The sequence below is a fragment of the Pan paniscus genome, chromosome 1 (assembly GCF_029289425.2).
Source record: "Pan paniscus chromosome 1, NHGRI_mPanPan1-v2.0_pri, whole genome shotgun sequence".
Lineage (NCBI taxonomy): Eukaryota > Metazoa > Chordata > Mammalia > Primates > Hominidae > Pan > Pan paniscus.
The window spans coordinates 204,400,659-204,544,837 of record NC_073249.2 but is presented as its reverse complement, the minus strand read 5'-3'; the positions used below and the strand labels follow the sequence as shown (position 1 = coordinate 204,544,837).

At 44.7% G+C, this 144,179-nt stretch overlaps 1 protein-coding gene across 7 annotated transcripts; it reads left to right on the top strand.

Moving 5' to 3' along the window:
* Nucleotides 1–46,463: 46,463 nt before the first annotated feature.
* ZBTB40 (zinc finger and BTB domain containing 40) lies at nt 46,464–126,491 on the top strand. Of its 7 annotated transcripts, XM_063601624.1 has the most exons (22): nt 46,467–47,453; nt 48,107–48,394; nt 56,211–56,272; nt 64,758–64,892; nt 67,641–67,902; nt 85,306–86,070; nt 86,820–86,953; nt 96,903–97,095; nt 97,714–97,856; nt 101,434–101,626; nt 103,386–103,522; nt 103,911–104,112; nt 104,481–104,614; nt 106,559–106,727; nt 107,056–107,514; nt 108,265–108,471; nt 112,636–112,800; nt 115,391–115,605; nt 116,827–116,989; nt 117,708–117,794; nt 119,543–119,769; nt 121,526–126,491. In XM_063601624.1, exons 6-22 carry the CDS (start codon nt 85,374–85,376, stop codon nt 121,718–121,720), a joined length of 3,720 nt encoding a protein of 1,239 aa, XP_063457694.1. In that variant the 5' UTR covers nt 46,467–47,453; nt 48,107–48,394; nt 56,211–56,272; nt 64,758–64,892; nt 67,641–67,902; nt 85,306–85,373; the 3' UTR covers nt 121,721–126,491. The 7 variants fall into 7 exon arrangements, 6 of the variants coding, with proteins under 6 accessions (XP_063457694.1, XP_054952759.1, XP_063457700.1 ...); XM_055096784.2 differs by lacking the exon at nt 67,641–67,902; XM_063601630.1 differs by lacking the exons at nt 48,107–48,394; nt 56,211–56,272; nt 67,641–67,902.
* Nucleotides 126,492–144,179: the final 17,688 nt, after the last annotated feature.

The window sequence follows — 144,179 nt, the reverse complement described above, 5'->3', positions numbered from 1 at the left end:
GCTGTCATTTAAAAATCACCTTCCTTATAGAAGAAATGTCATTATGTTCACAAAATCTAAAACACCCAAAGAGAAGATAAAGAATTCCACCCTTTCAGATATGTGACCTACATCAGTGTTTCTTAAACTTTTGTCTGTGTGGGGTGTGTGGGGTGTGTGCAGGGTGTGTGTGTGTGTATGTATGTGTATTTTATTAGAGACAGAGTCTAGCTCTGTCACTGGGGCTGAAGTGCAGTGGCATGATCATAGCTCACAGCGGCCTCAAACTCCTGGCCTCAAGTGATCCTCCCTCCTCAGCCTCCCAAAGTGTTGGGATTACAGGCATGAGCCATCGTGCCCGGCCATTTCTTACACTTTAATAAGCACACGAATCACCTGGCAGGCCTGAGCATCTAACCAGTTCCCAGCTGATGCTAATGCTGTGTTTTCTCCATCCACACTTTGAGTAGGGAGAGTCTACACAACAGCAAATCAATGAGCATCTGGAATTTGGAAGTTGCCAGGGGTTGGCTGGCTGTCATGGGGTTCCATTGCTTGTGGGTGTGCCACAGAAACATAAATCCCAGAAGAGAACTCTCATATCTCCGAAAGCTCCCATTTAATTCTCAATTGTTGATCATTCTCCACCCCTCTTTCTGTCACCCTTCCCCCACATGCAATGCATCAGCAAACCCATCGGCTCCATCTTCAAAATATATCTGGAATCTGACCACATCTCGCCCTTCTGCACCACACTCCTTATGATGAAGTCCAAGCCACCATCACCTCTCATCTGCAAGATTACAACTGCCCCTTCCTGGGCTCCCCACTTGCACCCTCGCCTCGCTACAGTTCATCTTCCATACAGCAGCCAGAGGGATTTTTAAAAAAGAACATGGGATCTCTTTCTTACCTTGCTCAAACACGCCAGGAGAGCAAAACTTCAAGTCGTCACCGAGGCCTACAAGGCCCTATGGGATCTGGTTGTTCTGTCACTCTAACCTTACCTCCTACAACTTTCCCCTTTGCTCCTTTCACACCAACTGCACTGGCCCCCTTGCTGCTCCCCATACATGCCCAGCACATTTTTGCCTCAGGGCCTTTGCACTTGTTATTCTCTCAGAGAGCCCCAGGGTTCACTCACTTTCTGAGCTCAGATCACTTTAAAATATGGCCTCTCAGAGAACCCATCTCTGACTATCCTGTCCAAAATTGTACTCCCTGCCCTGCCACTCTGTCCCCTGTCCTTGATGTTTTTTTCAAGCACTAATTACTTCCTGACATTGTGTTTTACGTAATTTGGTTATGTGACCCTGCTCCCCATAGAAAGTAGGCTGTCCGTGGACAGAGACTCTCTCTGTCTCGTTTCATCTCTGTGTCTATAGAGCATAGAACAGTGCCTGGCACATAGCAGGGGCTCAGTAAATATTTCCTGAATGAATGAATATTGTTTTGCATAGGATATATTTGTACACATACCAGGGCTTTTCACCTAGATGATGTTCTTATTGAGGGAAAGCATTGTAAACCCCTAAAGCACTTCCCAAGGAGGCATCCAAATTGTCTTGAACAATTGCAGTTTTCTTGGTATAAACTGGAAATTGAACGTCCACAGCAAGTACACAGCATCCTTGCTTCCATTCTTCTCTTCTGCTCACATGACACACATTATTTATAGATCATGGTAAACAAGTTTTTCCCCTGTGAGGGTTTGAAATCTTGGACAAGTGAGGTGCTCATGGGGCAGCCCTCATCACAGAAAGCACCCTGGCCATGGAGGTCTGGATATTTTCCCTTGACATGACTTGCAGCTGGAAAAGACCACAAATGTGACAGAGGACAGAATGCCCAGAGGGCTGGGACTAAGCAGCTGAAATGGACAAAAACGAAGTCCAAGCAAGGTCAATGTTGTCCTTCATTCAACCTCCTGAAAAAATCAAGCATCACCATTTACCCTGTGGAAATAATATAAAGTGTGGTAGAGATGCATGTCTCAAACTCTTTCTCACAATCTTCTTTGTATTGGTGAAAACTGGAAACAAGAAGGTGTTAGAGCCAAATCTCATAGGTCTTCATGATGAACTACTAAAGGCAGATTCTCAACCTTGGCACTATCCACATTTAGGGCGAGTAATTTTTTGTTTTGGGGGCTGTTTTGTGTATCATAGGACGTTTAGTAGCCAGTAGCGATGCCCCTCACCCCACCCGCTGTAACAACCAAACATGTCTCCAGCCATTGCCAACTGTCCCCTGGGGGGGCTGCATCGCCTCTGGCTGAGAAGCATGACTGTTACTTCAAGAAGAATAATGCTTCTTAATACCATGGGAAATGCTTATGCTGTTAGGCTGAGTTAAGGAAAAAGGTGCAAAATGTGTTTTCAACTATATTCATATGAATATAAACAGTGACATAGAAAAAATTTAGGAAGAAATATGCCAAGACGTTAACAGTGATCTCTGCGTGGTGGAATGATGAAAGGTTTTGCCTTACTTCTTTATTTTTGCTTTTATACGTTCCTTCATTTGTTCAACAAATATTTATTGAGCACCTATGACATGTCAGGTGTTGTTTTAGGACCTAGGGAGAAGCTGTGTAAGATAGACATTCTTGTGGCTGTGTACAAGACAGACATACCCATGAGGGGACAGGCATTATATAGGACTCTGCCCTCACAGAATTGATGATGTTCTATGGAAGGATACACATGAACCCCATAGCCTGTAAAGAACAATACTCTGGGGCTGGGCGCGGTGGCTCACACCTGTAATCCCAGCACCTCGGGAGACCGAGGCAGGTTGATCACTTGAGCCCAGGAGTTCAAGACCAGCCTGGGCAACATGGCAAAACCCTGTCTCTACTAAAAATATAAAAATTAGCCAGATGTGGTAGTGCATGCCTGTAGTCCCAGCTACTGAGAAGGCTGAGGTGGGAGGATCACTTGAGCCCGGGAGATCGAGGCTGTAGTGAGCTGTGATCGCACCTCTGCACTCCAGCCTGGGTGACAGAGTGAGACCCTGTCTGGAAGGAAAAAACAAAACCAAACCAAACACAATACTCTGAGTGCCTGATGACAGCTACAAGGACCATAAAACAAGGGAAGGAGGAGAACCAAGCCCAGCACTTAGTCTCTAGTCAATGAATATTTCTTGAATGAATGAACCCTTAGAGCATTTTAAGTAGAGGAGATGAATGATCTGATTTCCATTCAAAAATAATTATCAAAAAATGTTTTTTCAAAAAATGGTAATACATGTTTGTTATAAAAAAATCAAACAGCATATAGGGGGAATATGAAAATCTTGCGTTATGCAGCCCATAGAGAACAGCCACTGCAGACACTCTGGTGAATTTCTTTGCAAGCCTGCTTCTCACTCGCTGTCTCGCAATTCCTGTCTGTCCCCATCTCTCTTTATAAATATATAAAAGCATTTTACACAAGTGGATTCAAGCCATTCATGCTGATGTGTAACCTGCTTTTTTCCTGCCTTTTGTAATTTTATGCTCATTGTAAACTTTCCACAGTGGGCATATATAACTTTTATAATCCGGAACATTAAAAAAAAAAAGCAAAAGACCACAAAAAATAAAGTAAAAACCCTCAAATACAGGATGAGGGTTCCCTGGCTGAGCAGTAAGGCTGTGAAGAAAGGCTTTGGGGTTTAGCTGACCACAAACTCAGCATGAGTTGGCGGCATGCTGTGGTTTCTAATTTCAATCCAGTTCATGTTATCGGACAATTCCCTAGCTCCCAGTATGGGAAAAGTAAAGGCAATATAAGGAAGCTTCTCTGGACTCAGCTTGAGACAACTCACTGTTTGCTCAATTCCCTGCCTTACAGCTTTTGAAACACCTACTATGTGTAAAATCAGGATGATAAGAACAGCTAATGTTTCATGAGCACTTACTCTGTGCCAGGCAATGTTCTACGAGCTTTACATACGTTAACTTGTTTAATCCTCCCAACAACCCTGTGATATGGATACCATTATTCTTCTCATTTTACAGATGAAGAAGCTGAAACCCAGAGAGGTTAAGTAACTTGCCTAAGGTCACACAGCTTACTAAAGCATCATGAGAAATACCAAGAAGAGCAAGCTATGGGTCTGCCCTCAAGGAACTGACAGTCAAAAGGACACATGTAAGAGCCTCACGTTAATTCATTCAACAAACATTTCGCTGTGCAGGGCTCCCATAAATACACTCTCTCAACCCAGCCTCAGTGGATGTTCATTTATGTAGTCACCCAACACAGTTTTATTATGCACCAACTATATGCCAGGCATGGTGCTAGGCACTGGGGAAACGGTGGTGAACAAGACAAGTCCCCACAGCTCAGCTTATAATCAGGTGGGAGACAGAAAAATTAGCGAAGCCAATAAGCACGTGATCTAATTATTTGCATGTGAAGCAAATAAGCACTAATCTAATAGTGAAGCAAATAAGCACGTGATCTAATGTGGATGTCAGTCCTGTGAAGACAAATACAGCAGGCAAGGGCTGGAACTGACCCATGTGGAGGTCCAAGTAGGAGACCCAACGTAGGTCATTTAGAGAAGGCCATTGAGGAGGCCTTTCAGCTTTGGGCCAAGGAAGATAAGGAGGCGAATATGTCTTCATTGCAGTGAGATAGAACCATAGAAAATGCAGGTGGAGGGGCAGGTTGGAGTCAGTCACACACAGAAGGGTTTGCTGCCAGGCAAGACTCTATTACGTGTATGCTGGGAAGAATTTGAGAGTGTTAAGCAGGAGAGCAACAAGATCTGATGTCCACTTTTGAAAGATCACTGGAACAGAGGGCAGCAGGTAAGGGGGAAGCAAGGAGACAGTATAAGGCCAGTTTCATAGCAGGGGCACAAGCTGATAGGACAAGATTAGGGTGGCAAGAGGGTGCCCAGGGAGTCAGGATTCATGATTAAATGAGCACTGACCAGACTTGTGGATGGATTGGATGCAGGATGTGAGGGAAAGAGAGGAGGTAGGACAACTTCAGGGACTTGGACCGGAGCAACCTGGATGCCATGTACCACGAAGCAGAAGACCGAAAGCAAAGCAGTTTTCAAGAATCCACCTGGTGTGAGATGCAGTGGGCCTTCTGCAAGCCAGGGGCTGGAGGCACCAGTCTGGAGCTGAAGGGAAAGGTCTAGCCTGTAGATAGACATATAGGAGATGTCAGTATCTGGAGGGACCCTATCTACAACCTCAGCCTGAATGAGCCCACCCAGGGAGCAGGTGTAGACAGGGCCCCGGGGATGAGTGTAGACAGAGCCCTAGGAGTGGATGTAGACAGAGACCCAGAGAGAGTGTAGACAAGGCCCCAGGGATGAATGTAGACAGAGACCCAGGAGTGGGTGTAGACAGCCCTGGGAGTGGGTGTAGACAGCCCTGGGGTGCTCCACCACTTATCAGTTTGGAAGAGGAGACAGATTCCAGAAAGAAGCCCGAGAAGCAGTGGCCAGGGGAGAAGGAAGAAACCGAGAGTGTTGTCCTGGAAGCCAAGTGCTTAAGGCAGCGGGGAGAAATCAGCTCTGTCGAAAGCTGCTGATAGGGTGAGGAAGATGAGGCCTGGGGATCACCCACCTTGGCAGCAAGAGGCCACTGCACGGGAGGCATCCCCGAGGCCTGGAGTTTCCAGCTCTCAGCTCCATCCAGACACACCAGCAGCCCACAGACCTCTCCTCTGCTCATGTGGGCCCCAGGAAACGTTAGCCGGCATCCTGGCACAACCCTCCCCAGGCTGCACTGGGCAAAGATGGTCTCGCCTTGGTCGAGCTGACACGGGCACGCTGCAGCTTCCCAGAGGCCCTGCAATGTCTCCACTCTCCATGCCCATGATGCCCTGATGCCTGCGGTGGCTGCACTGAATGGAAGTAATAACGCCCTCCTTTAGAGATCCCCGCGAGTGCTAAGGAACTCGAGAGGAAGCCTCTTATCAACTGAGCACACTGAGTGATGTAAGTTAATGACCATCATCTGAAATGAACTCCTCCCGTCCACTGCCTTCCCACTCCTCCCAGCCCCCACCCACCGGCCCCTCTCAGCTACCCCTGCCCCGCCTAACTTGTCCCATCTCTTATTTTCCAGGGTCTCTTCTGGCTTGTCATTACAGTTCCTCCCGGTCTGCTCAGCCTTCTTTCCTCTGGTCTTACCGTGCTGTCTCCCACCCTTTGTGGAGGAGAATGCAGGGAAAGAATAACAGAAATTATAGTGAGAGATGGTGATGATGATGATGGTGATGGTGATGAAGAGTGTGAATACCCCTTACTGAGCATTTCTGCAGGCTGACCTCGTTCAACTTCTCATCTATTCTTACCTGCATCCTCGGAGGTAGACGTTCAAAGTGGTAGTGGCTGCCCCTGACATCAGCAGAATAATAATCATGCCCACTATTTATTAAGCATTTACTGTGTGCCCAGTTTGGGATAAGTATCTTCTGCTCACTCTCTCCTTTCAGCCTAACATAAATGGTAGAGAACAAAATATTCTTTTTTTTTTTTTGAGACAGGGTCTCCTTCTGTTGCCCAGGCTGGAGTGCAGTGGCACGATCATGGCTCACTGAAGCCTTGACCTCCCGGGTTCGGGTGATCCTCCTGCTTCAGCCCCTCAAGTATCTGGGACTATGGTGTGTGCCACCACGCCTGGATAATTTTTGTAGAGGCGGGGCTTCTCATGTTGCCCAGGCTGGTCTTGAACTCCTGGGCTCAAGCAATCCACCTGCCTCGGCCTCCCAAAGTGTTGCGATTACAGGTGTGAGCCACTGTGCCCAGCCAAATATTCTTATTACATCCATTTTGCAGGTGAGAAAAGGTTGAGTTGCTAAGTAAAAGAATAAATGGTGTTCAATTTATTGAGTTCAAAACTGGGGTGGGGGATACAGAGGTAGAGAGACTCCAGAAATGCCCTGACTATTGTGCCACCTTGAGTGCCCAGAGAAGTGCAGGTGGCAGTGGTTGTGAATGTGTGTATTGGCTGGGGCAGGGAAACAGACAGCCCCATTCCCCTGCAAGCCCTGCCCCTGGAGAGGGATCAGTGGGTCCACAGCTTGTGGCACTTGGTGTGTGTGCTGCCAGGACAGTGGTGAGTGGGGCGAGCATGTGGGGTGCTGGTGACTGTGAGTATGTCCCAGCAGGACTCGTGGCAGCCTTTACATTTTTGTGGCATGAGATGGAAATTGGAAATAATAAAGAAAGGAGGTGGGGGAGAGACAGAAATAAGAAAGAAAGAAAAAGCAAGGAAATCATAAAATGTTACCATCCTGCAGGCGCCAGCCTGGGCGATGAAACCACTAATGAGCCTGAGGTTCTGCCGAGCCCAGCATCTAATTCAAACCAGGCAGATGACAGCCGCGCGGTGCCCCTGCACAAGTGTTAGCATGCACCCTCGAGGCCATGGCACGGGGAGGGAGTCCCAGAGCCCCGAGAAGTGGAACTCAGCTGCCATCCGCCCAGCCCCAGCAGCCCAGCCCCAGCACCCTGGCTTGGGAGCGGTCCTGCTGCCTCGGGCCCGGAGTACTGCAGAAGGCCAGTTTGCCCATGCCTTCAACACATCCACATTTCAATCAGGACCACATCTGCAGTGTTTCGTGGTTGGGGGTGTAGCCCTTGCTAAGCTTTTAGAGGGATTTTCCCCATATTTTGCCCACTTTTTTTTTTAAAGACAGATTGTCCCTCTGTCATCCAGGCTACAGTGCTGTGGCATGATCACAGCTCACTGCAGCCTCAAACTCCTGGGCTCAAACGATCCTCTTGCCTCAGCTTCAAGAGTAGCTGGGACCACAAGCATGCACTATCAATCACACCCAGCTAATTAAAAACAAGTTTTTTTTTTTTTTTAGAGATGGGTCTCACTATGTTGTCCAGGCTGGTCTTGAACTTCTGAACTCCAGAGATCCTCCATTTCATCCTCCCAAAGTGCTGGGATTACAGGTATGAGCCACCGTGCCTGGCTATTTGCCTAGCTTTGAGCATTTTGAGGATTTTTTATTCTAGCTAATTTTTTCTAAAAGCACTTGTTCATTTGAATAATCAACTATAATCATATTTTGATCACTATACCATGAGTTCACTCCTTTCCACAAAGTCTGACTTCCCCTTAGAAGGAGGACAGTGTAGGAATGCTGGAGTGAGGTGATTTGGGTTTGAATCTCAGCTTCACCAGTACTAGCTGTGTGATCTTGGGCAAATAATGAAGTTCTGTGTGCCTCAGTTTCCTGTCTTTAAATGGAGTTAATGATAGTTTCTACCTCCTAAGGTGTTGTCAGAATCCAATGAGATGATATCCAACAAATACTTGGCACTGGGCAAGCACCCAGAGAATTTAGCAGTTTTGTCTACTTTGAAGCATTTTATGTATTTGTTTACACAAGTGCTCATTGAGCATTTCCTGGAGTTAGGGGCTGCACTGGGAACCAGGGAGACAATGGTGAAAGTGACAAACAGGTCCTTGCCTTCCTGGTGCTCCTGGTCCAGTGGGGAAGGCAGCCCAGCAAAGCAGTGATTATGACACAGTGTATTGAGGGTGGGAGAGAAAGGTTGACGTGAGAGTATAACAAGGGTACCCAGTCCAGTCATAATCGATCAGAGAAGGTTTTCTGGAAGGTGACATCCCAGTTAGGCTTGAAGAACAAGTAGGTGTTAGTCACTAGGACTGGGTATCCCAAGTAGAGGGAGCAGCATTTGCAAAGGCTCAGAGGCATAAAACACCAGGAAGCTCCTGGAGAAGTGCAAACAGTGCTGGAGAGCTGAGGGTGAAGGGGAGGGAGGGAGGCAGGGGCTAGGTCATGAGGGGCCTCCGATGCCGCAAATGCTAGGCTAAGGAGCCTGGGTGCTAGACTAAGGTTGGGTTGACCCTTTTTTTGAGCTTCTACTTCCTCATTCATAAAAGTGGGATATCTTGCAGAACTGTTCGGATGAAATGAAATGATGCCAGTACTATGCTTGGGACAGGGTGTGCTCCATAGCAAAATCTCCACACATGCTAGCTATGATATTATTCTTCTGATCTAGCAGAATTATTTTGAGACTAAATGAGAGCACATGGGCAAAGTTCTCAGCACGAAATCATAGAGCATGGTTGTTAAGGATTTGTATTCTGGAGCCAGACTGCTTGGGTTCATATCCTGGATCCACCACCCAACAGTGGGCAAGTTCCCTCGCCTGTCTGAGCCTCAGTTTCCTGGTCTATAAAATGGGGACATGAACCCTGTATGTTGTGAGGATGAAGAATGCACGTAAAGAGCCCAACAGTTCCTGGCAGATGATAAGCACTCATTCAATAAAACTGCTGGCAACTACTAGAGCTTACTCAACCCAACCAGCGTCGATGCAACCTCCATCTTCACATCCCATTTTTAAATTGTTATAATTGACAACTGAAAATGGTATCTATATCTTGTGCACAGTGTGATGTTTTGATACGTGTATACATTGTGGGATGATTAAATCACGCAAATTAGCATAGTGAGCACTTCACACACTTAGCATTTTTTTGTGATGAGAACATTTAAAATATACTCACTTAGCAATTTTCAAGTGTGTAATACCGTATTATTAACTACAGTCACCATGCTGTACAGTAGCTCTCCAGAACGTATTCCTCCATTTAACTGAAACTTTTTACCCTTTGATCAACATCTCCCCAATCCCCAACCCCTGGTAACCACCATTCCACTCTCTGCTTCTATGAGTTCTACTTTTTTAGATTCTATATGTAAGTGAGATCATACAATATTCATCTTTCTATGCCTGGCATATTTCACTTAGCAAAATGTCCTCTGGGTTCATCCATGTTGCCACAAATGACATTATTCTGTTCTTTTTTAAAGCCTGGATAGTATTCCATTGTGTGTATTTAGCACGTGTTCTTAATCCATTCATCTGTTTTTTCGTTTTGTTTTGTTTTGTTTTTGTTTTTGTTTTTTTGAGAAGGATCTCACTGTGTCACGCGATTTCGGCTCACTGCAACCTCTGCCTCCCGGGTTCAAGCCATTCTCCTGCCTCAGTTTCCCAAGTAGCTGGGACTACAGGCGCCCACCACCACGCCTGGCTAATTTTTGTATTTTTAGTACAGATGGGGTTTCACCATATTGACCAGGCTGGTCTTGAACTGCTGACCTCAAATGATCTGCCCACCTCAGCACTCCCAAAATGCTGAAATTACAGGCATGAGCCACCACACCCAGCCCCATTCATCTGCTGATAACACTTAGCATTCTGTATCTTAGCTATTGTGAATACTGTTGCACTTAAGATGGGAGTGCGGATATCTCTCCGGCATACTGATTTCATTTGATTTCCTTTGGATATATACTGATTTCCTTTGGCTATATACCCAGAAGTGGAATTGCTGGATCACATGGTAGGTCTATTTTTAATTTTTGGACGAACCTCCATACTGTCTCCCGTAATGGCTGTACTAATTTACATCCCCATCAGCAGTGTATAAGGGTTCCTTTTTCTCCACATCCTGGCCAATATTTGTTATCTTTTGTCCGCATTCAATTTCATCTCAATTATACACAATCCTATTTGAATGAGTAATTTATCAGTTGTCACATGTTTGTTTGTTTTCAAGATGGTGGAATAAATACAATTCAAGTTAAACTGCTTTTAAAAATTGGGTGAGAATCACACAGCCTTAAAGTTATTGCAGAGTTAGTAGGTAAACAGAGACCTCTGTTAAATGCTGTGTCCTTGGCATTCAACGTAAATGGCCGGTGTTATTAGCAGGGAGCACCTGTCCCACACCGTACATTTAACGCAGGGCTTTCGTATCCACCACACTTGGAGGTGGGGGCAGCACACCCACTTTGCAGTAAGAAGATGGAGACTCTCTGGCCAGGTGCAGTGGCTCATGCCTGTAATCCCAGCACTTTGGGAGGCCGAGGTGGGTGGATCTGAGGTCAGGAGTTCGAGACCAGCCTGGCCAACATGGTGAAACCCCGTCTCTACTAAAAAATTTATAAAAATTAGTTGGGCGTGGTGGCGGGCACCTGTAATCCCAGCTACTTGGGAAGCTGAGGCAGGAGAATCACTTGAACCTGGGAGGCAGAGGTTGCAGTGAGCGGAAATCAAGCCATTGCACTCAGGCCTGGGTGACAAGAGCAAAATTCCGTCTCAAAAAAAAAAAAAAAAAAGAGAAGAAGATGGAGAATCTCCTTAAGGCGCAATCAAATGGCAGCCAGCACTCAACCCCAAAGCCTATCCCCTGAGCAGACTGTGTTCCCTCATTGGGCCATGTTTCTGAGCCGAGTGCCAAAGCCTTGGGTAGGAGTTGGCAGGGTCTTATCCTCCCTTACCAGCCTCCCCCACCCCATGGATCTTCTCTTCATTAGGAAGTTCCCGGGCTTGGAAGAGCAACTGCCTCTCCTCCACATCCTCCACAGAGCTGCCCTTGCGGGGGTGGATTGGGTATTGATTCTCCTTGTGTTTCTGCAGTGATTGCAGATGTTGGAGTGGGTGAGAAACATCACCTACTCCCCAGCTTCGGAAACCCCTGTGCGTCACCAGAATCAACCAGAAACATTCCTCCCAGGCTTTGAGGTGGATGCCACAGTCCGCCATGTCATGAAGGGAGCAAAGAAAAGCCCTAGACTCGGAATCAGCTCCTTGCCTGCTCGAGAGGTCACTGCCCCACTTTGAGAGCATTTTTCCCATCCAGGAAATGGGGACATGCCTGTCTCACAGGAAAGCTGGGAGAATTCGATGAGATTATGTGTCTTATTATAAACCTCAAGGAATAATGCGTTGAAAGTCACCGAGCTGACGCTAGAGTGATGCTTAACATAACTTCGTGGGGATGAAATCACAAGAATTTCTTCAGCACCGAAAGCAACATTCCTCACATTTCCTAAACTGCCATGGATCTGATGCTCCATTTCCACAGCATTCTTTTGGTTGCAAATGATAGACACAGAGAATTGAAAGAAAGACAGACAGAGACAGACACAGAGAAAGGAAAAAATGCTGCAGATAAAATGACCAGGTTGGGGGAGGAAGATGAGGGAACAGAGAATGGCCAACAGAAAATCAGAGGCATTGAAAAAAATAATGCATAAAAGAGCTAAAGATCCCAGGAGAGAAAGGGAGGAGTGGGAGAGACAAGAGGGGCTGAGGGTGAAGGAGAAGAGGCAGAAGACTTAGAAAGCCAGGGATGGAGGTGGGAGGGTTGCCAGCAGCAGAGGGGCAGGGGTCAGAAGCTGACCAGGACATGGCCCAGGCGCTTAAACTGAGGCCTAGACAATGTGGCTCTGAGACGTCATCCTCAGTGACGGGGGAAGAGTCAGAGAGGAGAGTGGCCATGGCACCTGGGCTGCATGACCCCTTGGGCCATATGGCTCTGGGTTGGGGTTGAGGAGAGAGCTTGTGCTTTCTAGCCCCTACCCCTGATCCAGAGAAGAGAGAAGACCATCTGTTCCATTTCTGATGCCAGCACCTCCTCTTTACCACCAAGGTCCAGGACAGAAAACCCAGCATCTGTTTAGCAGTCAGATATTGACCTTTGTCCACAGGTCAGTGATTTCTAGAAGGTCACAAGCAGGTGGAACCTCAAAGTCCAGTTGGTCCAACCCTCCCTCTCTCACTGTCCATTATGAAGATGAGGGTTCAAGGCTCAGAGGGAGGGAGACTACCTGAGTTACCAAGTGAGATCGTGGCTGTCTAGAGCACAGCCCAAGCCTCCTGCCACCGGAGGAGAGGGCTGAGAATAGAGGGGGTGGAGGGTGAGGGGGAGGTCTCAGAGCTGGGAGGCTGGGAGAGGGGCAGGGCTCTCCTCTCTGTACAAGGCAATGTTCATCTTCACAGATGCATCCTCGGTACCTAGAAGAAGCCTGGCATGCATGGGGTCATTAGCAAATATTTGCTGAATTAGTTAAAGGAGGTTTTCCAGACTGAGCACAGGAAAGCCATCTGGTGACCCCTCTGCCCCTACCAGAGCATGTCACTGGCTGCCCTTGGGGCTCTGGGGAAAGCTCAGGCTGAGGTTACGGCATAGCTGGGAGCAGGATTCAGGGCCTGGGTTAGGTTTGAGTTTTAGGACTGGGCTGTAGCTGCAGTGGGTTTGAGGTTAGGCCTGGGGTTGGCAGAGGTTGAGTTTAGCTTGGGATAGAGCTGATGTCTGGTTTGGACTGTGGATGGGGCTGGCGCAGCTGTGGGATGGTGTTTAGAGCTGGGGCTGGTGCCCAGGTCCAGCTGGGATGAGGGCTAAAAGGAGGGTTTGAGGTGGGTGCTGATGTGTATCCAGCCTGGCTTGAAGCTGGTTTGGGAGTGGCCTTGGGATTTGCTCTAGGGTTGGTTTGGAGGCTGTTGGAGGAATCGGGGCTGGGGTTCCATTCCTTCCATTTCCCCGGCCCCATGCCCTTCTGGACAGAAATCCTCCCCCAAGCTTGCCCAGTGGGTCCTTCTCAGAGTCTTGACAGTGGCTCACAGGAGGGCAAGAAAAATGCCATCCTCTGACCTGGTGCTGCAGCCTGAGACACACAGACTTGGTGGTTCTCTAGGGGTACCAGGCTGGCCCCCAGCCCCAGCTGGGATGGGGCATCTTTACAGCTCTGGCAGACTCATGAAAAGTAATGGGGCCTTGCCATTTACTGCCTTTTCACAAAGAAAATATATCAAGTGAGACATATTTTTCTTAGAGGCAACATAAATATTTATCAGTGTTGTGGCTTCCTGGGCCCCTGATTTATAGAGGACCTGGGCTATGGGGCAGGATTCCTCCCAGTGGCTGCTGAATCCCTGAGCCCAAGTGTTAATGGGGAGAGTCAGGTTTCTACCCCTCAGGACTTGAAAGGAGGTGCTGATGGAGCCAAAAGCAGAGATGGGAACTTCTACCAACTGGGAAGAAGGGAGACCCACCATCAGGTCCTGGTTCCTACCTCTGTATAAAAGTGTGGGGATTTGGAGCCAGATGAACCTCAGTTTTAATCTCAGCTCTGGTACCTATAAATCAGTTACATCGTCTCCTTGAGCCTCATTTTCCACACCTCTAAAAGTGGGACAATTCCTCCTTAATAGAGCGGTTGAGAGGATTTGTCCGGCTCAAGGTCTGGCTTATAGGAAACACACAGGAAAGGTTTGCTGGCTCTTGTTTCTCAGTAGAGGTTGAGAGATCAGTCTCTGGAAGTCAGACAGACCTGGGTTTACATCTTGGCTTTGTCACTCGTAATCTGGGGGGCCCTGAGCAAGTCACTTCACCTTTCTGAGCCTCAATTTCCTCATCTGTAAAATGGGCCAAGTAAGAGTATCTCCTATCTCATAGGGATGCATTGGTCAGAGTGAACAGTTGCAAGCAACAGAAACTGACTGTCTCTGACAAGTGCAAAAGGGAATTTAATGAAAGGATATCAGGAGCTCACAGAACCTATAAGAAACTGGAAGACCAGGCCTAGAAAGTAGATAGAATGCAAGGAGTGATGGAAGAATAGGCCAAAGAATGATTCATCAATCAAGGCAGCAGACTCTAGAGCAAGCGGGAGCAGCCCAGGGTGCAGGCTGCCACAGCCACAGTGATGGCCAGGACTGCAGAGGCCCCTGAGCCTCTGCATCACTTGCTCAATGTTCAAGGCCCAATCGAAGTTCTATGCTTATCTCCTGCCCATTTCTTTGGTCTCCAGGGTTGGGGTACCATGACCTCCCACCAGTCTATGTTCACTAAGGATGCCCCAGGAAAGAACAGGGTGCTCATACAGTAGGGGTTTGGCACTCTCAACAAGGTCCATGACAGAGGTCTTTGAAAATGAAATAAGACCACACTCACTGATGCCCCTGTGCCTGGCACTGAGCATCACTCCTCAAATGGCAGCCATTAGCTGTTGTGACAGCCTCCTCCAGTGCGAGCTGTGCCTGCAGTGGTCCCTGGACTAAAGGTGGCAGATATGGACGGAGCTGGAGATTGGCTCAGGAAGTGCCATCTGCTCATCAGGCAGCCTGACATGAGGGAAAGAGCACTGGACCAAGAGTCTGGCCCTGCTTCTTGTCCCATCTCCGCCACTAATTAGCAATGCCAGCCTGACAGCCCCTCCCTCCCCTCCGAGATTCCAGTTTCTCCACTGGGAAACAGCATCAGTGCTACTTTCCCTGACTCTGTCACCAGAAGGCTGGGAGGTGCATATTTAATAACACATAGGCCAGGTGCAATGGCCCACAACTATAATCCCAGCACTTTGGGAGGCTGAGGCAGGAGGATCACTTGAGCCAGGAGTTTGAGACCAGACTGGGCAACATGGTGAAGCCTCATCTTCAAAAAATACAGAAAACTAGCTGGGTGCGGCGGTGTAGTCCTGGAGTCCCAGCTACTCAGGAGGCTGAGGCGGGAGGGTCACCTGAGCATAGGAGGTTGAGGCTGCAATGAGCCATGATTGCACCACAGCACTCTAGCCTTGGTGACAGAGTGATACCCTATCTCAAATAATAATAATAATAACAACACAAGGAAATATTATTTTTTCAATTTTTAATGTTTTTAATAACTTTAAAATCTTTCCAAAATAATTTATATTCCATACAGTTCACCCTTTTAAAGTATACAATCCAGTGATTTCTATTCACAACGTTGTGCAACCATCACTACTAATTCCAGAACATTTCATCATCTCCAAAAGAATCCTGTATCCTTTAGCAATCATCCCTCATTCTTTCCTCCCCTCAGCCCCTGGCAACCACTAATCTCCTTTCTGTCTCTATGGATTTGCCTGTTTTGACAAATGCAATCATGCAATGCGTGGTCTTTTGTGTCTGGATTTTTTCACTTAGCATAGTGTTTGCAAGGTTCAGCCATGTTGAGGCACGTGTCAGTGCCTCATTACTTTTCACAGCTGTATACTATTTTGTTGCATGGATATGCCACAGTTTGTTTACCCATTCATGTAGGATTCTTTTTAGTTGACACAGGGCCAGGGCCGGGGCTTCAGGTGTTCTCACAGAGGGAGAGGCTAGAGCAGAACCAAGAGGAAGGGCTGCATCTAAACAGGGGAGGTGTGTGCAGCCTGAATGGATCTGTCTCTGGCTCCGCTTACTCTCAAAGTGCCTGAAGGCATTTCAGAGAGTTCCTGGATTCTGAGAATCGGAAATTATTGCTACCTAGACTCTGAGCTTTCCATCACCTCTGCCTCAAACTCAAGCTGACTATGGGCATAGGGCCTTCTTGGAGGTTGGAGTCAGTGGACAGAGTTGAGCCAGGCACATAGAAGTGATTAATAAATACGTGGATGGATAAATGGATGGATTGAATAGATGGATGATTGCATGGAGGGATGCAAGGGTTCATGTGGAAAAATGGATGGATGGATGGATGGATAGATGGATGAATGGATGGATGGGTGGATGAATGGATGGATGGGTGGCTGAATGGGTGGGTGGGTGGATGGATGGACAGAATGGATAGATGGAAGATTGGATGAATAAACTGGCACACAGAGCTGGCAATATATTCTTGCCAAGGCCCACTTTGTTTGTTTGTTCTGAGACAGTGTCTTGCTCTGTCACCTAGGCTGGAGTGCAGTGGTGCAAACACGGCTCACTGCAGCCTCTACGCCCTGGGTTCAAGCAATCCTCCTGCCTCAGCCTACCATGTAGCTGAGACCACAGACATTCACCACCATGCCTGGCTAATTTTTTTGTTTGTTTGTTTGTTTGTTTGTAGAGATAGGGTCTCACCATGTTGACCAGGCTGGACTCAAACTCCTGGACTCAAGTGATCCTCCCACCTCAGCATCCCAAAGAGCTGGGATTACAGGCATTAGCCATCGCACCTGGCCTGCCAAGGCCCACTTTATGCATGGGAGAAAGATAAATTTTTTACCTAGAGGGAAATCCTAGCACAAGGCATCCTTGAGTCAAAAGACCTATCATTTAAGTACTAACTCTTAATCAGGCGTAGGAAGGATCACATCTTAAATCTTTAGAGTTTCAAATCAAATGATCTAGCTGTGTTTAGCACACTGAAGGTGCTTACTACATAGTTGGAAGTGAATGGATGAATGAATGAATGCCTTGAACAAATGAACAAACCTACTTCCCATCCAATTTGTGAATTAGGAAAGTGACATCCTTTTTAGAAATGAGGAGAGTGACACCTAAAGTCACCCGGCAGATCAGGGTCAGGCTGTGTGGTATGGAATCCAGGCCAACTGGAAGTCCAGCATTCTTTTCCCCATACCAGGCAGTTTCCCGGTTCCTGATCTCAGCAGGGACATGTCATGTAAACCAGACGAGTCATTTCCAGGCCTTGTATTTTGTATTCTCCTACCTAGGACAAGAAGGTCACTGAAGTGACCACATGTCTATTTGATGTTTGTTTGAGACTGGGGTGTGTGTGTGTGTGTGTGTGTGTGTGTGTGTGTGTGTGTGTGTCTTTGAATGAGGGACAAAAAGAGAGAGAGAAAAAAAGAGACAGAGAGAGAGAGAATGCATACGTTCTCACGAATGGAAAGGCAAATACATCTTGTCAGCAGCTTCCACCTTCCCGTGGTGCAGCTGTAACATGTCAGGTGTATTGGGGCACCCGAGATAAGCTGGTTTTGACATGCTGCAGATGCCTTCCTACCTCCCAGGGAGGCTGTGACCACCCCATGTGACAGAGACAATGACATTCAACATCTGGGTAGCAGCTTATGTGAGGTCATGACTCAGTGCCCAGCACATGGCAAGTACCCAGTGAGTGGTGGCTGCTTTCATTACTTAATAGCAATCTCCCTGGCCCAGACCTTCTTACCAGGCTCATACTTTCCAGCACACTGAACTGGGATCAGGAGGTCTAATTCTACTCCCAGCTCTGACATCCACTTTCTGTGGGACCCTGGATGTCTAACCTCCCCGGGCCTCCATCTCCTCATCTGTAGAACGGAGAAAATCATACCCTCCTCACAGGGCTGCTGGGAAGACAACCAGAGAGACAGGCTATGGGGGCACTTTGCATGCTATAGACAAGGGGCAGCAAACTACCAGGGACAAATCCAGCATGCCACTTTGTAAATAAAGTTTTGTTGGAATGCATCCACCCTCATCCACATACGTATTGTCTGTGGCTGCTTTCACACAACGGTAACAGAGCCAAATAGTTGCAACAGAGACTAAAGGTCTGCAGAGTCTAAAATATTTACTATCTAGCCCTTTAAGGAAAAATTTAGCTGCTCCTGCTATTGAGCAATTATTCCCAGGTGTTAGCAGCCTTCCTCCTTCCTCTTCCCTGGGAGATGCTCACTCTCAGGCCCTCCCCAAAGGCTGCTGCAAGGCCTGGGTATCTCCTCTTTGACAAGGTTTCCTGGTGACTCTGATGAAGAAAGGCCCTTGGTCCAGACTGCAAAACACACCAGGGTAGTGGAATCAGACAGACTTGAGATCAAATCCCTGTTGTATCACTTCCCACCTGTGTGACTGCAGACAAGTTGCTTAACCTCTCTGAGCCTCAATGTACTTATCTACAAAATGTGGACAACAATGCCTATCCCTTAGAGCTCCTGGGAAGATTAAATGAGACAATGTCTATAAAGGGCTCAGTCAGGCCTGACACAGGATGGGTGCCTGGTAATTGACAGGTTTTTCTTCCCGCATCCCTAAACTAATTTAGTCCCTGGGTATGCTGCATCTTCTCAGTTCTCCCAGAACCCTCCTAGCTTCTCCCTTTCTGCCCCACTGTGGCCTCTTAGGGGGACTCTGCCCCCCATCTTTGTTGAAGGTCCTTCTTCCCCAGCAGGGAGAGGTACATTTGCTGAGAGGCAGCACTGGGGAGCTGGTCTGATAGAGCCTGGAGTCCTCGGCCCATTTCTGACACTGAAACACCAGCTCCGTGTTTACACAAGGACTCTCATAATATTTGCTTTCTGTGGCCATTATTTGTCCAGGGGCTGACATCAGATGAAGACAAGCAACTCCCCACTAGCGCTTTCAAAGCACAAGGTCAGCACCTCCCTGTCCCCGCTCCACTGTCCCATCCCCTGGCTCCTTGTCTGAGTTTTCTAAACTAACCACACTCCAGGCTTTGGGTGACTTAGCAAATGTGTTGGCGTGGGACCAGCAGAAAGGCAGATTCTGGTCCCAGCCTGTCGTTAACTAGCTGGGCGACCTTGGGAGGGTCTGGGTCCTCTCCCTTGGCCTCAGTTGCCTCCTCTGTGCCCTGGGAGGGTCACTTCCAGCACCACAATTCCATGACTGTGGAACTTCAAGAACCCCCCCAGGCTGGGAGATTCCAGCACCCACTGTCACTCTCCTTCCCCACCCCTCCACCCTTCTCAAGCTGCCTAAGAGTGGGAGGAAAGTGAACAGAAATTGTGAAAACAAAGCCACACTTCGACTTAACTACAACCCTGCCGACGGCACAATCTTTCATCAAGATAGAAAATAAGAAGTGAAAAAAGCTACAAGGCTTCAACTGGGCATTTTAACATGGAGGTATGTCCTCCAGCACAGCAAATACCCTGCACCCTGACCAGGGTGGGGAGCCTGTGAATGGACATAAGTCCAGCCTCTTCCACCCATCTGCCACTCATATGAGAAGGTTGCCGGGTGCTGTGGCTCATGCCTGTAATCCTAGCAATTTAGGAGGCCAAGGCGGCCAGATCGCCTGAGAGAGGTCAGGAGTTCGAGACCAGCCTGGCCAACATGGTGAAACCCCATCTCTACTAAAAACACAAAAATTAGCCAGGTGTGGTGGTGCGCGCCTGTAGTCCCAGCTACTGGGAAGGCTGAGGCAGGAGAATCACTTGAACCTAGGAGGCAGAGGTTGCAGTGAGCCGAGATTGCACCACTGCACTCCAGCCTGGGCAACAGAGTGAGACTCCATCTCAAAAAAAAAAAAAAAAAGAGGTAAAGAGGTCAAGTTGCAGGTAAAGCCACCTATGTCACAGGGCCAGCTCTGCTTCCCAGGGAGGGGGAAGAATCGTGCGTATAAGTCCAAGGGGAGAAAAAAAAATGGCAAAACCAATCCAGGGAGTTACTGACCCCACTGAAATGTGGATCCATACCAAAGACATACAGGTCCACACCTCCAAAGGACTAAATATAGGACACTCATCTGAAACCTCAGCCCGAGGGACTTTAGTAGGTCACATCAAACCCTTTCCTGACTTGGCATGGGCCAGTGCGGGACAGTCCAGTAGTTTAAGCAAGTCTATGGAGCCAAACAGACCTGGGTCTGAATTCCGGTAAGGCCACCCAGTGGCCTGGGTGACCCAGGGGGAGCTATGGCGCCTCTCTGAGCCTGGGTTTTCCCAGCTATGAAATGGAGATGATAATAATTCATACCTCTTGGGGCTGTTGTGAGAACGTAAGGAACAGTTCAGTGCCTATCCCAGTTTGAAGGTCATACGGGGCCCTAGCCAAATGGTCTTCTCCTTGGGTTACTGGATGATTCTTCAAGGGTGATAACCATCAAGACCTACTCTGGTGGATCAGGCATGGTGGCTCATGCCTGTAATCCCAGCACTTTGGGAAGCGGAGGCGGGCAGATCATTTGGGGTCAGGAGTTTGAGACCAGCCTGTTCAACATGGTGAAACCCTGTCTCTACTAACGATATAAAAATTAGCCAGGTGAGATAGCTCATGCCTGTAATTCCAGCACTTTTTGAGGCCTAGGCAGGTGGATCATTTGAGTTTAGGAGTTTGAGACCAGCCTGGCCAACATGGTGAAACCCCATCTCTACTAAAAATACAAAAATTAGCTGGGTGTGGTGGTGTGCACCTGTAATCCCAGATACTCGGCAAGGCTGAGGCAGGAGAATTCCTTGAACCCAGGAGGCAGAGGTTGCAGTGAGCTAAGATTGCACCATTGCACACTCCAGCCTGGGCAACAGAGCAAGACTCCATCAAAAAATAAATAAATAAATAAAACCCACTCTGGCATGGAGAACATCTGAGTTCTTTGAAGCACTCACATGTACATTCTCATTTGTAGCACTTCTCACAACAGTGCCATAAGGTGGGTCACTCTCCACAGTCTATAGATACAAAAACTGAGCATCGAACAGACAAAACCATTTGTCCAGAGCTCACCACAAGCCCTCGCCCTGAAGCCCAGGACTTTGACTCCTAGTCATTGCTCTGGCACCTCCTTCCACAGGCTCAGATCCTACTGGCCCCATGTGGCCTCGGTGGGTCCAGCTGTGTCCAGAGGCCTCCCAGACACTGGCTCCAGGCCTCTCAATTTCTCTCCAGCCTCAAAAGGAGGTTCAGACAGCGGAGGTGAGCTCAGCCAGAAGTGTGAGGAGACAGCGCCCTCCAGTGGCCTCTGCGCAGCAGCGAGGGAAGCCGAAGGAGGGGGTGGGGCACTTCGATGTCACAAGGGCTGCAGCCCCGAGGAGAGGGACAGAGATCAGGGGCACATTCGACTCCTGTCCTCACCGGTCCAGCCCCTTGACACCTCCAATACTCCTTCTGTCCCAGGACTCTTAGAATCACACCATTCCAATCTGGAAAGAAACTGAAACGCCATCTAAATGAATATTCTCTTTGCACAAAGATGATTGAATCCAGGGTGGAGACAGATCATCCAAGGTCATGTGAGGAGTCAGGGTGGAATGGATTCAGAGCTCAGGTCCCCTACCTGCCCCTTCAGCCCCAGCAGGAAGTTCATGGAGGTTGGATTCACCAGCCCCGCACCTCCCCGCTCCCCATTTTTCTCCTCTGCCTTCAGGGCTGCCAGGCACACCAGGTAGAGTGGGAGGGGCTGAGGCAGAAGAATGATGGTGATGGGCTCTCCAACTCTTGATGGCTGTGTGACCTTGTGCAGGTTACTTAACCTCTCTGTGCCCCAGTTCCCCCCTCTGTGAAATGAAATTGAATCCTCAATGCCATAGGATTACTGTAAGGACTAAATAATGCATAAAGTAAAAAAGGCCTGGTAGGTGGTAAGCAGCCCCCAAACATGGCAGCCCCTGCTTCTGCTTTTATTACTATTCGTTTGGTGCCTCTAATCCATTGGTTCACTTCTGAGGGGCCACAAGCTCTCCCACGCACCTTTCTCTCCTCCCCTTCTCTCACTTCATTTCTTCTCACCAAACCCCAAAGCGGCAAATTAATCCCCAGTACCTGTATCTCTTGTCTGTCACATTCAAGGCTCTGCAAGACGGTGTGGCCTGGCCAGGGACTGGGGAGTCGGTGCCACGCACACAGCCCCTCTGTGGGTCAGCCTGCCACTCTGGCCCAGGGTAAGCTTAGCTAAGGCTGAGTCTCAGAGAAGGGCTGAAACCCCAAAGGGTTTTTCTGGTGCCAAGAGCAGACCGGGTTGAAGGGCGCGGTCAGTACCTTCCTGAGATGATTCTAAGCGCCCAGCTCTAACAGCTGAACATCACCAGGCTCGAGTTTCAGGATGGGAACCTTGAAAAGCCCTCTGTGATTTTCCTTTTCACATCAGGCTTGGGGCCAGGCAGACGTGGGTTCAAATCCTTGCTCTGCCACTCATGAGTTATGTGATCTTGGGAAGAGACTGAATGTCTCCGGACCTCAGTTTCCTCATCTGTAAAGTGGGAGTGGTTATAGGAGTGTACGGAACTGTTGGGTTTGGATTAAGGTGTCCAGCCCACTGCCTGGAATGCAGCACTTTGACTTGCTTATTGAACATCAAAATTAATTTACCGCCTTTTTCCCTCAAATCCTGTTCTTCCTCTGGAATTCCCTGTCCTGGTAGGGGTCTGTAATACTTACATCTAGGATGTCTATAATACTTACACATCCAAGGAGGGGTGGCCCATGTTCTCACACTTTCTATCAACTCCGTCATAGCTGTCTTGCACAGAGGTGAATCCATCACAGCTGCCTTGCATGGCCATTCCTCTCCACTCACTTTGGCCATGGCTCTCCATCCAGGACAAGGTTATGGCAAATCCTTCATCACTGGTTTCCTCCTTCCAGCCTCCTTACTCCTGCTGGGGTGGTTACATCAGCCCCTCTCCACGTCTCACTCTGAAACACATGTTCAGAGCACAAAGTCCAAACTGCTCAACCGAGCCAGGACGCCGAGGTCCCTCATGATCTGGGCCCCTCACTCCCACCTCCCCAGCATCATCTACTCCCACCCTGCCTCCCACACAAAACAACTCTCCCTCCCCAAACTCTCGGTGTTCCCTGAGGATGAGGCTCCCTGCTGCTCTGTGCCTCTAAGCCTCTGCCCCCTGCCCCCTGCCCCAACCACCCAGAACGCCCTCTCTGACAACCTCCTCTGCAAGCCCTCTGCGACTGCTCCCACCTGCCCAATTCTTCCCACGTGGAGCCAAGCACTCTCTCCTTCAGGCCCCACCGGCCTCTCTCAGACCCCCATGACGGCCCTTCCCACCTGTATGCGGCAGGTTTACCTGACTAGGCAATCCAGGAGGGAGGCGAGAGCACTGAATGAGAGCAATGCCTCTGGGGTCCTGTCTCCTGGGATTTACTGAGAGGACGTGTGGAGTCCTAGCACCATGTCTGCTGCATACAGATGCTCAGCAAATGAAAGCGATTCTTTTTATGGCTATCTCCCCATGAGGCTGCAAATTCCTAGAGCAAGACTCATGTCTTAATTATCTTTGCATCCCCAGCAACTAGCCCTGTGATCTGGCCCACAGTAGAAGTTTAACAGATGTTTTCACATGGATGAATGAATGGATGGATACACGGATGGATGGATGGATAAATAGATGGATGGTGTGGCTGAAAGAGGAGGAAGAAATACATAAGAGCTGCCATTTAGCTGGTAACTAGGCAGTGACAGAAACGTGCATAGCACTTTACAAAGCAATGTCAGCCAAGCCCAACCACGGAGATTGATTCTATTTTTATCCCTGTTTCATGGTGGGGAGGAACTGGCTCAGAGAGGTGAAGACACCTGCCAGAGTTCCATAGTGATGACATTGGTGACAGCCGATATTCAAAGTCACTTCTGCCTGGTTACAAACCCCATGCAATTTCCATTTCTCCACGCTGCTTCCTAAAAGGAAGCAGTTGGAATAGCAGCCACATCTGAAGGAAATATGAACTAGAATTTATGTCGAGATCGCTAAAGTTCCAGCCTGGCCAACACAATGAAACCCTTTCTCTACTAAAAATACAAAAATTAGCTGGGAGTGATGGTGCTGCCTGTAATCTCAGGTACTCAGGAGGCTGAGGCAGGAAAATCACTTGAACCAGGGAAGCAGAGGTTGCAGTGAGCTGAGATCTTGCCATTGCACTCCAGCCTGAGGGACAGAGCGAGACCCTGTCTAAAAAAAAAAAAAAGAAAAGAAAAAGAAAAAGATTTCTAAAGTTACCAGGTGCTTCACACTTATTTTATTTAATCCCATGAGAAGGGAGGCTGCTATCTACCATCCCCATAAAGAGATAAGGAAACTGAGGCCCAGGGAGTTTGGGGAAGGGCAGGCAGATCCAGAGCCCTTTACTGCTGCCTGAGCCATTCTGGTTTCCAGATGCTGGAAGTATCTACAGCACAGAAGTGCTGGCCTGGAAGGAGGGTTCTGGGTCTAAAAGTTAAAGGCAAACAGTGGAGGGAGGAAGGTATTGGCGTCTCTGGGTCATTGGTCAGAGCTGGGGTCTTAGGTGCCCAGGAAGTATCACTGTTATAACTGTTATGAATGATAAACTGCATTATTAGAGATGCTATGTAACCATATACTATAACATTATTTATGTTGTTAGGGAACTTTAGGGTGTCCAGAGCACTTTTGCATGTACCACCAATTTTTCCCCACAATTCCTTCAAGATGTGCAAGCCGGGGACTATCACAACCTTACAAAGCAAATGGCTGCAGAGGAGTCACATGGATTCCCCCAAGGGCAAATAGTTAGCAAATAGTTTCCCTAGTCTCAACACAAACGTTTCTGATTCCTGGTTCGGTGCTGTTTCTCACACACCTGCAGCCTCTCCAAGCCCCTGGTGTGTTACAGGTGCTGTTTAGTAAGCCGATGTGAGCATCGATAGAGAGCGAGAGAAAAACACAGATGGGTGGGAAAAGGAAAGCTGAACAATGGCTGGGAAATGGGGAAGGAAGCTCTGGGGGGTCCAGTAAAGGGACCGGCAGTCCAGGCTTCTCTGGGCCCCTCCTCACGTCCCAGCCTTTGCTGGAGCCACATATACAGCTGGCAACCCTGATGCTGGCACGAGATGGCGCCCTTGGATGGGGAACAGACTGGAGTCAGCCTGGACAGACTGGTGATTGGCTGTGAGCACTGCTGACTGGGCTGTCTGCAGTTTCTACACTGCCCCTGGACAGTGGGCACATCGGCTTGTGCTTCAGAAAGGCCCTTTCAAGACTCCTTTACTGAAACCCTAGGCCTGTCCACTCAAACGCACAGTCACAGGGTGAATCAGGGGTGTTCACAGTTATCCCCAGCCAGGTGAGTCCAAAGAGGTGGATACAGAATTTTTTTTTTTTCTTTTTTTTTTTGAGACGGCGTCTCGCTCTGTTGCCAGGTTGGGGTGCAGTGGTGCGATCTCAGCACATTTCAGCCTCCACCTCCCAGGTTCAGGTGCCTGCCTCAGCCTCCCAAGTAGCTGGGACTCCAAGCGCGCGCCACCACGCCCAGCTGATTTTTGTATTTTTAGATACAGAGTTTCACCATGTTGGCCAGGATGGTCTCGATCTCGTGACCTTGTGATCCACCCACCTCGGCCTTCCAAAGTGCTGGGATTACAGGCATGAGCCACCACGCCCGGCTGTGAATGCAGATTTTACCCAGAGTCCAGGCCTCCCAACTGAGTCCCACGAAATCAAACTGTTGGGTTTCAACAGAGATCTTTCTAAAGTGTATTGATCCCTTCCAATGGGACAGGCATCATACTAAGTGCTTCCTCTGCATGTAAGGCTGTCAGGTAAAATACAGGATGCCCAGTTACATTGGAACTACAGATCAACACGGAATAATTTACTAGCATGAGTATGTCTCAAATATTGCATAGGACATACTTATGCTAAAAAGTTATTCCTTGATCTGGAATTCAAGGTTAACTGAGCACCCTGTATTTCTATTTGCTAAATCTGGCAACTCTATCTGTATTATTTCATCTTCGCAGCCATAGAGGGAGAAGATCCCATCTGCACTTTACGGGCATTGTAGCTGAAGCTCCAAGAGATAAAGGAATTGGTCTGTGTTTTACATGCGGGTGAGTGGTGGGGCTGCGATGCCAATCCAGGCCTGCCCAGTTCCCAAGTCTGCACCCTCACTGATTCCCTCTCTAACCAACACAAGGGGCAGAGGAAAAAAAATGCTGAATGCCTCTGGCCTTTCAGGGAGATGGTCAGCTAAAAATGGGCTCTGAGGGCATCAGATGTAAATATCTTCAATGTGAGAATAATAAAGGTTCTGTTGTAAAACAGGAATGAGTCTTATACATCATCCAACCAAGAGACTTTGGGGTTAACAGGTGGGCTCTGAAAACAGATCGTTGAGTAAAAGCCCCAACTCCATCCATTACTAGCTGTGTGACCTTGGGCAAGTTAATCAACCTTTCTGTGCCTCAGTTTCCCCATTAAGAAGATGGGGATAATAACAATACCCGTGTCATAAAGTTGTTGTAAGCATTAAATGAAGTATACATGTAAAATATTTAGAACGGTGCCTGGCACTTGTAAGCACCCCAAATTATGTATTCTAGCTCATGTCTGTAGACCAACTGCTTCGCTCCATGAAGGAGAACACTGAAGCCCAGAAGCCTCGCTCAGGACCACACAGCAATGGGGTGGCTGAGCAGAGTCTCAATGCCAGGTCTCCAGGCTGATGTCTGTGATGCTGTCTTAAAAGAACAAGAGAGAGAAATCGGCATCAGATGGCAGCAGGCGCCCGGTTCCTAGTGTTCCTATCCTGATTTGTCTCACGCCTTTCAGTACAAAGGAATCCTACCACTTCTAAGGTCATTAGCAGAATTTAAATCCTCCAGTTCTTTTGCATCAGTACAATGTACATTTATTTCACTCCCTCCACAAACCATTATGGGGGCTAGCCACATGCCAAGCACTGTGTTAGGCACACAGGATATAAAGAACCTTGGCACATGGCCCCTGTCTCCGCCCTGTTGAGAGAGGGAGAAAAGCAAGTAGATGCCAAAAGATAGGCTGGGCATGGTGGCTCACACCTGTAATCCCAGCACTTTGGGAGGCCGAGGCTGGGCGATCACGAGGTCAGGAGTTCGAGAGCCACCTGGCCAGTATGGTGAAACCCCGTCTCTACTAAAAATACAGAAATTAGCTGGGCGTGGTGGCGCATGCCTGTAGTCCCAGCTACTCGGGAGGCTGAGGCAGAAGAATCGCTTGAACGCTGGGAGGCAGAGGTTGCAGTGAGCCGAGATTGCGCCACTGCACTCCAGCTTGAGTGACAGAGCGAGACTCCATCTCAAAAAATGAAATGAAATAAAATAAAATAAAATAAGTAATAAACCTGTGGCCAGACTGAAGCTCCTTAAGGGTAGATCTGAGTTTAATTCACCTCAGATTGAATTCATCTCATTCAAGTCACAAAGCACCCAGCTTTACAAATAATTGGGCGCTTGATAATATTTCATGAGTGAATGAATGACTACTCCCCAAACTGAGTATCGCTGAGTCTGATGTGCTACAGCACGGGATCTGTGTAATGACTTATAAGAATATTTTTCTCTTTGGGGCTTCCATTATTTGCCTCCAATGGCTTAATCTCATCAAGCATCGCACATACAATTTCAAGTTATTTCTTGTGAGGCCATTATCATCACTGGGTGGTGGTGGTGGTTGTCGTTTTTTTTTTTCATTTGGAATTATGTTTCTAAAGCATCTCCTGCATCTCTTCCTGGTTCTGGGTGCTTTTCTTCTGGCTTGTATAATGCAGCTACCAATGGATGGCTGCTCTGCAAAAGGTGTGTAGGAAATATAGTGATAGACACACTCCAGCATCCTGTGGGCTATAGCCACACACTCCCCAATGAGGTCTGCATCTCAACCTTGGGGTGGGTTGGGGAAAGGACTCTCCTAACCTCGTCCCTTCCTTGGGTACACTCAGCCTTAGAGGCAGCAGCTACTCCCAATATCTGCTCCGTCTGTATTCTTTGGAGCTGCTCTATCTCATGTGGCGACCACTTGCCAAATGTGTCACTTCTATTTAAATATAAGTTAACATGAAGTAAAATTAAAAATTCAGTTTCTTAGTTGCACTAGCTACATTTCAAGTGTTTCATAGCCATACAGGTACATTGGATAGTAAAGTTATAGAACATGTCCTTCATTGCAGAAAGTCCTGTTGGAAAGTGTTGCTTTTGAGGTCTCTATTCAGATTCCTTGTTCAGATTTCCATGGTTTTTGTCTCCTGACTGATACATACTCCATTTTTCTTATATATTGTTCCAATGTTTTTAAACAAATACAAATGTATATTCTTATATCTGCCCCCCATCACCACCATTAGCACACAAATAGCAACTGTAATGTAAGTGCAGCAGTTTGACAAATTACTTCCAGTAGGACAAATCCAGAGCCAATTCTGGTCACATTCATTTGTTGAATGTATTGTCTAAGTGCTTTCATGCTACAATGGAAAAGCAAGTCACGTAGTTGCAACAGAGATTATATAGCAGACAAAGTTGAAAATATGTACTATGTAGCCCTTTACAGAAAAGGTTTGTTGATCCCTGTTCTATATCTTTGTAAAGTTAACCATGCAGTCAGCCTTCTGTATCCTTGGGTTCCACATCTATGCATTCAACCAACACCAGATCGAAAATGTTTGGGGAAAAAAAACAAAAGAACAACACAATCATAGAAAATAAGACAGCTAGGCCGGGTGTGGTGGCTCACACCTGTAATCCCAGCACTTTGGGAGGCCGAGGCAGGTGGATCACGAGGTCAGGAGATCGAGACCATTCTGGCTAACACAGTGAAACCCCGTCTCTACTAAAAATACAAAAAATTAGCTAGGTGTGGTGGCGGGCGCCTGTAGTCCCAGCTACTCGGGAGGCTGAGGCAGGAGAATGGCGTGAACCCAGGAGGCAGAGCTTGCAGTGAGCCAATATCGCGCCACTGCACTCCAGCCTGGGCGACAGAGCAAGACTCCCTCTCAAAAAAAAAAAAAAAAAAAAAAGACAGCTAAAAATACGGTATAACAACCATTTACCTAGCATTTACATTTTATTAAGTAGTATAAGTAATCTAGAGATGACTTAAAGTATACAGGAGGATGTGTGTAGGTTATATGCAAATATTAAGCCATTATAGATATCAGGGACTTGAGCATCCATGGATTTTGATATACGGGGGTGGAGGGTTAGTTCTAGGACTACTTTATGTATTGAAGTTATTTCCCTATAAAGATGCTTAGAGCTTCTTCACTTCTTTAAAACTACATAATACAGCCTGGGTGACAGAGTGAGACTCTGTCTCAAAAATTAATTCATTAATTATTTAATTAAATGGCATAATATGCCATTATATGGATGCATCACAATGTATTTAAGCTAGTTTTTTGTTGTTGTTGTTTGAATTTTACTTTTCTCCTATTTCAGGAATCCTTTCAGTGAATAACTTTGTATATACATTCTTTAGTACACATGCAGGTTTGTATAAAATCCCAGAAGTGCAATTATTGGGTCACTGGGGAAATGCATTTTAAAATGTTGGTATTATTAATCTGCATAGGGATCGTAGAGTGGAGTTCCATTTCAACCAGCAATGGATGGGAATGCCCGTTTACCATCACATTGTCAAACTTCCAGAATTTTTCCTAATGAGTAGGTGAAGAAAAGATATTTCAGGGTAGTTTTCATTTGCATAGTAATACTATGAATTAATCGAGCATCTTTTTGAGTATTTATAAGTCATTTTCGTGCCTTTCATATGTATTAACTGCTTCTTTGTGTCTCTGCTCATTTTTCTAAGATTTTGAAGATTTTTGGTCTTGTTCTTGTGAATTTCTAAAAGATCTTCATATATTAGGAAAATGAATCCTTTGTCTGTAATATGAGTTTCAAATGTATTTTCCCAGGTTGTTATTTGCATTTAGACTTTATTTATGGATTTTATAAAATGTGATTGAATTTATCAATCTTTTCTTTTATGGTTTTGGGAATTTGACTCAATTAGGTCTTTGCCACCTCAGGGTTATAAAGAAATTGCCCATTTTTTCCTGGTACTTTAATGTCTACAATTTTTTAGCTTTAAGTCTTTGATCTTTTTATGGTTTATCCTAGCATAAGATGTGAGGTATAGATAAAACTTCTTTTTCAAATTATTACCCAGTTATCCCCAACTTTTAATTACAAAGTTTATCTTTACTTCACATCTTTAGCATAAACTAAATTTCTGTATGTATCTTGGTGTATTTCTGGGCTTTCTTTTTGTTCTATTGGTTTGTCTGTTGATGTGCTAATTATTCACTATTTTAACTGTTGAAGCTTTAAAATATAGTTTAATATCTGGCAGGGCTGGCTCTCCATATTCTTTGTTGCTTGTTTTTCCATTTGAACTTGATAGTCAGTTTCTCCAGTTTCAGAAAAAAACGTGTTGGTATGTTTGCTGGGAGTTAACATTTTTATGTTGTTTACCTTTCTTGCTTCAAGAAATGGTATGTGTTTCCATTTGCTCGAGTTTTTTGTTTTATCCTTCATTAATTTTTTTTTTTTTTAGACTGCATCTCACTCTGTACAGTGGTGTGATCTCGGCTCACTGCAACCTCTACCTCCCAGGCTCAATTGATCCTCCCACCTCGGCCTCCTGAATAACTGGGACTACAGGCACCCACCACCATGCCCAGCTAATTTTTGTATTTTTTATAGAGATTGGGTCTCACTATGTTGCCCAGGCTGGTTTTGAACTCCTGAGCTCAAGTGATCCTCCCGCCTTGGCCTCCCAAAGTGCTGGGATTACAGGCATGCGCCATTGTGCCCAGCTTATCCTTCACTAATATTTTGAAGCATATACATTGGTATTTTATCTTTCCTTGCTATTGTAAATGCAGTCTTTTATTCCATTTTTCTCTTCTAACTGGTTTCTGTATATTTGTTTAATATTCCATCTCCACCTTATCTTAGCACATTTTACTCCTTTTTCCTTCCCCCACATCTCTCTCTCTCTCTCTCTTAATATATTAGGTTCTTCAGCTGATTCTTTAGGGCTTTCTAGTTATATAATCCTGTTATCTCTCATTTTTCTTGGATTGTACAGAATAATACCTTCAATTTAATGTTAAAGAACAGTGGTGACAGTGGGCATCCATGTGTTGCTCCTACTTTTAGGAGAAATGCACCAGGGTTTCCCAATGAAGCAGATATACTGTGACAATAATTTTCTTCCTAAAAGAAAAAAAGTGATAAATTAGATTTCATCACAGTTAAAAACTTCTGCTTTTGAATGATACCTTATGAAGATGAAAATATTCATAATACAGACTGAAATATTCATAATACATACATATGACAAAGGACTTGAATCCAAAATATATTTTGGATATCACCTGAGGTCAGGAGTTAGAGACCACCCTGGCCAACATAGTGAAACCCCATCTTTACTAAAAAAAAAAAAAATACAAAATTAGCCGGGCATGGTGGTGGGTGCCTGTAATCCCAGCTACTTGGGAGGCTGAGGCAGGAGAATCATAACTGACAACACCAACTGTTGATGAGGATGTAGAGTAACTAGAACTCTCACATATTGATGATGGAAGTATAAATGATACAACCACTTTGGAAAACTGTTTGGTAATTTCTTATAAAGGTGCATAAACACCTCTGCCTCCCGGGTTCATATGATCTAGTCTTCACATTCCTAAGTGTTTAAACAATAGAAATGAAAACATATGTTCACACAAAGACTTGCACATAAATAAATACTCATGCCGGACGTGGTGGCTCATGCCTGTAATCCCAGCACTTTGGGAGGGCGAGGCAGGTGGATCACGAGGTCAGGAGATCGAGACCATCCTGGCTAACATGGTGAAACCCCGTCTCTACTAAAAATACAAAAAAATTAGCCGGGTGTGGTGGCACATGCCTGTAATCCCAGCTACTCAGGAGGCTGAGGCAGGAGAATCGCTTGAACCCGGAAGGCAGAGGTTGCGGTGAGCCGAGATGGTGCCATTGCACTCCAGCATGGGCAACAAGAGTGAAACTCCATCTCAAAAAAATAAAAAATAAAAATAAATACTCATAAACTTTATTCATAATACCTGAAGCTGGAAACACACAAATTCATACATTCACACAGGTGAATGAATACACAAATTGTGGTATATCCATATCAGTGGGCCCAGTAATTAAAAGAAACAAAACTGATAAATGTAACAATATGAATACATCTCAACTACATTATGCTGAGTGAGAGAAGCCAGGCACAAAACACTACATATTATATAATTTTGCTGATATGAAATTCTAGGATACGTTAGAATTCCATATATATTACATATATAATATGTAGTGTTATATAACATGTAACATATGTTAACATATTCTAAAATTTCATATCTAGAAATTCTGAATATTAAATTCTAGCAAGTCATCTATAGGGACGGAAAACAAATCAGTGGTTGTTGGGAGATGAGGATTAGAGAGATGGGAAGATGGGCAAGTCTAGAGGGGGAGGGAGAGTGTTGAACTGGGAAGGAGTACAAGGGAACTTCTGCAAGTGACGAAAATGTTCTAGGATGTCTAGTCTCCAAGCTGGCATGTAAGAAACTTGGAAGTTGCTACTCCATCCTAACAATAAGTAGAAGCCAAACAAACTAAACATCAACAACCCTTAGATTTGTAGAGAAGTGACGTCATAGGGCAAATTACTGCCCCAGAATTGGAGAAACAGACAGGTAGATACAGAAATCATAATTTACCAGAGCATAATAAACCTCCGTGGAAACTAGTGCTGGGTAAGGAAACCTGAACTGTAATTGATGAATTGCTAGAGGCTCATTGTGGACAAGTTTGAGACATAAAAACTCCAGGGAACCCAGTCATGTTGGAGGAGTGCACATACTTTTTTTTTTCGATTTTTTTATTGTGGCAAAATAATACCGTAAAACTTATCATCTTTTTTTTTTTTTTTTTTGAGATGGAGTCTCACTCTGTTGCCCAGGCTGGAGTGCAGTGGCACAATCTCAGCTCACTGCAACCTCTGCCTCCCAGGTTCCAGCAATTCTCCAGTCTCAGCCTCCCAAGTAGCTGAACTACAGGCACGCACCACTACGCCCGGCTAATTTTTGTATTTTTAGTAGAAACAGAGTTTTATCCGATTGGTCAGGCTGGTCTCGAACTCCTGACCTCAGGTGATTTGCCCCTCTCAGCCTCCCAAAGTGTTGGGATTACAGGCGTGAGCCACTGTTCCCGGCCAAAATTTACCATCTTAACTACTTTTAAGTGTACAGTTAGTGTTATGAAATACAATCATAATGTTGTGCAACTATCACCACCATCCATCTCCATAACTCTTTTTGTCTTGTAAAACCAAAACTCTGGTCGGGTGTGGTGGCTCACGCCTGTAATCCCAGCACTTTGGGAGGCCGAGGCAGGCTGATCACCTGGTCTCGAGGTCGGGAGTTCAAGACCAGCCTGACAAACATGGAGAAACCCTGTCTCTACTAAAAATACAAAATTAGTCGGGTGTGGTGGTACATGCTGGTAATCCCAGCTACTTGGGAGACTGAGGCAGGAGAATCGCTTGAACCCAGGAGGCAGAGGTTGCAGTGAGCTGAGATCGCACCACTGTACTCCAGCCTGGGCAACAAGAGTGAAACTCCATCTCGAAAAAAAAGAAAACCCAAAAAACTCTATACCCATTAAACAATAACTCCCCATGTCCCTCTCCCTCCAGCCACTGGTAACCACCATTCCACCTTCTGTCTCTGTAAGTTTGACTATTCTAGGTATTTTATATTAGTAGGATCATATTTGTTTCTTTGTGATTGGCTTATTTCACTTAACATAATGTCTTCAAGTTTCATCCCCATTGTAGCATATTGCAGAATTTATTTCCTTTTTAATATTGAATACAGTCCATTGTATCTATATATGACATTTTGCTATCTATTCATCAGTCAATGGACACTTAGAGTTGCTTTGATGCTTTATGTATTGTGAATAATGCTGTTATGAACATGGGTGTACAAATATCTCTTTGAGACCCTGCTTTCAATTTTGGAGTATACACCCAGAAGTGGAATTGCTGGATCATATGGTAATCCTATTTTTAACTTTTTGAGGACCCACCATCCTGTTTTCCACAGCAAGTGTACTGTTTTACACTACCAACAACAGTGCACAAGGATTCCAGTTTTTCCACATCCTTGCCAACACTTACTAGTTTCTGGTTTTTTGTTTTATAGCAGCTGTCCTAATGAGTGTTGACAGGGTATCTCATTGAAGTTTTGATTTGCATTTTCCTAATGATTATTAATGTTGAGCATCTTTTCATGTGCTTGTTGGCCATTTGTATATCTTCTTTAGAGAAATATTCTTTTGCCCATTTTTTATTTCATTTTATTTATTTATTTATTTATTTTTTGAGACAGAGTCTTGCTCTGTTGCCCAAGCTGGAGTGCAGTGGCATGATCTCGGCTCACTGCAACCTCCGCCTCCCAGGTTCAAGTGCTTCTCCTGCCTCAGCCTCCCGATTAGCTGGGACCACAGGTGCCCGCCACCATGTCCAGCTAATTTTTGTATTTTTAGTAGAGACAGGGTTTCACCATATTGGCCAGGCTGGTCTCGAACTCCTGACCTTGTGATCCACCCGCCTTGGCCCCCCAAAGTGTTGGGATTACAGGCGTGAGCCACCGTGCCTGGCCTGCGTCTTTTAAATTGGGACTTATTTTTGTTGTTGAGTTTTAAGAGTTCTCTGTATGTTATAGATATTAAGCCTTTATCTGATATATGATTTATAAATGTTTTCTTTCATTCCATGGGTTTCCCTATTACTATGTTTATTTTTTTCATGCACAAAATTTTTAATATTTTGTGAAGTCCAATTTGTCCATTTTTTCTTTTATTGTCTGTGCCTTGGCCATCATATTCAAGAAACCATTACCAAATCAATGTTGCAAAGCTTTTGCTTCATGTTTTCTTCTAAGAGTTTTATAGTTTAGGTCTTACATTTATGTCTTCAATTCATTTTGAATTAATTTTTGTATACGGTGTTAAATAAGGGTCCAACTTTATTCTTTCATATGTAGTTTTCCCAGCACCATTTGCTGAAAAGAAACTATTCTTTCCTCATTGAATGACCTTGGTGTCTTTGTCAAAAATTATTTGACCATATATGGGGAACATTTATTTCTAAGCTCTTTATTCTACTCCATTAGTGTTTGTGTCTTTCTTTATGCCAGTACCACACTGTTTTGATTACTGTAGCTCTGTAGTAAGTTTTGAAATGAGGAAGCATGAGTCCTCCAGCATTGTTCTTTTTTAAGATTGTTTTGGCTATTTGGAGACCATTAATATTCCATATAAATGTTAGAATGTGTTCTTTTTCTATTCTTGCAAAAAATGTCATTGGTGTTTTGTATTGAATCCATAGATAGCTTTTGGTAATATTAACATCTTAGCAATACTAAGCCTTCCAATCCATGAACATGGGATGTGTTTCCATTTATTTATGTCTTCTTTAATTTCTTTCAGTAATGTTTTATAGTATCCATTGTAAAGTCTTTCACCTCCTTGGTTAATTCCAAATTATTTTATTCTTTTTGACACTATTGTAAATGGAACTGTTTTTGTAGTTTCCTTTTCAGATGTTCATTGTTAATATATAGAAATACAACTGATTTTTGTGTGTTGACTTTGTATCCTGCCACTTTGTTAAATTCATTTATTAGCTCTAACAGGTTTTTTTGGTGGAATCTTTACGGTTTTCTATATGTAAGATTATATCATCTGCAAATAGAGGTAATTTTACTTCTTCCTTTCCAATTTGAATGCCTTTTATTTTTTTCTTCTTGCCTAATTGCTCTGACTAAAACTTCTAATACTAAGCTGGATGAGGTGGCATGCCTGTAGTCCCAGCTATGTGGGAGGCTGAGGCAAGTGAATTGCTTGAGCCCAGAAGTTTGAGTCCAGCCTGGGAAAAATAGCAAGAGCCCGGTCTCCAAAACACAAACAAAACAAGTAAAACTTCTAATACTATTTTGAACAAAAGTGGTAAAAGTGGAGATCCTTGTCTTGTTCCTGATCCTAAGGAAAAGCTTTCAGTCTTTCACCACTGAGTATGAGGTTCGCTGTGCATTTTTTATGTATGGCTTTTATTGTGTTGAGGTAGTTCCTTTCATTCCTAGCTTGTTGAGTGTTTTTTTTTTAATCATGAAAGGGTGTTATGTTTTGTCAAATGCTTTTTTAGATGATCAACTGAGATAATCTTGTGGTTTTCTATCCTTCATTCTGTTAATGTGGTATATTACATTGAGCTTTGTATGTTGAACCATTCTTGCATTCCAGGAGTAAATCTCACTTGGTCATTGTGTATAATCCTTTTACTATGCTGCTGAATTTGGTTTGCTAGTATTTTGAGAAATATTTTTATATTAATGTTCATAATGGATATTAGTCTATAGTTTTCTTTTTCTTGTAGTGCCCTTGTCTGGCTTTGGTATCAGGGTAATGCTGGCTTCACAGAATGAGTTGGGAAGTGTTTCCTCCTCCTCAATTTTTTGGAAAATTTTGAAAATAATTGGTATTAGTTGTTCTTTTAATGTTTGGTAAATTCACCTGTAAAGCCATTTGGTCCAGGGCTTTTCTTTGTCAGGATATTTTTGATTACTGATTCAATCGCCTTACTGATTATAGGTGTGTTCAGATTTTCTATTTCTTTGTGATTTCATCTTGGTAGGTTTTGTGTTTCTGGGAATTTATACATTTCATCTAGGTTATCCAATTTGTTGGTATACAATTGTTTGTAGTACTCTCTTATACTCCATTTTATTTCTCTAGAATTAGTAGTAATGTCCCTATCTTCATTTCTGATTTTAGTAATTTGAGTCTCCTCTTTTATTCTTAGTCTGTCTAGCTAAAGATTTGTCAATTTTGTTCTTTTCAAAGAATCAAGTTTTGGTTTATTTTTTCCTATTGTTTTTCTGTTCTCCCTTGTTTATCTCTGCTTCAGTCTTTATTATTTGCTTTCTTTTTTTTTTTTTTTTTTTTTTTTTTTGAGACAGAGTCTCACTCTGTCACCCAGGCTGGAGTGCAGTCCAGTGGCATGATCTCAGCTCACTGCAACCTCCACCTCCTGTGTTCAAGTGATTCTCCTACCTCAGCCTCCCAAGTAGCTGAGTTTACAGGCCTAAACCACTGCACCTGGCTAATTTTTGTATTTTTGGTAGAGACAGGGTTTCACCATGTTGGCCAGGCTGGTCTCAAACTCCTGACCTCAGATGATCTGCCCACCTCAGCCTCCCAAAATGCTGGCATTACAGACATGAGCCACTGTGCCTGGCCATTATTATTTGCTTTCTTTGCTAGCTTTGAGTTTAGTTTGTTCTTCTTTTTCTAGTTCCTAAAGTTGTGAAGGTAAGTTGTTGATTTTAGATCTTTGTTTTTTAATGTAAGCATTTATACACATAAATTTACCTCTTAACAACTGCTTTTTCTACATTACACAAGTTTGGGTATATTGTGTTTTCATTTTCATTCTTCTCTAAGTATTTTTTAATTTCTCTTCTAATGTTTTCTTTGATTCATTGGTTGTTTAAGAATGCGTTGTTTAATCTCCACAAATTTGTGCATTTTCCACTTTTACTTCTATTAGTGACTTCTAACTTCATTCCATTATGGTAGGAGAAGATACTTTATATGATCTTTATCTTTTTAAGTCTATTGAGACTTACTTTTTGGCCTAACATATAATCTATCCTGGAAAATGTCTCATGTGCACATGAGAAGAATGTGTGTGCAGTGGTGTGTAGACTGTTCTGTGTATTTCTGTTAGATCTGTAAGGTTAGCCGAGAGAAAGGACAAGAAAGAGAGAGACCCAAGGTCAGGCGAGAAAGTTTATTAACCTGCTGGGCTGCTCCGCCACAGTCAGAGGAGGTAGCCCTGAGCTTACAAAATGATGGGTTTATATGGGGAAGAGAGACCTTGGGGTTGTATGTTGGTTAACTTTACCACATATCATCTTGAGAACTGCTTACAATATAGGAATTTACAAGAGGGTGTAACTTAGGTTTATCCATGTTTCTTGTGACCTCCCCCATGCCACCCGGAGGGCTGTAAGCAAGTCTGGTGACCTTGCTGTAGCACCTAGATAAAGGTCCAGGAATGCAGCTGCAGAGTATTCAGGGTAAGGGTCAGCTGCATTGGGTGGAGGTGGGGAGTCCTGGGGCAGCTTGTCCCTAACAAGATCTAGTTGGTTTATTGTGTTCTTATCTCCTATATGGCTGTTCTATCCATTGTTGAGAGTGGGGTAGCAAAGTCTCCAACTGTATTGAAGAACTATATCGTTCTCCCTTCAATTCCGTCCATTTTTGCTTTACATATTTTGATGGTGTGTAATTGGGTGCATAAATATTTATAATTACTACATCTTCCAGTTGTATTTAATCTGAAGGCTCCCACACTTTTGTGAGTTTTACCTCCTGGAGCTCTGGCCAGGTTCTCAGAGTGAATATCTGAGAAAAATCTCCTGATGCTTCCAACAGGGGAAGAAGAAAAAATAATCATTTCAAAATACTCCAGAACGTTACGTTCTCTCTCGAACAAAGTCTCAACGAAAATTATTTAAACAGAATCTAACCTGTTAGGGTTTTTTGATTAAAAAAGCCAAATACTATAAAATATATAAAGAGGTTTTTCTGAGCCAAATATGAGTGACCATGGCCCAGGGTAGTCTCAAAAGGTCCTCAGAACATGTGCCCAAGGTGATCAGATTACAGTTTGGTTTATTCATTTTAGGGAGACAGAAGCCACAGGCAAAGACATAAATCAATATATGTAAGATATACATTATTTCAGCCCAGAAAGGCAGAACATCTCAAAGCAGGGGCAAGGGCCTTACAGGTGATAGGTGGATTCAAAGAGTTTCTGGTTAGCAATTGGTTGAAAGAGTTAAGCTTTATCTAAAGAGTTGAAGTCAGCAGAAAGAAATGCTTGAGTTAAGATAAGAGTAGTTGTTCTTGTTATGCACATGAACCCCCTAAGTAGCAGGCTTCAGAGAGAATAGATGGTAAATGTCTCTTTTCGGATCTTAAAAGGTGTCAGACTCTTACTTAAATCTCTCCTGGATCCGGAAAAGACCTAGAAAGAGAAGGAGATTCTCTATAGAATGCAAATTTCCCCCGCAAGAGACGGCTTTGCAAGGCCATTTCAAAATATGTCAAAGAAATATATTTTGGGGTAAAATACTTTGATTTCCTTCAGGGCCTGCTATCTGTCAGGTGATGTCAGGTTGGAATTTGGTATCTTATTGCTACAGTCTGTTTTGTCAGTCTTATGATCTCTATTTTAATGTTAATGCTGATCAGTAGTGTATAAACTCCAAAGGTAGGGTGTATAACTAGGCACGTCCAACCTCCCTTCCCATCATGGCTTGAACTAGTTTTTCAGGTTTCTTTGGGATTCCCTTGGTGAAGAATGGGGGTCCCTTTGTTCCAGTAGGTAGTCAGACATAAGCAGGGCAGGAGAGGGACTCCTCCGCCAGGAATGTTAGGTGACCATCAGGTAATGGTCAGGTGGTTGTTACACTGTCTCTCTAAAATAATAATTGGTCGCTGGGTGCAGTGGCTCATGCCTGTAATCCCAGCACTTTGGGAGGCCACGGCAAGTGGATCACTTGAGGTCAGGAGTTCGAGACCAGCCTGGCAAACATGTGAAAACTCATCTCTACTAAAAATATATATATATAAAAATTAGCTGGGCGTGGTGGTGGGCACCTGTAGTCCTAGCTACTTGGGAGGCTGAGTCAGGAGAATCACTTGATCCCAGGAGTCAGAGGTTGCAGTGAACTGAGATCATGCCACTCCAGCCTGGGCGACAGAGAGAGACTCCGTCTCAAAATAAAATAAAATAATGATTGGTCAGTGTTACCAAGGAAAGGCAGTCTCCCAATAGATAGAAAAAGCCTGAAACTGGTGATCAGCAGCTTCCCAATAAGATCTCAGGAGTTGGGCGAGTGGGTTCAAGCATGTGCACTAAGAGGCAAAATGGTGGAGTTTAACTGGTGTTAATAGATGACCTTCTAGGAACACTTGACTGGCAAGGGAAGAATGCCTCAAGTGAGCGTGCGTACAACTTCAGTAAACTCACTGTGCATGCTCCCCTCCCAAGTGCTGGCAGGCCACTGCTCATGCAGACAGCCCACCCCAATGGAAGAATGAAAGGAGAAGAAACACAACCCCCCAGGAGCATGCTGGTCTATAAAATCCCAAGTCAAAGGTCAAACCATGTATTTGAATCTCTCAAGTCACCCGCTTGGTCCTCTTCCAAGTATACTTTACTTCCTTTCCTTCCTGCTCTAAAACTTTTTAGTAAACTTCCACTCCAGCTCTAAAACTTGCCTTGGTCTCTCACTCTGCCTTATGCCCTTTGGTCAAATTCTTTCTTCTGAGGAGGCAAGAACTGAGGTTGCCGCAGACCCATACAGATTCACAGCTGCTAACATACTTTGGTGCCATGTGATTTAGGTACGTTCCTTAGTGCTAACATACTTTGGTGCTGTGTGACTTGAATATATTTCCTATGGCTAACATACTTGCCCAAAATTCCTGGTTGGGGAGATCATCTCCTGCCCTGCTCATGTCTGACAAACTACCTACTGTAACACGTTCAGCCAATTTTGGGGGGGTTAGAATTTTATTTTTGATTTACAGGTTTTACCAAAGACTAGACTATCTGGGAACAGGGACAAACCGAACTCTAACCCCTTCTGGCTTTCCATGTGGAAGAGGGGAAATATCCAATTCCAGCCCACTGAGGCCATCCTGCCCCATCTAAATCAGGGGAAAAACTGAGAAGCACTTGTAAAGTTCACAGTCCAGGGGCAGAGGCTCACCAAAAGACTGAGCCCTAATCAGGACTGGAGAACACTTCCCATATCCTCCCACCTTACCACCACATCACTAAAGGCCTATTTACAGATCTTATTTACCCAGTACATCATGTTTGGCTGTCAAGAAAAAAATACAAGGCATACCAAAAGGCAATAAACAAAAAACTGGCCAGGCACGATGGTTCATGCCTGTAATCCCAGCACTTTGAGAGGCCAAGGTGGGCGGATCATGAGGTCAGGAGTTCAAGACCAGCCTGGCCAACATGGTGAAACCCCATCTCTACTAAAAATACAAAATTAGCTGGGCATGGTGGTGCACACCTGTAGTCTCAGCTACTTGGGAGGCTGAGGCAGCAGAATTGCTCGAACCTGGGAGGTGGAGGTTGCAGTGAGCTGAGATCACACCACTGCACTCCAGCCTGGGCAATAGTGCAAGACTCCGTCTCAAAAAAAAAAAAAAGAAAAACAAAAAACTGAAACAACTACAACACAACAACATATGATTTAAAGAGACAAAGCAAGCATCAGAACCAGCCCCACTGCGTAGGGATGTTGGAATTATCAGACCAGGGATTTTAAGCAACTGTGAATTAACATGCTAAGAACTCTAATAGATAAAGGAGACAGCGTGCAAGGACAGATGAACAATGTAAATAAAGAGATGGAAATTCTAAGAAAGAACCAACAAGAAATGCTAGAGATAAAAACACTGTGACAGAAATGGAGAATGCCTTTGATATGCTTATTATAATGCACTGAACATGGCTGAGGAAAGAATCTCTGAGCTTAAGGATATGTCAGTAGAAGCCTCCAAAACTGAAAAAAAAAAAGAGAAAAAAAGACTGAGAAAAACAAAACAGAATGTCCTAGAACTGTGAGACAACTGCAAAAGGTGCAACATATGTAATGGGAATGTCAGAAGAAGAAAGAAAGAGAATACATATTTGAAACAAGAATAACTGATAATTTCCCAAATTAATGTCAGACATCGAACCACAGATCACAGAAGCTCAGAGAATACCAAGTATGATAAATGCAAAAGAACAAAAACTCTACCTAACCATATCATTTTCAAAGTTTAGAAAAACCAAAGATGAAGAAATCTTGTAAGAAGCCACAGAAAAATAAAACCTTACCTACAGAGGAGCAAAGACAAGAATTACATCTAACTTCTCCATGAAAGTTCTCCAGAAACCTTGCAAGCAGAAGAAAATGAAGAGAAACATTGAAAGTGTTGAGGGAAAACTCCACCGAACTAGAATTCTGTATGCTGTGGAATTATCCTTCAAAAGTAAAAGAAAAATAAAGACTTTCTCAGACGAACAAAAATTGAGGGAATTTGTTGCCAGGAGGCCTAACTTGCAAGAAAGGTGAAAAGAAGTTCTTTAGAGAGGAGGAAAATTATATAGGTTAGAGGCTGGTCGCGGTGGCTCACGCCTGTAACCCCAGTACTTTGGGAGGCTGAGGCAAGCAGACCCCTTGAGTTCAGGAGTTTGAGACCTGCCTGGGCAACATGGCAAAATCCCATCTCTACAAAAAATACAAAAATTAGCTGGGTATGGTGGCATGCACCTGTAGTCCCAGCTACTCAGGGAGATGAGGCAGCAGGATGACTTGTGCCCAGGAGGTCGAGGCTGCAGTGAGCCATGATAGTGTCACTGCACTCCAGCCTGGGCGACAGAGCAAGACCTTATCTCAAAAAAAAAAAAAAAAAAAGTTCTAAATCTTGATATGGTTGGTAATGGTTACACAGGTGCATATATTTGCCAAAATTCCATTTTTAATGAGTACATTTTTATATGTAAATTATACCTTGGTAAAGTTGATTCTAAAGGAAATGAAAGATCATGCTGGCTTGCTGTCTGCAGAACATTGTAAAGGATATGAAAAGTGGTTGCAGGGGGAGCGTAGTAGAGTAGTTAAGAGGTAAAGGTGATTTGGACTTTGGCTGTGGACCTGGACAGAGTGTATCAGAGGTGAAATCAAGACTTGGTGAGTGGTTGACGGTTAGAGAGAGAGATGTCTGTGACAATTCCCAGGTGTCTGACCTGAGCAAGCGGGCAGAGAATGGCAGGTGGGCTATCATCTCGGAGCTAGAAACCCTGAGGGGAGAAACAGGATTGGCTGGGAAATCATCACTCCAGTTTTGGATCAGGTAAATATGACGGGCCTGTGAGCCATCTCAGTGGAAACTATTCCATCCTTCTAAATGTGAGTGCCTTTTGCCTTAGGGGCAACCAAGGCGAGGGATTCATAGGGTCAGGCCCGCAGAAGTGCTACTGTTGTCTGGGCAGCCCTGCTGGAGCAAGGCAGTCTCCCTCCTCCTCGGCGTTTGTCATCTGGGATGGATAAGCAGGCAGGCAGTTGACCTTTCTGAGTCATTTGGCAAATTCCAACAGCAGCCTCATCTGAGACTGTCTGGTATCCACTGGGCAAGAGCTGAAGACTGAGCTTCATTTGGACTGGAAAAAAGGTAGTGAAATTCTAACACTTCGAAAGCCAGGAAAGTGAATGCCAAGGCCCAGACACCTACTCGAACAAATAAAAAGCATATGTCGAGCCTCCAGCAAACTTCACTTCCACAAATAACACCACTGCCTTGGGGAACAGCAGAGACATTTGACCGGACAGCAGCTGTGCAGAGGGTGCTATTTAAAGACTCAGCTTTTGCAGCCCAAGGACTCTGGGCATAGAATTTGATTGGAATGTGGAGAGAAGACAGCAAAACTGAGGAAAGAACCAGCTTTGGGGAAAAACATCACCAGGTGGTTGGCTGCTGATGTGAACCCTGAATATGTCAAATGAGTTCATTTTAATAAAATTATGTCGATCGATCTATCTCTCTTGGAATAAATTAAATGTGTTAATTCATGGAAAGCGCTTAAAACAATGTCCAGCACATAGTGCTTATTGCATGGAAGCTGTCATTATTATCATTATTATCTCCCCATCAACCCATGTAAATATGCCCAGAGTTGGGAGAAATTCTCATCTATAATGATACGTTGCTGCTAAGTGCTAGGATTTACAGCGATTCTGTTTTACTCTTTCTTTTGTGTTTTTCTGTAATCCTTAAATTCTTTATAATAAACACATTTATTTTGTAAAACCCAAAAGTTATTACCAGGTTGAAAAAAAGTGCAGACTGCAGTCAGACCTCCTAGGTTTAAACCCTAACTCTACTATTTAGTAGCTGTGTTTCTTTGAGCAAATTATTTACCCCCTCTAAGTCTGTTTCCTCCTGTATAAAATGGGGGTAAAAATGTTACCTACTTCATTAGGTGGTTACAAGAATTAAATGAGATAATTTAATTAAAGGGCTTGGCATGGTACCTGGCAGAAAGAGTGAGATAAATGATTGCTATTATTAGCAGGAGAAGTCGTGGTGGTTGTGTTATTTCTTTTTTTCTTTAAAAATTTTTTTTTTTTTTGAGACAGTCTTGCCCCGTCATCCAGACTGGAGTGCAGTGGCGTGATTTCGGCTCACTGCAACCTCTGCCTCCCAGGTTCAAGCAATTCTCTTGCCTCAGCCTCCTGAGTAGCTGGGATTACAAGCCAGCACCACCATGCCCAACTAATTTTTTTTGTATTTTTAGTAGAGATGGGGTTTCACCATGTTGGCCAGGCTGGTCTTGAACTCCTGACCTCATGATCCGCCTACCTCGGCCTCCCAAAGTGCTGGGATTACAGGTGTGAGCCACCGCAGCCGGCCGGTTGTTATTTCTTACTACGGCCAGGAACATGTTTTGTTGACCTCAGTGTTCTTGGCATATAGTAGTCACTCTGGAAACAGCTGGCAGTTTAGCAGAGGCACCTCGGGCATCTTACACTGGGTGGTGGCATGGGAACACTCTTTTCTAAAGTAGAAAAAAAGTTGAAAAGTTCTCAACCCTCCCCCTCAAAGTCAAGGTTTGGGTCCTTCCGGTGATCGGGAAGCACAGGTTATTTCTCCGCAGCTGTCGAAGCTCTGTGGGGAGATGAGGCCCTTACAAGGTCTAGAAGGTCTAGCCATTGTCTTCTTATTCTTCCATATCATGACCAGCCAGAAGCCAGAGCCATTGCTCTCCATGACAGTATGTCGTTGTTCATGAACTGTAGGCAAGTCAGCCCCATGAGAATTTCTGTTAATGCAAAACCTTAAGTAAATGGTGATGGGGAAACTGCAGCTACTGATCCACTGACTGTGGATACGTGTGTGGGGTGTGTTGGGAAATGTCTAAAACAATCCCCCCAGGGAAAGATTCCTTTCTATATTTCCTAAATATTTTATAATAAGCATGTATTCATTTAAAAAAAAGTTATAGAAAGCCTCTTCTTTGTCACTGCTGTCCCAATAACTGAGTACACTTGGTGGCCACTTTTCTTTTGCTCTCTTCGTTTAGTCCCTATAGGATTTGAAGTCTTGTTAAGTGGAACAGGAGGGACAGATGGTGCCTGAAAACTTATTCCTATTGAGACTCCTGAGCTTCAAGCCATCTGCATTCACATACAGCACATTGGCAATGATACTGTTTTTAAAATCCATTAATTCGATAAATATTTCTCTTTTTTTTTTTTTTTTGAGACGGAGTCTCGCTCTTGTTGCCCAGGCTGGAGTGCAGTGGCGTGATCTCAGCTCACTCCAACCTCCGCCTCCCAGGTTCAAGCGATTCTCCTGCCTCAGCATCCTGAGTAACTGGGATTACAGGCACCTGCCACCATGCCCAGGTAATTTTTCTATTTTTAGTAGAGACGGGGGTTTCACCATGTTGGCCAGGCTGGTCTCGAACTCCTGACCTCAGGTGATCCGCCTGCCTCGGCCTCCCAAAATGCTCCCAAAATGCCCAGTGGCTCACACCTGTAATCCCATTAACTCGATAAATATTTCTAGAGCACCTACTATGTGCCAAGCACCCTTCTAGGTGTTTGTTTGCTAAATCTAGCAACCCTACGTTCCCACTAAAAGACAATGTGAGGCTGGTGGAAATGAGGGCTTAGGAGACACAACAGCTGTAGGCGTGGTTCCAGTGACTACAAAAGTGACTAAATAACAGCTACAGTAAATCCGACCCTGAATGTAACAGTGACATGAGTATAACAGTGAAAGTGACTAATTGGGCACAAGGGTATGAGGACAACAGTGTACCCTGAAGGGGCCTGTTAAATACTGGCTTGACTGTGTGGCAGCAGAAGTGGCTGCATGACAATGACAGTTAAAACAACAGAAAGGGCAACAGCTGGGCAAACAAAGTGCTATTTTGAACAGAACCGTTTGAAGTTTATGGTCATTGACGGTAGCTGCATGTCAGACAGTGACAGTAAATATGATCGACCGGGAGACAGCAACAATGCAAGTGACAGTTCTGCCCAGTAGATTGAATTTGTGATGTAAAACGGTGATGGGGTGAGTCAGTCGGCCAGAGACAGCTCTCAGAACGACTGAATATTGACATTGCAGATGGAAAAGGTATAACCACAGAGGAAGCTGGACATTGCACTAAGATGGCTGGATTTGGGCACGTCACTGTCAGGGACAGAAAAAGTGGCTGCATGTCAGTGACAGGGTGACTGTGTTCAGTGGGCCAGCGCGGAGGTGACTCAGTTTGTTACTGCTGGATCTGATTTAAATGTTTGTGTAAGGAAGGGTGGCAAGGGGACGCTTCAACAGGGAACGCATAGTGTGTGAGAAGGAAAATGAGCAAAAGAAAAGCTAGAACTAAATCCCAAAACCCCTAAATCCCAAAATTGGGAGGTGCGAGAGGCAGGATCAGGATGCCTCCAGGATGCCTTCAGCCCACTGCGCCCCACCAGCGCCAAGCCTGTCCCACAAAGAGTGCGGGCTGGGGACGCGGCTCAGGTCGCCTCTCCGCCTCGCACGTGAATGTGTTGTTTTGGAAAAACGAAGCCTTTTGTGTTCACTTCCTTGCCCTCCTTTGAAACAAAATCCTAATCCTAGAGCTGCCGGAGCGAGAGACTGCGGAGCTCCATTAGAACTTTCCTTAGGGCCGGGCATGGTGGGAGGCCGAGGCAGGTGGATCATCTGGGATCAGGAGTTCGGGACCAGCCTGGCCAACATGGTGACATCCTGTATCTACTAAAAATAGAAGAGAAAAAAAAATTAGCAGGGCGTGGTGGCGCGCGCCTGTAATCCCAGCTACTTGGGAGGCTGAGGCAGGAGAATCGCTTGAACCTGGGAGGCGGAGGCTGCAGTGGGGCGAGATCGCGCCGCTACACTCCAGCCTGGGAAACAAGAGCGAATCTCCCATCTCAAAAAAAAAAAAAAGAAAAAAACTTTACTTAGGAAGTGTGGGGAGGGAAGGAGGGAGTGGCCAAGGTCAGAGGTCAGAGAAGAGCCTAGCAACCGGCCGGCCCCGCCGTCCTAGCATAGGTGGAGAGCGAGCGCGTGACGCAGGCCCCGCCCCCAGCACGTGACCGCGGCGCGTGGGGCAGGTCGGGCCGCCCCCTCCCCTCTGATACCCATTGCGCGCCGGCCTCAAGATGGCCGCCTTCTGGCGTCTCCGGCGCTGTTGAATGGCGAAAGCTTTATTGTTCCCTTCGGGCAGGAGTGTTCGTGTCCTCTATGGCGCTGTCAATAAAGAACGGCAGTTTGAATCGGTGCTGAACAGGTAACCATAGAAACGGGGCTGGGACTCCGCGTGGAGACCCTTCTTGCAGCGGAGGCCCGGGTGCGCCCTAAATGAGGGGTGTATACAGACCCTTCCGCGTGGCGAACTCCGCGGGACTCGGCCGAATCACGGCCGCCTCACCTACACCCCGGACGTGCCCCCTCCAGGGGCGGTCCGCACCCCTGGCGCCGGCTCTGCTGTAGACTGCGGAGGGGAGAGACCGCGGGGACCCACTCAGGGCGCCAGGCCCGACCTGACACCGCCTGGGGCTCGCTGTCGCCCCGCATCTCCCTCTCGGCCCGTCCGGAGGCCTCTTGTCGCTGTCTCACTCCCCCTCCCTTCAGGTCCCTTCGCCGGGCGTCAGCGGACTATGGCCTTGGGCCTAATCCATGCCCCCCTTCTCTCTTCCCCTCTCGGTCTTTGTTTACATTTGCAAATGTTAGGGGGAAGAATATTTCATGTAATTTGCGAAAGTTCTATGAAATCAAGTCCATAAATGAAGTTTTATTGGAACATGGCCCTGTTCATTGTTGATGTATTGTCTATGGCTGCTTTCCTGCCAAGAGGGCAGAGCTGAGTAGTTGCGCAGCCGTTGCTTGGCTTTGATCGGCTGGCTCACAAAGCCAGAAATATTTCTGTCTGGTCCCTTACAGCAAACGTCTACTGATCCCTGCCCTAAACACAAGGAGATTGGATCAGTGTTGTCATTCAGCTATTCCTCTCGTCGGTTCTTCTGGAGTGGGAAAAGAGTTAAAACTGCCCGATGCACCGAGAGCACTTTAGTTGACAGAACACTCTGGCTTCCCTTCTGGTCTTACTGACTATTCAGAGTTTCTCTTGCTTTGAATAGCGTTGGTACCATGCAGCCAGTGCTACAATGAACCAGGTGCTTTATTTATATTCATACAAGTGTTGTTCTACTTTATGACGACGCTTTATAAGTAAGTATGGTATTTCCATTTTACAAAAGAGGAAGAAATTTGTTCTGAGTGGTTAAGATATGTATAGGTGTACTAGGTTATAGGGCTGCCAAATTGAGCCCGTCCCTGGGAGCCCCCTGCCTGATGGCACCGGTCAAACTGCTTTGGATTTTATTCTTTCAAGTCTTTTCTACCTGGAATTGTTTGTTCTTCCCTGGAATTGTACCCAGATCTTTGTATGGTTAATGGAGATTTAATTACAATCTCAAAGTGAAATTTTTTTCTACTTAGCTAAATCATCAAACTTCTGCCCCTGCTTTCTAATATAAACACTTATCTTCTATGTCAGTAGTCCCCAAACTTAGCTATTCATTAGTGGTTTAACAAATGGTTTCAGAACACCCCATGCATGTACGCATGCATTCATTAATCATTTAGTGTTTGTTGAGCACTTACTGTGTACCAGAGACGTTTCAAATTCCTGGAAATACAGTGGTGAACAAGACAAATATGATTTCTGCCCTTCCATGGAATTTAAATTCTATATGGGGCTTGGACAAGTGGTATACAGGTAGACAAAGATAATTTCAAATACAGCTGTAATAGCATCATCATAATAAAATTATTAGTTGCTATTTACTGAGTGATTATTTTGTGCCAGGTACTGTGCTAAGTGCTTTATTTATATGGACTATCACTTAATCCTTACACCAATACTATGACATAAGTCGTATTAATATTACCATTTTATGCATAGAGGAAACAAACTCACGGTGGAGAGATGTTCGAGGTTACATAGCTAATGCATTCAGCTGAGAGCTGAAGCTAATCTGATCACACTGGCCACCCTGTATTGTTCCATCTGTTTATTGTCTTTCCTACTAGCTTAGGAGGTCCTTAAGGGCAGGGACCACACCTTACTGTTGTATCCTCAGCTGCTAGCCAGTACGCACAACCTGGTGTTTGCAGGTAAATACCAAGTAAACAAATCTAGGTCATTCATTGAACAAATTTTTATTTTATTTTATTTTATTTTATTTATTTTTTTGAGACAGAGTCTCGCTCTGTTGCCCAGGCTGGAGTGCAGTGGCACAATCTCGGCTCACTGCAACCTCTGCCTCCCGGGTTCAAGTGATTCTTCTGCCTCAACCTCCTGGATAGCTGGGACTACAGGCATATGCCACGACACCTGGCTAATTTTTTGTGTGTTTTTAGTAGAGACAGAGTTTCACCATGTTGTTCAGGCTGGTCTTGAAGTCTTGACCTCAAGTGATCTGCCCACCTCAGCCTCCCAAAGTGCTGGGATTATAGGCGTGAGCCATCGCGCCCAGCCTCGAACAAATATTTTAGTGTCTCCATGTACCAAGCACCACTGTCTAGGTCCTGTGATTACCAGGGTGAGCAAGATGGACCTGGGGCTCTGTTCTGGAAGCTAAAGCCTAGTGTCAAGACAGTAAAGAAATAACAAAGTTATTCCAAATTGTGGCAACTGCTCTAAAGGAAATAAAACAGCACGGAGAGAGACACTAACCTGGGAGACTCACTTTTTATCTGGGTGGTCAGGGAAAACCTCTCTTAAGAAAGGCAGTTTAAGCTGAAACTTGTTGAGTGACAAGGAACCAGTCTAGCAAGAAGGGGAAAGGGAGAGACGAAGCTGGGAGGAAGAACTTTTCAGCAGGTTCAGAGACTAAGGTGGGTAACAGCGTGAGATGTTGGAGAACTCAAAGGGAGTCACTGTGCTGTGGTTCACTCCTGTGCTCAGTCCCTGGCCGTGAACCCAGCTACTACTGAGAGAACTGCACGCCCAAGGGCAAGTTACAGATTAGTTATCTGACCTGGAAAATGTGGATAATGGTGCCTCCTCAAAGGGTTGTGCAGATTAAATAAGAGAAACTGTATTCATAGCTATGGTATTTTCTTTTTGTTGTTGTTACACATATTGCTGAATAACCCAATTTAGCTCCAAATGGAAACTTTATAGTGCTAACTAATAACAAAAATCCAGAAATACATTACAGACAAAATTAAGAATGGGGGAATCCAATTAAAAATAGAAGCCCTCTACTTTCTATCTCCAGAAAGAGGGGAGCAGATCTTGTTTTTTCTTAGTGTTTCTGCTTGGAGAGGAACTTTTCCAAATGGCATCTAATTTTTTTTAAAGCCAAATTGTACAGCTGTCTATGCAGAACACTTTTCAGCATTTTAGTGTTTTAAGTTGGAAACTATGTTCCTCCATCAAAGGTGTATGTATTCTCTTAAGGCATTCTAAACAAATGTTAGACTTTTAGTTGGTGGCGATTTAAAAATTTGTTTGTGCATGATTTCAAGTTTCCTCCAAAAGTTTTCAAAATAATGTCACATACTCTAAAACAGTATTGAATGCTTTGAGGCAAATGGCAGGCTTTTTGACTAAGTAAAAATAGGATAATGTTCGGGTTCATAAATGTAAGAAATTAGAAGCAATAATAAATCAAGGGAACTATGTAAGAAGAACAGCATGGCAGGTTTCGCTTTAAACTCTCCCTAGTAACCACATTGCACATGTCATCAGAAGACACATTCCAACCCTGCAAACGGAGCAAAGAACTGGACAGAGAGTGTCATTTAATGCAATGTTAAACAACAAGCCCTGAATTAAATTGCTATTTTAGGTTTGGGTGGGACCTTTGCATCTAAAGTATTGCAGTTTTACTCTGTGATTTGGGTCTGTTGGGTTCCAGTAAAGAGCAGGTGCTAACACTAGCTTTGAAGGATAATATGAAACTGCAAGAAGAGCCAGGGCATACCAGTTTGTTTTTCAGTCTATTTTATTTCAGTTCAAAGCATCATTGCAGACAGGCAGCCCCGGAAAACGAGCCACACTTTGGCAACACTCACCTGCTTTTGGAGATTGAGGAAGACTGAGTATAACCCAAGTGTGGCTTGTTTTCTTGGACTATCTGTCTGCAATGATGCTTTGAACTGAAATAAAATAGATTGAAAAACAAATTAGTATGCCCTGTTGCCTCGTACTGAGTATTTACATTACCCTTCTCGAGTACTGCCTGAACCAGCACCCTGAGGGAAGGCAGTGACCCCTCAGCCTCTTTCAACTCTTCAGCAGAGTGAGCTCTTTGATTTTCACAAGGAAATTGAATTGGGATATATGGTTTTCTGGATCTCCAATAGTCTGCCTTCCAAAGCCATCATCTGGATAATGTGGAGAAAGCAAGCTACTAACCACATAGAGGAAAGAATTAAATATTAAGGGCATTTAAATTGAGAGATGAGATTGTCACTTTCTGTAAGTCTAGCAGAGAGTGCAGTATTTCATTTGCAGAGAGCATGCAGTTTTGAGACTCTGGCAGCCCTCAAGAGAGAGAAGGATAAGGAAAGAAAGCCAGCTTTCCTTACATTTCCCTAATGTTGTTATTTAACTCCAAATCCTCAAAATTATGATGCCACGTATTTCATTTCCTCACATAAATGTATTATGCTGATCCATGTAAGTCAGAGATTGTTAATCTCAGGGTAAATGGTTGAATTTCAAGAGACCCATGAATCCTTTGAAGTTGCCTGCAAATTTGTGTGAATGTCATTTTTTCTGGGGAGAGAGCCAGTTACTTTAATCTGATCTCAGAAAGGCCCTTGACCCTTTAAAAGGTGCAGAACCAACAATGAAACATCACATGTAACATCACCTAACTGAAGGCGCGATGAGAATCTCCCCTGAAACCAGGTACTGTTTCACTGCTCTGTAACCTTAATCTCAGATTTTAAGTCTTTTCAGGCTTTGTTTTCTGTCTAAAGTGGTCAAGCATAGTTGAATGTTTGTGTAACATAGATATCTGCCCATTGAACTGCTTCATAAATGCCTTAGAGATGGTTGTTGTTAATTTACATGAGACTGGTGAGATGTGGACCTATTGTCTAGGCAACCTCGTTAGCAGATATCGTAACTGTTTCTACTGATAGAGGAAAGGAGGAGATAGTGGAAGCTCACTGCTTTGTTTCTAGGCATCAGCTTCTTGCAGATGGAGTCAGTTCCTCAGACTTACGAAGGCTGGGTTAAAAGGGAAAGAAGGCTGGGCACAGTGGCTCATGCCTGTGATCCCAGCACTTTGGGAGGCTGAGGCAGGAGGATCACTTATGCAAGCCCAGGAGTTGAGGCTGCAGTGAGCTGTGATCAGACCACTGCATTCCAGTTGAGACCCTGTCTCTATTTTTTTTTTTTTAAAGGAAAGAAGAAGAGGGGAGGGGATAGACTTGAGGAAGCAGAGGATTAAAGAAAGATGGGCTGTTTCCCTGCATTTGTCCAGAGAGTCCCCTCTCTTTATGTCTGTGAAAAGAAAAAGCTGCTATATTGAGGCAAAACCTATCTCAGAATTTAACTAATACTTGGACTTCTGAAAAAGTCAATTCATAAATGTAATTTCTGGTTTTATTAGTACCCAAAGGGAAACAAAAACAAGGAAATATCTTTATCTTAGGATATTCTGTAAAACTGGGACCTCAATAGAAAACTCCTATAGGCCAGAGTTTGGCTCATAGAGTGTTTAAAAAGTAGTTACTTCCATTTAAGCATTAGAGATTTTCCATCTGTCTGACCCCTGGAGGCGTTTGCATGAGCGACCTCTGCTGCAGGCACTAGCGTGGTTCTGGAACAGGACCAAACAGTAGAGGATGCTTTATGCAAGAAATGGGCCAAGAAGGATGAGGAAATTAGAAACAAAGGATTATAACTGTAAATAATAGCTTTTCAGGCTCCAAATATTGGTTATTTGTTGGTTAATATTTGTTAGCTAGTGTTAGCTATAGTGGGGTTATTTTTAGCATAAAAACAAAGGTGAACGGTAGGTGATTCTATTTCTTATTTTGAGAATATACTGTAAGAGGTAATCTAACCTGCTAATTTCGTCCTATTTCTCAGCTTTCTAGGACTGGGGCCTGACCATTGAGTCTTCCTGAGTTTTCCTTTTTGACTCCTTTTGCTCCTTGTCCCCATTAGCTCCAGAAGATGGTCTCCAGGGCATTGGCAGCAGTGAATTTGCCATCTTTCTTCCACCTGGTACTTCTCCCTGGTTCTTAGGCTCAGTGGATGGCACCACAGAGTTGCCAAAGGCAGAAACCTGGGAATGGTGCCATGATCTTCTCTTTCAGCACATATTTAGTTAGGCTACAAGACTGTTGATGTCTTCTACCCTTTCTCTTCCTTTGGTTAGAGTTGCTATAATCTCTTGTCCTGGATTATGAAACAGCCTTCTAGTTGGTCAGTGGCTTTCAGCTTCATTCCTCTCCAATCTATTTGGTACACTGTTACCAGTGGTCTTTATAAAGCACAGATCGGAATATGTGATTCCCTTGCTTTAAAACTCTTGGATGGCTTGCCTGCCCTTAGGATGGTCCAGCAAGTGCTACCCTCCAACTGTGGCTGTGCCTGTCTCTCAAGCCTCTGAGCAGCCCCTCCTCCCACAATTCACCTTATATTGAGCACCAGTTGAAATCTCTCAGTGGCCACAGGACTTCATCCTTTCTGGGGCCAGTGGGCCACATTCCAAGGCTTCAAGGCTGCTCCCTCTCCCTGGACTTCCCTGCTGCTGGTATCAACCAGGCCAGTAGCAATGCCATTATCTACACTGACCTTTATATTACTGAATGCTGTTTGGGTTTTCTGTTATTCCTTTTTTCCTTAGAATATATGCTACTTGAGATGCGTAGTCAGATATTGTCTTAAAGTCACTTGATGTAATTATCTTCTGTGTAGTTGTATCACCAACTTCAGAAACAGGCTCTTTTTCTTGAATACTTTTTAAAAAAATTAATTAATTTTGAGAATGGATTAGGAAACTGGCCAATTTTTATGATTTTTGGTAGAGATGGGGTTTCACCATGTTGCCCAGGCTGGTCTTGAACTCCTGGCCTCAAGCAATCCACCTGCCTCAGCCTCCCAAAGTGCTGGGATTACAAGTGTGAGCCACTGTGCCAGGCCGTCATTGGTTTTAAACTTTAAGGATTGCTATTAAAAATTAAATTCCTTTTTACCAAGAAGTTTTTATTTCATACCTAAACCCTTCTTCTCTGTTTCTCCTGTCTTGCTAACAAAGTATGCTGTTAAAGTTTTGGGGTTTTGCCAATCTGTCAGGTAAGAAATAATATTTCAGTATAGCTTAAATTTGTTGTTTCTTTTTATGAGATAAAGGATATATCATGTCTGTGATACAGATTGCAAATATATTTTTCCAGTTGTCATATGCTTGACTTTGTATATATTGTTTTATTTCTATCCAAGTTTTATATCTTTATATAGTTGTGTTTCTCAGTCTTACCGTGTATTGCTTTGGATTTGCAGTCATAGTTAGGATATTTGCCCCACTCTCAATTTATGGAGCATCCATTTATATTTTCTTCTAGTACATGTAAGGCTTATGATTTCACTTTTTAAAAAACATTTAAGACTCTGATCCATTTGAAATTTATCTTAGTATTTGGTTTGAGGAAGGATCTGATTTTATCTTTATCCCAATGGCCAGTCAGTTGTCTCAACAGTACTTATTAAAAACTTTTTTCTTCACTGATTTGAGATGCTGTCTTTATTGAATACTAAGCCTTTGTATGCATTTAGATTTCTTACTGGATTTTCTGTTTTGTTCCATTGGTTTGATTGCCAATTCATATGCTGTTACAAAATCATCTTAATTTTAGAGGCTTTATCATTTAACATCTGGAAGGGCCAATTTTTAAAATATTGCTCTTTTTCAGGGTTTTCCTGGCTGTTTTTGCTTGTTTATTCTGGCATATGAACTTAATAATCAATTTGTCTGGTTTCAAGAGGAGATGACTTGATGGTATTTTTATTAGGATTGTGTTACATTTTATAAATTAGCTTAGGGAGAACTAGCATCTTTACCATATTGACTCTTCTATCCAAGATTATGGTCTGTCTTTTCATTTGCTCAAAGCTACTTTGGTGATTTTTCAGGAGTGTTACATGTTTTTCCTTATATAAAAGCTGTATGCTTCTTTTTCAGTTTATTAGACCTTTATTCTTAACATTTAAAAAATAATAATTCTGTTTAGAATCCCTCCAGAAGATCCTAGAGAAGTTCTACACACCCACATATTCCAAACATTTTGCATGCGACTTCAAATTATTCCTAGATACCTCCCCCCTTAAAGCTCATCCTATTATATTGTTCCCTAAATCTCCTTCTTTTGTCCACCTTCATCTCTTTCTCACTCTCACCTCTTAGCACTGTGTCCTGCGTACAGTTCAGTCAGAACATATTTGCTGAATGGATGAATAAAGTAGTGAGGGGAGAATGAAGGTGGGTGAAAGAGTGAGAGCCCGTCAGACTCTATTTGGAAAGGTCATCCTTGTTGTGTTTCTAAGTCTGCAGCCATTGATTCACTGGGTCATAGTACTTGGTTCTCCTCTTTCCTCCATTCCAAAACTTTTTTAAAAGTTCTGGTGAACTTTAAAATTTTCATGATATTAAAATATAATAATTCTTGTCTTAACATTATATGACATTTCACATCATGTTGATAATAATAGTTACCATTTATTGAACACATACAAAATACCAGGCAGTGTACTAGGTATTCTACAGTATTGTTTCATGTAACCCTCACAACAACTAAGCAATAGGTATTATTACTGCCGTTTCTAAAAATTAAGAAAATTTTCAAATATAAAAGTGAGAGTAGCATTATGAACTCCCATATACTTGTTAACTTCATTTTACCCTTGAGAAAACAGGTTTTGAAAGGTTAAGTAACTCAAGGTTACAAAGCTAACGTCAGATTTAGAACCCAACTCTTCATAGCTCCTTATTAAAAATTGTTTTTCAAATTTTAGGCTCTAGCTGGCCAGGGAAGAGCAGAAGGAAAGGAGAGAGTCAAGAGCCACTCTTCAAACTAGTATAGTATTATAGAAGACTCTAATAGTAGTCTTCCCATCTACGAATTCACACCCAGATACTTCCTTCTCTACTCACTGCAGACAGTAAACCCTCCCATCTTTCCCCCTTTACTGCTTCTCATGTGCTCTTCTCACTCTGTCTTCTATTTCTCTAGTTGTATTACTACAATCTGATATTGGTTGGTTTTCAAAGGCTTGCCACTGTTTTGAATACTTACCTCCTAGTATGATGTCGTGAACATAGTGGGAACCAATACATTTAAATTAAATAACAGTGAAACTTGCTCTTAATCATTTAGCCTATAAGTTTGGCGTGGTACTTGTTACTTTTGAATGTTGCTCTGAAGGCCTGAAGTCATTCAGTTTGACCACTCTAGACACAAGCTGCTCATTCAGTTGGTACTCTGCTGTCAGTTCTCCTCAGTTGTAGTCAGGTTAAAACCAGAGGGAGACTTGCTAAGGTCAGAGTCCAAGACAGCAGAATAATTGGCCCCTAGAGTTCCGTTGTTTTTTTTTTTTTGTTCTGGACAGTAAAATGTTGAGGATGAAATTTCCGTACATTCCTTTGAACATTTTTGAGCAAATACTATAGAATCCCATAGGCTCTTTCCCAACATTAACAGCAATAGAGAAGTTATCCTCTTTTACGTTTTTTTGTTAGCTCCTTAAGTTAACCCTCTTGACATACTCCCTGATGATAGAGGGAAATAGTGAGATGAAAATAATTCCCACTTCTTCAAAGACAAAAGAAAAAGCCTATAACACTAGGAGGAGACGAGAAAGGAGTTGATCTGTGAAATGTACACAGAGGGGTACTGAAGGCTGAGTGATCTGAGTAGTGTGATAGGACAGTGTTGCTGGAAGTTGGGGGTCTGTAGTCTCTTCAGTGCTCTGGTACTTAACTACAAAAGTGTGAGAAAAGAAGGATTTAAGCTGAAAGTGGTCTCTTCTTCCCAGCTGTGCCATAAGCTCCTTGAGAGCAGGGATTATGCTGAATTTCTTCTCTGTGTAGTGCCAAGCCTCAGTTAAGGTCATTCGGCTGAGCTCAGTGATAATCTGCTGGATTGACAAGCACATCTTTTTCGCTGATAGGGCTGGGACACAGCCTTGGGGTCACACTGGGGCCACATGGGCTCCCACATCCTTCAGCTGCCCTGTTACCAAGGTGCACAGCCTTGAACAAGTAGGAAGTGGCAGGGAGGGTTGAGGAATGTGTGTGCGGTGTCTCACCTGCACAGAATACGTAGGCTCTACATCTCCATTATCTGTTCTTATTTAAAAACCATTTCATTAACAGGGTATCCTTGTAATGCCTCTGAACAGAGAAGTTATCAAAAAAGTAGGAGAAAGAATCTAAGGTTAAGAACTTCACCGCTTTTTAAATTTTAAAGTTTGGGTGGTATCACTCAGTGGTCAAAGTTTCGGCTCTAGAGTCAGACAGCATGAGTTCACTAACTGACTCTACCACTCACTGGCTTTGTGATTTGGGGCAGGTCATTTAATCTCTCTAGGCCTCCACTTCCTCATTTGAAAGTGGGGTTAATAATAGTAACTATCTCACCGGTTTTGCAAAAATTATTTAAGGCCACCAATGTAAAGTGCTTGGCACAATACCTGAGATATAATAAATGCTTAATAAATGTTAGCTATTATTGTTAACCTCTCAAACGCATTCTTCTTCCCTTTTCCAAAATGTTGTCTTCTTTACGTTCCACTTAGAATATATATCTAAGCCATAGGTAACGGGAAGAGTCTCATTTCTGTCATTAATGAACTGGAAGATCTTAAAACACTTTACATTTCAAGGCTGTGGTTTCCTCATCTATGAAATGTGGGAATTGGGCCAGGTGATTTCAAAGTCCTTTGCATCTTCTAATTTTTAATGAGTTTAAGGTTTTGTATGAAATCTCAGATTATAGCCCAGCCGTCTTGTTATGAGAAGTTGGACTCTCCCCACTTTCTCTCTTTCCTGGCTTAGTCTCATTCCAGTCCAGCTGTATGAAATGAGCAATGCAGTTGTCTATGAATTCTTTTCTTTTAAAAAAATTATGTGACATTTGACATATATAGAAGATACATATGTAACTTGAAAGTGATGAAGCAGAATGATAAAAAGCAAATACTTTGATAGGTGTATTTTATGCTTCCTTTTCCAAAGGTAGTAACACCTAACATTTAGTGACCGTTAACAGTGTTACAGGAACTGCTGTTTATGTGTATTGACTCATTTACATGTAGTAGTTCATTCATACAACTACCTCATGAAATAAGCACTAATATTATCCCCATTTTACATATGAGAAGACTGAGGCCAAGAGTTAAGCAACTTGACTAAAATTTAGCTGGTAAGAGGGGCAGAGCTGGGATTCATGCTCCTGGTTCTCTCTAGAGCCTGCGCGCCACACCTTTACTGTAGAGCACATAGCCGCTGGCATCACAGTGCCTGGTGTGTTATTCTTTAGTTGCTAGGGCCCCTTAATTTTTACATTAGATGGGCATCTGTGAATTCTGGAATTTGGTACTGTATTTATGTGTGACCCAGATTTATTCCCTGATGAAGAAAAGTGTATTATAATCAAGCTGATGAAAACTTAGGTATCATCCGTGTTTTCAGGGCAGAGCAAAATGCTTTTCAGTACCAGTGACAAAGCAAAGGGTCTTTTTGATACCTAAGAGATTGGATTTGAAAGCATTGGAGTGGTAATTGCTTGTTGAGACTCCTGACTGCAGGATGGAAAAGTTGGCCTTAAGTATAATGTGGTCACAATCCCTAATCACTCATTAGATACATGTGTCGCTCAGGAGATTTTGCAGTTTGGTCTGTAAAGAGTTATCTTGGATGAACTACTGGATCAGAGCAGCATGGCCTGGAAAGGCACCTAAATCTCTCAAAGCCTCCTTCTGTTATAACAGTCTTGAAAATTGCTTGTTTCTATGAATTAGTCAGAAGATAAGAGGACATAAGCAGTTTGTTACGCTGAACATTTTGATATTTTGCCTCATTGTATTTTGTAGAACACCTCAAAAGAAGTTTCATTAGAAATGGAGAGAATCTGGAAAAAGAAATTAATTGAAAAGAATGGTTATTATAGGCACATCAGGAATCAGATGCTACCTACCAGTTTTGAAAACAAACCTTTCTAGTGGTCCTTAATCTTCTCCATGTCTCTATCTCCTTGACAATCTGTGAGATGATAGTGGTGGGGCAATGATCATGATCATGGCAGCTAGCAGCTAATTATTGAGTGCTTGCTACGTCCCTGGCCTATGGTGCCAGTGCTTTAGGTGTAACTCATTTAATCTTCCAGCAGCCCAATGAGAAAGGTACTATTACTATCTGCATTTTGTAGATGAGGAAACAGAGCTCCTAATAGGTTAGGTAATTTGCCCAGGATCACACACTTTGTAATTGAACATTCAAGATTCGCACCTGGGTAGTCTGGCTCCAGCTCTGGCCTTTAACCACTAAGCTACATTGCTCATGAAAGCTGTGGGCCCTCTCCCCCAGAAAGGGTGTAGTTGGGCAACATTACATGGGCAGTAATTTAAAGAGCTTCTGGACTCTTCTTCCCCTATCCAGTCCATTGATTTGGGTTCAAACCCTACCCTAGACTTATGTCAGTTCCTTTCAGGCAGAGATTATGTCTTATATCTGTGTTTGGTACATAGTAGGAGCTAAATAAATGTTGAATGAATGAATGGTACGTTGGAAATGACACTAGCTTTAAAGCCAGCCCCACCTGTCTGGGATTTTATTCTTAAATTTCCTGTTATAAGGTTTATGCATGTTTACTATAGAAAATTTTATAACATATGAAGAAGAAAATAAGTCTGCCATAATGACAGTACCTAGGATAACCACTCTTAGCATTTTTCTGTATTTTCTATATTTTTAAATGCAAATATGTATATGCATGCACACATATTTTTAAACCAAATTGGAATTATACACGTATTCAGTTGCATGCTGGTTGTTTTCTTTTTAGTATATCGAGAGCATTTTCCTACGTCATTAAAAACCTTCAAGTGCCTTTTTTTCCCCCACAAAAGTATTTATATGTAATTTACATACCATAGAATTTACCATTTTAAAGTGTACAATTCAAACATCTGTGTAACTGTTATGGGATCTTTAGGGTGTCGATTTTCTTCCTGGAAACCTCTGTTGGCTGTTGGCGCCTTTGCCCAACCTCTTGTCCTGCATCCAGGTATGCAGACAAGTGACGGGTGAAGAAAACAAAGAGCAGATTTATTTAGTGTTAGAACAGCTCAGAGGAGACCTGCGATGGTTAGTTCCCCTCTGTAGGCAGGCAGGTTGTCTGTCGAGTGTTCAGCTCTCAGTAGAGAGGAAGCCCTGGAGAGGGTAGCTCCTCTCTGCTTGCTGGTTGACTAGCTGCTCTCAGCAAAGAGGAGGCCCTGGAGAGGGTAACTCCTCTCTGCGGGCAGGTCATTTGGCAGTCTCTGCAGGTCTCTGAAGTTCTCAGCAGAGAGGGTAGCTCCTCTCTGCAGCTAGTCATCCCATGTCTGCTCAGCTGTGGCTGAGTCCGGGGCTTTTATGGGCCTCAGAGGGGAGGAAGTGCGGTATGTGCCAGTTGGCCCATGGGTGGCCATGGGCGGGCCTGGAAAAGGCACCAGTTCCCACTCTGGTCAGTGGGACTGGCAGCCAGGCCCCCGGCCTTCAGGCCCCTCCCTGGCCTGAAGGAGGGACCTTACTGGGACCTGCCCCCTTCTACCTGGGACTCTGTCTGCCTGCTGTTGTTCATGGTGCTTGGGCTCTGCCCAACTTTGCTCCAGATTGAGATCGGAGTGGGTGCTGATAGCAGGGAGAAGCCAAACAGTGGGGGCAGGCACTTCTGAGCCTGTGAGGGTGGGGCCTTCCCAGGCCCCCAAGAGTGCAGGGATGCCTGAGTTGCAGCCATGGTTTGGGGGGTTTCAGCTGCCCCATGGGGGGCAGGGCTTCTGCCTGCTTCTGGCTCCCCAAGAACACAAGGAGGCTTATATCTGCAGCCACAACTTGGGTGGTGCCCCTGCCTGCTCCGTGGAACATGTAGCCCTGCCCAGGCCTCCTTGCTTCAGCCAGGATGATGGCAGGCCAACTGGATCAGCTGCCACCATTATAACCATCACCACTTTCCAATTCCAGAACGTGTTTTATCACTCTGAAACCCCCCCGTACCTGTTAGTAGTCACTCCCCATTTACTCTTCCCCAAAGGGTCTGGTAACCACTAATCCACTTTCTGTCTCTATGGATTTGCTTATTCTGGACATTTCATATGAATGGAATCATATACAGCAATATGTGGCCTTTTATGTCTGGCTAAACTGGCTTTTACTTAGCATAATGTTTTCAAGATTCATCCATGTTGTAGAATGTATCAGTACCTCCTTTTTATGGATGAATAATATTCCATTGTTTACATATATAATATTTTGTTTGTCCATTCATAAGTTGATGGACATTTAGGTTGTTTGCATTTTTTGGCCGTTAGGCTTAATGCTCCAATGAACATTAATGTACAAGTTTTTGAGTGGATCCATGTTTTCATTTGTCTCAGATATATACTAGGAGTGGAACTGCTGGGTCATATGGTGTCTCTGTGCTTAACTCTTTGAGAAACTGCCAGACTGTTTTCCACAGGGGTGGCACCATCTTATGTTCCCACCAGCAATTCCATGAGGGTTCCAGTTTTTCCATATTCTCAGCAACACTTGTATTTTCTGTTTTCTGTTTTATTTTATTATACCCATCCTAGTGTTATGTGAAGTTGTATCTCACTACAGTTTTGATCTGCATTTACTAATGACTGATGATGAACATCTGTTCATGTACTTATTGGCCACTTTGCCTGTCTTTGGAGAGATGTGTATTCAAATCCTTTGCCCATTTTAAAATTGGCTTATTTGTCCTTTTATTGTTGAGTTGTAAGAGTTCCGGATACTAGATTCTGGTACACTATATGTATTCTGAATACTAGACCTTTATCAGATATGTGATTTGAAAATACTTGTTCCCATTCTGTGCAGTGTCTCTTTACTTTCATGATGATGTCCTTTGATAAACAGACATTGAAAAATATGATGAAATTCGATTTATTTATTTATTGGGGGATTACATGTTCTTTTAGTGTCATATAGAGAGCCTAATTTTATGGCTGCATAATATTCCATAATATGGCTGTATGCCATATTTACTTTAAAACCTCGTATATTTAAGTTTGTCTGCAGGTTTTTTTTTAACCATTAATACTATTGCTGCGAATATAGTGTACATAAATATTTCATTGCATATATAATTAATTATTTCTGATAGATTCCTAGAAGTGATTCTAAAAGGCATAAACATTAACATTTTTTTTCCTGCTACTATCATGGATTTCTCATTCTTTTTTATCTGGAATTATACAGCTTGTATGTAAAGTAACTCTGGTAAAACATTCAAGCAGTGCAAGTAAAGTATACTTTTCCCCACCCTGCAAATTCTCGAGTCTCTAAGGACATTTTTATAGCTTTAGATGAGCAGATTACTCCCAGATTATTTACCAGCCTTGTTTCCTAAAAAGTTTTACCAGATTATACTTCCATCAGCATTGCGTGGGTACCTAGCCCATTGCTCCCTCTCCTATGTTATTAGTGCAAGTAGTTTTGTTTTTGTTTTTTGAGACAGAGTCTCGCTGTGTCACCCAGGCTGTAGTGCAGTGGCGCAATCTCTGCTCACTGCAATCTCTGCCTCCCTGGTTCAAGCAATTCTCCCACCTGAGCCTCCTGAGTAGCTGGGATCACAGGTGGGCACCACTACACCTGGCTAATTTTTGTATTTTTAGTAGAGACAGGGTTTCACCATGTTGGCCAGGCTGGTCTTGAACTCCTGACCTCAAGTGATCCTCCCACCTCAGCCTCCCGAAGTGCTGGGATTACAGACATGAGCCACTGTGTGAGGCCTGTTTTTTGTTTTTTTGTTTTTCCTGATAATAATAGCAGGCTGGGCACAGTAGCTTATGCCTGTAATCCCAGCACCTTGGGAAGCCAAGGCAGGAGGATCCCTTGAACCCAGGAGTTCGAGAGCAGCCTGGGCAACATAGGGAGACCCTGTCTACAAATCAAAAAATTAGTCAGGTGTAGTGGCTCATGCCTGTAGTCCTAGCTACCTGAGAGGCTGATGCGGGAGGATTGCTTCAGCCCAGGTGGTCAAGGCTGCAGTGAGCCAAGGTCGCACCACTGTACTTCAGCCTGAGTGACAGAGCAAGACCCCATCTCAAAAAAAAAAAAAAAAGAAAAGAAGCTAATACTTATTGAGCATTTACTGTTGACAGTCACTTTGCTAAAGCAATTCAGGTGCATTCTCTCATTTCATCTTCACACTAAAACTATAAGGATGTTAAGGCTCACAGTGATTAAAGTGGTATGCCCAAGGTCACCGAGTGAGTGTTCAAGTTAGTTCTGCCAAATCCGAGTCCATGGTCTAAAACACTATTTCCCAATTAAATACTGTCACTGAAAAACTTTTGATTCCATGTTTTGATTTGTGTTTCTTTAATTATTCACCAGGCTGAATTTTTAATCAGTTTATTGACTTTTAATTTTTTGTGAATTATCTATATTTTTCTTTTTAAAATTTAAAATGTTAATGTTTCCTTTTTTTTTTTTTTTTTTTTTGGAGACAGGATGTTGCTCTGTTGCGTATGCTGGAGTGCAGTGACACAATCATGGCTCACTGCAGCTTGAAACTCCTGGGCTCAAGTGATCCTCCTCCCTCAGCCTTCCACCTAGCTGGGAGTATAAGCATGTGTCACTATGCCTGGCTTTTTTTTTTTTTTTTTTTTTTTTTTTTAGTTTTTGTAGAAATGGGGTCTCGCTCTGTTGCTTAAGCTGATCTCGAACTCCTGGGCTCAAGTAATCCTCCTGCCTTGGCCTCCCAAAATGTTGGGATTATAGGCATGGGCTGCCATGCTTGGCGTTTCCTTATTGATTTGTATAATCTTTCTTTTTTGGTTTGTTTAGTAGGGACAGGGTCTTGCTCTATCACTCAGGCTGGAATACAGTGGCACAATCATAGCTCACTATAGCCTTGACTGCCTAGGCTCGAGTCATGTCCCCACCTCAGCTACCTGAACAGCGAGGACTACAGGTGTACTCCACCACACTTGGCTAATTTTTTGGTATTTTTTTTAGAGATGAAGTGTCACTATGTTGCCCAGGCTAGTCTTGAATTCCTTGTCTCAAGGGATCCTCCTGCCTTGGCCTCCCAAAATGCTGGGATTATAGGCATTGAGCCACTGTGCCTGGTTGTCACTTCTTACATGCCATGAAGTGTTCACTGGTTTATCATTTATGTTTTAATTTTGTTGATGGTGTTTTGTTTTAAAGCTTACATTTTTATGTAGTCAAATCTATTGATCATTTGTGAATTTCTTCTGTTTCCTTTATGCACAGAAAAGCCTCTTCCAGTTATGTTTTCATTAATGTATTACTTCTTTTTTTTTAAGAGACACAGTCTCACTATGTTGCCCAGGATAGAGTGTGGTGTCTGTTCGCAGGTGTGATCAAAGAGCACTACAGCCTTGGCCTCCTGGCCTCAAGCCATTCTCTTGCGCCAGCCTCCTGAGGAGCTGTGACTACAGGTACATGCCATTGCACCCAGCTATATTATGTTAATAGTCACCTAAATGTTTTTGAGGTCAAGTCACAAATCCACCTGATAGGGTTTTTTTGTTTTTTTTGTTTGTTTGTTTGTTTTTATGAGACGGAGTCTTACTCTGTCACCCAGGCTGGAGTGCAGTGGTGCGATCTTGGGTCACTGAAACCTCCGCCTCCTGGCTTCAGGCAATTTTCCTGCCTCAGCCTCCTGAGTAGCTACCACGCCCGACTAATTTTTGTATTTTTAGTAGAGACGGGGTTTCACCATGTTGGTCAGGCTGGCTTTGAACTCCTGACCTTAAGTGACCGCCTGCCTTGGCCTCCCAAAGTGCTGCTATTACAGGTGTGAGCCAGTGTGCCTGGCCCCACCTTATAGTTCTAGTGGCAGTGGATTGGGAAATTTGCAATCATATGTTTGCATATATTTTGGGCAGTTTTATGACTTAAAGATAGTTATTTTTTTGCTGAAAGAGCCATCAGTGGTTGAATTTTAATCAACATTCGAAGAAAAAAATGATAAACAGGCTGTATAACCAGCCTAGTGCTTCAGCAGCATGTGAGATGCGTGGAAGCCCTCCCCACTGAAGCCCTGTTGTGTGTACTTAGGAGTTTGGTATCTTGGTTCAAATACTGGCTTAAAAGCTCAGAAACCTGGATCCTGGTTCTGGCCCTGCTGTTGCCTGTTATAGATTTATGACTTGAGCAGGTCACTTGATTTCTATCAATTCTTTCATCTGTAAAATAATAGGGCTGAATTACATAATCTCTGAGGATAATTCTAGTTGCATAATTCTGACTGTTATCCTTCTGATAAGGAATCATTTCATGTACATTTGGTATCGATAAGTTTTTTATAAAGTTTTAAGTGGCATGAAGGAAGGGAGAGTAGTAACAAGTGAATGAAGTGTGTGGGAGAAAGGAGTGGGTGGGGGAACAGAGAAAGGGAACAAGGAATGAGTCTGCCACAGCCAGTGTATGGCAGATGGCCCAGAAGGAAGCTAGAAGGGGGATAAATCTGAAGTGAGCTGGGAGCTTCATTGGGCTTCGGCTTCTTGAAGGAGGAGTAGTTCTGATCTGGTATAGACAGATGTCCCGAGCGCCAAAAGAAAAGCCTATGGTCAGGGCCAGTAGGAGGGTACTCTGAGAGAAAGAGACTGAAAAATTAGCACATGGTCATGATTATTAGATACCTGCCAAAAGTTATCTCAAAGACAAAGCAATGCAACTACATCAATAGAAACTGGAGCCACAGAAGAGTCTAGGAACCCCGTAATAGACGAGACATCACAGAATGTCAGTTGGCAGTGCCCGTGCCGTGTAGTTGGCCCTCAGACTCCACCTGCCGGGTTGTGGGGCAAGACATTTACTTTAATGGTAAAGACAGAGGCACCAGGCTTCCACTAAATGTTGGTTGCATACACCTAACTTCCTTTGCTGTCTTCTATGATTCTGAAGAGACTTTCTGATGTTATTTGACCTTGCCATTTGAATTTTTTCACAGATAACTGCAAAGAATAGCTATATTTCTCCTTGTGAATTAATGAATTGCCTTTCTGATTTGTGCTTCTTCTGTGTCTAGATAGTGTTATCCAACCTCCTCAAGTCCAGTTAACTTTAAGACTTTGACAGGTTAAAATTTCTGTATCAGCAAGGTTGACAACCAAACTAGACCTTTTGGTAAATTAAGTTGAAGCCATCTTGGAAAGTCTTCTGGCAGCCAGCCAGCTGGCCTATTCCAATAGCACTGTTTCCCAGATAACATATCACCATCCATCCTTTAGCAGAGACCAGCAGAAAAAACAAGGAGCCTCAAATGCAGGCACTCCTGCCAGGCCACCCAGCAGCCCATCTCTGCCTGTGAGGGATTGGGGAATGATGGCAGTGAGCCCAGAAATACTGTCAGCCAGAGAGATTAAAGTAGTAGTTAAGAACACGGAGCCAGGCACATCTGCATTTGGGCTCTGCTCAAACTTATTAGCTGTGTGGTCTTGTGGGTTATATAACCTTGCTTGACATTAGTTTCCTCATCTATAAAATAGGGATATAATGGTATCTACCTCATTGAGATGTTAGGGGAATTAAATGAGAAAGTGTGTGGAACGTGCTTAGCACAATGCCAGACATTATTACCGTGATAGAGCAGTTGATGACCTTGACAAAGGCATTTGAGAGCCTCAAGGATATGGAAAAGGGCAGAGACCAGTGGATTGGGCAAAAAAGATGTTTTAATCACCTCCTATTCACCCCATCCGAAGAGAGAGGGATTTCCACTGTAGGGTTATGGGGATGCTGAACACATGACACCTGACAGTGGACAGATGAGCTTGACAGCTGTAGTCACATATACTCACAGCCTGGAAGCTGCGATACCACACACCACGTAGGCCCACACGGGAGCTGCACTCGAGAGCAGAGTAAGCCACCGGCGAGGGGCTGTGGGAAGCAGCCTTTGTAGTGTCAAGAGCGGATGGTGCCCCCTGGTTCTGGCCAGAGGATATGATTGGCTTGTTTGAATAATTCCAGGGGCTGGCTGGGAACTGTAACCCACTCACTTCTCAAGAATAAGCAAGAGCTGTACCTGGTCCCCTTAGTAAGGAGGATTGTTTGGGCAGGGGACCTTATCCGTGGAGCACAATGGGGAGGGGTACTTGTGGTAGGCCTTTTGAGGCCCTTGAGATTGTACTAGATGTCAAGTAAGCATGTAACTGAGCTGCTTTTTTTTTTTTTTTCAGAGTCTTGCTGTGTTGCCCAGGCTGGAGTCTAGAGTACACTGGTACAAACATGGCTCACTGAAGCCTCAACCTCCTGGGCTCAAGTGATCCTTCCACCTCAGCCTCCCAAGTAGCCGGGACTATAGGCGCAGGCCACCACACCTGGCTAATTTTTTGTGTTTCTTGTAGAGACGGGGGTCTTGCCATGTTGCCCAGACTGGTCTTGAACTCCTGAACTCAAGTGATCCTCCTGCCTCGGCCTCCCAAAGTGTTGGGATTACAGGTGTGAGCCACTGTGTCCAGCCTCATATTGAGCTTTAATTTTAGACTTTACACCACAAAAGAGAATACTAACCTTGAAATGCTGTTGAATACAGCTTTCAGGGGATCTGAGTAGGAGGCTATGGGAGAGAAGTAGAGGTGTTTGATTCTGTGAGAGACGACAGATGGCATAATGGCTAGAAAGGAAATGTCACAGTAGGTCATATATTGTGTCATGAGCCAAGATATCTTCACTGTGTTCAGTTCAGCATATATTTATTGGCTGGCTGTACCATTCTAGGTCCTTCGAGGCTTAACTAGGTCTGGTTGACCATTTCCTAGATCAGGAGCAGTGTGTCCTGGCACAGGATCCTGTTAGGTCTAGTTACTTTGGCAGCAACTGGCTAAAGCCTGGGGCCCTAGAAGATAGGCTGCTGGAATGCATTCCAGAAGAGTTTGGGTTGGTACCAGGAGGCCACAGAGCTATTTGCCTAAGGCCTGGTTGTTAGGATCCTCCATGTCATATGGATTTATTCCCAGAGATACTTTGGACATTGTTTTTCTGTCTGGAGCCAAGGGCAGGTGCAAAAGAGGGATTTGAGGGTGACTTGTGACTTTCTAGAGGTGAAGTGTTGCTTAAAACATATTTGATAATAATTAGATGTGATTTTAGATTAGGTATTGTTGTACAGCACTTTGCTACTCAGAGATGGTTCCTTGGACCAACAGCAGCTAGGTCACCCGGAGCGTATTAAAAATGAAGAGTCTGAGGCCCCACCCAAAACTTCTGAATCAGAATCTTTTCATTAGCAAGATCCGCAGGTGATTCTTATGCACATTAAAGTGTGAGAAACTGTTCTAGTGGATAAAGGGCATGAGCTTTCGGGTCAGACTGACTGTATGAAAATTTCTGTTCCTCTACTGATTTGCTATATGTCCTCGGGTCTGTTACTTAACTTCACTATCAGGGGCTTATTTGTAAATTGGGTTTAACTGTCTTGCTGGCTTGTTAGTATTAAAGGAGGTGATATGGAGAAAGAGCTTAGAAACATAGTAAGGTACTTAAATATCAGTAGCTATTAGTGGTTATTTGATAAATAATATTCTAGTATTATTTAGAATATGAAAAGAGAGTGCAGGATATCATTAGGGCTGACCCAGCCATGCGATGTGAATTGGTGATTGAGAAAAACATGGTCTCCTGAGCGGATGGGGCAGTGGATGTGTTTGGCTCACTGACCAGTTCCCTCAGGATGAGACTGTAACTGCTCATTTTAAGTAACCAAGCGTTGACAGCTATACTCTTAATGGCTTGTAAGCTCTTAGAAGGGAGAAATTATCTGCAAAAGTGGTAGCTAAATCTTAGCGTTCAGTGAGGCCTTGGCATTATAGAGGAAGGAACCATGTCTTAGGAATTGAACCTGAGTTCGAGTGTGGATTTTGCCATTTATTAGCTCTGTGGCCCTTAACAAGGCAGTTAACATCTCGGAGCCTTAGTCCTCATCTGTAAAACGAGGATAAGTGGGATTATGAGCTGTAAATCCCAGTATATAAGCAAAGTGTTATTAGCATCATCCCTACTTGATATCTACAACAGAGCTCACTAGACAGCCTCCCAAATCCCCAAAGGTGAATTTTATGCCTGATTCACACCCTTTAGAATCTTCAGTGCTGGCATTCTTCAGAGCTGTCCTGGCTGCCTGGATTTCCCAATGACTAGAATAGAATGTACCTTAGGAAGGCATACAGGCCATTCGAATATCGCTCCAAATCTTGGGGAGTGGAACCGAAGCACACTAGCGTTTGGGAAGGAATCATGATGACAGTGAAAGCATTTGAAACAATGATGATACATGTGAGAGATACTATCATGAACCCAGGAGTGTGAAATACAGAAATCTGCATCTCTTACACTCCACATTGTTGCCTTTCAGGCCCTCGGTACAAGAGAACAGACCAAATTACAGCAGCTTTTGAACTTGAGAAATCTGGGCCTACTAAAAGCTACAGTCACCCTTTCCTAACCTTACCAATCCTCCTTGCATCCTCAGAAATAATTGCTAGGAGTTCTCTTTTAACTTAGCTCATCCCTTAGATACCTTACATTTTAAGTCATCTTTTTGTGTTTAGCAAACCCCCCATTTCTTGTTTCTGAATGTGTGATCTTTGCTCTAATTATGTTGAGAGTGCCTGTTATTTCACCTGACTCTGGTTGTTTGTGAGCTACTAAGTAGCCATGAGGTTAAAACAGACTAGGATCAGAGAGCATCTCAGCCTCTCAGGACCTTAGTTTCCTCCTTTAAAAAGGAAGGAGATTGGACTAAGGTCATTTGGTCATGCGACAAGAGTATGTGATAGATAAAGTAATGAACTTCTGTTCGGTGAAAGCAATGAATAGGGCTCTCCAAGGTCCCTTTCAGCTTTCTGGTTCCAGCAGAGCCCAGGCCTCAAAAGAGAAGTCAAGATTTTATTCAGAAGATAGGGATTACCAGTACCAACAATAAAAAAAAAACAAACAGGTAAGGTTGCATCAAGCTGGAACACCCAAAAAGATGTCTCAGACCACGGGATAGGTCTGCCCATAGGAGGGTGCAGAATTGTTAGGGGAGACAGAATCGAAGACCTTGATCAAGAATTAGAATGACTTTTCTCTCTTGGATATTGAAATATGGAAATCCAGGCAGAGGTGGGTCTAGCTTTTGCTTCATGAACCTCAAACTGTTTATTGGGAGGCAATATATATAGGAAGCCTGTTACTCCTTCCTAGTGCTAATGTGTTTCCCTTATTAGTCCATTCTGCTGGTCACTAGCAAAGCTCTGCTTTAATTATGCTGTTCCTAGTTCAGTGTGCCTTTCTCAGAAAGCAGGCATTTAAGTTCCTCTGCTATTGTCTGGACTCATGCTCCATACTTCCTCTTACATGGGTGTTTTTGGAGATCTACCTCTGGCCATCCCAGTGTCCATAACAGTGATAGCAGTTACTTATCAGGTGCCTTTCCAAAGCCAGGTGCGGTGCCAGTTGCCTGCAAGCATATGTTATTTCCAGCGTATGTGCCAAGTATGTCTCTTTAGGTCTGGGTTCATGTTTCTTCCTTTGTCTGCAATTCTTTTTCTTTTCACCTTGTCTGTTGAAATTGAACCTTGAAATTACCAGCCCTAGTCCTTCCCTTGCCACTCACTGGGATTAATCTGTTTTTTTCTTCTCTCCTTTTCTTCCTTTCCCTCTTCTTGTCTCTTGTGGATTGAGTTCTTTTAAGAGTTCTCTTTTCAATCATTCCAGTGTTGGATTCAGGATTGGATTACCATCTCCCTGTGGACAAGGATCTTGTTTTACTTACCTTTCCTTTTGCTCCCACACAGCACCTAGCAAGGTACTGAGTAAATGGTGGGCAGTTGACCCACAAATAGTTAATTATTTATGTATGTTACCACTGATTGGTATGAGGACATGTGTGTATTGCTGGCTGAAGACTTAGGGGAAAATTAGTACAATAAATTGGAGAATATCAGGTCCAGTTCCCTGAGGCACAGAAGAGAGCCCCTTACCCTCTAGTAGTAGCGGCAAAGGCTTTTGTCTTGTTAGGGAACTTGCCAGCAATTGCGGATTACAGAACATCCACTTTATTGATTTAAGCAACGTAGATTGAGACTGTAAATATTTAGTATTATTTTCCTCCCTATTCATTAAAGGGATTCCATGTTTTGTACAAACTTAGTTCTCACTTGTACTTTTTCTGGTTTTTCTCCTGTGTATGACTGTTGTTTCCTTATAACTTAGAGGATCCTCAAACTTTCTTTTGAGACAGTCTTACTCTGTCAGCCTGGAGTGCAATGGCGTGATCTCAGCTCACTACAACCTCTGCCGCCCAGGTTCAAGTGATCCCCCACCTCAGCCTCCTGAGTAGCTGGGACTACAGTCATATGCCACTACACCTGGCTAGTTTTTTTTTGTGTTCTTTAGAGATGGGGTTTTGCCGTGTTGCCCAAGCTGGTCTTAAACTCCTGGGCTCAAGTGATCCGCCCACCACAGCCTCCCAAAGTGCTGGGATTACAGGCGTGAGCCACCACGCCCAGCCCTCAAACTTTCAAATCCTTTTTGGAAGTAGACAGAATAAAAATTTAAATGAATAAATATTCTTTGTGCTCCTTTTGGAAAGCTGGCCTAGTTTCTACTTTGTGTTGAATTCCCATTTGTGTTTTGAGTCATTATGCGGCACTTGGTTCAGCCAATTAAGTTTCCTCTTTCTAAGTATCTTTATTCTATATCAGTATAGTCTTTTCTTGAGGCTTTAATATTGTTCCTTTGAGGAACATTCATCTTTCTGGTACTCTTCTGTTGCTTAAACGTTCTTCCCATGGGACCTTTGACAATTTTTTCGAGCCTAGCAATTCAGTTAAGTACTTAATAACATAATTTAGGTTCCCTCTATACCTGAGTCTACAGGACTTCGAGATTCCAACATGCAGTGTTCCACTATGCTTTCTTACCTCCGGAAAGTGCCCTTTCACCACATGACATCTAGTGCTATATTCTGTCTCCTCCATTTACTTCCTTGCAAAGAAAGTTAGGCAGAAACAGTAAAATATATATTAGAGACTTTTACATTTCAGTTGGGACATGAGCAAAATATAGTTTAGCCTGTATAGTGTATTTCCATAGCCCCCAAATCACTAGTGTATCCCTCATGATTATATATATTTATTTAATAACAGAATTGTGTTCCTGAAAGTGGTATGTACAGATTCTAGTTTAATTGTTTATTTACAGATAAATACTTAAGCTATCAAGTCAGATGGCTAGTTTCAAAACTGTTTAATGAGGATGATTTCATAGCCTTTCTCGGAGCCAATAATAAGAGCTAACACATACAGTGCTTAACAATATGCTAGGCACTGTTTTAAGTGTAAATACACCCACACACTAACAAGCAACATAGAGCTGGCTTTTAAGAAATACAGTTTTAGGAGGCCAAGGTGGGCAGATAACGAGGTCAAGAGATCGAGACCATCCTGGCCAACGTGGTGAAACCCCGTCTCTACTAAAGATACAAAAATTAGCTGGGCATGGTGGCACGCGCCTGTAGTCCCAGCTACTCGGGCAGCTGAGGCAGGAAGATAGCTTGAACCCGGGAAGCGGAGGTTGCAGTGAGCTGAGATCGCGCCACTGCACTCCAGCCTGGTCAACAGAGCGAGACTCTGTCTCAAAAAAAAAAAAAAAAGAAAAGAAAAGAAAGAAAGCTAATTAAGATGGTAGAAATAAGTCCAAATATATTACTCATCATAATAAATAAATATTAAAGTCTCTTATTAAAAGGCTGGTCTCAAACTCCTGATCTCAAGTGATCCTCCCGCCTCGGCCTCTCAAAGTGCTGGGATTAACAGGCGTGAGTCAGCGTGCCCAGCCATCTTAATTTGTTTTTTGTTTACCGTACTTTTCTTGCCTTCCTTCTTCCCCTTTCCCACCTTCTACTGGATTAATCACATTTTCTTTATTCTCTTTTATACCTCTTGTTTGTAAATATTCAGTTTCTATTCCCTTGTATCTTTGTACATAAACGTACATAGTTTACTTAATAGAGGCTAAAGGTGTTATTTTCTCGTCCTTGACTCTTAGAACACCCTAACTTTAGTTTCTCTCACTTTTTGTGTTGTTGTTGATTTTTAATTTCAGAGAGACAGTGGATTACAGTGTTTAACAGTACAGAACTCCGTGTCAGACTGCCCAGTTTTGAACCCCACACTGCCACATACTAGCCGTGTGGCCCTGAGTGAGTTATGTAACCTCTCTGTGCTATAATTTTCTTTTTTTTTTTTTGAGACGGAGTCTCGCTCTGTCACTTAGGCTGGAGTGCAGTGGTGCCATCTTGGTTCACTGCAAGCTCCGCCTCCTGGGTTCACGCCTTTCTCCTGTCTCAGCCTCCTGAGTAGCTGGGACTACAGGCGCCTGCTACCACGTCTGGCTAATTTTTTATATTTTTAGTAGAGACGGGGTTTCACCGTGTTAGCCAGGATGGTCTTGATCTCCTGACCTCGTGATCTGCCCACCTCGGCCTCCCAAAGTGGTGGGATTAAGGCGTGAGCCACCGTGCCCGGCTCTGTGCTATAATTTTCTTACCTATAAAATGGAGATGATGAGTACCCACTTCATAGGGTTGTTGAAAGGATTAAATGAGTTAATATACGCAAAGCATTTAGAACAGTGCCTGGCACATAGTAAGCACTCATTATGTGGTAGCTACTATGATTGTCATTATTCTACTTTGTTTTTAATCTCCCCTTCCCATACTCATTTTTAGATGTTGGTGCATTTTAGATATATTAACATATTAAGTAATTTTTAAATTGAGATATAATTAACATACATTACAATAATCTTGTGTTCTATTTGAAGAGTTTTGACAAATATCTACTCTTGTAACCATGACCCAAATTAAGATGTAGAACATTTTTCCATTCTCATGGAAAGTTTCTTGGTGTCTCTTTACATTTAATGTTTTTACTACTCACACCACCTCTAGAACCACTGTCTGATTTTTATCATGGTAGATTAGTTTTGCCTGTATTTCTACTTTCTATAAGTTGGATCATATAGTATGTACTCTTTTGTTTCTGGCTTCTTTGACATAACATGTTTTTAAAATTTTATGTGTGTTATTGCATGTATAATAGTTCAGTCTTCATTATAAGAAATTGCCAATCTGTTCTTCAAGTAGGTGTACCATTTTACACTTCCACCAACAGTGTATGAGAGTTCTGGTCACTCAACGTTCTCACCAACATTTGGTGTTATCAGTCTTTCTGATTTTAATTATTTTAGTGGAGATGATGTTTGATAATTCTTTTGTTTGCTGCTTGCTATTTTTTTCTTAGCATATTTATCCCTTCTTTCTGGTTCAGTTTCCTTCTTATAGTAATTCTTTCAGTGACAGTCTCTGAGTCTTTTATGTTTGTTTATAAAGTCAGCCTGACCTGATAGTTTATCATATAAATACTTGGTTGATTGGTGTTTTCCTTAATATTTGAAAGCTGTTGCTCCATTTTCTTTTTACATCTATTATTATTAATGAGAAGTCTGTATCAGCCTAGTTGTCATTCTTTTGTAAATAATGTGTTTTCTCTTGTTTGCTTAAATATCTTTTTCTGTGTTGATATTTTGAAGCTTTTATTCTTAAAACTCATTCTTTAATTCTAGAAAATTCCTAGATATGTCTTCAAATTGCTTCTCCCACATGTTCTCCAGTGTCTCCAGCTGGAACACCTATTAGATGCATGTTTGGCTCTCTCATTTATCTTCTATGTCCCTTAACCTCTTTTTCATATTTTCTTTTTAACTACTACCTTATAAGCAGTTTTCTCAGACTTTTCTTCCTAATCACACATTTTTTCTTTAGCTTCATCTAATCTATTCATCCATTGATGGATTTCAGTGACTTAATTTTGTAGTCCTGTAAGTTCTTTGTTTTTTTTTTTGGGACAGAGTCTCACTCTGTTGCTGAGGCTGGAGTGCAGTAACACCGTGTCAGCTCACTGCAACCTCCGTCTCCTGGGTTCAAGCAATTCTCCTGCCTCAGCCTCCTGAGTAGCTGGGATTACAGGCACCCCCCCACCACGCCAGCTAGTTTTTATATTTTTAGTAGAGACGGGGTTTCGCCGTGTTGGCTGGCTGGTCTCGAACTCCTGACCTCGAGTGATCCACCTGCCTCGGCCTCCCAAAGTGCTGGGATTACAGGCGTGAGCCACTGTGCCCAGCCAGGAATTTCTTATATATTCTAGATATCAATTCCTTGTTGCCTTTAAACTTTGCAAATATCTGCCATTTCTGTCATTTGTCCATCTGTCTCTAGTATCCTTTGACAGAAACCTTTAATACCTATACAGTCAAATTTATTTTCTTTTTTCAGCTTTCGGGGCATTGTTTCAGAAGTCTTTGCCTTACCTGTTTCAAAGGTCCCCTCTGACATTTTCTGCTATTAGCTTTTATAGATTTACTTTTCACATCCAGGTCTTCCTCATATGGTTTGTAATTATGAGCTTCTTTTCTGTGTCGTTGTTGTTGTTGTTGTTGTCATTTTTTGTATTTTTAGTAGAGACGGGGTTTCATCGTGTTAGCCAGGATGGTCTCGATCTCCTGACCTCGTGATCTGCCCGCCTCGGCCTCCCAAAGTGCTGGGATTACAGGCGTGAGCCACCGCGCCCTGCCTTTTTCTGTGTTTTTCTTTTTCTCTATGTGAGTCCCTGTGTTTTTTCTGCTGCATGCTAGAGACCAGTTTTTATGTTAATTTCTTGACTTGAGATTCCTGTATGATACAGAGTATAAATTTGGATGCTATACCTCTGTATGGCATAGACATGCATTTTACCTTTTTTCCTGCTGATGGCCTAGATAATAAGCAACTTTTATTGCTGTTTCCCTGAGCCAGTGAGCAGATTTTTGAGACTGCATATCAAGGAAGGATCAGCATTTGAGGCTCTGGGCTTTATGCAAGGGTCTCAGTGCTAACTCCCCACCTTCTACCTGCCTGAAGCTACATTTGCAGTCTCCATGTGAGTATTAATGCTTCCTCCTCGCAGTTTAGGGCCTGTACAGGAGTTTGAAACCCCTGTAGGCCACCATGGTCTCAATTCCCACTTACTGTTCTAGCTTTGATTTTGATGTTTCTTTCATTTCAGGTACCTAGGGATTTCTTTTCTTTAATTTTTTTTCAAGCCTATGTATTTTAAAAGCATTTTTATGTTTTATCCAGCATTTCTGTGTATTTGTAGTGGGAGAAAAAGAGCCATTTACTTCAGCTCAGTGTGCCATTTTGCCAAAAGTCTGTTTTTTAATTATTATTGCATTAATCTCAGTAAATTTTCAATTTTAGACATTGCCAACTTAGATTCATTATGTAGCCATTGACCACCCTTGAATGTTTTAGGCCTTAACGGTTCCCATTTTCCTTTCATTGCTCAAGCTTATAATCATCTTTTTAGTATCTATATATTGGTAAGCCAGATAATTAGGTTCAGTTTTCTTTTTAACCTTGCCCAGTTGCTCATTCTGCTGAAGTTTTTCTTTTTCTCTTCTTATTTGGTTGTTCACAAAAACATTAAATAGCTCTGACCACATAATGCTTGAAATATCTCCCTCTGCATCTTGGGTGAATCTTCTCTTGTTTAATCTGATGTGGGTACCCTCCCCAGAAACTTAAAAGCAACCTTTTAAGTTTGAGTCTATCCCGAAAATATAATTCCAGTCACTTGTTTCTTACTAATAAGAATGTTTAAAAAGATCTAATGTATGTCCAGGTAAGTCTTTTGGTTTACTGTAATCCGTAAGACTTATGTCTTGTTTTACCAAAAAAAAAAAAAAAAAATCACATTACATTGGTGTAATTTGTTTCTTAGAAAAACCTCATCAGTGCCTGTTTATGGTCTTTTGTTATTTGCAAATTGAATTCTTGTTCAGATTTTTCTCAAATATTAATTTAAATATTTATTTAAATATTAAAACTAGAAAAAAATGTTTTTCTAGTTTTAAATCTTATGGAATTTTCCCTCCTCTTTCCATAAAACACCAAGAGATAAAAATTCCAGTCACCTACTAGAGCTACTTCTATTAGATAAAAGCCACTTACCTCCTAGGACTGTTTTTCATTTGTTTAAAAATATATGTGCATTTTTGTAATATAGATTAAAACAGACTGTATTCAAAAAGTAGGGGTAGACATTCTTAAAGATTTTCTTTGAGCAAGCTGAAAACAATCATATGAATTCATATGAATGCCCAACAATATTAGGTACATGGTATAGAAGGGGCTTGGGGTAGTTAGAACTGAAACATTTATATTTATTTCAGCAAATCTTTATTTTAATTAATAAACTATTTTTTAGAGCAGTTTGAGGTACATGCAAAATTAAGCGGAAATTACAGAGGGTTTGCAGATCCCTCCCCACTCCCATTCTCCACACATGCACAACCTGTCCCACCATCCATGTCTCACACCATATTGGTACATTTCTTATAATTGATGAACCTACATTGACACATAATTCTTACCCGGAGTCCATAGTTTACATCAGGGTTCACTGTTGGTGTTGTGCATTCTGTGGGTTTTGACAAATGTATAATGACTTATATTTGCCATTGTAGATTCATGAAGAATAATTTCACTGCCCTAAAAATCCTCTGTGCTTTGCTTATTCATCCCTCCCTCTCCTCTAACCCCTGGCGATCACTGGTCTTTTTTACTATCTATATATTTACCTTTTCCAGAACGTCATATATTTGGAATTATAAAGTATGTAGCATTTTCAGATTGACTTCTTTCACTTAGAAATATGCATTTAAGGCCGGGCGCGGTGGCTCACGCCTGTAATCTGTAATCCCAGCACTTTGGGAGGCCAAGGCAGGTGGATCACGAGGTCAGGAGGTCGAGACCATCCTGGCTAACACAGTGAAACCCCGTCTCTATCAAAAATACAAAAAAATTAGCCGGGCGTGGTGGCGGGCGCCTGTAGTCCTAGCTACTCAGGAGGCTGAGGCAGGAGAATGGTGTGAACCCGGGAGGCGGAGCTTGCAGTGAGCCGAGATCACGCCACTGCACTCCAGCCCGGGCGACAGAGCAGGACTCTGTCTCAAAAAAAAAAAAAAAGAAATATGCATTTAAGTTTCTTCCCTGTCTTTTCATGGCTTTATGTCTCATATCTTTTTAGCACTTTTTAGTCCATTGTCTGGAGGTACCACAGTTTATTCATTATATCTACTTCTTGGTTGCTTCCAAATTTTGGCAATTATGAATAAAGCTGCTTTATAAGCATCATGTGTAGGCTTTTGTGTGGCCATAAGTCTTCAACTCCTTTGGTTAATTACCAAGGAATGTGATTACTAGATCATGTGGCAAGAGTATGTTTGGTTTTGTAAGAAACTGTTAATCTGTAGAATGTCTGTACTATTTTGCATTCCCACCAGCATTGATTGAAAGTTCCTGTTTCTCTACATCCTCGTCAGCCTTTAGTATTCCCTGTGTTTTGGATTTTGGTCATTCTGATAGGTGTGTGATGGTATCTTGTTTTAATTTGTAATTCTCTAAAGACATGCCATGTACAACATCTTTTCATGTACTTATTTGTCATCTGCATATCTTCTTTGATGAGGTGTCTGTTCAGGTCTTCTGCTATTTTTTAATTGGGTTGTTTTCTTATTGTTGAGTTTTGAGAGTTCTTCGTGTATTTTGGATAATAGTCTTTTATCAGGTGTGTCTTTTGCAAATATTTTCTCCCAGTCTGTGGCTTGTCTTTTCATTCTTTTGACATTGTCTTTCATGGAGCAAAATTTATTTCTGTCATGGATTGTGCCTTTGGTGTTGTACCTAAAAAGACTGCCATAGCCAAAGTCAACTAAGTTTTCTCCTATGTTAACTTCTAGGAATTATAATTTTGTATTTTACATATAGGTCTCTGATGTATTTTAAGTTAATTTTTGTGAAGGGTGTAAGGTCTATGTCTAGATTCATTTTTTTGTATGTGAATGTCCAGTTGGTTCCAGCATCACTTGTTGAAAAGATGCTCTTTGCTTCATTTTAGTGCCTTTGCTCCTTTGTCAAAGATGAATTGACTATATTTGTGTGGGTCTGTTTCTGGGCTTTCTGTTCTGTTCCACTGGTCTACTTGTCTATTCTTTCACCAATACCACATTGTCTTCATTATTGTAGCTTTAAAATAGTAAATGTTGAAGTCAGTATCAGTCCTCCAACTTCAGTCTTCTCCTTCAATATTGAGTTAGCTATTTTGGTCATGGGGAAGATCTGAGTCTCTGAAAATATTGAATATTTCTATCTAACAACATGGGATATCTCTCCATTTTTAAAGTTCTTTGATATCTTTCATCAGAGTTTTGTTGTTTTCTTCATATAGATCTTGTACATATTTTGTTAGATTTATACCTAAGTATTTCTCTTTTTGGGGTGCTAGTGTAAATGGTAAAGTTTTTAATTTCAAATTCTACCTTATTGCTGGTATATAGGAAAACAATTGGCTTTTGTATATTAACCTTATGTCTTACAACTTTGTTATAATCTCTTATTAGTTCCAGGAGGTTTTTTGTCATTTCTCTTTAATTTTCTGTAAAGACAATCATGTAGTCTGCAAACAAAGACAGTTTTAACTTCCTTCCCAATCAGTATACCTTCTATTTCTTTTTCTTGTCTTGTTGCATTAGCTAGGACTTCCAGTACAGTGTTTAAGATCAGTGGTGAACTGGGATGTCCCAGCCTTGTTTATAATCCTAGCAGGAAGACTTTGAGTTTCTCACCATTATGAGTGATGCCAGCTGTAGGTTTTTTGTAGATGTTCTTTATGAAGTTGAGGCAGTTCCCCTCTATTTCTAGTTTGTTGGAGTTTTTATCATGAATGGGCATTGGATTTCTGCCAGATGCTTTTTCTGCAGCTTTCTGTTGACATGTTCACGTGATTTTTCTTCTTTAGCCTGTTGATGCGATGGATCACATTAATTGATTTTGAATGTTGAACCAGCCTTGCATACCTGTGAGAAGTCCCATTTGGCTATGATGTATAATTCTCTTTAGGCATTGTTAGAGTCAAGTTGCTAATATTTTGTTGAGGATTTTTGCATCTATCTTAACGAGAGATACTGGTCTGTGGTTTTCTTTTCTTGTAATGTCTCTGTGTGGTTTTGGTAGAGGGTTAATGTTGGCCTCAAAGAATGAGTTGGGAAATATTCCTTCTGCTTCTATCTTCTGGAAGAGTTTGTAGAGAATTGGTATAATTTCTTTCTTAAATATTGGGTGGAACTCATTAGTGAACACATCTGGGCCTGTTGCTTCCACTTTGGGGAGGTTATTATTGATTCACCTTCTTTAATAGATATAGGCCTATTCAGATAGTCTATTGCTGCGTGTGTGAGTTTTGACAGATTGCATCGTTCAAGGAATTGGATCATTTTATTTAGGTTATATTTGTGGACATTCATAAATTACCTTATATTTTTAATGTATATGGGGTATACAGTGATACTGATATTAATACATTGTATTGTCTATTTTTTTTTCTTTGTTACCATGGCCATCTTTGATTTTCTGACATTTGAAAACTATATGCCTAGGCTTAATGTCTTGAGTTTCCTGGATCTGTGATGTGGTGTCTGTCATTAATTTGGGGAAATTCTCAGTCATTATTGCATCAAATATTGCTGCTTTTCTCTCTTCCCCTTCTGGTGTCCCCATTTTGCATTAGTTATTTCTTTTCTAGTCTTCCCACTGTTAGATATTCTGTTCTGTTTTCTTCTTCTTTTTTTACTTTGCTTTTTCGTTTTGGATTGTTACGTCTTCAAGCTAAGAGATTCTTTCCTCAGTCGTGTCCAGTCTACTAATGAGCTCATCAAAGGCAGTCTTCATTTCTGTTATGGTGTTTTTTATCTCTAGCATTTCTTTTTGATTCTTTCTTAGAATTTCCATTTCTCCGCTTACATTATCCATGTATTCTTACATGTTTTGTACTTTTTCCATTAAAGCCCCTGGCTATTTAATCATAGTCTTAAAAAAAAAAAATCCTGGTGTGCTAATTCGGACATTCTTGCTATATCTGAGTCTGGTTTTGAAGTTTGCTCTGTCTCTCCAAACTGTTTTTGGGTTTTGTCTGTTTGTTCGTCTTTTAGTATGCCTTGTAATTTTTTGTTGAAAGGTGGACATGATGTACTGCATAAAAGGAACTGCTATAGCTAGGCCTTTAGTGATGTGGTAGTAGGGTGCAGGGGAGGAGAAGCTTTCTGTAGTTCCGGGATTCAGTCTCAATCTTTTGGTGAGCTTGTGCCCCTGGGCTGTGAACTTCCCAAGTGCTCTCAGGCTTTTTTGCTCCTTAGATGGTACAGGATGGCTAGAGGGAGCTGGAGTTGGGTATTTGTTTTTTTCCAGGTAGGTTAGGCTCTGAGAAAACTGTAGCCAGTTAGGCTCTTGTAAAATAGTTTTCTTGAAGGCAGGCCTTGTTAAAAACAGAGTGCTCTGGCAGATTTCAAAATGGTTCCTTTTCCCTCTCCCGCTGCTGGAAGCAAGAGGGGATTTTTCTTCACTATTCATTGTGAGGACTTGTTAGAGCTCTAGGAGGTAAAGCTCACAGAAGTGTTGGGGGACCCCTATGACTGAGTCCCCCCCAGAGTTTTTAACTCTCAGAGTTGTGCACACTGAGCCTCCAGTGATTCGATTGCAGTTCAGGTTTTCTTAACCTGGCACTTGTTCCTACAGAGGCGTTTGTTCATACGTTTTTTTTGTTTTGTTTTGTTTTGTTTGTTTTGTTTTGTTTTTTGAGACGGAGTCTCCCTCTGTTGCCCAGGCTGGAGTACAGTGGCATGATCTGGGCTCACTGCAGCCTCTGCCTCCTAGGTTCAAGTTATTCTCCTGCCTCAGCCTCTGAATAGCTGGGGTTCCAGGTGCCCGCCACCATGCCTGACTAATTTGTGTATTTTTAGTAGAGACGAGGTTTTGCCATGTTGACCAGGCTGGTCTCGAACTCCTGACCTCAAGTGATCCGCCCGCCTCAGCCTCCCAAAGTGCTGGGATTACAAGCGTGAGCTGCTGCGCCTGGCTTGTGTTTTTTGTTCAATAAGTTGTGATTCTCTGTGTCTGCCTGTCTGTCTCTAATTTTAGAAACAGTGATTTGCCCTGTGACCTTTCTTTTCTGACGAATTAAAGAAGAGTTGTTGATTTTTCAGTTTGTTCAGTCTGTTTGCTTTTAGGACGTGGTGACTTCTAAGCTCCTGACATACCAGAATGGAAACTGGAACTCTGAAATATTTTTATTTATATTTTTATCTGTCAATTTCAGTGTCAGTAAATGTAGAAATGGTGGAGTGGAAAGAGAATCATCCATAATCCTCTAACAAAAGCAATTACTGGTTTTTTGACATATGTCTTTCCGCCCTTTTCTTAGCGTACTTTTTTCTTTTACAAGTGAGATTATATAATTTCCTCAAACATCCTCAAAGATAAGATCCTCAAACCCAAAACTGAACTAGATGTCTCTTCCCCTAAACTGTCTGTTCTTGTATTATCTGGATCATCTTATCATCCACCCATTCACCAAGCCAGGAACCTGGGAATTGTTTCTCTCCGTCCTTCACATCCATTCAGTCCCTAAGTCGTGACAGCTATACTTTCGCAATGTTTTTTTGGCTCTCTCCTATTACCAGTTCTCCTGCTTGAAGCCCTCATTGATTTTCTCCTGATCTCCTGCAATAATAGAGCCCGTCTCCAGCATTATCCCCCTCAAATTCTGTACACATGTTACTTAGGTGGTATATTTAAAATGCATATCTGACCACATGACTTTGCTGCTTAAAGCCTTTCAAACGCCTCAATGGCTGCTCATTGCTTTTAGGATAACCTCCAAACTCGTAAGCATGGCCTATATATCCCTCTGTGGCCAACACTCCTGCCTGCCTCTCCAGATTCATCTCTTAACACTCCTATTCCCTGCTTTATGTTCCAGTAATAATCTCAGTTCCTAATCCTCCTGCCTGCTACCACGGGATGTTTTCTTATCTGCATGCCTCATGCAGGCGTCCCTGCCAGGATTGCCTTTTCCTCCCATTCTTTTTACCTCATCTGTGCGTCCGTATCTTTTAAGACACAGGTCAGCTGTTATTCCCTCAAAGCTTTACTCTAACTCCTGGACTCTCCTATCCCCCAAACTGTGTTTGTGTGTACAAATCCATCATTATGTTGCCTTTTAGTTATTTATTCATTCTACCAAGTAATCAACAGTATTTGTGTTAAGCAGAATTTTAAGCACTGGGATACAGCAGGTGATAAAATTAAGTTCTTACCCTAATGGAGCTTACATTCTAGTGAAGGAAGATAGATAATAACAAATAAAAATATAGTATGTCAGTAGGCGATAAGTGCTATGCTGTAAAACAAAGCAGACGAAGGAGCGGGATGTTCTGAGGTTGGAGGGGAGGTTGCTTGTTGAAAAAACATGGTCAGGAAAGGCCTTACTGCTAACATGGCCTCTGAGCAAAGGGCTGGTAGAAATGAGCCAGCCAGCCAGGCACAGATATACTAAGCATGCTCAGCCCTGAGTCAGAGAACGCAGAGCATGCTTAGTATATTCCCAGGTCAGCAAGGAAGGCAGAGTTCTCAGAGCAGAATGGGTGAGGGGGAGAGTGAGTGGTAAAAGATGAGGTTAGGAGCCGATGACAGCCAGATCATGATTAAAGGCTTGCTAGGCCATTGTAAGAACTTTGACTTTTACTCTAAGACTGGAAGCCATTTAAGGCTTTTTGTGCAAAGAAGCAGCAAGATCTGGCTGTGTGTTAAGTAGATTGCTCCGCCTACTGGGTCGAAGATAGGATGAGGTAGGGGTAGCAGTAGGGGAGGATGGAGGCATGGAGGCTAATTAGGAGGTTGCTGCAGTAATCTAGGTAAGAGATGATGGCAGTTTGGACTGACTAGAGAGGAGCCAGTGAAGGAAATTAGCGGTTGGATTTTGGATATATTTTGAAGGTAGAACCAACAGGATTTATAAAGGATTGGATATAGCGTATGAGAAAAAGCAAAAGTCAAGGATGACTTGGTTTTAGTCTGAAGAACTAGAAGGACAGAATTGCTGTGAGGTGGGAAAGTGGCAGGAGAGTTTTGGATATGTTACGTTTCAGAAACCAGGTTCCAGTTGGAGATGTTGAATAGGTAGTTGGAGGTCTACATCAGGAGTTCAGAGGAACAGGCTGAGCCAGAGACATAAATCTGAAAGCTGTCAGCATTTAGATGATATTTCAAAGCTATGGAATCAGAAGAGAGGGAAGGTAAGAGGCGGGATGACTGGGTCCTCGAGCACTCCAACCTTTAAAGGCTGCGCTGATGCAGAGGACTCAACCAAGGAGACTGAGAAGGCATGGCTAGTGAGTGAGAACGAGAACCAAGTGAAAAATGTATTTTCAGAGGAAGAGAATGATGACCTCCGTCCCTTGTTAGGGCTAGACTGAATAAGCCAAGGACATTGTATTGTAAGTCTCCGTCTACATATTTATCTCCTCTAGGTGGCTGAGAGCTCTTTGGGAGCAGGAATGGTAGTGTAGTTAGAGCTTCGAAGTCAGTGAGATGGCTGTTTTTCCTTAGGGTGATTCTCTTGGTCCTTCAAAGCTCCAATCTCATCTGTAAAATGGGGAGGAAATAATATCTTTTCCACTGAATCGTTGTGAGAATCAAATGAGACCGTCCATACAAAGCATTATGCACAGTCTCTTTCATATATTTAAACACATAATGATAATGATCATTACTGATTTAGTATACCTGGCATACTGTCCCTTCCTATTAAGCAACATTTGTTGGATGAATGGGTGAAATGCCTTTCTGTTCATTTAGCGTTTCATTCAAGGCCTTTCCCTATGGTTTTTTGAAGTTTTAACCTGGTATTTTGTGGGTTTCTCTAGGGCCTGTCCTCCCAAAGCCAACTCTAGGAGAGGAGAGGAAGAGCAGTTCTTGGGGCAGAGTTGACGCAATGGAGCTCCCCAACTACAGCCGGCAGCTGCTGCAGCAGCTGTACACTCTGTGCAAGGAGCAGCAGTTCTGTGATTGCACCATCTCCATTGGTACCATTTACTTCAGGGCTCACAAGCTTGTCCTGGCTGCTGCCAGCCTCCTGTTCAAAACCCTGCTGGATAACACAGATACCATCTCCATCGATGCATCTGTGGTGAGCCCCGAGGAGTTTGCGCTCTTGTTGGAAATGATGTACACGGGCAAACTACCTGTGGGCAAGCACAACTTCTCCAAAATCATCTCCTTAGCAGACAGTCTACAGATGTTTGATGTAGCTGTTAGCTGCAAAAATCTTCTGACCAGCCTTGTAAACTGCTCGGTTCAGGGTCAGGTGGTAAGGGATGTCTCTGCGCCATCCTCAGAGACATTCAGAAAGGAACCAGAGAAGCCTCAAGTAGAAATCCTTTCATCTGAAGGTGCTGGAGAGCCTCATTCTTCCCCAGAGCTTGCTGCCACTCCAGGGGGCCCTGTGAAAGCTGAGACTGAGGAAGCAGCCCATTCAGTTTCACAAGAGATGAGTGTGAATTCTCCCACAGCCCAGGAGAGCCAGAGGAATGCAGAAACCCCAGCGGAGACTCCTACTACAGCTAAAGCTTGTTCCCCCTCCCCTGCTGTGCAAACCTTTAGTGAGGCAAAGAAGACAAGCACAGAACCAGGTAACAGTCATTGTTTTATATTCCATCCTTCTGTTTTCAATGATCTTTATCAGTTTTAATGTTTGATTAATAAATTTATCAAAGACCACTGTTAGGTAGAAAACCAAAATTCAGTGCAGTACCGTACTGGGCCATTCTTTTAAAAGTGTCTGTGTTTTTGAACATTGAAAGTCCAAACATGAACTACAGAGCAGAAAAGCAGTATTGGAATAATGATGTACCATTTCGATAATTATCTGTTTTGTTTTGTTTTGTTTTCTCTCGAGACGGAGTCTTGTTCTGTTGCCCAGGCTGAAGTGCAATGGCATGATCTCAGCTCACTGCAACCTCCGCCTCCTGGGTTCAAGCAATTCTCCTGCCTCAGCCTCCTGAGTAGCTGGGATTACAGGCATGCGCCACCACGCCCAGCTAATTTTTTGTATTTTTAGTGGAGATGGGATTTCACCATGTTGGCCAGGCTGGTCTCGAATTCCTGACCTCGTGATCCACCCGCCTCAGCCTCCCAAAGTGCTGGGATTACAGGCGTGAGCCACCGTGCCCTGCTGATTATCTGCTATTTTAACCAGGCTGAGGACAGCACAAAGGAGGAAGCTGTGAGAGATACTGTTGTCTGTTATTCATAACTAATGTGCTAGACAGAGATCAGTTAAGTGCAGTATATGACCTGAAGGTGCTCAGACAGCTTAAACTTGTAAAAACTTATTTCAAGTAATGAATTTCTGATTTGTTTTATTTTGTTCTACATTTAGCATGTGAAAGGAAACACTACCAGCTGAATTTTCTTCTAGAAAATGAAGGTATCTTCTCAGATGCACTCATGGTTACCCAGGATGTTTTAAAAAAACTAGAAATGTGTTCAGAAATTAAAGGTCCACAGAAGGAGGTAGGCACCTCTGACTTTTGTACTTGTTTGCTAGTTTAGTGTTCTCAGGATACCTTACTAACTTTTTATATGGGGCAGAAATAGCCCAGGGTTTCAATGTTTTGAAACTTTAATTTTTTTTTTTTGGACATTTATTCCCTAAAGGGCAGTCTTGCAAAAGTACTTAGGCAGGATACTTTCAAAATGACATTACATCTTGATCACCAGGAGAATCCTAGCTTCTAACCAGTTTTGATCCAGACTGCTTAACTGATCATACCATTTCCTCCTGATTAATCACAGATAAGATTAAGAAGGTAGCCATGTATAACCTCAAACCTGAGACTTAAACCATTAAAATTAAAACAAAACAATAGATACTCAAAACATGAACAAAAAGGACTTTATATAAACTTATAAATTATTGGTAAAATGCATCTAATATTTAGGAATAACAGTGGCCATTTTCAGACATAAAAACAGTAATAGTAAACATTCAATGAACACTTCCTGTATTAAGCTTGGCATATGTGTTACCGCATTTAATTTTCACAAAAATCATCAGTGTGAGTATTATTGTTAAGTCCTGTTTTATGCATGAGAAAACTGTCTCAAAGAGGTGGTGTAATTTGGCGAAGGTCACAGAGCTCATATGACCCTGAGCCAGAATTGAAACCTCAGCATTCTAACTTTAGAGCTGCTCGCTTACACACTGAGTTTATACTGCCTCCCAACAGGGTAAAAGTGATGCGTATATGTATAAGTGTTTAGGAATCGCCTGACAGGAAACTGCCAAATGGCTATCATGCTTTCTTAGCTGACCTCTTTTTTTAAGTAACTCAGTTGAGTCGCATTTCCACCTGTGTGAGCTCTCAATACTTGATTCTTCACACCTGACCCTGCAGGATTCAACTCCACAACCAATTTAGAATTCCATTTATTTCCCTTTTCTCCCAGCCCTGCTTCCCCTTTCTGAGAGGCTGCTGGCAGAGCGAGAGGGCACTGCCCCGGCAGGCTTGCTCCTCTGATTGGTAGGGGGTAGTGTGGGTCGGTCCTCCCATGTTGCTATAGGCAATTTTGTATTAGTCCAAGTAATACATGCCTTCTAATAATTAAATGTTTTCCTGATTCATAGCAACTTTTTTAAAAAACAAAGTCAAGGTCTAGTATTTATTTTAGCTGTGTTAACTGACAGTCGGCTATACATTGTTTTCTTGGGAGACAAGCTATTTACAAGGCTAGGCTAACCCTGATGACTCTCTTTGGGAGGTTTCAAGTCATAAATCCTTGGTACTCTTTGTACTGATTATGCTGAAGGACATTATGGTTTTATATTTTTGCACTTGCGTGTTCTCTTAACTGTTCAATCCATCATTTTTGTCATTAGTTTGTTACCTTGATAGCTTCTAAACACACCTCTTCATTTTCTCTTAAGGCTTCCTCTCCACTTAACTTTGGCTACAGAGGAGTAACATTATTCCTTAGATCAGCAATACTCAAGTTGTTAGTGTCACCTTTATACTTAGTTGAACTGTGTCTTATGCATTTTTTTTAACATTGGTACCTAAAAGTATGTGGCATGTAACAGGTGATGAAGAAATGTCTGTTATACATGCATTCGTTCAACATTTCTTTTTTTCCATTTCTTGTTCTAATCTTTTGATGGCAATATCATTAATAGTACTTCAAAAGAACACTGATTTGCTGTTGGTGATCATTATAGGCTTATGTTATTTCTTCCTCAGTTTTAGAGGTCAGAGTAGGAGCTCTGCAAATCACTTGGTGGCTGTTTTTAAAGCCAATTCTGTTACAGTCCATAATCTTTGAACTTCAGAAAGAAAAAGGGAACAGATACTTTAAGAACATATGATTAAATAGAGAGTTAGGGAGATGCTGCTTTGTACTTGGGCCTCTACTTCTCTCTCTCTCTGTCTCTCTCTCATACTTTGTTTCAGACAGCCTTGTTGAGCTATGACTGACATGCAGTAACCTGTAGCTAGGTATGGTGTACAGTGTGATTACTTTTGGTATATGCCCTGAAACCATCACCACAGTTAAGATGGTAAACATCTCCATCACCCCCAAAAGTTTCTTCTTGTCCCTGTGTACTACCCCTCTCTCCTGCCCCTTCCACTTACCCATGCCCTGGGTAACTGCTGGTCTGCTTTCGGTCACTGTATGTAAGTTTGTATTTTCTAGAGTATTGTATAAATGGAGTCATATGATATGTATTTTTTGTCTGGCTTTCATTCAGCGTAAGTATCTTGAGATTCACCCATGTATTTTTTTTTTCCTTTTTTCTTTTTCTGTGAATTCTGCAGAGATACGCCCCTAGTGTTGTGTTCATTCCTTCTTATTGCTGAGTTGTGTGCATTGTGTGGATATACAATTCATTTATCTACCTCTACTATTTACTAGCATTGTGACTTTAGGCAGCTTCATCTTTATAAGCCTCAGTGTCCTCATTTGTAAAAAGGGGATACTATCACCTACCTCATGGGGTCATTGTGAATTAAGATTATTTATATAAAACTCATAGTAAAATGCCAGGCACTCAGTAGGAGATCAGTAGGTAACAACTGCTATTGTTTGTTTTTACATTAACTCAGTATTTTTAGACCTAATAGACCTTGAAACCCCCTTTTCACTGAATGTCTTATAATATCCTGGTGCCATGGCCATTTACTCTGACACGAGATGGTTTGCTGTTACTTTAAGCTTAATTTGTAAGGCATGCTTTCAGATAGGTACCACCATCCACTTGGAAGTAGCTTCCTAAACTTCAAGGGCAGTGTCTAGTCTGAAGCAATCACTTTCTAGAACAGTGTCTAGAGGAAGTAGCTTCCTGTACTGCAGGGGTAGTGTCTAGTATGTAGCAATCAGTCTCTAGCAATGTATAGAAAAATCATCTGAGGTGCTTGTTAAAATGTATACCTCCAGAACTCATTTCCGTGGTGTCTGATTCTTAGGCTGTGTTAGAACTTGAGAATCTACATATTTAACAGGCTCCCCCATGGGTTGCTGTTTTGGAACCTGTAGACTACATTTTGAGAAGCATAGTTGGAGAAGTGAATGGCTTACAAAACTCTTAGTGTGTGATGGCAGATGTCATAATGTCTGTGCTGGCACCTTTCAGTGGCATGAGAGGCCACCGAATACCCATTTTCCTCATTTGCTTACCCTTTGATTTAGCAGATGTTTACTGAGCAACTGATATGTGCCAGACTGAGCCGCTTGCTAGGCAGAGAAACTTCAATAAGACTTGATCCCTGTCCTTAAAGAGTATCTTGACAGCAGAGAAATCCTGCCACATGTGTGATTATTTTGGGGGAAGTATGCAGAGGAGTCGCCAAATTACAGATTTCACCGTAAGGCTTCGGCAATGAGCGCATTTAAGAGCTGTTCACTTAGAACAACATTGTTTCACATTTCCGTACAATTTTACAGTTTGGGGTATTTTGTTTTTCTGTTTATACATTTTTAGCTCCCCAAGAGCTTTGAGTGGTGTCCTGTGATTAGTTGTTGTTTAGTTAATCTTCACTTGAGAACAGCTTAACATTAAAAACAGTCTACTCCTGGATGTGTCATTCCGTTTCTGAAACACAGCTGTGAGGTGTGCACCTGGGCAGGATTGAGTTTAGGGAGGACACCATGAACTAGTGTCCTGATTATTTTATTTCCTGAGATCAGTGATGAAAGGTGGCAAAGCCATTCCCTGAACAGCGATTGCAGCAACATGAGAAGAAGCTGGGCTACTTGAATTGTGAGAAACCAAAGCCAAAACTTATTAAAGAGAAATCTCTTGGGTGCTGGGATGGGAACATGTCTTCTGCCTGTCTTTATATCAGTGTAATAGCCCTTACGCATTAGAAAAGCAAGTAGTGACCTAATAGGTCACTTCTGACCTCTGGCTAAGCTGAGTAAAACTGTTATTTAGAGCCAGACTCATACTTTTTTTCAGTTTTTGTGCTAAGTTTTTTTTGTTTTGTTTTGTTTTGTTTTTTTGAGATGGAATCTTGCTCTGTTACGCAGGCTGGAGTGCAGTGGTGCAATCTCAGTTCACTGCAACCTCTACCTCCTGGGTTCAAGCAATTCTCCTGCCTCAGCCTCCTGAGTAGCTGGGACTATAGGCACGCACACCCATGCCTGGCTAATTTTTGTATTTTTAGTAGAGACGGGGTTTCACCATATTGTTCAGGCTGGTCTCGAACTCCTGACCTCAGGTGATCCATCCACCCGCCTTGGCCTCCCAAAGTGCTGGGATTACAGGCATGAGCCACCGCACCCAGCCTTTTTTATGTTTTAGGAATCATTTAACTCTTCTGGACATTAGCACTAACAAGTTTCAACACTGCCACTTACTTGCTCTGTGGCTTTAGGCAAGTTGTTTTGCCTCTTTGTGCCAGTTTTCATGTGGGTAAAAACAAACAAATAAAGGCAAGGTAGGGGTTGGACAGGACGCTGGCACTGGCATTTTCCAGTTCTCTCATCTGTATTTTCTGACATGTGTCTGCCTCCTGACGTGCAGGCAGCAGGGATGCTATAGATCGAGAACAGCATGGAGCTAACAAGACCTGCATACAATGAGACACAGTGGATGATTTTGTGAGTGGCTGGGATACTTTCTGGAGGTTGAAAATTGTTTTTATTTAGCTGGCATCACGTGTCCATTAACAGCACTCAGCATCCCCAGGGATTGAGCGTGGCTTGCAACTCAGTGACAGACAAGCCCCACTGGGACTGTGAGGCTCAGGGAATTTCACTGGGGATTCAGACACCACCCATGGTCCCTGCAGACCAGGCAGTGCTCAGAAGCATGGAGGCATCAGAGATCCCATTCTCATCCAGGACACTACGTTGCCTGGGAGGCACCACATTGATGTAAAACAACTAAGTTAGGGTAGACATGGGAATATCAGAGACAGTTGTAGGGGGACGCTGTAAACCCATTCACATACCGCAAGGAACACCAGACCAGCTGAATTGTGGGGCCCTTTCCAGCGCTGGGCTTCTGGGATTCCTTTGAGCGCCTTCTGTGTGCAATCTACTGGTCCAAACTGGCTTATGCAAAAAGTTAACTTGTTGGCTCCTGTGACTTCATAGTGTAGAAGGAGAGATAGCTCTGGCCATGACTGGCTGCAGGTATGGCAACACCATCATCAGGACCTGGGTTCTTTCTCCCTGTCTCTCAGCAACGCTTCCTCTCTGTGGCCTCCACTTTCAGAAAGGCTTGCCCTCATGGTGACAGAAATGGCAGCAGCTGCTCTAACTTCAGGTGCAATCCAACAGAAAGTGGCCAAAGCCGTGGTAGGTGGCACACAGTCACAAGGTAAAGTCCCACGATAGGCCGTCTGTACCCTGAGGAGCAAGGAAGCCAGTGGTGGATCAGTCCAAGTCCCAAAACCTCAAAAGTAGGGAAACCGGCAGTGCAGCCTTCAGTCTTTTGCCAAAGGCCGGAGAGCCCTTGGCAAACCACCGGTGTAAGTCCAAGAATGCAAATGCTGAAGAACTTGGAGCCTGATGTTCGAGGGCAGGAAGCATCCAGCATGGGAGAAAGATGAAGGCTGAAATTGTCTTCCTTCTTTATTCCTAGCCATGTCTCTGCTTTTAATTAATTGTGTATACAGCAAAGTGGATCTTTAACTAGAATAAGGAGATAATTTTTCTACTATTGATTTCTGTGCTTTTTGGTCCACTCTTCACCTAAAAATCTAGAAGACTCCCAAAGCTGAAGGCCTAGTAGCATTTTTTTCTCCTTCAACTTTATTTCAAAGGCAAACACATCTCTTCTCCTATGTGAATCTGATGTTTTCAGCCGTGTCGCTGCTTTGGAGGTTTGTCAAATGCAGATATGTGTTTGGAGGGCTCTGTTCACTGACAGGGTTGGGTAGCCCTCTTGAGAGTGAGTTAATGAGATTCATTTTACAGGTCTATGAAAGGTGAAAATAAGTTGTTGTTTTTCCAAATCTCCTTTCTGTTAATGATTAAGCCTAAGATATGCAGCCATAGATAGAAGGGCTAATGGTTTTATGGCAAGGGAATTTTATTCAATTAAACATTTATTGAGCACCTACTATGTACCAGTCTTTATATTCATTGAGACCAAGAAAAGTGTTACAGATTGTCTACATACTACCCAGTATTCAAACCGGTATTGATTCTGGTAAGTCTAATAGAACCCAGTGTAAATAGATTTGATTATGCTTAAATCTGGGAGGTAGAACTAGGTGAAAGGGGTGCCAGCTACTCCACTTACTAGACGTGTGACCTTAAGCAAGTTACTTAACCTCTTTGAAGTTCATCTAAAGTAGTAGTAGTAACACCTCCCAGGCCTGGTGTGAGGAAGAAGGTAGATGGCACAGTGTCCAGGATGATGTGGAGCGATTGTAGTCTCTATCATTATTGCCATCACCCACCCCTCAGCAGTCAAGGGAGGCCTGAGTGAACAAGAATATAGTGTAACTCAAACAGATCTGAAGGCAGTAGGCGAACAATTGGGGTAAATAAGTCAACTCAGTTAAAAGGCTTGAGTTAAGGGAAAGATTAAATGGTTTTTCACTTATAGAGGGAAAAGAAATGGTCTCATCTTGAAATATATTTACTTATATTTCACTCATAGGTAAAGTATTTAGATTACTTCTGTGACCTTATTAACATGAATTTATTGAAGTACCTTTACCCCTGAGAATTAAGAGTTAGTTCCAAATGTATGGTTAAAGAACTTAGCCCTTTCAACAGAACTCTGTTTTGGTTCAGCTTTTGGAGTTCTGTTACATGATAGTAATTGATGAACCCCTGCCTATCCTAATATCCTAATACTCTTCTGTTTAGGCAGAGAAACTGTTGCAGAAAAGGGCCTGCTTGCTTATTCCACTGTGGAGCCCTAGGCAGCTTTAGGGGGCTGATGGAGTAACTGCTGTAGTGTTGGCACTGGTGTAGGTCCCCAGTAGGTTCTGAAAGAAAGAGCAGAGAGAGCAGGGCTGTCCATGCAGCTAACTGCCCTCTCCTGGCCCTTTCATTAGCCCACCCCTGCTTCTCTTCCCAGATGGCCACCCTAGCATCACTGTTGAGCAATGAAGTGAACAAATGCTTTAATTTCACTGCTGAGTAGTTCTGCAGAGAGGGAGACAGCAGAGAGGATAATGAGAAGCATATCAGATGCCACCATTGATGAAGGCTTCCCTTCCCCACTGGCTCAAATGATAATGCCAGACAAATTGGATACTGAGAGATGTGGATTTGGGATATTCGGAGAGTTTCAGGTGGAAAAAAAAAGAAGCCTGGCCTAGGCTAGAATGAGATAGCTATATGCTGTATCAATTGAGATGCACAAAAGGCAGGCAGGAAGGAAAGGGAAAATAAAAAGGAAGAAACATGTTTACTGAGGGTATTAGCAGCAAGTGGCTCTGTATTAGTTATCCAGTGCTGTATCACAAATTGCTCTAAAATCTAGCAACTTCAAGCAACAAACATTTATTCCCACAGTTCCTGTGGGTCAGGAATCCAGGTAGAGCTCAGCTGAATCCTCTGGCTCAGCCACTTACAGGCTGCAGTCAAGGTGTCAGCCAGGGCTGCATCTCAAGGCTCAACTGGGGGAGTATCTTTTTCTAAGCCCACTCTCATGGCTGTTGGCAGGCTTCAGAAGATCCACTTCCAAGCTTACTCCCTGACTGTTGGCTGGAGACATCAGTTCTTTGCCACATGGGTGTCTCCGTAGGGTAGCTCACAACATGGCAGCTTGCATCTCACAGAGCGAGGGCAGAGAGAGAAAACACAGGCAAGATGGTAGTCAAACTAACCTGACCTCAAAAGTAGCATCCTGTAACTTTTACCATATTCTGCTTCTTAGAAGCAAGTCATGAGGTTCAATCCAACAGCATGAATACCCAGAGTCAGGTATTAGGGTCCATTTTAGATGCTGCCTGCCTTGGGTTCCCTACTGCTGTCAGTGAAAAGGCATTTTAAAGAGATTTCAAGTCAACTAACAAAAGCATGAAAAGTTGATTTAATTTAGCTTTCAACTGACATCTTCATTTCTTGTTTATTATTTTTTAAATACAAGATGAGTTACCTTAGGTTCTCAGAAGTTTCTTACGCTAGTGATATGTTGATGTGGATTATTAAACTGTGTTTTGTCTATGTGTACTTTTGGAGATGACTGAAAAACACAGGAAACTTTTAAAGTTTAATTTAGCTTTATACAGACATCCTGTGCTTAGGAAGCAAGCTAAAGCAAAGCCAAGAAACACAAGGTCTAACTCGTTTATAATTTCTATTTGGGAGGAGAGGAGAAAGATAAAATCTCTCTAAATAAAAATCTTAAACATATACTTACTACCAGAATTTGTAATAACAGCTGTCTAGCTAAATTTTGCTGTGTTGATACAGTATTTATGAGCTCCTTTAGTGTGGTGGGGAGACGTGTGTGTAGAAAACTAACCTTTTGCTCTCTAAAGACTGGTGAGAAAATTTTTCTATTTATAATCTTGACACTAAAAAACATGAAAGGTAGATTGTAGTTTTGTCAAGTAGAAACATAAAGCCTATACATATGACTGTACACATGAAATTCAGTTTTGGTTACCAGATTTTTTCAAGTAAATTCATTATTGCTAAAGTGGAAATGTGAACCTTACCTTCCAATTGACCTTCCTTGCATTTGTGTGAGAGATGTTCTGTCAGACCAAAGAAAGGAATGCTAATTTTGTTTATTTTACCACTGGGGTTGTTGATGTCTTAGAAGGGTCTAGAAGAGTCAAGATGATGAGTTTGGTTTTATATGCGCCCCTGAGACCTCTGGAGGACAAGGTGTGTCCAGCAGAATCTGTGTGGCAGCTCTGGATTGAAATAGTGCAGGGTTAGAGCTGCTTTTCAGAGAAGTTTGCATAAAGGTGATAGTTAAAGCTATACACGTGAGAGCTTTTCAAAAGGGAGCATATAAAAGGAGAAAAAAATAAAAGATTGAGACCAGTCGTAGGTGCTGTTAATGGTTATGGATTTGGAAGAAGAACCAGTGGGAAGGGCTGAAAAGGAGTGGTCAGGAAGGCAAGTTCTTATCCCACATACTTCAGTGCTGCTGAAATCGGAAGAGAATTGTGATACAGAGGCACTGCCAAGTGCCACCGAAAGGTCAAGTGGCACAAAGCCAGAGGCAAGGCTTGTTGTATAAACGTTGGTTAGGGGAAGAAGCTGTGAAGCCCCTTCAGGCTGAAAGCAAGTCATTCACACGGGGTAATTAACATGTGAGTCATATGTTCTTACAGCTGGCAACTACAAGCCAACACACTGTTAGCCTTAATTGTTACAGACTATATCTAAAATTAATAAGGCCCATGTCTTTTTAAATAGTCTGTCATTTATAATGTAAATGATTTAAGGTATTCTTTTTTCCTAAATTGTGAGATTTTAATTGCATTCTCAAATAATAAAATGACAGTTCATTAAATTTAAATTCAGACATCCTTGCCCATGAAATACTTAAAATGCCAGATTCAGAAAGGTATAATTAGGTAAGAAGTGCATTAAGTTTATTAAAAATTCACTGAGCCCCTACTGTGTGCCAGGCTATGCTATTTGCTGCGGATACAGAGCCCTAGAAAGCATAATTCCTGTCTTCAAGAAGTCTAGTAGGAGAAAAAAAAATAATTATAATATAGTGTGACAAATGTCAAATTAAAAGCAGTGAAGAGGAGGTAGGGCCTGTGGCCAGGAAAGGCCTCCCAGCAGAGGTAACCCCTGAGCAAGGTTAGAGCATGGAGTCGTGGAATTGGAGTCCTCCAGAAGATAGGGGCAGGAGCATGGGGCCGCAGGGCTTGTTGGAACTGCTGCTGGGGAAGAAAGTGCAGTGGGTGAGGAGCTTCAGGAGAAGCTGGCGGGAATCAAACTGTTGAGGGCCTTGTTTGCCAAATGCAAGGAGCGGATGGTTCTTGTGGTTCGCTAATCTATCTTTCTGGGTACTTTTGTTCCATAGATGATAGTGAAATGTTTCGAGGGTGAAGGAGGACGTTCAGCATTCCAGAGAATCCTGGGTAAAGTAAGAGAGGAAAGCCTGGATGTTCAAACTGTTGTGTCCCTGTTGAGGCTGTACCAATATTCTAATCCTGCAGTAAAAACAGCACTATTAGACAGGAAGCCAGAAGATGTAGACACAGTGCAGCCAAAAGGTAGGAGAAGATCCTATGCATTGGAATGGCAGGGTTTTATTTTGGGATGATGCTATAAAGTTTGTTCCAATGATATGTTTCTTTGGTGGCTTAGTTATTAAGTGGTTTTCACATAAGTTTCACATGTAAATTCCAGAAGCTGCATGTTAAATATACACCAACTAAATTTGAGTCTCCATTTCTATCCCACAGTTAAGTAGTCTGACACCTTGAAGTTGGAGAATATCATCCACGTTCTCCTGCCCTTCAAAAAGCCACACATCCAAATCAATGACTTGAGTACCCAGGTTGGACTGGTTCGCTGACAGCACTTTAAGGCTGAAGTTTCTCTCATTTGGGTTAGGTACAAAGCAGTGGCCTTGCCAACCAGAAGTTAACCTCTGGCTGGCTCTGCAGCTTTGTGTTTCGACAGATAAATGAAACATTTTTCCTTTCATAGAGTTTAAACAGAATAATAAAGTATTTTTCTCTGTAAAAGCGATTCTGCATTCAGGTGCTCAGAATAAGCTGAAAATCACTTACTTTACTATTCTGTTAGATCTCTCTTGACAAACCATGCTGTCATTTTCTTCAAATTGACTAGCTTCTCTTGTGTGTCTCTAACTCTTTCTCCCTCAGGGAGCACAGAGGAGGGAAAGACCTTGTCTGTTCTGTTACTAGAACACAAAGAGGACCTGATACAGTGTGTAACACAGCTGAGACCTATTATGGAGTTCCTGGAAACAGCCAAGGAGGAATTCCTGACTGGCACTGAAAAAAGGGTAACTGTGTCAAGTGTCTCCTCCCTCCTCCTGAATTCATATAGCACTTAAAAAAATTCTTTTGTGGCACATAGCACTTTATACGTTGCAGTATTTTAATACATACTGCATAGTAAGCATCTCGAAGTCAAGGTGCTTGTTTCATATCCTGTTGCATTCCTCACGGTAGCTTGCTGAGGGCCTTGCACATGGAGCCATAAGGAAAATGGATGGATGGATGGATGGATGTGTGGGTGGGTGGATGGATGGATGGGTGGACAGTTGGACAGATGGATGGATGGACGGACAGACGGATGGACCGACGGACAGATGGATATATGCTATTCCTGCTGTGACTCAATTTTTACTGTAAACAACTGTATCAAGAATTAAAATGTTAAGGAAATTTTGTAATTATTATGACACCTTTCCTCTTTATAGAAATGTACTGTACATTTGGAATATGTAGAAAATGGGGAAAGCAATCAAAAAGAAAAAATTCAGATTTCACCATTCGGAGATGACACTGCTAACATGCTGAAGCATGTGTTCCCCTCTTTCTTATTTGAGTCATCCCAGGATGAGGTTATATAGAACATATGGTTTTCTAACTTGACTTTTTACCTAATATCTTAATACATGGCTATACCTATAATATGGATTTCGTTTCTTTATCATTGATGTTGTGAAGAACATTCTTGCACATAAATCTTTCCATACCTCTGAAATTATTCCCTTACTATAATTTCTAAGAAGTGGAATTTTGGAATCAAGAGTATAAAAATTTTCAAGTGTTTGATATATATTGCCAAATTGCCCTTCAGGAAGGTTGTACCAATTTACTCTCCCACCAGCTAGCTACTAAAGTCCTTATAAAACTGCTGGCATGACTTCTCAAGGCAACTAGATAACTATGTTTGTTGGTGTTATTGATTTCAACTTTGTGCTAAAAATACTTTTATATCTGGAAGGAAGGAATAGGGATAGAGTACTTTTGTGGCATCAATTCCTAAAACTGTGGGAAGCAACTTAAGTGTTCAGGAGAGAAAACGTTTAGAAGCCACTGGTATAATGGCTGAGCCCTGAATTTACAGTGAGGACTAGATCCTCGATTTTATTTTTCTCAGTGATGTTATGTTGCACATGTGCACACGCACACACACACACACACAATGGAAACAACCTTTAATCTCAGAATTACATTTTGTGATTTAATTGTTTTTAAATTTTTAAGTCCTTTGAACTTCTTAGAGAAAGAAAATATACAAAGATTAGACTTCTGTTTTTTTCTCCTTAGTCTTCAAATTAAGTGTAATTTCAGGCACTCAATTTAAGTAAGTTGCTTATAGCTCTAACAGTTCCTGATTCCCTCTTTAGTGATTTCATTCGATTACTCATTCAGACCTTTTTCTTATTAGCTAGATTGAATGTGTCCTTTGAACTGTTTCATTATCTTGGTAAAACAGCATTTATAGATAGAGTCCAAAGCTTCATTCTCTGCAGCAAGATAGACCACACTGTCATTTTCTTCTGTCACTTTCAGTTTACTTGACAGAGAAAGCTGAAGCAGAAGAGCTTAAATTAGTTATAAATCACAAAAACACTTCTTAAGATTGGGGTTCCACCAGAGCTTCTTTAAATGATTCCTTCTCATGAAAGTTGAAGCAGACTAAGAAAGTGGGAGTGGAGAGGTGAATGTTGATTGAATAGCCACAGTATTTTGACATCGTGTGGAATGTGTACCCAGGCCTTTTCGAACTTTTTTTCTGGTTAGAAACTATGCTAATAATGGATGCCATGGCCTTTATAAATATGTTGGGTTTTGTAAGAAGCAGTAACCAGGAACATATTTACATGAGGACTGGAAACAGAAAAAAAAGGTAATTACTATAGCTGTCATTTATTTATTGCTTACCGTGTGCCAGGCAGTGTGCTGAGGACTTTTTAAACATTATTAAGTTTTGCCCTCATAGCAACTTTATGACATCATGGATATTACCCTTATTTTAAAGATGAAGAAACAGAGCATAGGGAGGTGAAGCAGCTCACCCAAAGACACAGCTGTTTGGGCTGGTAATAAGAATTAGACTTCTAATCCAAGCACATTCTCTTAACCCCTATGAGTACTTCTCCCTAATCATATCAATAACACAGTCATTTCTTAAAGATCACATATGTCCTAGGAGTTAGGCAAGGCCCTATGAACAGCACCTTCATTTTACAGTAACAACTGTGCAAGAGTTGGTATTATCTTCTTTTGCAAGTGAAGAAAATAAGGCTTGAAGAATTAAATAACTTGCCCAAGGTCACACAGGCGATAAATATTAGAAGTGCAATTTGAACTAGGTCTGTCTGGCTTTAAAGCCTATGCTTACTCTTACCAGTATCTGGCTGCCTCTTTGTGTATCAGATTATTGCTTAGGAACCAAGATTTAGCTCTGAAATCAGTATGGTGTTTAGATACAAGCTCTTAATTTTTAAATTATGATTTATTTAGTAGAAATCTATATATTAGACCTTAAAGAGAATGACTGTGTTCTGTACTGACAAAGAATATGACAGCTTGATTTATTATGTATATATTCCTTTCATATATATAAAACCAATTTGGTTTTAAAGCTAAAATCATTATTTTAAAATAGAAGTTAATTTGATAATGGCAGCCTCTGGCATACTACCATGACTAGGAGCTGGCATTTTCCCAAAGGAAAGCTCAAAATTCAGTTCCTGTGAATCTGTAGATTACATGTATTGAAATAATCCCCTGCTTTATCAGTTCCATAAGAGCTAAGCTATGCATATTATGCTGTAGTCCATTAAGAAATAGTTCTATTGTAATATAAAAATATCTGTAAAATATCTGTCACGTGTTTTATTTTCATCCTTTTGCTAGAGTTCTGTGCCCTTTTGACTCAAAATCCTCTAGCACACCAAGGAAGGACAAAGGAGTGGAATTGCTGAATTATGACTGGAGCTGATGTATGTGGCTGTTGAGAATGAGAGGAATGGATAATAAGGAATCCACAAGAAAAATAATCCAGAAAGGCACTTTAAATCTAATATTTTGGAGTCCACAGACTAATTATACAAATTATCTGAGTATTCAGATAACTATGCAAGTAAAGTAAAACAATGGAATTATAACCTATGAAATTATAACCTATGCTAATACTATGAACTTTACTGAAAAAAGACCAAAAAAATTAAACTATATTAATTATCAATCTGTGTTTCTCAATCTTAGCGTCCAGACAAGCCACATCTAAAGAACCAGGTTAGAGGTATGCTACTTGCTGTATCATATAGGCCTAGTTTAGGAATGTTTTCACAAAATGCAAGCTGTTGGAGGCAGAGCAGATACACAGACCTGCAATTGAGAAAGAAAGATTTTCACAGTTATTTGTTTGGAAAATATTTAAGATTTTTATTGAAATAGAATAAGGAAGAAACTATGAAAAAAAGTAATGCTAGAGACCAACAGAAGAGGACTTGGAGATCAGGCATCTTGTGATGCTATCTTGCTAGGTTTTCCAGTAGTGTGTCAGATAAATGTTGAATTGCCAGTAACTGGTGTCTTGTTGATTGCTTGCCACTGCAGGTGATTCTGAATTGCTGTGAGGGCAGAACACCCAAGGAGACAATAGAAAATTTGTTGCACAGAATGACTGAAGAGAAGACACTGACTGCTGAGGGTTTGGTAAAACTCCTCCAGGCTGTGAAGGCGACTTTCCCAAACCTGGGCCTTCTGCTAGAGAAGTTGCAGAAATCAGCCACTTTTCCAAGCGCCACAGGTATTAGTTAATTGTTGACTCTCTGGACTGGAACCACTCTTCCAGAAAATTGTAGCTTGAAACACCCTTTTGGCTCCATGCTGGGGAGATAAGATAATATTAAGAAATGTCATTGCAGAATAGAAACTAGCCATCATAAATTGATAATTCTCGATCTCTCTGGAGTTAAGGTCTGAAATCTGAGAGTGACTCTTCTCGGTTAAGCTCCTTCATGGTGTTCCTGTGGTTCAGGATTTATTAACGTGTGACTTTCCCAGGGCTATCCAGGATCACCTGTGAAAGCCAGAGGAGCAAATGTGCTCATAAGGCTCAGCACTCTGTCAGCCATATTCGCAAATAGGAGCAGCAAAGCCTCAAATCTCCATCGCCCCATTTCCACTAGAGTGCTGTTTGCTTCCAGCAGTCCCCAGAACTCATTATTCTGGTGTCCGTTCAGCTTGGGGAAATGAGTCCATATCCTATTTCTTAGAAAGACAATCCAGCTCAAGCCAACTCTTCCCTGTCCCAGAGCATTTAGGACTCAGATGGTTTTCAGAAAAAGGATATTTGTTCCTAGCCTATAAAAGTAGTATGTACTTACACAAGCTTGGACAATTCCAAATATAAGGAAGAAAACCATTTAAAATCCTACCACTCAAGGATGCCAATATTAACACCTTGACATGTTTTATCCATCACTTTTATAATATTGAGATACTATCATATTGTATAATTTTATGGTTTCCCCATGTAACATTGCAGCAGCCTTCTCCACAGTTCAGAAAAACTCCCCACAATCCTAGTTTTTGAAGGCTGTGTAGTTTTCCATCATAAGGATGTATATGGTGTATTATTCATGCCCTTATTTCAGAGCGGATGTAGCATAATGGTTAGGACTGTAGGCGTTGGTGTCAAGACTACCTGGGGCCGCACCCTCACTGCACCATTCTGTAGCTGTAATACCCTGAGCAAGTGACTTAATCTTTCTGAACCTCATTTGCTGTGTGAAATGAGGTAAGAGTGGTACCTATCACATTCGTTTTTGTGTGGCTAGTATAATACATGTAAAACATTTAGCACTGTGCCCGGCACATGGGCACTCAGTAAATATTAGTTGCTATCTTCACTGTCATCATCGGCAAAGATTATGCTTTGATAGTTGTCTTTGTACATAGACAAAGACCTTCAGATAATTTCTTAAGGTTGGATTTCCAGAAGTGGAGTTACTGAGCTAAAGAAAAAGGTACATTTTTAAATATCTGCAAAGCTAAGAGAAATGCCTGATAGTTTCAATTTTTCTTAACTTCCAAGTAAATATGACCTCTTAAAAGAGAGAACCTAACAAATTGGCCCAAAGGGCACCTAAATAGAAAAACCACGGGTCAGCTTCACACGCACAGCCTTGATTCGTGCTCGTCTTTAGGATCGCCACACGGATCCTCTACCTCAGGCTTGACAAACACCCCCCCTTGAACCTGCACATCTGAGTCTCTTACAAGTACAGCCTTCTAATTACCCCCCTGGTGAGCAATTGCTAGCTCCTACCACCAGGCACTGACTTTCAAAGTGTTAACGGCTTTATGACCCTGAAGCGCCAAGCGATTAAGTGTAGGCAGAGGAGCTCTGAACATATGTGTATGAGGCCCCAAGCCAGGGCTCTGCAGAGGACACTGAGCCCTTGTGCTGATTGCTCTCTTCCTCTCTCATTGGTAATATCCTGGAGTCTTCTGTAGGAGGTTTTGTTGCATCAAACATTATTGTTTTGCTAATATCCTTACAGTCCAACCAAGCCCTGATGATTATGGGACTGAGCTATTGAGACGCTATCATGAAAACCTCTCTGAGATTTTCACAGACAACCAGATTTTATTAAAGATGATCTCACACATGACAAGTTTAGCCCCTGGAGAAAGAGAGGTAAGAGAGGGAGAGAAACAGAGGGAGGGGAGGGTAAAATGAGAAAGAAGGAAAAAATATGAATACACACACACATTTATATTTTCTGTAAATATACATATGTAGCCATGTTGAGAATTGCTAAGTAGAGGAGAAATAGAAGGTATCTCAGTTTCTAAGGTGGAATAACAAATAGAATAGTTCTAATTTCTGTGGTAATAAGGAAAGGCATTCAAAAGGAGAAATGAAGAACTTTGTCATGTATAAGAAATCTCTCAGACTGAGAGGTGAGGATGTTGAAAAACTCCTTCCCCAAACATATTCACTGTAACCCAATATCTAGACTTGCAGCTCTGCAGCTGGGCTAGTGGCTGGAGAGTCTCTTACGTGTTTGTGTTACATCTTGAAGGTCATGGAGAAGCTTGTGAAACGTGACTCTGGTTCAGGTGGTTTCAATTCTCTGATATCAGCAGTTCTAGAAAAGCGGACTCTCTCTGCCGCAGCCGTTTGGCAACTGCTGCTGGTGGTTCAGGAGACAAAGACCTGCCCATTGGACCTGCTCACGGAGGAAATACGAAGGGAGCCTGGTGCCGATGCTTTCTTCCGGGCAGGTAAGTTACCTGACCTCTGGGGGGGTTTTGCCCCCACTAGAGATGACTGTCAGTCTTCCTAGAAAATAGGAAGAGCTCTCTTAACGGTAGTCACCTACATCCCTACTATTAGAAGTAAGGACTGGCAGTTTTGTTCAAGGACACAAGAGTTTGTAAACCTTTTAAAAAATAGATCCAGTAATTATCTTAAGCTTACATTCATTATTATACTCTGATTACAGTGCTATTTGCCGTTTTCCCCACTGCCAACCTCAGATAGGAGATAGGGGAAATGCATTTTCATTATGAAGAGTTGAGTGGAGGAAGGGTGTAGGAAAAAATGGTGCTCATTGTTTGCCTAATGAGTTTTTGATCCCCCTTTTTTTCAGTGACCACCCCAGAACGTGCCACTTTAGAAACAATCCTGAGGCATAACCAATTGATCTTGGAGGCCATCCAACAGAAGATTGAGTGCAAGCTCTTTACCTCGGAGGAGGAGCACCTGGCAGAGACTGTGAAAGAGGTGTGGTGGGAATAAAAAGCGAAATGCCAGAGAGTTTTACAGTTGTTGCCTGGGACTGTCTTCATTCCTAAGAGAGGAACCAATATTTGGTTGGGTTGTTTTTCCTTCTTTTTTTTTCCTTTTTCTCTTTTGAGACAGAGTCTTGCTCTGTCGCCCAGGCTGCAGTGCAGTGGCACGATCTTGGCTCATGGCAACCTCTGCCTTCCGGGTTCAAGCGATTCTCCTGCCTCAGCCTCCCAAGTAACTGGGATTACAGGTGAGCACCACCGTGCCCTGCTAATTTTTTGTATTTTTAGTGGAGACGGGGTTTCGCCATGTTGGCCAGGCTGGTCTCGAACTCCTGGCCTCAAGTGATTCACCCATCTCAGCTTCGCCAGAGTGCTGGGATTACAGGCGTGAGCCACTGTGCCTGGCCAGAACTAATATCTGTACCCCTTGCTAGGCTAATGCTTCCTAACACGTTTGCTCTTTTAATCCTTCCAGCTCTACATGGCAGGTGATGTTATCACATTTTATAGACAAGGGTTCTCAGGCCCCAAAGGGTTAAGTTACCTGTCTAAAATGCTCCGGCAGGGAGGAGATGATGTCAGGATTTGAACCCAGCTTCCTATGACTCAAACCAATTTATTCCATTTATCTAAACCTGGTATCCCCTGGAGCCATGATACTGTTCTCTTACCTGTTCTAAGAAGCAGCTTCTCTCAGATGAAGGAAAGTAAAACTGGTCTTATTACATGTTCTATTCTGGCTTCTAGAAAGAGCCAAGATAAACATAGATAAAACAAAGCTTTTGCCCATATGGGGTAGCAAATAGTGCCAGCTCATTTTCTGTAAGGCTTCACACAATGTGGCCAGCATCCCAGGAATACCAAGTGGGGACTGGGGGAACTCATGGGTGTCCAGCCCAGGATCATTTGCATCCTGAGTGGGGAAGAACAAGAAAGGAACATGAAATTAAACTACAGATTCAAATGTAGTGCCCTTTTGATTCAGGTAGGTGTGGAAGATGTGCAGAAGGGCGGGTTTCTAACTCTCTCTATGCAGGTAACAGCCACATGTTGGTCTGACTCAGATGGGAAGAAGATGGCACACATTTCTGTGGGGCTTCAGAGGAAAGACTCATCTGTTAGACTCTCTCCAGCACGCCGTAACTTCAGAGATGGGGCTTCTGCAGTTGATCAGTTTTAGCCTCACTAATTAGTCTCATGCCTGCCTCCAGGGACATCAGGTTTATTTAGATAGACTTGAAAAGAGCAGAAATAAAATATCTTCCAAAATGAAAATTCCGTTTGGCCATCTGTGGATGGTTTAGCTTTATTTTCTCAGTGTACCGACTCTTTCTGCTGATAGCTCTAACATTCTGAAAGAGGACGACGGCTTTGAAATAATATTCTTGGACTCTTTAAAGCTTCTATTTGAACCTTCTTTAAAACGCTGAGTTTCTTTGTGAAAGAAAATGACGTTTAAATGGGTACATCTAAGTATCTAAAAATATGAAGCCACTGATCATGCAGAATTACTTCCAGACATTGAGACAATTATATATTATGAAAACCTATTCTGATTTTCAAGACAGACACACCGACGACCAAATCCTATAGCTTTTCAAGCTTTTAGTATTAAGATCCAGAAAAGGTCTTTGGGAGACTCCTAGTTTCTGATAAGCTATTTCTTATAGAAAATGCTTTATGCTTCCCTGCATGTATCTTCTTTGTATTTGCACATTTATCTGGATACATGCTTCTTTTTTTCTGTTTTGTTAGTTTTCCTGTTCTTTGGCAAGCAGAGCTGTCCACTACATTTATCACAAGGCGATGTATAAACTGCTTATAAATGGAGCAGTGCCTTCCTGGGATTAGCTTTTTTTTTTTTTTTTAGGTTGAAAACCATGGGGAAAATCTGCTGAGATTAACCCCACACCTTTGTCTCCTGGTATTCATTTAGATTCTGAGCATTTCCTCTGAGACAGCCAGCCCTGAAGCTTCCCTGAGAGCAGTGCTGAGCAGAGCCATGGAAAAATCAGTCCCGGCCATTGAAATATGCCACCTCCTGTGCAGTGTCCACAAATCTTTTCCAGGCCTGCAGCCTGTCATGCAGGAGTTAGCATACATTGGTAAGGAATGGGCCAGGTGGGAAGGGGGTTCCTGTCAGCACACCAGGTTGTTTCTTGAAGAAAGAGACAGCATTTCATATCATAGTTTATCACAACCTTAAGTTACGTATTCATTTTATATGCTCTCAATACCTAAAAAAGTCATGAGACATAGGGGGAAAATGTTCTTTGTGTTTATTGGAAAGTAAGGAGGACAATGATATTACTTCAGAGTGTTTTTGAGGATCTCAAGTAGTCTCTAGTCTCCTGTAAGAAGTGTGTTAGAAACGTTATAAAGCAAAATAGAAACAGAGAGTTCACAGAGCCACGAGATGTCTCTTTTATGCAGGTGTCCTTACTAAGGAAGATGGAGAGAAGGAAACGTGGAAGGTGAGTAATAAATTTCACCTTGAAGCCAACAACAAAGAAGATGAAAAGGCAGCCAAAGAAGACAGCCAGCCTGGGGAACAGAATGATCAAGGAGAGACTGGTTCCTTGCCAGGACAGCAAGAGAAGGAGGCTTCAGCCTCCCCAGACCCTGCCAAGAAGAGCTTCATCTGTAAGGCCTGCGACAAAAGCTTCCATTTCTACTGCCGCCTAAAGGTGCACATGAAGCGCTGCCGGGTGGCTAAGAGCAAACAGGTGCAGTGTAAGGAGTGCAGTGAGACCAAGGATTCAAAGAAAGAGCTGGACAAACATCAGCTGGAGGCCCATGGTGCAGGTGGAGAGTCCGATGCCCCCAAGAAGAAGAAGAAGAGGCTTCCAGTGACATGTGACCTCTGTGGCAGAGAATTTGCCCATGCCTCAGGTATGTTCAAGAAGGCAAAGGAACAGAGGATGATAATTGTGGGTTTTATAGCTTGGATTTCAGGCCTTTCCCTTAGTTGTGTGCAGTGAGGGCTGTGGGTGGGCTTAGAAAATAGAGCAGGTTCCTACAGAGGCAGGGGAATATTTTAAGAGCATGGGCTTTGGAATCAGCCCCCGAGCTTTGATTTCCCCAAATCTATTAAAGCAGCACCCTGATACCACTTACTCTGTTGGATTGTTATGAAGACTTAAGGTAACAGAGCTAAACACCAGTGCACTGCCTGTAACAGAGTGAGCACACAATAACTTACAGCTCTTACTGTTTACAGTGATAACCAGCTACTTAATACCTGGCTCATGTTTCCATGTGCCACTTGTTTCTTGGTAACAAACAAGAGTCATGGAAATCATGGGATGTACAGTCAGAATGGTTTTCCCTTGTCCTAGAATTTGGATAAACCTAACGAAATATAAAAGCAAGTTGAATTTCCCTAGTTCTGGGTGGCAGGGTCCTATTTAAGAGAGAGAAGGGAATGGGGAAGATAAGCCCAGCATTACTTTCCACCGGCTCCATCCAGGAGTAAGGCCAGGTGACTTTGGGGATGCCAGTTGGTGGGTAGAGAGCAGCGTGGCTGTGTGCAGTGGGTACCAGGAGGCCTGGGCTGAGACAGTGCTCTTGGTATCCTGTGCTAGATTCCTAACACTGATTAGTAGCATCTCTTCTGGCCTCTGGTGTCCTTGGCTTCCCTAGGCATGCAGTACCATAAGCTGACAGAGCACTTCGATGAGAAGCCTTTCTCCTGTGAAGAGTGTGGGGCGAAGTTTGCAGCCAATTCCACCCTGAAGAACCACCTTCGCCTTCACACCGGGGACCGCCCGTTCATGTGCAAGCACTGCCTCATGACCTTCACCCAGGCCTCCGCCCTGGCCTATCACACCAAGAAGAAGCACTCGGAAGGTAAGGTGGGGCACAGTTCATTTCTCCTGCAGACTTTCACTGCGAACTGCCTAAACCCCATTTGGATTAGGTGTGATATATATCTCAAAAACAAAACAATTTGATAGCACAACAGGGTGACTAAAGTCAATAGTAACTTAATTGTACATTTTAAATACAGTGTAATTTGGATTATTTATTACACAGAGGATAAATGCTGGAGGGGATGGATCTCTCATTCTCCATGATGCAGTTATTTCATATTGCATGCCTGTAGCACAACATCACATGTACCTTGTGAATATATACACCTACTGTGTACCCACAAAAGTTAAGTATCAAAAAAAAAATAAGGCCGAGGCAGGCGGATCACAAGGTCAGGAGATTGAGACCATCCTGGCTAACATGGTGAAACCCCATCTCTACAAAAAATACAAAAAATTAGCCGGGCGTGGTGGCGGGCGCCTGTAGTCTCAGCTACTCGGGAAGCTGAGGCAGGAGAATGGTGTGAACCTGGGAGGTGGAACTTGCAGTGAGCTGAGATTGTGCCACTGCACTCCAGCCTGGGCAACAGAGTGAGACTCCGTCTCAAAAATAAGAATAATAATAAATAAAATAAACAATGCACAACCTCTAGGCAAACAGACGACTGGGAATAGCTCTGTGCACAGACGTAAACTGCTTACTGGGAGAGCTTCTGAAAGAGACTGGCTAACCTCCTATGACTTTATATTAGGTCTTGTGGAAAAGTCATTGCGGTTTTTGCCATTAAAAGTTATAGAGAATTTACATAAAATTATTTGAGCTTTGAGGTCGAGTTCAAGCATGAGAAGGACCCTGACTAAGCACCTACTGTGGATCAGACAGTGGCAGATGCCGAGTGGCTGAGCTGGGATTCCTGTGTGCCCATAGCTTGTGGCCTGAAGGGGGCAGGGGGAGGGGAGTGTAGTGCCCGTTACAATGCAGATTGTCAGCGGTATAATGTGGAATAACACCAGCGTGATGAGGAAGGATGGAGAAGGGGTCTCTAGTCCAATTGGAGGGGAGGAGGAGGTACATTGTCAGGGAAGGCTTTTTGGAGCAGTCTACCTATTGTTTAGAGCATTTCTTTATAAATTATAAGGTAACCATTGTTTGATGTGGACTGTCACAGTAGCCTCAAAGCTGGTCTTGCTTTCACCATTTCTCTTGATACTTAAAAAATAAATAAACCCTATCAGGTCACTTCTCTGCTCCAAATTCTTCAATGGCTTTTTGTCCCACTCAGTTGTGAAATCCAGAGTCCTTAAGATAGCCTCCCCGGCCCTCTGTGATTAACATTCCTGATTCCTCTCTGACTTCATCTCTTAGGCCTGCACATTTTAGCTTTCTGGCCAGGCCTCAGGCCCGCAGGCACCTGCTCCAGGACCTTTATTCTTACCCTTCCCTTTGCTGGGGACGCTTCCCGTCAGACACCTCACGTTTCACTTCCTCACCTCCTTTGAGACCTTACTTACACTTACCTTCTCTGTGAGTCTCTTCCTGGGCCACCCTCTGTAAGGTCTCAGCACCCCACCCCTGGTTTCCATGCAGTATTTTTCTCCCATAGTGCTTCTCATATGATGTAGTATCTACTTTAGTAATTTATTTCTGCTTAGTCTTCCCTGTTAGAATGCAAGTGTCATGAGTGGCAAGCTGTTAGTCTTTCTTTTCCCACTGCTGTATCCATGGGACTTAGACTAGTACTTGGCAATAGTAGGCCCTCAATCGATATTTGCTGAGTGAATGAATTTCACAAGCACTGTTTCAGCAGGGGGTATTGTAAATATACGCACCCCTGTCATGGGACTTACATCCCACTGGGTAAAACTGACAATAAACAAATAAATATATAGTATAAATTTAGATAGCAGTTATTACTATGAAGAAGCATAAAGCAGGGTACACAGTGAGAGGACAGGGCTTGGGGGACACTATTTGTATCATCAGAGAAGGCCTCTGCGAGATGGCACTTGTGGAGAAACCTAAACAAAGTGAGAGATGGAGCCCGTGGAAGACCTAGAAGGAGAGCATCCCAAGTGCAGAGCTGCCTCCCCGGTGGAAATGAGCTTTACCTGCATGAGAGACCACAGAAAACTAGAAGGGGCTAAAGCAGAATCAACGAGGAAGAGCATTAAGAGATAAGGCCAGAGATGCTAGCAAAGGCTGGACCTTGGAGGGTCTTATAAGCCAAGGTGAGGACTTTTGGTTTTTATGTGAAGTGTGTTAGTTTATCCTGCTGCTGTAACAAATTACCACAAATGCTGGCCTAAAACAACCCAAATATACTCTTTTACCATTCTGGAGGATAGCAATCCAAGATGGGTCTTGTGAGGCTAAATTTAAGCTTTCGACAGAGTTCCTTCTGGAGGCTCTAGGGGAGATCTCATTCCTTGCCTTTCCAGCCCCTAGACGTTGCCCGCATTCCCTGGCTCTTGGCCACATCACCCCAACCTCTGCCTCCATCACCATACCTCCTTTTCTGACTCTTCTTCCTCCCTCTTATGAGGACCCTTGCGATTACATTGAGCCCACCTAGATAATCCAAGACAACCCCCCCATCAGAAGATCCTTAATCCAGTCACATTCACAAAGTCCTTTTGCCATGTATGGTAACATACACACAGGTTTGAGGAATTAGGACATGGACATCTTTGGGGGCCATTATCCCGCCTACCACATGAAGCCATAGAAGGGTTTTGAGCAGAGAATGAGTGGTAGGATCTAATTTACATTTTCAGAAGTTAATTCTGGCCACTCCAGACAATGAGCTATAGTAGGGCAAGAGGGAAACAGAAGGCTGTTAGAACCGTTCAGTGTAGAGGTGATATAGTTTTCAACTAGAGTTGTGTTAGTGGGGGTTGTAAAGAATGTTCAAGTTTTAGGATATGTTTTTGAAAATGGAGGTAACAGGACTCATGGTGGATTAGATGTGGGATGTGAAGGAAAGAAAGGAACTAAAGGAACTGAAGGCTTTGGGACTTTGCCATGAGCAACTGAGTGAATGATGCTGCCATTTACTGAGATGGGGGAGTGTGTGGATGGTGGCTGTGGGGGTGATGGGGATAGAGCATTGGAAGCTCTGTTTTGAGCTCCCAAAACAGATGAGGACTTTGGGTTTTTATGTGAAGTATGTTAGTTTATCCTGCTGCTGTAACAAATTACTACAAATAGTGGCCTATTTGATGCATTGGAGATACCTACTAGACATCCAGGTGGAGAGCAGAGCAGTGGGGAGTTGGACATATGGGTCTGGAGTTCTGGGGAAAGGTGGGAGCTGGAGCTATACTACAGGAGGCATCCATTACAGATGGTGTATGAGGCACTGAGAGATCATCTAGAAACTGAGGATTGAGAACGTCAAGGACTAAGCCCCAGGCTCCTCAATAATTTCACCTCTCCATTCAAGGAACCCTTTTTTTCCTAACAGAGTCTTATTTTGCAGCCCAATACATAAACACTGAAAATGAGGCTGCTTGCCTTAGTTGTGGTAGACCCTGGGATCCGGGGTTCTGGAGCCTTGCCTCACCGATTGCCCTGCTTGCTCTCTTGGCCCATAAGGGAGCTTGGAGGTTCAGTTGATCTAGCATTTCTCACAAATGCCAGTTCTCCAGACTTGTTCTTTATCCACATTTTCTAATAATCTTTGGCAGTCTGGTCATTATATCCTCATTATATGCATGTGAAAATAGAGAAACCAAGGGATACATAATAACTTTATAGCAAGCAACTGGAAGAAGGCTTTCATTCCTCTCTGAATCCACGACTCTCACCTTTGTGCACAGTTGCAGATCCACACTGTATATGTCGCCAGAGGATCCAAACCCACGTGTTTCTGGGCACAGGGATGTATCTGGTTGCGGGAGTAGAGTGCGCTCTTCCATACTTGTGGTGGCTGATGAACAGATGGGTTGTCTTGTGCAGTGAGAACTCCGTCCTTATTCCTTTGTCCAACCACACTCGCACCTTCCGTGTGATCGGCTGTGTTTGTGAGGTGCCATGTGATGAGACGGCTCAGATCTCACCCAGCGTATTGCAGACTGCCTGATGTTTTAATGTCATCTACCAGATGATATTTCCCTGATACGTGCTGTAGAATTAGATTTTGTTTGTAGCAATGCCATAAATTTTTAGTGCTGACTCTAATAAGCTCCTGTGTATTTGCAGGGAAAATGTATGCATGCCAGTACTGTGATGCTGTGTTTGCCCAGTCTATTGAGCTGTCCCGCCACGTGAGGACCCACACCGGGGACAAGCCCTATGTCTGCAGGGACTGTGGCAAGGGCTTCCGGCAAGCCAATGGCCTCTCCATCCATCTGCACACCTTTCACAGTATGTAGAGACTGTGGATCTCAAGCCCTCAGTGCCAGCCTGGCACTGGGAAAGCGTGTCAATTGCAGCAGAGGTGCCAATCCATCAGACCCGAGCTCCATTCAGTGCATTCCCCTTACCTGTTCCCCTGCAAAACCCAGAGTCCCTCATTCCTAGTTCAGGAAGAATCTCATTTTAAGGTATCTCATATAACGCTTATTTCTCTCTGGCCAGGCTGTTTCCCTGTCTTCCTTTTTAGCCCACCTGGCACCATTTGTCCAACAGAGGCAAATTTTATTTGAAGGAGAAAGCCTCTATAACTGATTGGCTCACAGAGCACTGGAATATTTCCATTAGTCCATCTTCCATTTGCCTTTTCCCGTAGGAGCAGTCCAGACACTTTCTGAGTTAATGTCTACCATCGTAAGTGAGCCTTGGTTATGTTCCCTTAAAAACCTCCTGCCCAGCATTCTCTTCTGAATGCCATTGTATTTCACACAGTTAGTGGGGTCTGCCCCTGTCTTTCTCCCCTTCTGTGAGAACTGACACAAACAGAAACACACTTTTATTCGGCATGCATGCATGCATGGGCACACACACATATATATACACACACAGGAAGGAAGGACAAAGAAATTCCGTGATTCCTCGTTACACCATCGGGAAATCACCAGCGTGGCATTTGGCTGGCCACATCACATTTTCTTCAGCCTCTCTTGTTGCAGCAGGAGTGTAATCAGCACAGCACAGCAGGGGAGTTAAGAGCTTGGAGTCTGGAATCACACAGGCTCGGACTTGAATCTTGACCCTGACGCTTACTTTTCTTGAGGCCTTAAACAAATTTATTTACCATTCTAAGCCTCTTATGCCCCTTCTGTAAACTAGAGCAAATAATAATGCCACCACCTTGGATTGTAATTAGAATTAAATGAGATCACATGTAAAGCATGACACTCCACGCCTGACACATAGAAAATGCTCAGTAATGCCAGATACTATTATTATTGGTGACAAGAGCAACCCTCTCAGATGCCATTTGTCACCATCAAAACTTGTCTTTTTTGCATGCCATGCATCTCACATGCTCTTCTTCCCTCCCCACCCCTCTTCCCACACACCAGTTTCTAGCTGTTGGCAGATACAGTGTCTCACAAGTGCGCTTTATGTAAACACATCCAAGTCTGTCGTCAGCCAGTCAGCAAGGACTTTGCCAAAGCTCCTATGTGCCCAGCATGTGGCTAGACATTGGGTGATGCAGGGGGAAAATAAAGTGTGGCCCTTTCCCTCCAAGCAGTTTACAAGGCTGTCCAAAAAAATCCAGTTACAGTAGGCTTCCTGATGAGAGATTTGGCTTGGATCCAGTGCCACAATTTTGATGTCCTTTTGACCTCTTTAATGACATTCTGCTTTAGTCTTCCTTTCCCAGTAGCATTACCTGGGCGTCAGGAAAGGGGAAGACGTTATTAACTTTCAGAAGGGAGAAGACCCAGAATACTTTGCCATACCCTAAACTATATCATCCGTGGCAGGCCTAGCATCCAGGCCCCCCTCTCTCTCCCATTTCTTGCCTGTTTCATAGAACCACATCATTGCTTATGGAAAGCTGCATCAAAGTGTCTTAGAAGATGGTGTAAAACTGAGATTTCAAGAGCTCATGTCCACAGGGAAACTAGTTAGTGATACCGAATGCTGCTGCATGTCAGAATTCCTGAATTAATCTGAATCAATGCACATAAAAGATTGGCTTGTGAGCAAAGGATTTTATTAAAACATTTTGATTTCTGTTGCTTTAAGAAAAAGACCAAAGTTTCCTGCCATAGGATGGCAAATGTATTCTTCATCACTACTAGTTTTATTGTGGGGGTCTCACTGAAGGGTTGGCATATCCAATTAAGCATGTAGCTCTCAGACAGCATGGATTTGGGAGTGAGAGATGGGATTGTTTCTCAGTTCAGCCATTTCTTAATTGTGCCCATGGGCAAGATACTGCCTTACCACTCTAAACCTTGATTTTCCTAATCTGTAAAATAGGGATGATAATAGAACCTACTCATAGAGTTATTGGAAGGATTAAGTGAGTTAATTTACATAAAGCACTTAGAATATGCCTGTCATAGAGCACTCATTATGCTAATCTTTTTATTGTTGAATCTAAAGTGGGGAGAAAGGAAGCATCCCTCCACTTGTGCTGTTGATGACAAAGGAATTAGTGATGCTCTGGGGAGTGTGCTGGAAATCCTCTACAGAGAATTAGAAAACTCCAGAATGCCCACTGCAAACAGGACGAGCCAGGGTGAAACTCCCTGGAAAGTGATAAAGTGTAATTTAACTTGTAAGATGTAAAATGAGGAATGGAGATGAACTACACGATGCTGCAGAGATAGTTAATCTCGAAACCCTGGAGGAATCCCACCTCCTAGGATGAAGGTGGGGGTAGTCAGGTGACTGCTACACTGATTTCTGATCCTTGGAGTCTAAGACCCTGCTTGTTATGTAAGCAGAGTCTTCACATTTGTTGCTGTACACAACAACCAGTGTTTCACTGATGGCTGCCTATGGTGTTTTCTTTTCCTCTCCACCTCTTCCTCTCATGGATGTCCCGTGAAACTAGACATAGAAGATCCTTATGACTGCAAGAAGTGCAGGATGAGTTTCCCCACTCTTCAGGATCACCGGAAGCACATCCATGAGGTGCACTCCAAAGAGTACCACCCTTGCCCCACGTGTGGGAAGATCTTCAGTGCCCCGTCCATGCTGGAGCGGCACATGGTGACCCACGTTGGAGGGAAGCCCTTCAGCTGCGGGATCTGCAACAAGGCCTACCAGGTGACCTCAGGTGCCACTGGGAGCTCTTCCCCTCACCCCTGACCTACTCTTCATTTGATCTTCCCTGATGCCTGGGTTGGTGGCTTGCAGATCATATCTTGTATCCAGGATGTGACAATTGGCTGATTCTCATGAAGGATGCAGCTTGTGATCCAGATTCTCTAAGGAGATCTGGTCAGAGTGCTGCAGTGGGGGAGCTCATTATTGGAGCAGAGAGTTCATACACTTCTTCTCTTAGACAGCAGACTTGTCGTGAACTGAATGTTGCTTTTCCCCTTGGATGCTCACCTTCCATAGAACCCATTGCTCCCATGTGTCAATGGGCATGACAGCGGCAATGGGGAGTAGAACACTACCTGGAATTACCTTGTTTGGCACAATTAGTGTGTGTTTGTTTAACTCCCAGGGAAGGGCTCAGGCTTTTTACCTTAGGATTTGATATGTAATTAAAGTGAAGCCCCATACAGAACTAAAAAGAAACTACATCTATCAGAAGCTTTAAAACTACAGAGAAAAGAACGGTCCTTGTGGCATCTATAAGATTTGGGTATAGACAAAGAAGCATAACTGCTAACTTTAGCTCAGCGAAAACTGAGAGCTAACTTTGTGCCAACGCTCATGTTGTGACATTAGCGTTCCAGAACGGAGACCTGGGCTTGAGCCCTAGGATGGCGTGGAATGGTAGGGAAAGTATTCCCAGTGCTGCTCTGGAACCCGGGAAGGAGAGGGACTCTTGCTTATGGGGCAAGGGCAGTGTGCACTCCTCCAGCAGCTTGCTCGGCTGCGCCCCAGCTCCCTGGGAAGCCGTGAGATGCAGCTCACTGGTAAAGCACACAGGTGTTACAGTTGGAAGGCCTGGGCCTGAATCCTGGTCCTGCTATCTCCTGATATTATGATTAGTCATTTAACCCCTCGGTGTCTCCGCTTCCAGCTCACTAGGAAGACTCTAACACCTCCCTCATAGGCTTGTTGTAAGGAATGGGCATGTGAAGGACTCCTGGGAGCCCTGCCGTGTAGTGGCTTCTCAATGAATATGTAGTTGCCTTATTCTCACAAACACCAGGCTTTCCTCACATCAGCACCCGGTGTGATAGGTAAGAGTGTGTGATACTAGAAACGTCAGCTTATCCAAAAATGTATTTCTTTCCCTCATGAGCGCCTCGTGAGCTCTCCAGCTTGCTGGAACTTTCTAAGACCTAACACTTGCCAAATTCCTTGCAGCAATTGTCTGGTTTGTGGTACCACAATCGAACCCACCACCCTGACGTATTTGCTGCTCAGAACCACCGATCTTCCAAGTTCTCATCACTCCAGTGCAGCTCCTGTGACAAAACCTTCCCCAACACCATTGAGCACAAGAAGCACATCAAAGCAGAACATGCAGGTGGAGTTTGGGTACCACCGGCAGAGAGCGGGAGGGGCTTGATGGTGTAGCCTCCTGGGCCCCACCAGAAATCCCCACTTCTAATAGTCTAGTGTGATGTGCAGTGGTCATTGCCTTTGTTCTGCCCCAGCGCACCTGTCCGTAGCAGCAGCAGTCAGTAGCAGCAGCTTGAGTGGCAGTGGTTCTCAAACCTGGAAGCGTAGCGCAGTGTAAGCTCCCACCAGCCCTGAGTGAGAGCTTGTTGGGGCACCTGGGAAGGGTGTCAGCCTCAGTGGTAGGCAGGCCTGAGTGGAAATCCTGATTCCAGCACTTATCAGCTACATGACCTTGGCAAGTGACTTCCCTTTTCTGAGCCTGTTTCCTTCTCTCCAGGATGGCAGTTATTAAAACCTACTTTGCAGGTAAATTTGGTGATAATCACAACAGCTGTCAGTTACAGAGTGTTTCCTATGTGCAAGACACTATGCTAAGCACCTCGTGTATATTTTCTCATTTCATTCTCACAACATCCCTCTGAGCATCCAGGCAGTCTGGATCCAGATCTCGTGTTCTTTACCACTAGATTGTACAAATATACCATAGGTTATAAGATTCCTGGCACTTGGTAGATGCTTGCTAAGTATTGGCCATCGCCCCAACCCCAGCCCTGTTACTCTTCAGCCTTGGAGAGCCAACCATTTGTTCTTTCCCAGCACGTCTTTCTTTATGCACTTCACAGATATGAAGTTCCATGAATGTGACCAGTGTAAGGAGCTCTTCCCCACGCCAGCCTTGCTGCAGGTTCATGTCAAGTGCCAGCATTCAGGTCAGTACCCCTGTCAGCATACTTCTAGGCTAGACTCAGGGCCTGAATCTCCCCTCCACCACTTGCAGCTTTGCAACCTAGGCTAAATCGCTTAACAAACTTGTGCCTCAGTTTCTTCATCTATAAAATGGGAACAGTTGTAGCACCTGCCTCATAGAGTAGTGTGAAAAACTGAAGGCCTTGGCATCAATAAGCATCCCTTAAGCCATAACTGTGATTGTCATTGTTATTGCTATATTCATCAAATCTAAAGTGCCAGTTAAAAATAAATAAATACAATTCCAGTTACAAGATATACCATTTTTATTTTTATTTTTTTTGTGACAGAGTCTCACTCTGTCACCCAGCCTGGAGTGCAGTGGTGCGATCTCAGATCACTGCAACCTCCATCTCCTGGGTTCAAGCAATTCTCCCTGACTTAGCCTCCCAAGTAGCTGGAATTACAGGTGCCTGCCACCATGCTCGACTAAATAAGATGTACTTTTTTTTTTTTTTTTGAGATGGAGTCTCGCTCTGTCACCCAGGCTGGAGTGCAGTGGCGCGATCTCGGCTCACTGCAAGCTCCATCTCCCAGGTTCACGCCATTCTCCTGCCTCAGCCTCCTGAGTAGCTGGGACTACAGGCGCCCACCACCACACCCGACTAATTTTTTTTTGTATTTTTAGTAGAGACGGGGTTTCATCATGTTAGCCAGGATGGTCTCGATCTCCTGACCTCATGATCCGCCCGCCTCGGCCTCCCAAAGTGCTGGGATTACAGGCGTGAGCCACTGCGCCCAGCCAAGATGTCCCATTTTTAAGGAACTATTAAAAAAGAAAAACTACTGCCAGTTAAACTGTGCTTTCTTATCACTTAGAATTTCTACGTTATTCTAAGTGCTGTTTTGGACTAATTTGACATAGATTTTTATCATGTCACTCACTCTAGTGTGCATACATAAAAAGGAAAACATAAAAAAACTGATTAAGGGAAGAATCCAGCTTCTCAGAGTAACGTTCAATTCAGATTGTCAACAAGCATGTTTTTCCACACAGTGTTTACTCTGCCATCAAGAACATTGATGATGGAACGCATAATAGAAGATTCCATCAAGAATTGAAGGCCATTCGTTTTGGTCTCTTGAGCGTTATGTAAAACTAGTCTACTTTTGATTCCTGCTTTGGGAATATAGCTAACCTTTCATCACTTACCTCCTCCCTTCTAAACCATTTGGTTTCCATGAGTTAAAAACATGCACCATTCCTGTCTTAGGGAGTTTCTTCCAAGCCGTGGATGCCCATTCTGCAAGTCTTGATGCTGCCACTTTTGATGTTGGTGTGTGCATTGACGATTGCACCTGACTGCCTTAGCCGACAGAAGTCATAAGGTGCCATCGATCCTACTTCAGAGATGTTAAAATGTATTTCTTAGAATTGATGAAATATAGTATCGTCAGCATCTTTATCTGCAGTTGAATGAATAATGGGCTTCTGCAGAGGCAGATTTGGCCTGAATCTGATACTAATGAAACTGTCATCTCAGGGCCCCTCACTTGCATGGACCCTTCCAAGGCTCTGTCCTTGTCATTTTGTATTATTTTTCTTAAGGCCCCCCAGATTGAATAACGTTCGTGTCCCACAAAACGTGGATCCGCCTCCAAGCCTCGATCCTCATTGCTCTTTCCTCTCATGTCTTCCTGCCCTCATTTCTCTCATTTTACCCAGAGAATTTTACCCACAGCCCTCCCCTTCTGTCTCCCTCTCCTCCAGGGTCCCAGCCATTCCGGTGCTTGTACTGTGCTGCTACTTTCCGTTTTCCTGGAGCATTGCAGCACCATGTCACCACGGAGCACTTCAAGCAGTCAGAGACCACCTTCCCCTGTGAGCTCTGTGGGGAACTCTTCACCTCCCAGGCCCAGCTTGACAGTCACCTGGAATCTGAGCACCCAAAGGTGATGAGCACGGAAACCCAGGCCGCAGCCTCACAGATGGCGCAGGTGATTCTGGGGTCATCAGCTACATAGAATGCTAATGCATGGTTCCTAAGGCTTCTCTAGAGGTGGCTCTGTCATAGTACCCAGCGATACTCTTTGGGGATCTTGTAGAGAGTCTCTCTGGACTTCTTACAAAACAGAACAGAAAATTCTAGTCTCCTGGTGGCCACATGGGAAGTGGCCCTTAGGTAGAGGGAGCCTGGAACAAGAATTTCCAAAAGAGGAACAGCTTGGTTCCTCCTCCCAGTGCATACGTCCCTGCCTCCTGAGAAACACCGTGGGGTGTGGTGAGAACTGCGGGAAACCTCGGAGACAGAGGAACACTTTGTTGGGCAGGGACTGCCTGCAGTTGAAGTGCTTGGAGAGCGCCTCTGGGCAGGACACAGTACACACTTGCACACACCTGGGCCTCTCACCTTTACCTGGGCAAAAAAACCACCTCTTCTTGATGCTTCAGGGCTAAGCTTGATCCAGCTTCTCTTTGCTTCCCAGATCCTCGTTTACTCTTCTTCCCATCTTCTGCAGAGATGGTGGGCAGAAAAGGAAAATAAACTCAGGTCCATCCATCGTCAGTAATTTGTGGGTGGGTTGGAGAGGAACCATAAACTGATTGAGGTTTTGGTCTGTTAGACTGTCCCGCTGTCCAGTTCCAGATCAGCCATTTATAAACCAGGTTCTTACAGGCCTCTGGGGAACAGAGGGGAAGTCAGGTAGGCAGGACTCCCGCCAACACTCTGCTGTCATATCAACCAAAGGTGCTCTGCTTTTATCTTTTTTGTATATTATGGTTCTTGATAATATGTCCTTTGGGGAAAAGGTGGGGCTGGGGCGTCCATTTCTAAAAGAAAAAGAAAGAAAAGCAGTTTGAAAACTACTATCCTGGATCATTGTTGATTGAACATCACAGTTGATCTCTTCTCTCCTGTAGCACGGAGAAGTAGCTGGGCTTGGCTTCCTCACTTGTTCCTGCTCTCTGCTCTTCACTGATTCTCAAGAGCAAGGTGGCTGTGGCCTCTAGTTTAAAAATATCAAGGGCATCTAGCTCTTCTGGGATCTATGGGTCAGAAACATCAACTTGGAGGCTTAGGCGGGAATTGGATATGCCTAACCACAGACTCATTCTCTCTCAGTTGGAAAGGTGGTCTCTAACAGATTATGCAGATTTGGAAGGGACATAGGTGGGCTGTGGAGGAGAGAAGGGGGCACTGGCCCCGCCAGGCTGGTGAGCTGAATGAATGCGTGGAGTCACGGTTCATCCAGTCTTCCTCCTAAGCTCAGTCACTGTGTAGCCTCCTGGGAAGGCTGTGAGCCTGCGAGAGGTCCAGAGAGGCTGCCCCGGGCCTACCTGGGCCTGTGGTGGATCAATCCCATTCCCATGTTCCAGGCATGAGACCAGCTGGCTTCAGTGGCATTCCTCTCACATGGCATTCACCTCCGCAGTGTCATCCCAAGACAGGAAAGCCCAGTGTGAAAAACAGAGCCAGTGTTCGCTGGTGTGTAATCATAGAGTCCGGGCGCCCCGAGATGGCGTACTGAGCAAAATTATAGCAATTTAGTGCACAGTTATTTAAATTGTTTGCTGGCCTTCTCTTTTGCATCGCCAGTGGGTTAGACTTGCCTCTTCCCATTAGGCACATGTAAGTGCTCTCCTCAGGTGAAAACATAAATATCATCATTACAGCATGAGATGAAAACCATGTAAATCAGGGAGCCAACTGTGAACACTGCCCAGAGCAGCCTCACGGTCTTTCTCTTTCAGGTGATCCAAACCCCAGAGCCGGTGGCCCCGACAGAGCAGGTGATCACTTTGGAGGAGACCCAGCTTGCCGGGTCGCAGGTGTTTGTGACGTTGCCAGATTCTCAGGCATCTCAGGCCAGCTCTGAGCTCGTGGCGGTGACTGTGGAGGACTTGCTGGATGGCACAGTGACACTGATCTGTGGTGAGGCCAAATGAGCAGCCTTTCATCCGGCAGAGCCTTCCTGCGTTTGCAGCAGAGAGGAGGCCCCACAGCTTGCCCTTTGCCCTCCATCCCTGGCTGTCCTGAGTGGTGAGCATCTTAGCTTAGCACCAACCAACACAGTCTCACCTAGAAAACAGACGGAAGCTTCGTTGTTCTCATAGAACCAACAGCATCTGAGCCCTCAACACCAATAGCACCATCCTCTGTAGCAGACAGGCCTCCCTCCCCACAGGCCCGCTGCTGCGGCCTCTATGACACTGTCCATCCCCAAGTGACATGTGGCTTCAGAAGTAGAGTCTGAAAGAGCAGTGGGATGGGAGCTGGTGACCAGGTACCCCAGGAGGCGTGAGGTGCCGACAGCACTCAGTGGGCAGAATGGCAGTTAGATATGGGACTTGGCCCACAGTGGGGGCTGCAAATGCTGCCACTGCCTCTGGCCATTTAAAGTGAGAGGGGCACCAACAGACAATTTGGGGACCTCAGGCCCCTTCCTGAGGCACACTTGGCCCCTTCCTCGGTCCTATCATCCTACCCTCTGCTGGGGTTCCCCCTCCACCCAGTGGCCATGCCCAGCACCCTATTGATGGCTATAGGACAGGTAGCCCTCATTTCCATGCCTGATAACCCCTTGTCAGTTGTCAGCTCTTCCCAAAACAAAGCTCTGGAGTTTCTGCTGGAAGTGTTTAATGTGAGGCATCAGCTGCTAGACAGTGTCTGCCTTTCCAGGACATTCTTCTTGGTATTCCTTACCTGAAGCCTGGTTCCCACAGCTCTTCCGTGTCATCTTCATCCCCTTCCTTTAATCAAAGGCTGAAATCTCTGCCTGACCTGGCAGCCTCGCTCCCTCTGGGTCATATGGTGCAGACCGTGACCAGCACCAGGCAGGCAGTCCTGTCTGCGTGTGGAGGAGCAGCCGTGACTGCCCGTGGCTCTGCTGCCGCCCACTCCCTGCCTTGGGAGTGGCCTGCTTCCTCACCTCCCGCAGGCCGCCACACTTATTGCAGGTCAGTGATCCTTTGGAGTCTGAATTTCACAAAGCTTTTTTTATCTTCAGTTCCTAAAATATAATCTGATAATTAATGGTTTGTGGAATCCATTATGAAGTGCAATTAGATAGATGTAGGTTCCTGCCGTTTGGAGAGAATGACTAGCATTTATCTTCTTTTCCTTCCATGCCAAAGATTGGAGTCTGCTGGTGCAGTGTTTACACACCAGGCAGGGCTCTCTGCCACCTTGTGTGGCTTGACCCCCTGTGGAGGGGAGTGCCTGGTTGGATCCCACACTGGCAGAGATGGGGCCACCCCTTCCTTCCAGGCACATCTCACATTGCCATGTACAGAGGCAGGAGTCACGTTTGGTCACCATGGAAGCTTTTATTGCTCCCACATGGTCAGGTCTCACCCTGCTTGAAGCGCAGAAGGCACAGCCTTACTGACCAGCACGCCCACTGACTGGCATCTGCCGGCTTTGTGCAGGCAGCCCCAACGGTTTCCACAGCGAGCGCCAGCTCCGGCCAGCCTGGGACAGCTCATCCCAGCCAACTACACCTGCTTCTGGTCCTGTCCACATTTTGATACGCAGATCACTTGAGCTTGTCAATTAGGGTTCTGTCATTCTGAAATAAATGAAGTTTCTAAAGCAGAGTTGGCCTCAGAAGCCAAAAACTGACCAGAAGATGGTGCTCAAACCTTTAAGACTTCATCTCCATGTGAAGGGCTCACTGTTTCTACCAAGGCTGTGCCTGTATTAAGGCTTTTCCGTCCTGGGAACTGTCAGTCTGGGAGAGCTCTTGATCTGCAGGTGGCAAAATGGCACTGAATATCCCCTTGGCAGCAGAGAAAACCCACTGAAAGGTCGTAGAGTGGCACATGCTTACAGGGCATTGGTGCCAAGTCCAGTGGATGAGAATCCAGCCCCTCACAAGCTGTGGGATGGGGCTTGGGAGTTGCAGTGAATGTCATTAAAATTTCTTCCAAAACAAAACTAGAAATAATTGCTGAGGGCTTATAGGGAAGTGATTTAAAAAGAAAAAACAAACAACAACAAAAAAAACTCTTCGGAATAAAGAGGGCTGTAAATTTTGAATTCCAGTGTCAGATCCTTTCAAGCACTGAGAAATTCTTTCTCAGGTTTCTTTTTTTGGGGGAGACAGGGTCTTGCTCTGTCACCCAGACTGGAATACAGTGGCACGATCTTGGCTCACTGCAACCTCTGTGGGCTCAAGCAATCCTCCTGCCACAGCTTCCCAAGTAGCTGGGACCACAGGCGTGAGCCACCACTGCTGGCCAGTTTTTGTATTTTTTTTTTTTTTTGTAGAGACAGGGTCTCGCCATGTTGCCCAGGCTGGTTTAAAACTCCTGAGCTCAAGCAGTTCTCCCACCTGGGCCTCCCAAAGTGCTAGGATTATAGACATGAGCCACTACGCCTGGCCAGGTTTCTGTTGGAGACCCAGATTGTGACAAGACATTTGTTTTCTTCGGAATCACCAGCTTTGCAGCTTACTGTGCCGAGAGTGGACTGGCTGCCGGGGCCCATCAGATGCCCTCTGGCCCATGGCACACTCAGCAGAAGGCACAAACCCAGTGCTGGTTCTCATCAAGAAAGAGGGGAAGGCCCTTCCCGAGTTTACTGTCTGCTCTGAGCGGGCTCCGCACTGGCTGACTGATTTTATAGTCTTGCTCTCTAGAGAAGCCCAGGCATGGATCTTATAGGAAAACTTTCTGACTCTGCTTGGCCATTTTATCCTTTTCTCCTACTTCTGCCCAAGAGACCTGAATTGCTGCCATAGAGGACAGTGTTTGTGTGGTCTCCTGAGTCCACATCGCTCGCTTCCGTAGGGTCCCGGTGTTGTTTTTGCCTCGTTCCCCATAGGCTGCTGCCCTTATGGCCTCTGGACTGAACTCTGGGGCCTTTGGGGTGGTGTGAAGGAGTCTGTGGGCTTCTTGGAACACATGGATCTGTTCGGTGGGTCCCCAGACCTCTGCTCCCAGAGCTCATGGCCCAGCTGGTGAGGAGGGAAAGGCAGTCAGACTCCAGGCTGGAGTGTGATTCTGTGGGAATACTGGGGTCAGTTATGGAACAGGACTTGCCCATCATAGGTAAGTGAGACAGCAAATAGATGATTCAAGAGCAAGGATTACTGCGGGAAGGTGAGACTCCTACTGTCCACGCGCATGAGCAGAACCTGGAACCAGAGGGGCAGGGACCAGGGGTCTTTACTCATTTATTTTATGGGTAAAGAGACATGAAGAGACAGCCTCTCTCTTCTGTCTCAGAAGCTCTGTGTTTGGGAAACTTTGAGCCCAGTGAGTAGCAGGGTCTGCAGTGTGAGTACCAGGTTTCCCTGGCAATCCAGGTCTCTGAGGAAGCATTCTGACTTCCCACTGACCACGGAAGGCATGTCAGCTTCATGCCTCGGGCTAGAGTTCTGATAACCGGGGCTGAGGGGTGAAAAGAAATCCAGTCAGACAGACAGTGGGGAGACAGGTCCCTGCCCTTTATTTGCGGGATCAATCAGGGACTCCCAGAAAGGAAGGAGAATGGTGAGAAGGGCCCTAAGAGTTCCTCTCTCACCTGCGGGCTGGTGACGTGGTCACCACAAGCTGAAGACAGGCTAATGGGGTGGCGGGTGTGCGTTTTAACCTCACGTGCCTGGAAGCTGCACATTGACCAAAGGAGGGAGGGAATTGCTAACCGTGTATAGAGTGGGCAGGCGGTTCCAGGGAGACAGGCAGCATGTTATTAAATTGGGCCTAGGCAGTTGGACGATAATGGAGAAAAGGCAGGGATGCTATAATGAGTCCTCCCCAAGGGTGAGTTCAGCACCCCAGCCCTGTTCTGCTTGTATCCCAGTGATACTTGGGAGGTAGGAAGAAAATGGGAGTAAGAGAACAATTTGGGGCTGAAGGGAGTGTCAGAGGCAAGTTGATCCTTGTTTTGTTGTCACGGAAACTTTGGGGCTGGTGGGACTTAGGCCAAAAGCTCAGAGGCACAGCCAAAATTTAGAAGCTTGCTACTCCTACGACTCGGCCTATAAGGAAGAGAGAAGCTGTCTGTACTTTGGGGACTACATTGCTGAAGGAAGAAAATCACTCCCTGGCTAATTAAGATTGCTTCCAAATTGGGGGAATGTGTGTCATTTCCTTTACCAAGGCCAGTCAGCCCTGCTTCCACCCATGGCCAGGACAGCCAGCCACTACGTGATGCTGTATAAATTGGATTACAAACCATATTCATGTTCAGCTTGCACTAATCTATATAAATAAAATATATACTTTGAAAAAAATTAGGCTACATGAGTTTCAAATGGACTGTGATGTTATAGACCTGCTTTCTCTTTGGTTCTGGGCCAGTGTCAGACGGGGACAGGGGTGATAGGCCTGGTGTCCTAGGGGCCATTTGTGTACCTTGAGGCCGTGTTAACATGGCCTGGGGGAAAGAAAGCTCTCCTGTCACTTGGAGTCTCATTCCTAAACCCTCCTTCCCAGGGAGCAAGTGTGGGGCAGGGTTTCAGAGCACAGGCTTTGGTGTCCAGCCTGGGTACATCCAGCTGTCCCGCTGTCTAACTGACATGGTGTGAGATGCTTACTCTCTCTGAGCTCCCTCCTCCTGGCTCCCAACTTTATTATAAAATGGGGAAAATGATTGTGCTTGCCCTACAGAATTGTAATATGAATTAAAAGTCTGGATTTAATGTATTTAATGTAGAAAATTTTAGCTTTTATTAATAAAAGTTTTTGGCATACAAGTCAACTATTCCCTGCATTCTCTGGCACTAAAGAGAATGTTCATTCCTGTATCTTTATGTAGTCTTTTTCCTCTCTGAAGCCTTAGGGGATCCTTATAACACCCACTTTTCATTTATCTCTTGAATCTCAACTGCCCCCAAAGTACAAAGTGCTGAGCAGATAGCTGTAAAATAAACTAAACCTTTCTTGGTGAGCAGCTGAAAATGTCACATTGCTGGCAGCCAACAAGGAAACAAGAGCAGGAGACCCGGATGGGATGTACATGATTTCTGCAGGAAGCACCCAGTGTTTAAGACGAGGGGAGGGGCATCAGATCCCGCAGCCCTGATGCTGTAGAGAGCAGGGGAGTTGGGGAGGTTCTGTGCTCACTCCTCCTGGGACAGTTCTGGAGGAGCACAGATGGACCCTTGTTCAGAGTCCGCAAGTGTGTTTAGGAAGGAATGCTCCCCTGCCTAAGTGCTGTCTTTGGAGAGCAGGGCTGGAGCTGCCTATGTCATATTTTGGGCAGTAGTCCTGAGAGTGTCCCAGCCAGCTGCACTGGGTAATTGTAACATACAGTTGGGCCCCAGCCACATTTGAAGGTATGCAGAGGTGAAGTGCTGCTGCAGGTCGGGTGGGATTGAGCAGAGCTAGGAAGTGGGCCGAGGGGTTCCCTCAGTGATCTTCTGGGCCAAGGTGGCTGGCTGGAAGGAGCTGAGCAGCATGGTGGAAAAGAAGCATGGGCTTGGGAGCTTCCTAGCTCCACATCTTACTAGACAGATGACCTTGGGCGAGTTTTTCCTGACAGTGACTATGAGAAGAAAGTTAACATTTGTAAAATATCTGACAGAGTATAGATGCTTCGTAGATGATGGCTGTTCGTGTTTATAATATTTTAGAAGGGCCTGGAGGAAGAGCTGGGGCAGAGGACAGCTGGAAAGGAAGAGCTGGGGCGGAGGACAGCTGGAAAGGAGGTACCTAATGTGTCCTAGATACAGGGTCTGAAACCCAGTGCAGGGGTCTCCAAAACCAGGGTAAGAGGAGGCATAAACCCAGAGACCCCAGCCCAGGCCAGAGTGAACAGTGGTACGAGGGGAACAGGATCTCCCGGGTTGGAACAGGGGCTCTCAGCTCTTTGGCACTGCAGCAGAGGGGTCGCATCTGAGTAAAGGCAGAAACCTGGGAATGTTGGGTGGAGACACATCCAGTGAGAGCAAAGGAAATGGAAAAACTAAGTCTGCAGTGATTTTTGGCTTCTCTGCCTCTTTAGTGTTCACTGTCTATCCTTTTCTCCATGGGCTTATGCTCAGGATATGTTTGGAGTGAAAGGTTAAAGGGGCTCTGGCGCCATGCAGAGGTGTCCTAGACCAGGGTCTTTACTCTTCATTAAGAGATGAAGAGGTTATAAGGACGTGGACATAGAAACCAAGTTCATGTTCTCGAGAATGTTCTGCAGGCTTTTCTTCGTGCATCTGTCCTGCCTTTTGGCCTTTCACCAGGGCAGGTGTAGGTCCCATGCCCACCAAGACCTCTGTATCTCCTCCGCATACTCAGACTGGGCAGTACTCAGTGGATGCTTAGCAGATGCTGCCGACTGCTGGAGACAGGGACTCTGACCTTGGGCTCGCTCTTCCGAGGGGTAGAGGAGCTGCTTCCTATTCTGCAGCTCTGCACCACATGTTCAGTATGAGCTGTTTCTAGCCAGTCGTGGAATACGCTCTTATTCCATCTACTCTCCATCCACCTCATGTCTGCAACCTTGTGAGGCAGAGCCAGCACTTGGCGGGGTTGCGTGTGCTGCTAGAATCCTGAGCTCCATCGTGGAGAAAGAACTTCCCCCAGCTTTCCCTGTCACTCCCTAAATCTGTATTCTGCGATGTCCCAAATCCATCCACTACACGATTGAAACCCTAGGTATGCAGTTGTGTATTTGGTGCCTTAATCCTCACACAGCTTCATCTCATTTGAGATTCTAACCAGTATGAGGACAGGGACCACATCCTGTTTACTGCCCTCGTTTCTCTGAGAGTTAGGAGTGCTGTGTTGGGCACACAGAGGCTCTGCCAGAACCAAGTGGTACCCCTCTTGCTTACCTTCATTTCTCGGCTCAGGGAGAACCCAACTTCCACATTTTACTCTGGTCATTGAGGCTGTACCCCAAGTTACCCGTGGGCTGGTCTGTCAGAACATCCTCCTCTCTTTGTCCTCTGAGAAGAGATTAGCAGAAGGCTAAGAGCAGCCAGCCAGGCCCCACCACTCCCAGCTGCTCTGATCAAACACCATTCCTGCCGCTTCTTCTAGCTCTGGCTCCCCCGGCACAGGCCAGAAACAGCTGATCAAACACATCAGGACAAGGTCAGTCCAGGGACCCACGGTCCCCTCCAGGGGAGATTTCACAGCCCTGCCATCAGGAGGGTCTGATAAAAATGGGCAGGGGGCGGGGAAGGGGGCCTGTGGGGCTGGCACAGGACCAAACAGCTTTTCGTTTTGTTTAAGGTTGAAACCCCTGTGCTCCACACAGGGTCCACACCAAGCCAGCATTTCCAGAAAGGCAGAGCTGGAGCTGAGGAGACGGGAGCTGTGTGTGCACGTATGAGTATGTGGGGGTGAGAGAGATGTCAAGAGCACATGTGGGTTTGGGAGCATGGGATTATTAGATTGTCACAGGATGACTTAAGATCCTCCCTCGCTAAACTGCGACCCCTTCAAGGGCAAGGACTGTGCATTATCCTCGTTCTCTCTCGTACATGCACACGTGTGTACCCAGCAGTTAGCCTGGCACATCAGGTGCCTGATTGCACAGGTGTGTTAGACCTGAAGTTCTGGGACTCGGTGAGGTCCTGTTACCAGGCTAAAATGGTGCCTGGCTCCTGCTCCTACAGGACTCATCAGCCAGTTAAGGATTATATATGAGAAACAGGTACCAAAACACCCATGCCTGTCCAGACTCAAGATCTAAAGATCCCAGCGCCTACAAATTCTGTGGGGGTTTTGGTTAGTTGGTTGATTGGTTGGTCTTTTTCATGGGTAGGGGAAGGAAGGGGAGGATTAATATTTTTTAGAAATAGGCCAGGCGCGATGGCTCATGCCTATAATCCCAGCACTTTGGGAAGCCGAGGCAGGTGGATCATCTGAGGTCAGGAGTTCGAGACCAGCCTGGACAACATGGTGAAACCCCATCTCTACTAAAAATATAAAATTAACCGGACGTGGTGTGCATGCCTGTAGTCTTAGCTACTTGGGAGGCTGAGTCAGGAGAATCACTTGAACCCAGGAGGCGGAGGCTGCAGTGGGCTGAGATCACACCACTGCACTCCAGCCTGGAGAAGACAGAGCGAGACTCCATCTCAAAAAAAAAAAAAAAAAGAAATATCCTAATTAATAATTGGTGTTATTACATGCTTACCACACATTAGACACTGGATGAAGAGCTTTTTGTAATTTTTTGTTTTTTTGAGACAGAGTCTCACTCTGTTGCCCAGGTTGGATGGAGTTCAGTGGCACGATCTTGGCTCACTGCAACCTCCACCTCCCGGATTCAAACCATTCTCCTGCCTAAGCCCCCCAGGTCGCTGGGATTACAGGTGTGCACCACCACACCTGGCTAGTTTTTGTATTTTTAGTAGAAACAGTGTTTCACCTTGGTGGCCAGGCTGGTCTTGAATTCCTGACTTCAGGTGATTCACTTGCCTCGGCCTCCCGAAGTGCTGGGATTACAGGCATGAGCCACAGTGCCCGGCCCAGTAATTCTTATTTCTTAGAATTCTAGCACCAACTCCACAATGTAGGTGCTATTATTATCCCTGCATTACAGATGAGGAAACCAACACCAGAGAGGTGAAGTCGCTACATAGCTAGAGAGCAGCATAGCTGGGGTCCAAACCCAGCTGTCTGACTCCAGAGTCTGCTCTTAAATCCCTTGCTATTTTTAAGCATTTCTTGTTTAATACCTAATCAGCCAGAAAATGTGGCTTATCCCCACTTCCTATGCCTTAAGCAGCCTTGCTGTCACACCTGGACTGTTGTCACAGAGCCAAGGACTCTCCACCTGCTCTCTCTCCTTTCCCGTCCCCTCTGTCCATCCTGCCTGAGACAGCCAGGCAGGCCTAAAACTGCTTTTATCAGCCAGAAATGTGTCCAGGAGCAAAGGGTCATGTCCTTTGCCTTGCGTGGGATCAGTGGCCTGGGTCCTGTCACTTTTTTGGACCCCTATGCTCTTCAGTCTCACCGGTCCTCAGTTGACACTTGACAGCTCACTTGGGGCTCTTCCTTGAGATGTAGGACAGCCAGAGATCCTGGCACTGAGGAGACACGTCTCGTATAAGCAGGTAAGCAGCAGAATCGGGAGTAGGTCTGGGCTCTTCGGAGACCTGAGACCTGCGCTCCTCCCACTGCTGCAGTGGCACTGTGGAGCCTGCCTGGAACAAGCCCCTCCAGCCCAGGGGGCGCACAGTCAATGCAGGGGGCGCATAGTCAATGCAGGGGGCTTCCTGGACCTCATGCTTCCCAACGGCTTGGGCCATGTGGCCCCAGTGGAGTTGGTTTCTTGTTCTGGCATCAGCAGAATGGGTTGTCTTTTGTTTTTTAACTTTAAGTTCAGGGATCCAAGTGTAGGTTTGTTACATAGGTAAACTCATGTCACAGAAATTGGTTGTACAGATCATTTCATCACCCAGGCATTAAGCCCTAGTACCTATGAGTTATTTTTCCTGATCCTCTCCCTCCTCCCACCCTGCACCCTCCAAAAGGCCCCAGTGTGTGTTGTACCCCCTATGTGTCCATGTGCTCTCATCATTTAGCTCCCACTAACAAGTGAGAACATGGGGTATTTATTTGGTTTTCTGTTCCTGTGTTAGTTTGCTAAGGATGGTGGTATCCAGCTCCATCCATGTCCCTGCAAACGACATGATCTCATTCTTTTTTATGGCTGAGGAGTGGGTCGTCTTACCCATATGGTGTCCCCATTTCTGTCCCAACCAGCGGTCAGTTGACTTGGAGCAGCAGAGGCCTCACCTGGTAGGAGTAGGGCTGTGGGGCAGGTGGAGCACGGAAAGAGAGGAGGCGGCAGATGCGTGACCCCCCTGGCCTGCCCTCCCTTTTGCATGGATAATGGTAGTCCCATAATGCCTTATTCTGGAATCACACTCTGCTATTTTTAGATACTTTCATATACATTATTTCTTTTGATCCTTACAGTCACATGAAAGTTTAGGTATCTTTATTGTTACCTCTTTTTACAGTAAAGGGATTCAGACAGTACAAGACCTCAGCCTTAGACGCAAGGCTCCTCCGCTAGTGAGAGGTGGAATTGGAGTCCAGGTTTTTGACACAGAACGCAGGATTTTCTCCACCTCGCTGTGTTGCCTGTTACACCTCCCTGTGTTTCACAGCACTTTCAGTCATTTACATGCTTGGTTCTGGCAGCAGTGCTCTGAGGCTGGAGGGGCGCGGATGATTATTTTGCAGATGAAGAAATCGAGGTTTCAGGACAGTTGGTTGTTCCATCACATGGTGAGTCAGTAGCAGAACTGCAGTGAGAACAGCTGGACCCAGCATTACATCCACTTGGCAAGGAGAAGTGCCTCTTAGGCCAGGCAAGTGAGGAGACTCAAGTCCAAGTCCTAGCAGCAGGGATGGGTGAGAGCCGCCATTTGTTGACTTCTGCCCTGGCCAGAGCGTGTGTACCTCATCCCCAACGCAGGTGCCACACCCACAGTCACTGGCCGGTAGGACTCTCTGTGATGGCGACAGTGGTCCATTCTGCACTGTCCAGTGTGGGAGCCACTAGTCATGTGTGACTGTGGGGCACTTGAAATGTGTCTAGTGCACGTGAGGAACCATAGTTTTAATTTAAGTAGTCCCATGTAGCTTCGTGGCTGCTGTTATTGGACAGCGTAGAACTGGATGAAGGCTCAGGGGGTTGAGGGTCACACAGGAAGTGGCTGAGTCCAGATTCAAGTCCGGATCTGTGAGATTGCAAAGCCTGTGGCATTTCCGCTGGCGCCCAGTGTCGGGAGGGAGATGCGCGCGAGTGGTGGACGTTGGCTGCGAGGTTCAGAAGGCTTCATTTCATTTGTGAAGGCTGCCCCTCACTCCCTGGCTGTGCGCTCGGACAGCCACATCACCACTGTACCCTCCTGCATCTTCATCCTCGTCAGCGTTGATGCTGTTATATTGACCACCCGTCACCCCCAGGCTGGGCGCCGGGGCTCTACTTCCATCAGGACTGAGCCTGATACTGAATCTACAATAACACTACTGTGACCCCATTTCCCGGAGTCAACAGAGGCTCAAAAAGATTGAGAAACTTGCCCAAGGTCACCAGCTTTTACTGGAAGGGTCACACTGGCATAAATACAAAATACCCTATTTTTGTTCCTGTTTCTCACCAGCTCCAGACCAGAGCTAAAGCGAAATTAGAAAGTGCCACAGAGGCAGCCAGGAAGCCCTCCCACTTCCCATCGCACACTTCGCTGGCCCCTATCTTTGAGAAGACAGCATTGTACTGAGCATGCTGTCTGGGCACAGCCACTGCTCCCAGAGAGTGGGCAGAGGGCCAGGCACGCCACTCCTGGGGGGCAGCCTCGCCTGTGTATTTGCAGCTTTCTCACAACTATTCTAGAAAGCACTTGCCTCAAGTAAATGTTTTTTTTAAAAGCATATGTAATCTTAAATACGATTTTTGTTTCATCATGGAACAAGATGTGTTAGTTCCAGCACACTTACAATGCAAGTCATGAGAAGACGCAATTCATTGTCACTCATGAGCTGTGTGACCTTGGTTGAGTCTTTTTAGCCCCACCCCCGCAAGTGGATTAGATAACCTCCACGAGCCCTCCTCCAACGTTTCTGATTCCTTGGGTAGCATGGGAAGTAGAGAAACCAGGGTTCTGGCTCGGACTGCCACTTTCACGGTGTGTGACTTACCTCTGAGCCTTGGGCTTCTCATCTGTAAGGATGCCATTCCTGTGGAGTGGGAGCGCCCAGCAAGATCTGGCACAAGAAGAGCCTGGCATGGGGCTGCCATGGGGCATGTGCTCAGTGAAGGTCCTGATAACGCTTTTGTGCTGCATGCACAAGACCCAGCGATACCCCATGGCCCCATCTCAAGGAACAAGGAAGAGATGTTGGAAGAAGTCTCTGTCCTCAACTGGGAGGAGAAACATGCCCTCTTCGGGCCAAGATGGCACCAGTGCTGAGAACAGCACCAAAGAGCCTCCTGTGGCAGCTTTCACTGCAGGGCAGCCTTGCTCCCTCACCTTAGTGGGTGTGGGCCTCGGGGGCTGTGCCCACCAGTGGCACAGCTGGGAGGATCTGGTAGGGACAGGTAACAGAAGCATTTAGTCCTGGAAGAGGGAGGTTTCCCAGAGCTGAGGGGGAGGGCATGGCTCAAGAGAGGAGCAGGGCACGAGGACAGTGGCTCAGCCATCCCTGCCAGCCCTGGTCTGAAGCAAGCCTAGAGTCCAGGATAGCCCCCAGGCTGACAGTCAGGGATATGGAGTCAGATGGTCAAATGTCAACACTGTTGCTGCCCGGCACTGTGACTAAGCACGCCATTTAAGCTCTCTGAGCCTTATTTGCATCTTCTGTGAAATGGGGAGGGTAGGGGGTAGGATGTAATACCCAGGAAGGCCCCTGTGTGATGCCAGCCAGAGTGGGCTCAGTAGTGGTTATTAGTTTCCTGGGGCCTGACCCAGCTGTTGCAGGAGAAGGCTGTGCTGGGTGCTCTGGCCTCTGGTGTCCATGAGGCAACAGAGAGGAGTGAGTCTGCTGCGATCCCCACTGCTGACCTCGGGAAGGCTGTGACCTCGGCACCAACTGGGAGAACCAGGGCCTGAGGTCTGGGGATGCTGGAGTCCAAGTCTCTCGGGTTAGGCCTGGCTGGCCGAGTGAACAAGACCAGAACCCCAGGTTTGGGGAGGGCTTCCTCATCTGACCACTCAGGAGCCCTGAGGATAGGATCCCCTGGACACCATGGGTCACCCCCATCTTCTGGTCAGAACCTTTCTCACAGGCCTTCCTGGGGACCTGGACCTAGACTGCCAGGGGGGCAGGGGGCACAGAGCCTCGAGGTTCCCAACATGGAACTGTGAGTACCCCCAGCCAAGCACACACACTCAGGGCCATCCTCCTCCCCATCCACCAACCCACACCCTCTGCCAGCCTTTCCCACCCAGCTTCCCCCCCAGTCCTGCAAGCGCAGCCCAAATGTCTCCCACTGCAGAAAGTGGCCTCTGTGACCTCAGCCAGGGAACTCCTTCCCTGGACTCCTCCCATACTTTGTACAGCCCATAGTATTGAGCATGTGGTCATGTGTGTTCATGTCTTTTTATTACTTTTTTTTTGATAAAATATATGTAACAAAGTCTACCTTTTTAACCATTTTTAAGTGTCATGTTTAGTAGCATTAAGTACATTCTTACTGGTGCAACCACCATTACCACCTGTCTCCAGAACTTTTTCATCATTTCATACTGAAGCTCTGTATCCATCAAACATTCTCTTTGCTCCAGAAAGAAGCCTCGTATCTGTTGTCAGTCACTTCCTGTTCTCCTCTCCCTGAACCACCCTGACCCCCACCCCACCACGGCAACCACCATTCTACCCCGTCTCTAGGAAATTAAGCGGTCTAGGTGTATCATAGAAGTAGAATCATACAGTATTTGTCTGTGTTCGTGTCTTTTTGAGACACGGTCTCTGTCGCCCAAGCTGGAGTGCAGCGGCGCCATCGTGGCTCACTGCAGCCCCAATCTCCCAGGCTCAAGTGATCCTTATACCTCAGCTTCCTGTGCAGCTGGGACCACAGGTGGAGCCACCACTCTCGGCTAATTTTTTTTTGATTATTATTTTTAGTAGAGACGGGGTCACACTATGTTGCCCAGACTGGTCTCAAACTACTGAGCTCAAGTGATCCTCCTGCTTTGGCCTTCCAAAGTGCTAGGATTACAGATGTGAGCCACCGCACCCAGCACATGTTCACGTCTTAATCCTCCACAGGGCCTTGTGACTAGTGACTGAGCAAAAAGAGCAAATGAAGAGGCAAAGAATGCTACCACCATGCCTGAGACTTCCTGAGACAGGCACAGTCCCCTGCCTCACCCAGCTCCAAAACTCCTAGAATTCATTCATTCCCTTATGATGGGCAGACAGCATCGTAGATGTGGAGACCCCACAGTGAACAGAACAGACTGCAGTCCCTGCCTTTATGGAGCTCACAGTTGAGTCGAGACAGTGAATACATACATAGTCTGCTAGATAATGGTGAGCCCCAGGGAGAAAAATTAAACGGGGGGGCAGGGGGCAGACAGGAAGTACCAGGCAATGTTGCAATTCCAGGGTGGCCAGGAAAGTCCTCGCTGATTCAATGACTTGAGCAAAGACCTGCTGGCTTTGAGGGAGTGGCCGTGTGAATGTCTAGGGAAGGATGTTCCTGGCAGAGGGACAGCCAGTGCAAAGGCCTGGAGGCAGGAACATGCACAGCCTGCTTGAGGATGCCTGGGAGGCCAGGGTGGCTGGAGCAGAGTGGGCATGGGAGAGGGTAGTAAGAGATAAAGCGAGAAAGTGGTCAGGGCCCAGAGTATGCAGGGCCTTCTAGGTCATTTTAAGGCTGTGGCCAGTGAAGGGTTTTGAGCAGAGGTGCTGCAGCTGCTGTGCAGAGAATAGATATAAGGTGGGGAGTTGGGGGGTGGTGCTGGGAGGTTACTTAAGGGGCTATTGCAATATCTCATCGCAGCAGAATTTCATAAAAATGAAAATGAAGCCACAGCCAGAAAATATTTCTGAGTGGCTCCTTTGTTAGCCAAGCAAGGAAAATGATGATGTGGACACGGGCGATGGTGAGGAATGATCAAGTGGCGCCCACCGGGTCCCCGGATGGACTAGATGTGGGATTTAAGGAAAAAGAGGTTCAAGGATGATTCCCAAGATTTTTGGTCTGAAAGTGGAAGCATGAAGTTGCCAGGTGCTATGCTGGGGACAACCTCAAGAAGGCAGGGAAGACAGGCAGCGCACACGGGGGATGCAGGCTGAGCTCGAGAGCCTACTGCACGTCCAGGTAGAGAGATGCGAGTCTGGACTCAAGTGGTAAGGTCACCCTGTCCACTGTTCCTCTTTCGTTTTCTGGGTCCAGGCTGGCACCTGGCATCACCAGAGCTGCAGCTCAGACTCACTCTTTCCTCGGCGTGGGGCAGAGACCAGGTGTCACAATGTGCCTCTTCTTCGTCAATCTGTCCATCCATTCATCCAATACGCCCTGCTCATCCCACCTATGTCAGGCAGAGTACCAAATACAGGAAGGAGTAAGACGTGGCCTCTCCCCTCCACAGGCCCACAGTCTGGTTACAAATTCTCTACCCTCCTCCTCCAGCTTCTGCCCCTCATTCCTCCCTTGGCCTCAGTCCTTCTCCATCGGTAAAGCGTCTTTGGATCAGACAGTCTTTAAGTGCCCCACCAATTTGGCCCTCCCATAACCTCAACTTGCCCATCCCCGCCCTCCTCTGGGCCAGGCCCCCACAGCCTGGGCAGAGCTGGGGGATGGATCCGTGTTGGCTTCCTGCTCCCAGAACACCCATCTGACCAACAAATGTGCTCTGACAATGGTTTTGCTGTCGTCATGTTCCACCGAGAGGTGATGAACTGGGTGAAGCAATTAAGTCAACCTAGCAAGTGAGGTTTGCAGTGCGCAGGACTCATGAGTAAGTGAATGGGGTCAAGGCATGGACTCTCAAGGGGGCTGGCTATTGGGGGAAGAAAAATCTTGCTCTTTTTATTTATAAAGTAGATACGTAGTACATACATAGATATATTGTATGTCTGTAGTATTAAAATGTTTAGGGGAGGCCGGGCGTGGTGGCTCAAGCCTGTAATCCCAGCACTTTGGGAGGCCGAGGCAAGTGGATCACTTGAGGTCAGGAGTTTGAGACCAGCCTGGGCAACATGGTGAAACCCCATCTGTACTAAAAATACAAAAATTAGCCAGGCATGGTGGTACATGCCTGTAATCCCAGCTGCTCGGGAGGCTGAGGCAGGAGAATCACTTGAACCCGGGAGGTGGAGACTGCAGTGAGCTGAGATTGCACCACTGTACTCCAGCCTGGGCAACAGAGTGAGACTCTGTCTCAAAAAATAATAATAATAAATAAAAATAAAAGTGTTTAGGGGAGAAGATGTCCTAAAAGGATCCCTGGGGAATAATACTGGGAAAAAATTGTGAGCAACACCATGTTAAGGGAAGGAGAGGAGGGTCAGGGCTGGGAGCCACACTCATTTGGCCACAGTCCTGGTACTAGGGACAGAGGGGTGACCAAGCTCAGAGACATTGCCCTTAAGAAGTTCACCATCTAGTGAGTGACAGTCAATAAAACAGGCAATCATTATACCCAATGACAGAGCCATGCCAGGGCCGGGGTAGGGAGGGCAGTGGGGCAGGGGAGGGGCTTCACATCAGGGAGGCTCCCGATACTGGGCCAAGCAAGGTTGCAGCAAGTGAATTTAGATAGCTCGGGGAAAGCCAGCCCATTGACCCCAACTCCCCGTCTAGATGCAGTCCACAGATGCCTCCACAGACTGATCCCCTTGGGCACGGTGGGGCGCAGAGGGGGTCGAAGGGAGGCCTTCAAGTTCAGCTCAGTATACCTTCTCGCCAGTGCCTGGAAGATGCTGGAATCCCCCCATTAAAGCCTTGTCCCTCAACCTGAGAGATGTATCTTAATGGCAACCTGATAGAATGGAAAGAATTCTAGGCCAGGTGCCAAAAGAACGGAGTCTCGGTCCCAACTATGCCCTTAATGTGCGGAGTATCCTGGGAGAGGCCAGCTCCCTCTCAGTCTCGACTCCCTACCTCTAAAATCCCTTCCCTGCCCCGTCCACCACGTCACACGGGGATCAGGCAGGAGAGGGCAGGAGAGGCCCACAGATGTCATCAGCCACAGCCTGTAGATCTGTGAGCTCACTCACACCTATGATGAGAGGTTTCTGCCCCATTTTACAGGCGAGGAGACTGAGGCATGGAGAAGTGAGTCACTTGTCCAAGATCACACCTGTTGTAAGAGGGAGCCAGGATCGTATCCCAATGGCACTGATGGGGTGAGCGGGGAGAGGCAGGGGTGGTTCAGGGGAGGTGGATGCGCTGGCCCTACAGGCCCTCTGCTCAGCTGTCTCATGGGTGGCCCTGGGCTGTCCGCCCGAGAGCCACGATCCATCACTCTTCCAGGGGGCTGTTTACAAGCAGAGCACACACTAAGGAGATGGCTCAGTGGCAGCTGGGGGCCCTAGAGACCCTGAGCCGGGAAAGGGAAGGCCCACGGGGCCCTGGAGCTGTCTTCACAGGCCTTCAACTGTCAGAGGGATGTATTTAGGACACAGATCTGGCCACGCCGTGGCCCACCCTCACCCCCCACAGCGCCTGAGATGAAACCCTGGTAGCTTAGCCAGACAGTGCCCTCTGAGACCCGACCTCTCCAGGCTTGTCACTCAATCTCCCCTGCCTCGGACTTCGCTCTCAGGTCAGCAGACTACCAGCAGCCTCCATCCTCCCACCAGCTCTGCCCAGCCCCATTTCTGAGGCAAGAAGGAAGAGTGGCCCTTCCCTCACTGAGCCTCTGCATGTGCTGCCCCCGTGCCAGAGGGCCCTTCCCTGGCCTCTTCCTGGCCAACACCTGCTGACACTTTGAGCCGTGACTCAGATGTCACCTCCTCCAGGAAGTCCTCCTGTGTGCTGCTCCTGCACCCTGTCCTTCTCCTGATCCTTGAACTTAGGCTCTACTGCGGTCATCTGTGTCTGCCTCAGCAGCACAGGCCAGGTCAGAGTCGGCATCTGGGTGTGGACTGCTCACGTGGCTGTCCTCACAGGAAGGCCAGAGCAGCCAAGGCAAGTGCTGTCTTCCCCATTCAACAAGTGAAGAGATGGAGTCTTGGAGAGTAACTGGCCCAAGGTCATACAGGTATTAGGAGGTGGAGCAGGGATCGAAGCCCTGAGTCTGGGGCATCAGAGCACTCATGGGGTGAGGTGAGTCTGAGGTCTGCAGTCTTTAGAGACCTTCACTGACACTGGGGTTCTCAGACATCACCTTCTCCGACAGTGTGGACAGAGCCCTCACTGTCCACACTCCCCCGAACAGTCCCATGCCACTCCCCATCCTCTCACCATCTTAGTTTTTTACAGAGCACCTAGCAGGATCGAAAGTTTTATAGGCCGGGTGCGGTGGCTCACGCCTGTAATCCCAGCACTTTGGGAAGCCGAGGCAGGTGGATCACTTCAAGTCAGGAGTTCGAGACCAACATGGCCAACATGGCCAGACCCTCATCTCTACTAAAAATACAAAAATTAGCCGGATATGATGGCATGTGTCTGTAATCCCAGCTACTTGGGAGGCTGAGGCATGAGAATCACTTGAACCCGAGAGGCGGAAGTTGCAGTGAGCTGAGATCGCGCCACTGGACTCCAGCCTGGGTGACAGAGACAGACTCTATCTCAGAAAAAAAAAAAAAAAATTATAAATTTCTTTACTCATTGGCCTGTCTCTGAGAGCCCCACAGGGGCAGGGACCTGGCCAGTCTTGTTCACTGTTCATGGTTGGGTTCCCAGTGCCTAGACCAGTGCGGTGCCCAATACACGTTTGCTGCACGAAAGAGCATTGAGCACGTGCCTGGCGGTGGCGAAGCACGGTCTGTCATCCTCTTGGTCGCCCCAGCCACTCATGAGCTAGGCGTTCTGCACATTTTTTGGATGAGGAAATAGAGCCCCAGAGAACTTAAGGGCCTGGCTCAGGGTCACTGAGAAGTGGCAGAGCCTGGTGGTCAAGTTTGTCTGATTCCAAAGCTCGCACCGTTAGACTCTGGGCCACAAATGAGGGTGCTGCACCCAGCAAGGCTCACAGACTGGCCCGAAGTCACCCAGCCAGCTTCTGCTCAGGTCGGTGGCTTCATTCTTCACACCGCTTTCCGCTGGGTCCCCCGAGGGCTTACGCGTGGAGCAGGTCATATGTTCAATACTTTCATTCTGCCTTTTATTAAGCCATGTAAGGGCTCTGCAGACTTCATAATTGTCCACAGTTCAGCTTCGCCTTTTTTTTCCCCCTTTGCAGCTTTTAAAATGAACACACTCCTTCAGCAGCTGTGGCATCATTAATTCTCTGGCCCCATCCTTGGTGAGGCCTCGGGCCCGAGGTCGGGCTCCTCTGACGGCCCTGGCAGGAGGCTTTTCAAGCTCCTAATCCACTTGGCAGTTGTTTGAACTCTCAGAAATTATGCCTTCTCATCTCGTCCTAATGAACTCGTGAGCCCGGTTAACGCCAGAGGAGACAGTGCTTGTTCTTTCCGGCTGTGTCCCAGACAGAAGCTCAAGCCTTCCGAACACTCCTTTCCCTTTCTCTTCTGGGCCTCAGTCTCCCCGCCTGTGTAGTGGAGGCCCGGAGTCTCTGGCATGGAAGGGCTCTTCCAGCTCAGACATTCCAGAACAGGGACAGTGCCATCCGCTAGTAATAGAAGGTGAGCCACGTGTGTCATTTTAAATTGCCTAATAGCCGTATTAAAAGAGTAAAAGGAAGCAAGATAAATTAATTTCAATAATGTATGTTATCTAGACTACCTATATTTCAAGTACTCAGTGGCCACGTGTGGCTGGTGGCTACCGTACTGGAGAATGCTGTTCTAGAATTCTTGTCTTGTTCTGCCCCCAGCCTTTCCTCTCACCCTTCCTGGGGCTGTGGGCTGCCCTCGTTCTCCCAGTCCCTACCCACCTGACTGAGTGCCAGCCTGGATGGCAGTTACAAAGCCTGTGACACCAAGAGCTGGGCTCTGAGGGTTAGGAGTCTTGGCCGTGAAGGTACGCGCAGCCTCCAGAAGGCTTCTCACCGTGCCCTGCGTGAGAGGAGGAGATGGAAAGGGAGAAGGGCACTGCCTCCCTCTTCCCCCAGGAAAGGCAACATCGTGGGGAAAATCGATCTTAGAACCTGGGTTCCATTTTGGGGGAGGAGGTGTCCCTTCAGCTCAGAATCCACTGAACCAGGTGCTGGGCTAAGCCCTTGGCACAAATCATCTCATTTTACCCTCCCAAGAGTCCTGTGAAATTTGTAGTATTCGAGGCTGAGTATGGTGGTTCACACTTATAGTCCCAGCTACTCAGGAGGCTGAGTCGGGAGGATCACTTGGGCCCAGGAGTTCAAGGCTGCAGTGAGCTGTGAATTAACCGCTGCGCTCCAGCCTGGGCAACAGAGCAAGACCCTGTCTCGAAAAAAAAAAAAATCCAATTTGGGAGGAGGAGAGAAAATAATAAATAAATAAATGTGCACTATTCAGATCCTGATTTTTACAGAGGAGGAAACTGAGGCTCAGAAAAAGAAGTGGCTCTTTTCCTTGTTCCTAGATCCCTCTTTCATTCAGTTGCTCCCTTTCCTCCCTTCTTCCCAGGTGTGTGTGTGTGTGTGTGTGTGTGTGTGTGTGTGTAGGGCGGAGCGGGAGGGCTACCTGGGAAATAAACTCCCTTCCCACATACAGCCTTGGTTTCAGGCATTAGAGCTCCTGCCTGCAAACTGCCTGATGCTGGGGGGTCAGGGTGGCGGGGAGACCTGTGCTGAGCAGGACTCTGCAACAGCTGAAGTGGGAGTGGGGCTGTGGGAGGGAACGGGGGCTGGGAGGTGGAACTTTCTTTTCTCACTGGATGCCCTGAGCCCAGGCCCCCTCACAGCCCTCTGGATCTTGCCTGTCTGGTTCCTGCTGGGACCCCAGGCCCCGCACCCATGGGGCTGGCACTGAGCAGGTGCTCCTGCTGTCCTCAGCCTGCCTCTCTGCCTCCCTCCCCTCCTGGTCCTTCTACTGCTCCCCACGGCCTTCCTCGAATCCCTGTCTCCGCCTCTGCCCTCCAGCTCCTTGCGGGTCCCTCTGTCTATCTGGGTCTCTCTTGCCCTCTCCCTCAGTCTAGCTTGACTGGTCAGTCTCTTCTGGCCTCTCTCTGGCTGCCTGTCTCTCTCTATCTCTCTCTCCACACGTCTCTTGCCTTTTCTCCTCTGGCTCTTTTCTCTTCCCATCTCCTTTCTCTGTTGCTGTCTCTCCCCAAGGCCCCCAACCTCACCCTCATACTCTGACTCTCTCCTGGCCTTCTCCTCTCTCTTCATCTCTCTCTCTTGCTCTCTCTCTCTCCATCTCTCTCTCCATCTCTTTCTCTCTTTCCATCTCTCCCTCTCTCCATTTCTCTCTCTCTCTCCCCATCTGTCTCTCTCTTCCTCTCTGTCTCTCTCCCCCTCTCTCTCCATCTCTTTCCTTCTGTCTCCTTCTATCTCCATCTCTATCTCCCCCTCTCTCCATCTCTCTCCCCCGCCTCCATCTATCTCTCTCCCTCTCTCTCCATCTCTCTCCGTCTCCCTCTATCTCCATCTCTGTCTCCCCCCTCCCTCTCCATCTCGCTCCCCTGCCTCCATCTGTCTCTTCCCCCTCTCCCTCTCTCTGTCTCTCTCTCCATCTCTCTCTGTCCCTCTGCATCTTCTTCCATGTCCCTCTCTCTCTCCATCTATCTCCATCTCTCTGTCCCTCTCTCTCCCCCTCCCTCTCTCACTCCATTTCTCTCTCCTTCTCTCTCTCTCCATCTCTCTCTTCCCACCTCTCCCCCTTTCTCCCTCCCTGTCTTTCCCTCTCTCTCTGTCTCCATCCCTCTCTCTTCTCCTCCCTGTCTCTCCCTCTCTCCATCCCTCTCTCTCTCTCTCCCTCTCCCCACTCCATCTCTTCTCTCTCCCCCCTCTCTCTCTCTCCCTCTCTCTCCCCCTCTCTCTCCTTCTCCCTCCATCTCTCTTTCTCCATCTCTCTTTTTCTCTCTCTCCCCTGCTCTCTCTCCATCTCTCTCTATCCCTCTCTCTCTCCACCCCTCTCTCTCTCCCTCTCTTCCCCTGCTCTCTCTCCCTCTCTCTCCATCTCTCTCTCTCTCTCCCTCTTTCTTGTCCCTCTGCATCTGCTCCCATGTCCCTCTCCCTTCCACACCCCTCTCTCCCTGTCACTTATTTGCGCCTCTCCTCCCCAGCTTCAGTGGTGCCCCGCTCCTCTCGGCCTCCCGCCTTTCCTCCTTGGGAAGGCAGGCACTGCGGCAGCCAGCAAGAAGCCCCACTGGATGACAGCCGAGCCCAAGCATCCCTCGGAGCTGTCACCGAGGAAATCACACACCAGCGCCTGAAATTCAAATTAGAGTTTTGCTGAAGCTGCTAAAACTCATCAAATACTATCTTTGAAGTCCGCTAGCAAGCTGGTCATTGCTCTTAAAAGAGTCCCTGTTGGAAATGAGATGGTAGAAGGAGGGTTCAGGCAGGGCATCTATCCTGGGGCCTGGGAGTGGGGGCCCCTCCTCCCAACCACCCTCCCAGACATGCCCAGCACTGATGGTTACTATCTGGGGGCTCCCTCACAGCAGGCTCTCTGGGTCAGCCCCCACCCTTGTCAGACCAAGATCCCACTGCCACACAGAGAAAGGAGCCCTGGGGCAGAGGTCTGACTGTGGGCTCTGGGGTCAAACACCAGCTTCCAGGTCCCCATCTCTCTGCTGCTGCCTAGCCGTGTGACCCAGGGCAACTGACCTCATCCTTCTAGGCCTCCTCTGCAAAGCGGGATATGAGTATTTATCCCTAGGGTGTAGTAAGGTATTGCATGAAAAGCACCCAGCACATCCTTGACCATTGTTCGTATAATAGTAACAGTTGCAACAACACATGCAGTCATTAATAATAACAGGCACAGCAAATACGTG

Excerpts from the sequence above, each read along its gene's own strand:
- ZBTB40 (XM_003813965.6), top strand. The coding sequence starts at position 85,374 with ATGGAGCTCCCCAACTACAGCCGGCAGCTGCTGCAGCAGCTGTACACT. Across the intron at positions 86,071-86,819 it reads GAAGACAAGCACAGAACCAG|CATGTGAAAGGAAACACTAC; the intron begins GTAACAGTCATT and ends TTCTACATTTAG. Across the intron at positions 97,096-97,713 it reads AGACACAGTGCAGCCAAAAG|GGAGCACAGAGGAGGGAAAG; the intron begins GTAGGAGAAGAT and ends TTTCTCCCTCAG.